Genomic DNA, 141,328 nt, shown 5'->3' on the forward strand with positions numbered 1-141,328 from the left:
CTGATCATGACGTTTGATTGAGAACTGCTCAGTGCTTGCCTAAAAAATAGCAAAAGGGGGAGATTGTTGTTACGTTATAAGTTTGTTTTTTTTATTAGTGTAAGTTGTATGGAAATATGTCGGTCTTCATGCTCCAGCTTCTGGTAAGACATCCTTCCTCATGTGCGCAGGCAGTATTTCTGGCAAGTTTCCGGTGCTGCCAGATTGCCTCGCTGGTAATTTTATTGCGTTATATTCTTGCGAGAATGGGTAAGGAAACCCTAGATACATTTCCAGGATTGTACAGCTTCTATAAAAGCCATGTGCTTCCCCCTTAGCAGCCTCGGTGTTTTTTCAAAATACTTAGAGCTCCTAGACGTGCAAGACCTACGGATTGGGAGGCTTTGTGTTTTGATAAGAACGGTGTCATTCACCGAATACTATTCGAGAAGATTGAGTGTTTGAGTGATTTGGGTTCTGTGATTACGTGATTGAAGACTCACGTGCGTTTGAAGACTGAAGTCATCCGAGCATATGTGTTTGCTCGAAGAGTGGAATTGAGGAGGATCTCAAATTCAGGGGGAGTCCCTAGTCTAGGTATTCACTTATGGTAATAGTTTCTAGGGCTTTGATTTTGTGTTGTAATCATATAAGACCTTGCTTGTACTATTGAATACTATATAGTGAAATCATTTCCACTGGCAGAGTGCCCCCAGACGTAGGTGATATTGCACCGAACTGGGTAACCATATTGTGTGTCGTTTTTTATTGCACTGTTTATTGATTATCCATTATCTCTGTTCAAGCAAGTTGTCGGACACATTGTGTGCGACATCTTGTCTTTGTGACTAATCAGAATTTCAAGGACGTTTATGAAGAAATGGTATACCGACTTATTTTATAAGGATGAGATTCCTTGAGGTCTTGTGTATCACGTTTTGTTTTGGATAAGGTATGTTAAAAAAATTAGGAATATGTTTTGGATATGTTTTGGTATGATATGTCAAAAAAATATGATTTTATTTTGGATATGTTTTGCATATGATACGTCAAAAAATTAGGATTTAGTTTGGGATTTTGTTTTGGATATGATATGTCAATAAATTAGGATTTTTTTTAGAAATGTTTTGCATATAAAAGTTCTAAACTTCATATAAAAAACAATTTCAAAAGTTCTAAAATTTATAAAAAATAAAAATAAAAATAAAAATTCAAAAGTTCTCAACGTGATAAGATAACAAAATACAAAGTTCTCAATCCTTCCAAGTGCATGTCTTCGTGTTATGGTCCATACCATCATATTTGCCACGTTTACGGTGGATGGGTATTGATTGACTTTTAGCCTTTCTTGTTTACTTTTCTTTGGTCGACCGACTTGTTTCTTTTCAACTGATCCATCCACCATCATATTTTTGAATGTTCCACTGTTCTTCCTTCCCAACAGAATATATGGCTTCATTGTACATCTCAATCCAAGTCTCCTTCAAATAGAAGTGATTGCATAACGAGTAAACGTAGACACCTCGATTTTGGGCATATGCAATGGTAGCTCGCACGGGATGCCCAATTGTTGTAGTAGTCAGCAAGTGCATGTCTTCGCCATCAAATCTACATCAAAATCACTTCTTCCGTCTTTGACATGACACTCATATAGGCCAAGTCCATACAGATTGACGTATTGTGCCTTTTTATTTAGATTTGTGAGATCATTTTTTGCCACGTTGGTGTCAATTTTGTGTTCAATTTGTGAGCGATCTCTTCTCGATCGAAAAATCAAGTTTGGAGTATGAATCAAATGAACTCAAGCAATGCCGTGATTGGAAACGTTCTAGCATTTTTTTCGTTTTATTGTTAAAACTTTTTGCATTATTACTTGTTCAATTTGTTTGTCATTGTTGGTTCGTGCCTGGTTGGGGTATGTTTGTCCAAAACTGAAATAGGTCTATCATTTCTCAATTTCAAGACTAGTCTATATAATTTACCAAATTACAGTTAAGGCTGAAACTGGATCGGTTCGGTTCGGTTTCTTACATTTTTTATATCCGAATCCGAATATTCGGTTTTTAAAAATTCGGTCCAATATCTAGTCCAGTTTAGTCTAAAACCGAAATTCGGTTATCCAAATATTCGATTATCCGGTTTCTTAAATCCAATATCCGGTCCAGTATCCGTTTTTGAAAATTCGGTTATCTGATTCTTTAAATTTCGGATCCAGCTTTATATCCGATTTATACAAACCGGCTATCCAGTTTTTAGAAAACATATCTAGTTCTAAAATTATTACAATGATATAAATACGAGCACTACAACAAATACGACAATTACCGACGATTTTTTTCGTCGGTAATAATCCGATAATCGTCGCTAAATGTATTTAGTGACGATTATTATCGTCGCTAAATGTCCGTGCCTAAATATATTTAGCGACGATTTATTCGTCGCTAAATAATTACCGACGAGATTAGCGACGATAATTTCGTCCCTAAATGTTGTGACGAGAAGTTTTTTTTTATTTTGTGACAGAGAATTAGCTACGACTTTTTCGTCGCTAATTCGCGCGGGAAAATTTCCCGCGCGAATTAGCGACGACAAAGTCGTCGAATACGTTCAGTGTGTTAATAATTAGCGATGACTTTGTCGTTGCTAATTAGTATTATTATATTTTTTTCGTCGTTTATTATTAATTTTTTATGGTTTTTTGTTTATGAAATTCTAAGATGAAAAATCAAATAAAAACTACATTATATTATCCAAATCAATTTCAGGACAATTTCGTAAAATGTACCACTCAGCGAGCAATCGTATATTCTCATCTAAGCGTATCGTGGTCATCTTCCCGTAAGGCCGACAACTTGATGACTGAAACACCGATATCTCCCGTTCGACACCTTCGAAGTTAGACGTGACGTCTGTTCGTTGGGGCATGTTGAAACGATTCTCAACGCCTTCTAGATACCTTGAGCATAATGTCAATGCTTCGTCTACAACATAAGCTTCGGCAATTGAACCCTCTGGTCTAGCTCGATTACGCACAAAGTTCTTGAGCGTTCCAAGGTATCTCTCAAATGGATACATCCACCGCATATGAACTGTACCTCCGTTAATTGCCTCCTCCGGTAGATGCATTACCAAATGAACCATGATTGTGAAGAAATCAGGCGGGAAAATTCGTTCCAGCTTACACAATATAAGCTTCACATCCTCATGCGCCTTCTCAATGTCTGAAATTACCAGCGTTCTAGAGCAAATAAGTCTGAAGAAGTTGCAGAGCTCTATTATGGCATCTCGAATGGTTCGATCCAGAAAAAGGACGAATAGCATGAGCCAATAGGTGCTGCATAATCACGTGACAATCGTGAGACTTCAAACCCGTCAATCTCCCATCCGCGGTAACATTCTTCTTCAAATTCCCCGCAAAACCATCGGGAAATCTGACAGATCTCAAGAACTCAGTAAACCGCTTTCGTTCTGAAGGTGTCAGAGTGTATGACGACGGCGGTTTCATCCATCTATCTCCTTCTTGGTACAAATAAAGCTCGTGCCTTATGTTCCAGTCCGCCAAAGTCAACCGCGCCTTATCTGTGTCTTTCGTCTTCCCCTCGATGTTCAACAAGGTACCCAGAAGATTGTCGCATACATTCTTTTCTATATGCATTACATCGAGGTTATGCTTCAGCGTAAGACTCGACCAATAAGGCAACTCGAAGAAAATACTTTTCTTTGTCCAATTCAGCTCACTCGCATCGCGCTTTCTTTTCTTCCCGCTGAAGTCAGGGTGCTTCCTGGGGTTGCATCTCCCACTAATCGCAGTTGTCGAATTATGTCGCTCGCTGATTTTCTCACTGGTGGTGGTCGTTTCTCATTTCGTACCTTGTACAGTTTGCTCTTCCTCATCGGGTGTAACAACGGCAAGAATCGACGATGATCGCAGTAAACAATCTTGTTTCGAGCCTTGAAAGATGGTGTGTCGTTGTTACAGGTCGGACAAGCAAGGTACCCTTGACCACTCCATCCCGACAAACTGCTTCTCGTTGGAAAATTATTCACCATCCATAGAAGTACAGAAAACAACCTGAATAGCTCCGTCTGCAGGATGTCGCAGTACACCATCCTCCTTAATGCGTTCATTCTCGTGCCACTGCATCTCTAGAGCTGTGTGCCGACTCGCGTACAGTCGCTTAAGTCGATCTTTCAGTGGAAAGTAGCGCAACACTTTATGCGCAACTTTTTTTCCACTGTCTTTCTTCAGCCACCGGCTCTCATTACAAACTGGACACTCGTCTAGATTGGCGTTGTCCTTCCAAAACAACGTGCAATCGTGTTTGCAGACGTGAATCGACTCGTAACCCATACCAAATCGACGCAATTTCGCCTTTGCTTCATAGTGTGACTCTGGAATCGTGTTGCCGATCGGATGAGACTTTTTCAGTACTTTCAGTAGCTGATCAAACGACTTATTCGTCCACTTGTTCATCACTTTCAAATGCATCAACGTGACAACAAAGGAGAGTGACAAATACTCCGTACAACCCAGCCATAATTCTGCGTTCAGGTCGCTGAAAAGGTCATCGAACTGTCCACTCTGGTATTCTGCATTCGGGTCAATACTGTCATCGTCACCGTCTACGTCGTTGTGATCTAAGATATCGTGTACAGCATCAAACATCCCGCCTCCTCCTCTGTAATCCGTCTGATACTGCATTACGTCATTTTCTTCCTCCCCGTGAAAGTTCCACCTCGTGTAATTCCTCTTAAATCCTCTGATAAAGATATGATTCTCTATATCAGGAATTTTTTGCATCAACACGTTGTTACACCTCTTGCATGGACACTTAACTCGTCCTTCGACATTTACGTGTTGTCGGGCCAATGCCATGAACTCTGTAATGCCAGCCGTAAACTCAACTCTTAAACGTTGGTCCTCGATTATCCAATTCCTATTTGGATAACTCATTTTACCTATAGATTGAACATTTCAAAATTTAGTAGTTTTCGGATTTTATTTTATAATTTCACGATCCTACCGAAATTTCGGCAGAACCTCTCCTATAAACTTAACAACCCGGCATCAAGCCTTTAACTTTAAAACCTGCATAGAAACATCCTAAAACTAACAATAAATCCAACCTCAGTGGTTCGATTATTAAAATTCATAATCCATATCAACTAATTAATTTCACATCTGTAATCATTTCTAACAAGAATTAATCACAATTCCATTTAATTTACATAAACTAACTAATTGTTTTTACATGTTTTTACATAATTTTACCTAATATAAATATTTATAACTAATTTAAATATTTATACTTAATATTAAAATTTATAACTAATTTAAATATTTGTGTAAACAAAACTAATTTAAATATCTATAAAATTTATAAAAAATATATAACTAATTTATAACTAATTAATTCATTTATAATTTATAAAATTTATAACAAATATATAATTCTATAAATATAAATTATGTAAATATAACTAATTAAATCATTTACATTTATAACTAATTAATTCATTTATATTTATAACTAATATATAAATAAAGTTATATATATATAAATAACTAATATATATAACTAATATATTAATTCTATAAATAATTAATATATATATATATATAAAGTTATAAAAAAAAATAACTTACCGATCGAGATGTATGTTTGGGTGCGCGCGGGAAGGCGTCGGCGGGGAAGCGGACAAGGACGGCGTCGGCGGGGAAGCGGCTACGGCGTCGGCGGCAGAGCGGCGGAGTAGTGGCGGAGCGGCGGAGGAGCTGCAACAGGAGAGAGAGAGGTAAGGAGAGAGATGTGAGGAGAGAGAGAGAAGTGAGGAGAGAGAGACTTACCGGGGAGGACGAGGTCGACGTCGACGGCGTCGGCGGCACACGGCGGACGGACGGCGGAGAGGAGAAAAACAGAGAAAATGGCGATTTAGGTTAAGAAAACGAAATGGGGGAACTCGGTCGCGATCTGGTATTTAAAGACATTTAGCGACGACTAAATCGTCGCTAAATGATTACATTTCGTCGCTAAATGCACTTAAAAAACGAAATGATTTAGCGACGACTTCTTCGTCGCTAATAGTTGTTATCGTCGTCGCTAAATCATTTCGTTTTAATGCAATGGGAGAGATTTTTCCCTCTTTAAAATTCGTTAAAATTCGAAAATATTTAGCGACGAATAAATCGTCGCTAAATGTATAAAAAATATTTAGCGACGAGAAAATCGTCGCTAAATGTTTTCGTCTTAATTAAATTGGAGGGATTTTTCCCTCTTTAAAATTCGAAATTAATTCTACATTATTAGCGACGATAATATCGTCGCTAAATATTTTCACAAATCATTAGCGACGAATTTATCGTCGCTAAATATTTTCCCGCGAACTTAGCGACGACAAAAAAGGAATTAGCGACGATAAATTCGTCGCTAATTATCTTTGCCGCCAAACTTTAACATTTTTGGCACCAAAAAAACAGCGACGATATTATCGTCGCTAAAAGGGTGATTAGCGACGATTAAGTCGTCGCTAATAGTTTCGTCGCTAAACGTGGTATTTCTTGTAGTGGAGTACAAAACGAGTCATATAAAGCTCTAAAATAATAATCCATAGTCTAAAAAATAAAAAATAAAAGTTAGGTAAAAAATGTTGTGAAGTTTTTTTTTGTTTTTTTTCAAAATCATGGTCTAGGTGGTTGTGAAAGACCTATGTTTAATTATTTTTAATTTAATTTTTTAAATAAAAAAATTCGGTTATATAACCGATATCCAAATTTGTCTAAAATCAAATCCGATATCCGGTCCAGTTTTTGAAACCGGATCGGTTATCCGAATCCGAATTTCGGTTATCTGACGTGGCTCCAGATTTCGGTTTCGGTTCGGTTTGGATATCGGTTTTATTCGATTTTCGGTTCGGTTTTGTAGATCCCTAATTACAGTATTGCTATGTGTATGCCATCACAATTTTCATTCTTAACATGCCGATATGCAGATCCTACGTACACCGTCAAAAATACCCATTGTAGACCTTATTAGTGACATTATCCAATTTGTGAGTCTTACTTTCGTTACGAGTGCGTTAAAGTGTTTACGAGCATGAAATTATAGGTAAATTATTAACACCAACGGTAATATAATAATATAGTAATTTAAACAAACAAATTAAAAGAACATCATTCGAAATGTAGGTATATTATATATATGTAGAAAGAATAAAATCAATATGTAGTTTCGCAGCTGTACACTTTTTATATGTGTTAAGCCTTCTTAAACAAAATATAAACTTTATAATTATAACCCTCGTAAGTTCGTAAAGTTTCAAAAAAAAAAAAAACTCCAGTCACTCTCCGACCACTAAAATCACGAAACACGAATCACAGAGATCGCGAGCGACACGTCGTCAAGAGAATAATCAAGCCAGGTCGTCCACGTGGCAGAGCTCACGCCGCAGTTTACGGGATAAAAGCCGACACGCGTCCACGCAGAGATCAACCGCGGCGGCCAATGCGACGAACAGAGCCGCGTCGGGGGTGCAAGTCACGTGCTGGACTCCCACGTGGACCACCACGTGCCCGCCGACCGTGGACTCCATCACAAACCCCCCTCCGTCGCCGCCGTCAATGCAGAACCGCCCGCCCCTCCCGGCGCTGATGGTGGCCTCGGCGATGAGCGCGGCGGCGCCGGCGAGGCAGAACCTGAGGCCGATGGCGGCGGGGCCGCGTTGGCGCCAAGCCTCGAGGCGTCCCCAGGGCTTCCACGTGGCAGAGGAGGGGGCGTCGGGGCAGAGGATGAGCCACACGCCGGGGCTGGAGCGGGAGACTCGGCGGGAGTTCGGCGGCGAAGGGACGAAAGGGGTTGTGATTGAGGCCGCCGCCACCGGCGAGCCCGACAAGTCGTGCACCGTCACCATCCACCCCTTTCTCTCTCTTCCGCCGCCGATGGGTTTCTCTCTCAAACTTCTTGACCATCTTCTCATCTACTCGTGTTGTAATCTGACGGGAGCGACCTGTGATATATGCTAGTGTTTTATGAGGGAATACTCGATATTATTTCTGATACTCGAATGAGTCTTTTTATACAGGGAAGAGACGAATAAAATAACTTAAATACCATAATAAAAGCCTATTATTCCGATATCTTTACAGCCAAGATATTCGGAGCTAAACATGCCTAAAGACTCGGTAACTTAATTACCAGGCTAACTAATAGCAGAAAATAAAGAAACACTTAAAGGAATAACACGAAACAAGGCTCGCAGATCGCAGTTCGGAGCTCGCTCAACTCGCAGCTCGTCGATCGCTCAACTCCTCAGCGAGCTTTGCTCCAGCTCGCTCCTCAGCTCGCTCCTCAGTTCGCTCCTGCTTTCTCCAGCTCGCTCCAGCTCGCTGACGGAATTCTACACTCCCCCTCAAGCTCGCTTGTGGATGTCAAACAAGGCGAGCTTGGAACAATTGTTGGTGAAGAGTTGACGTGGCAATGGCTTGGTAAATATGTCAGCAGCTTGGTCTGTAGAACTCACATATAACAGGGAGATCACATTTTCTTCAATCTTCTCACTCAGAAAATGGCGATCAATTTCGACGTGTTTTGTTTTGTCATGCTGAACAGGGTCTTTAGTCATACTTATTGCTGACTTGTTGTCGCACAATATCTTCACTGGGCCATCTATCTTGATCTTCAAATCCTCGAGCAGCTTCTTTAGCCACATTCATTCACACACCCCATGCGCTAAAGATCTCAGCTCTGACTCAGCACTACTTTTGGCTACAACTGACTGCTTCTTGCTCCTCCAAGTGATCAGGTTTCCCCAGACAAATGAGCACATGCCTGAGGTTGATCTGGAGTCAGTCTTTGAGCCTGCCCAGTCTGCATCGCTGAAGACTTGGATCTCACAGCTTGATTGTTTCTTGAACATCAATCTCATTCCCGGTGTGGACTTGAGGTATCTGAGGATTCTCATTACAGCTTCCATGTGAATCTCTGAGGGGTCATTCATGAAGCGGCTTACCATGCTTACTGAGAAACTTATATCTGGTCTTGTGTGAGCCAGATAGATAAGCTTCCCAACAAGTCTTTGGTATTGACCCTTATCCATTATCTTCTCAGTGCTGCTCTTCAGTAGCTTCACAGTTGAATCCATTGGAGTCTCAGCAGGTTTGTGTTGGAATTGATCTAGGGTTTAAGAAAATAATTAACACTTCGGTAAGCGGCGGAATTTTAAAAAATTTCTTTTACAAGTAAAAACAGTTTTTTACTAACCTAGACAAAGTGCAAGTACATGTAATCAAAAACTAATATGAGCTAAGAAGTTTACTAACCTTTCTTGAAGCTTGATCTTTGAGAAGCTCTTAGAAAGTTGCAACGCTCGTCTCCCCTCGCAGCACGTCTCTCTTTCTTTCCTCGGCACCTCGAGCAACCACGAAAGTTTCTATCACTAAATCACTCGAAATAAAGGAATTAGTGAGTGGGCACTCTTAAACACTACGACTTAAGAACGAGTCTTGAAGTCGCAGAGCTAAACACTAGGTCGAGTGAGGACCTAGTTGCCAAAACAAGAAAAATCGAAAATAAACTAGAGAGAGAGAAAGGAAGGGGCGGCCAAGTCTAGAGAGAGAAGCTCTCAATCTCTAAAACTTTGGATGAATGAAAAGTGTGGAATGAGGCTCATATTTATAGGAGAGGTCTCACATTCAATAAGGTAATTTCCTCTTCTATAGAATATCACATATTCATGAGCCAATTTCCCTTTTTTTCTCTTGAGATGCTCGGCCAAGGTAGGCTTCATTAAGCCTTGGATTTGTTTCCTTTTTGGTTCCTTGCCTTGCTTCTTTCTCATCTTGGGCGCCTACCTCATTTCCCTTAGAGGAAATTTGTTTCCTCTTTTTCTTTTGGCAAGTATCTTCATACATTTATGCACAAAATATTCTCTCTATCTCTTGGGTATGTTGGGCGCCTATCTCATTCAAGAAAGGCCTTCTAGAAGCTTTTCCACTTGTTCATGACAACATGAAAAAGACCCATTAAGAATTTTCAATAAAATCCTTATGAAATGAAATTAATTCACAAGGCCCAATGATCAAGTCATGGCCGAGTGACATTTAGTCATCAAATGAACTTGTCAAAAAAATTTATTGACATTCATTTCATCCTATGTCTCAAAAGACAAAAATACCCTTTTGACAATTTTCGTTCTTGTTTTGACTTAGCTTCCAGTTTAACTATTCCTACTCGATGTGATTCGTGACAGTGACCTCATGGACCCAAATGAACAAAGCTTGAGCTAAACACTTGGACTCAAAAGTTCACAAACCTTTTCCAAGTTTAGCTTAATGCCAATTGACTCCACTAAAGAGTTGACACTGAAAATCTCCCGGTTCAAATGAATTTATTTTCTACTCAAGAATTCAACCTCATTATGATGAGCGGATCCACTGAATATTATCTATGTTTACCCTTCATGAATGTCATCAGCTAGTCGGGATTTACTAAATTACCATTTTACCCTTCTAGCTGTTATTTCCTCAACTCCTTTGTCGCTTGTGAATAAGTTAGAAACAATGTATTGACGAGGAGCTAACAAGTCACATTGTTTCATCCAAAAGAGTCAGGACTCAATTTGGACACTGGCCAGTTCATTTATTCACACTCCAAGGAACAAAGCATGAGGTGACATACATTGCATTTCAGCAATCTTGTACATGAATTCCATATCTATGAGAACTTCACAAAGTTACTCATGACATTCTCACAACTTAGTACTTCACCAATAGGCCCTGTTCGGAATCACATAGTGAGTCCGAACTCTGACTTTCTCAAATGGGAATACGTAAGCTGTGAAATGGCATGTCTCATTTCAGGATTAAGGTAAGCATGATGCAATTCATACATAGTGACTTCGAGACATAAGAGGTGAAATGGTTTGTTCTTATCTTGTCTCTAGAAGTGCACTGGTCAATTCAATACCTTCGGAAGGTACCTAGAAGAACTATAGAGTCTCCAACTCTCAATGCCTCATAACCAGACATCATAGATTCTTCTAACAATCGTACTGAGGTCAATAGTCCTTTGACCCTAAGATTGCGAATATATCGTTTTAAGCAAACTACGAAGAGTTTGTTCATGCAAATCTACATTTGTCTCTTCGTAAGTTGTTAAGTTTGTTTATGGACTAAAAGACTAAGGTTTTATCATAAAGCTTCAAACAAAGAAAGAAGATTGAATGAACGTTTCAACTTTTTATTAATGAATAAGCAATTACAAGCAAGAGTCTTCGTAAGACTATATGACATCAAATGTACATAAAAGACACTACTACTCTTCTTGTGGGCACCATTGACAACAGTTTGCACCCCAGCATACCTGTGTCTTTGAGCAGATCCAGTGTATACTTCCTCTAAGACACTGAGATTCCAATCTTGGACCTCGCTACTTCCATGCCGAGTAAATACCTCAATTCTCCAAGATCTTTGACTTCAAACTCAGTAGCCAGAACACGTTTGACCTTCATGATCTCTTCTTCATCATCACCGGTGAGGATTATATCATCCTCATAAACATTGAGGATGGTACATTTTCCCTGAGCTGAATGCTTGGTGAACAAGGTGTGATCTGCATGGTTTTGGCTGAACTGGCAGCTCTTGAGGACTCTAGTGAAGCGCCCAAACCAGGCTCGTGGACTCTGTTTGAGTCCATAGATGGACTTGTGGAGGTGAAAGACCTTGCTTCCATGATCACCTTCAAATCCCGGGGGCAAGTCCATGAACACTTCTTCCTCCAGTGTGCCATTAAGGAAGGCATTTTTGACATCTAACTGGTACAATGGCCAATCCAAGTTTGACGCAATGGACATAATGACCCTGATTGTATTCAGTTTAGCCACAGGTGCAAATGTCTCTTGGTAGTCAATTCCATAGGATTGAGTATATCCCTTGGCTACAAGTTGAGCTTTGTACCTTTCAATGGAGCCATCTGACTTGTATTTGGCCGTGAACAGCCATCGGCACCCCACTGTTCTCTTTCCTCTTGGCAGTTCCTCAATGCTCCAGGTCTTGTTTTTCTCTAGGGCTTCTATCTCCTCCATTGCAGCTTTTCTCCATTCAGGGATTGACATTGCTTCCTGAATTGTATCTGGTGTGGTGACTTGATCCAGTTGAGTCAGGAAGGCTTGATACTTGCTGGAGAGATTTCCATAGTAGATGTAGTCTTCGATCTGGTATGGACCACATGCTCTTGATGGCTTTCTCAAGGCAATGGGAAGATCAGGACCTGTTTCACTGTCAATTGTACTATTTGCAGGTATTTCAGGACTAATGTTACCTTGAGTCGACTCATCTGTGATGTTGATTAAGGATCGATCAGGTGATGTCTCATAGGAGTGCTGAAGTGTGTGTGTCTCTTGTGGTATCTGATCTTGGTGAGATTCATCTGTGAGGTGTGGCTCTTGTTGTGGATCTGGTATGGTGTCTATGATGTTTAGGGTAGTAGGCATGGACTGAGTGTGGTGGATTGGTGTGCTTGGGGTTTCTATGAGTCCTTCAGAGGAGTCATAGTATGGTGTGGTCTCATGGAAGGTAACATCATAGGAAATATAGGTTTTCTTGTTTTGAGGTGAGTAGCACTTGTATCCCTTTTGAGTGGAAGAATAACCAATGAAGATACATTTGATGGACCTAGGATCCAATTTGCTGTGATCATATGTGTGTACAAAGACAGAGCATCCAAAGACTTTAGGTGAGATTGTGGATATGAGCCTAGTTGTTGGAAAGGATTCTCTCAGTTTTTCACATGGGGATTTGAATTCTAGGACTCTTGAGGGCATCCTATTGATGAGGTATGTGGCAGTTAGAATGGCTTCTCCCCAGAGGTATTTTGGTACATGTGAGGTAAACATAAGGGATCTAGCTATTTCTAATAGGTGTCTGTTTTTTCTTTCAGCAATGCCATTTTGTTGAGGTGTTTAGACACACGAGCTAAGGTGAATGATGCCCTGAGATTCAAAGTAAGTGTTGAGTTATGCATTGAAATAATCTTTGGCATTATCTGAATGTATAATCTGTATGTCTGTGGTGAACTGGTTTTTTATCATTTTGTGAAACTGGATGATGATTGAGCTAGCCTCAGATTTGTCTTTCATAAGGTATACCCAACTTATTCTAGTGTGGTCATCAATGAGGGTTAGGAACCATCTAGCACCATTTAGATTTTTTACTCTTGAGGGACCCCAAATGTCACTATGTAAAACAGAAAACGGTTTTGATGGGACATATTGCTTAGGGTTATAAGAGCTACGAGTATGCTTAGATAGTTGACACACATCACACTGAAACAAATTTATATCTTTATTGATAAATAATTTTGGAAACATTTTCTTGAGGTACATGAAATTTGGGTGTCCTAAGTGATAGTGATGCAACATAATCTCTATCTGCTTCAGAGAAGGTTGACTTATTATTGAGGATTGAAGCTGAGGCAATTTTGCTGGTCTCGGAGCTTGTCTTGATGAGGTAGAGTCCACCACACATTTCAGCACTGCCAATCGTCATCCCTGATTTCTTTTCCTGAATTTCACAAGACACATCATCAAAGATAGTTAGGCAACATGAGTCCTTATTTACCTTATAAACAGATAGTAAATTGCAGTGTAACTTAGGTACATGTAATACAGAACTCGGTGTGAGTTGATTGGTGATTTTTACTGAACCAATCCCAGCTACCAAGGCCTTTGATCCATCGGCTATTGTGACATACAAATTCTCATTACACGGTGTATAATTGGTGAATAGATGGAAACTGCTTGACATGTGATCTGATGCCCCAGAATCCATTATCCACACAATTGAGAGATTAGTAGTCACATGGTATGCTGTTAAGGCTTGAATAGCCTCATGTATTGTACCTTTTTGAGCAATCAGTCCGGTTGTAGGCGAGTCACCTTGTTGGCTAGCTTTTCTGATGAGGCATGTGAGCATTTCAAGCTGCTCAGGACTGAAGGGGCTGAAGGATGCTGAATTGGCTTGAGTCTCCTGGTCTCTTGAGTACCTTGAAGGCTTCCAGTTTGCAGGTTTGCCATGAATCTCCCAGCATGTCTCACGTGTGTGTCCTGGCTTCTTGCAGTGCTCACAGTAGGGTCTTCCTTTTTTGGTCTTGTTGTAGGGTGCCTTAGCAGCCAGGGCCTGAGACTCTTCGTGAGCTATCAAGACAGAGGCATCATGAGGACTTGGAGAGGATTGGGGTGCAGTCATCATGAGCTTTCTACGGCTTTCTTCATGTCTGACCATTGAAAAAGCCTCACGAAGAGTTGGCAGTGGCTTGATGCTCAAGATTCTCCCTCTGACCTCGTCTAGCTCCTTGGTGAGACCTGATAAGAGCTTGAATACACGCTTGGTTTCCAAGATCTTTGCATAGAGCAGCGAGTCTTCAGGGCAGTTCCACCTGTGTTGATCATATACATCGATTCTTTGCCATAATCTTGTCAGTGTGCTATAATATTGAGTAACAGAAGCATCCCCCTGTTTTGAGTCATGAAGAAGGTTTTCTGTCTCAAATAGCTCCGATGTGTTTTCTGAATCTGAAAAAGTGATACGAGCAGCTTCCCAAATTTCAGATGCAGTAGAGTAAAGCAAGAAATTTTCACCTATCTCAGGCATCATAGAATTAACAAGCCATGACATGACCATGCTATTCTCAGCCTTCCAAGTCTTGAATTTTGGATCATCTTTCTTCGGGGCTTTGGCTTCTCCGGTGAGGTGATCGTCTTTGCTGCGACCACAGATGAACATTTGGACAGACTGTGACCATTGAAGATAGTTTTGGCCATTGAGCTTGTGACTGGTGATGGTGTGAGGGTTTTGATCGGCCATGGAGGTGTTTAGGGAAGGTGTTTCAGATGATGACGCTAGGGCGTGTGATTGACCATATTTAGTCATTTTCTGGATCGAGGTTAACACTGCTCTGATACCATATAGAATTGAGGCTAGTGTTTTATGAGGGAATACTCGATATTATTTCTGATACTCGAATGAGTCTTTTTATACAGGGAAGAGACGAATAAAATAAATTAAATACCATAATAAAAGCCTATTATTCCGATATCTTTACAGCCAAGATATTCGGAGCTAAACATGCCTAAAAACTCGGTAACTTAATTACCAGGCTAACTAATAGCAGAAAATAAAGGAACACTTAAAGGAATAACACGAAACAAGGCTCGCAGATCGCAGTTCGGAGCTCGCTCAACTCGCAGCTCGCAGATCGCTCAACTCTTCAGCGAGCTTTGCTCCAGCTCGCTCCTGCTTGCTCCAGCTCGCGCCAGCTCGCTGACGGAATTCTACAATTAGTTAATAATATACGACCTTGGGAAGCCTGACGTTTTCGTTAGTAAATAAGTTGCATGTGATAGGGTGGCAAAATATAAAACATATAATAAGAGGTAACATGTCCCTTATAAAAAAAATAATAAGAGGTAATATGTATACATATGTGTAATAAGTATCACTTTATATTTTTTGTATTAATGTGCATATATATATATATATATATATATATATATATATATATATTATGTATGTACTTTGATTCACTTTTAAATATGAAGAAGTTTAAAATATGATTACTTTAATACAACTCTTAAAATTAGTATACAGGTGAAATGTTTGAGAAATCGCAACGTCGAACATTAGAGATCATACGAATCTAAAATATACTAAAAATATACTAACCAGCCCTAAGGCGCTAATCATATTCAATTTGGGGTCTGTTTCCACGACTATATGTTAGATTTTTTATGATATTTTTCAAATTGACCTAATGATAACATGCAAGAGAGAGCGACAAAGTTAATTTACATGCATATATTATGCGCAGAGCGGACCACGAAATTGCTTTTAAGTGAGTCCCAACTTCACAGTGGATCGAACCTTTGCTTGATGTAAAAAGAAAAAACATAATTAGAAATAGGTGATACAAGTTCTCATGTATCTAATGTATCCACCATATGTATAAATAGGTGATACAAGTTCATATCAAATAATTAGAAATAACATTCAAAGTCTCGGAACTCTCTCTCATTTCCGACATTTTTCCTCTTTATTTCTACAGATAGTGTGGCAGAAAATATGCCTTCACGTTCACAAACATTTTCCCAATCTCTGTCCATGGCCAAAACGAAACGACAAAAGACCAATTCATGCAAATATCGTTTTTAAGAATCATGGCAGGGAATCCGAGTCATTCACAAGAACGCAGAAAATAACAGCTGCCGTGTGTTGAATTCAAGCAACGTAGTACAATGGATTAGGAAGCTTAAACGACCTACGAGCTAATGCGAAACCCGTCAGGTCGCTCCACTGGTCTCCTGAGCTTCCGTAAATGGTGTAACCCTCGTTTATGAGCTCCGATCTCTTCTCGGATTTGTAGACGGTGGCCGGTATGTGTTGATCTGACGGTCCTCTGTGTAAGATAAACGAAGAACGCGTCACAAATTGGGTTGTTTTTGTTTTGGGGACTCTAGGCACTGAAATAATTGGTTGTGTTGTATTGTTTACCTTAATAACAGCTTCTCCCAGTTTGTGTAACCTGAAAAACGGAGGTTTTGCTCTGTCGCGTTTCGTTGAAACTCGCTCCGTCCAGTCAAGAGAACTATCTTGAACCCCATTCCTTGTAGTTCCTTATACAGACTCAAACTTGAAGGCAGAGCCGGTGCCTCGGCCGAATTCACCCAATCGTCATAGCTCTTCTCGTCAAAAGACCTAAATAGAGTGAACATGGTAACCAACCTGATTTTCTAAATATTTGCCCACATATCGTGAAAGTTTGGGTCTAAGGAATAATAAGATTCACTAATGAACCCTGTAAGAATCTACTATCATATTACTAATGACTCTATCAGACACATCTTAACATTCTTAACATGGTAATGTTGGATTGTGAAATCAAACATTCATCAACCCTCACTGCCCGTCCACAAGTCAACTTAGCACATACCAATTCTAATACTAGCTCTTTGTTTTGAGAAAAAAGACGCATAAATTTCCGGTGTATCTTTAAATTTCTAGTAAAAGGCATATATATTGCATTGAAAATGAATAAAAACCTTAACAAAAATAAGGAAAAAAACAAGTAATCTTTCTATGTCACTCTTTACCCAAACATTTCCAAAGAGTCACAGCAAAAGATAATCATAACAGAACAAAATATTTAATGCTGATAGAATTTTGATCATATCATGATTAGAGCCAAGCTTTGAAAAGTTAGGGGCCGTTTGATTATGTTTTCTGTTCACGTTTTCTGTTTTCTTATTCTAAATTCTAGAAAACAGTTTTAGAAAAACTGTTTGGTTATGAATTTAGAAAACAGATTTAGAATCATGTTTCTGTTTTCTTTGAAATTTGTTTAGAAAACATAAAACAATGAAAACTTGTTTTCTATTTTATCTCTATACAATTGAATGGAAAACATAATCAAACAACATTTAAAATATTCTGAAACGTAATTCTAAATCTGTTTTTTAAATTTAAAAATTAAAATAAAAAAACAGAATTTAAAAACAGAAAACGAGTTTAGAAAACTAAATCAAACGGTCCCTTATTATCTCAACCGGTCTTTGGGGCGGCAATCACATCATGTGTCCGAAATATCTTGGATACTAGGGCGGCGCAAAAAAACCGTAAAAACCGTAAACCGGACCGGACCGGTGATTTTTAAACCGCCGGTCCGGTTTAAAACGGTTTTTTTTTCCCCAGTCCGGTCCGGTCCGGTTTACTCAATGCAAACGGTCCGGTCCGGTTTTTTTTTTTTTAAAAACCGTTAAACCGGACCGGACCGGTTTATTTATAAAAAAAAATAAAAAAAATTAATTAATGTCCAATTAGCCAAATTAGGCATTTGTGCATGTATTTAACTCCCATATATGACTATATGTTTGTGTTTTGGTGGAAAATTAATGGTTTTTTTTAAAAAAAATTATGTAAAACGGTTCAAAACGGTCCGGTTTGGTCCGGTCTAAACGGTTCAAAACGGTCCGGTCCGGTTTAGATGATTTAAAACGGTCCGGTCCGGTCCGGTTTTTACAGATTTTTGGTCCGGTCCGGTTTGGGTTTTTTTGAACCGTTTTGAACGGTCCGGTCCGGTTTTTTTGCCGGTTTTGGACCGGACCGGACCGTGCACAGGCCTATTGGATACCAACGAAAATCACATTGCATTATCAACAACCTGAGGATATGATATCTACAAAAGTATTTCCTAAAATCTTCGCTAAATTCAAGAACTACATGTATTCATTCACTTACTTAAAAAACCCACGAGCCTCGTAATAAGGAAAGTTGGACAACAAGGTCTCGTCGATGTCAAAAATCCAGGCGTTCTTTCCGTTCCCGTCATCTCGACCGATCTAGCGAAAGCGAGAGAGTCGGCGGCGACGAACTCCGAGTCGGATCGGAACCGGTTTCCGGTGACGTAATCAACAACGTAATCCTTGCATCTGGCCGGAATGGTGGCCCAGAATCCGGCGTCGTTGGTCTCAACGGAGAATCTCCAGCTGTCGCAGTACAGAAGGTCGTCGTCGAGGACTACGACGGGGTTTCTCCGCGAGAGTTTGATTACGCTTTGGGAAGAAGCGATCGAGATTTGGTCGATGAAGAGGAAGAAAACGATTAATATCCCGACGATATTTATGGCCGCCATTGATGGGGAACTGGAGAACCGGAGCGACGCTCTCCCGGATTTTCTCTCTCGCGACGACGACGATGAGAGAAAGAGAAAAAGATAAGGATATGTCGACCTATGGTTGTTATTTGTTATGGGTCGACTTGGACCAATAATACAACCAATAATACAATTCTCTCAAACGGCAGCGTTTAGGCTAGGCATTTGAGATGAGAAATTTTATTTTGTGTACCTAGAGAAATATTAAAAATAAATCCATTAATTTTGAAAAATCTCAAAAATTGGACTTTTTAACCAATTTCGGACTAAAATGTTCATCAAATCAAATAAACACAATTTACACTTCTCTCTCTCTCTCATCACATTCAAAACTCTTTTCTTTCTTTCACACCAAAATTCCGAAAAAAAACCGACCAATTCTGACGAGCTCCGACCGATTCCGAGTGCTTCCAATGAAGTCCGACACTCTTCATTCGGTGCTCAACGTTCTTCAAGCCTGACATTCGGCGTTCAACGTACCATCACTCAAAATAACGAAAAAGGTAAGACTTCAACTTTTTTATTTTCATGTTTTTATTGTTGATGGATAGTTTTAATGGTGATTAGACTGATAAGATCATATAATTTGATGATATCTCAGTAAATTAGGATTTAGTTTTGGATATATTTTGCATATAAAAGTTCTAAACTTTATAAATAAAAAAAACTTCAAAAGTTCTAAACTTCATAAAAAAAATCAAAAGTTCTAAACTTTATTAAAAAAAAAACCAAAAGTTCTCAACGTGATAAAAGAACAAAATACAAAGTTCTCAATCCCTCTAAGTGCATGTCTTCCCGTTAAGGCTCATACCACCACATTTGCTACTTTCGGTGGATGACAGTCTTTTCGCCACGGGATGCCCAATTATAGTAGTAGTCCGCAGATGCATATATATTCGCTATCAAATCTACATTAAAATCAACTCTTACGTTTCTTACATGACACTCATATAGACCAAGTCCATATGTATTGATGTACTGTGCCTTATTATTTAGGTTTGCGAGATCAATTTGTCACGTTGGTGTCAATTTGGTGTTCAATTTGTGAGCGATCTTTTTTCGTTCGAAAAACCAAGTTTAAAGTGTGAATCGAATGAACTCAAACGTTGTAATTAGAAACGTTCTAGCATTCCTTATTTTATTATTGAAGTTTTTTGCATTTTTGTTTGTTCAATTCGCTTGTCATGGTTGGAGGTATGTTCGTCCAAAACTGAAATATGTACATCCTTTCTCAATTTCAAAACTAGTGTGTATAATTTATCAATTTACAGTATTGTTATGTGTATGCTATCACAATTTTCATTCTTAACATACCCGATATGCAGAACCTACACCCTCAAAAATACCCATCGTAGACCTTGACTATTTACAACAACGCTAAGTGAGTCCACATCATTAGTGACATTTTCCAATTTGTGAGTTTTACTTTCGTTACAAGTGCGTTGAAGTGTTTACGAGCATGAAATTATAGGCAAATTATTAACACCAACGGTAATATAATAATATAGTAATTTAAACAAACAAATTAAAAGAACATCATTCGAAATGTACGTATATTATATATATGTAGAAAGAATAAAATCAATATAGTTTCGCAGTTGTACACTTTTTATATGTGTTAAGCCTTCTTAAACAAAATATAAACTTTATAATTATAAGCCTCGTAAGTTCGTAAAGTTTCAAACAAAAAAAAAAAACTCCAGTCACCCTCCGACCACTAAAATCACGAAACACGAATCACGGAGATCGCGAGCGACACGTCGTCAAGAGAATAATCAAGCGAGGTCGTCCACGTGGCAGAGCTCACGCCGCAGTTTACGGGAGAAAAGCCGACACGCGTCCACGCAGAGATCAACCGCGGCGGCCAATGCGACGAACAGAGCCGCGTCGGGGGTGCAAGTCACGTGCCGGACTCCCACGTGGACCACCACGTGCCCGCCGACCGTGGACTCCATCACAAACCCTCCTCCGTCGCCGCCGTCGATGCAGAACCGCCCGCCCCTCCCGGCGCCGACGGTGGCCTCGGCGATTGGCGCTGCGGCGCCGGCGAGGCAGAACCTGAGGCCTATGGCGGCGGGGCCGCGCTGGCGCCAAGCCTCGAGGCGTCCCCAGGGCTTCCACGTGGCAGAGGAGGGGGAGTCGGGGCGGAGGATGAGCCACGCGCCGGGGCTGGAGCGGGAGACTCGGCGGGAGTTCGGCGGCGAAGGGACGAAAGGGGTTGTGATTGAGGCCGCCGCCACCGGCGAGCCCGACAAGTCGTGCACCGTCACCATCCACCCCTTTCTCTCTCTTCCGCCGCCGCTGGGTTTCGCTCTCCAACTTCTTGACCATCTTCTCATCCATCCATGGCGGTTGTTACTACTGCCACTACTCGTGTTGTAATCTGACGGGAGCGACCTGTGATATATGTTTTTTACTTTATTAGTTAATAATATATAGGGTGGCAAAATATAAAACATATAATAAGAGGTAACATGTCCCTTATAAAAAAATAATAAGAGGTAATATGTTTACATATGTGTAATAATGTATCACTTTATATTTTTTCTATTAATGTGTGTATATATATATATATAATATGTATGTACTTTGATTCACTTTTAAATATGAAGAAGTTTATATTTTTTATTTTGCAACCAATTAGATCAAATAAAAAATGGTGATAGAATACTTGTACACATTTTAAATTTAGATTGATAAAGCGATTAGTTACTATTTTTCATTTATATTTTATTTTTAAAAAGATAAAACTATTATCTACTGGATCATTGATAACCAATATCCATAAGCTGATTAATACCAATTAGGTTATCAAATAATATTTGTCTAACACATGAATATAGCTTAAACATTCAAGTAAATATGTCGATTAAATTCTTTGGCACTCAACCTTAAAGCCTTAAATCATCAAATAAACAAATTAGATATTATTTCAATTTTCGTTTGTACTATTTCTTCATGGGTATTTTTTTGTAATAATATATTTAGTAGTGTTTAACTGTAAGAATTAACAGTTCTATGAAAGCCTATTTTAACAACTTTATTTTAAAATTTTAATTCGCCTGACCTATACATATGACAACTTAGTACTTGTTTTGTGATATACTTTTAATAATGTGAATTATTATATTAATAGATACGTAAAATATCAGATTAAAAAAAAGTGAGGTTGCTGTTTGTCTCGCATCTCCGTATTGATAGAATAAAATAATTATATGAAATAAAGTTTGGGTTTTAAATTTTAATCCCCATTGAGTAATAAACTAATAATTAAAGCCTTATGTTTGATGCAAGAGAAGAGAGTAACACATTTAGAATAAAGAAACCATATTGCACAATAGAACTGAGATGATTTATACACATGGGTAGTGTTGATATTATCACTATGCGAACTTGATAACAAAGCAAATTGAAAAATTATTTTAGGACTCCATTAGCACTATGCGAACTAACAATTATTTTTCATCAGTAGATGTACTTCTGGGACCCGTATGAGAGACAGCGTATACGTATTGAGGATAAATTAGTTGGGTACATTGCTATTTTGTTTTTTTTAATTTTATTTGTTACAGACATCAACAAACTTTAAACAATAAAAATGTGTGGGGCCAACATAGATATTACAACAAATAAAAACAAAGTTGATAGGCCCATTTTTATTGTTGCTACAGTAAAATCTCCCTTTCATTTAGTTGCATGTATAATGTGTAAGTTCATTTCCTTAAAAAGTAGTAAGCTTATTCATACTTTTATTGCTCAAGTTTTGACACTAATATTTTTAAACTCATGACATTTCATTAAAATCAATTAAAATTTGTTAGCTCTATTAATAAATAGATTGTACAAAAACAATAATATTTTTTATAATTTCGTGACAAATCGATAATAAAAATACATAATTTTTTTACACTTTAGTCACAAAATTCTGTACGTCATGATCGATTTTATATTTCGTCGCATATTGGTTACAAAATTAGAAAATGGGTGAGAAACAGTGTGTTATAAGAAAATAATTTGTTCCCCTTATTTTAATAATAGAATTGTGAAATAGGTTTTAATTTATTTCGCTAGCTGAAGTGATAGAGATTAGTAAAGTGTTAAGTCTACGTGTATTATCACTGCCGGCCTTGGGCTAAGGCGGCCTAGGCCCAGGCCTAGCGCCCCATACGTGGATGGGTCCCAAAAAATTTACACTTTTTGTCTATTTTTAAGAAAATTTATATTTTTACCCTAAAAATTTACATTTTTGGCCAATTTTTTAAAAAATTTATATTTTTACCCTTAAAATTTAAATTTTTATTAGTATTATAAGGCCCCAAAATATTGAATCGCCTAGAGCCCCGGTGAGTTTGGGCCTGTCCGTGTGTATTATTATTAAATTACGTGTATTTGTTTCTGTTGGCAAAGTTGTCGTGAGTTTGTTAGAGAACTAAGATGTCAAAGTATATATAATATAATCGTTGAGTATTGTAAATTTCATTTTCAATGTTAACTCGTGACCAAACATGTTAATAAGTTTTGTTGACTCGTGACCTGTATAATTTTTTTTAAGGCATTTCACCTTTGATATGTAACACTAGTTATAATATAATTTTTGTTTATGTATATAAATACACAAGGGATTGTAGGTAATTTGTCCACGACTGCTTGTATGAATTGTACAATATTTGACGAGTGTTTATTTTGTCAATTATTAAAGCTGAATAGCTTTGGTACGTAAAGAACGTGCATATAAATGTGTAAGAGTTGATGTTATTATTGAAAAAGAATGTTAGAAAAACTGCAACTAATTAATGATAATTGCATTGCTGCACATGGGCGTAGAGAGAGAACGAGAGACAAAGAATGTTAATTATATTGCGGTCGTTTGTGGGATTTGACCAAATCTTATTGCACATTTTCAGCTAGATTGTGAGACGAGGGATCAAGATTATAATGTGACAAAAAAATGCTCTGTACTTTGATTACTTTATTACAACTCTTAAAATTAGTATACAGGAAAAATGTTTGAGAAGTCGCAACGCCGAACATTATAGATCATACGAATCTAAAATATACTAAAAATATACAAATCAACCTAAACCGCCCTTGGGCGCTTATCATATTCAAAGGACTTGGGGTCTTTTTCCACGACTATATGTTAGATAAATTGGAAGCCTTGATTAATGACTGGTTCTTAACATACTTGAATAAGAAGAAAAAACATCGCTTTGATTAAAGTTCTCTATAAATAAAAATCATCAAAGGCTCTGATTTTTTTTTTTAATATTTTTCAAATTGACCTAATGGTAACATGCAAGATAGAGCGACAAAGTTAATTTACATGCATATATTATACGCAGAGAGGACCACGAAATTGCTTTAAGTGAGTCCCATCTTCACATGTGGATCGAACCTTTGCTCGATGTAAAAAAAAACATAAATAAAAAACAAATCCTAATCAAGGAAGTTGACAAACCGCCATTTTTTTTTCTTGCGTAATCCACAATCAATATCACCGATCCATAAACATTTCTTAGTAAAAAAAAAAAAATAATACGTAAGGCTCAGGTTAGCTAGTCACACTTCGCAAATCCCCATTTTCAATTATAATCATAATGTCAAAGTCAACCACCTCTTAAAAACACTTGTCACTTTTAATCAAAAGTTACTACGCTGTTAAATATATGTACTTTTTAACTCCGTGTGAGCATATGGGGATGAAAAACTAACCGGCATCTGGAGTTTCTGCCGGCGGTGAACTTGAGACTGAAAACTGGCTGCCTTACAGTCCCCTGAATCTGATAAACCACCGGACTTCGCTCCGGCTCTCCCCCGAACTGAAACGCGAACCTCGGCTCCGGCTCGCACCGCACCGCCACGTGGAGCCTCGCCGCCTCGTCTCTCCCTCCCAGCTCCACCCACCCCCGGTGAACCACCGCCGCCCGATCCCGATCCCGGTCCTCCAGCTTCACTCCGAGCCGCGCTCGCCCCACGAGCTTCCCTCCTCCGCCGCCGCAGAGGCGTCCTCCGCCGCTGCCGGAGTAGACGGAGAGGCGGAGCGTGGCGGCGGAGAGGTGGCGGAGGTCGAGGTGGAAGACGGCGGCGGCGGGGGAGGAGTGGGGAGGAGAGTCGGCGAGGGGAAGGAGGGCGGTTTGGGGAGGGAGGGCGTTGAGTGTGACGTGGCAGAAGCACGGCGTCGCTGAAGGGTGGATTCCGGGATTCTTTCCGGCGAAGGGCTTTGCTGCTTTGTTTGGGAGTTTCAGTGCCAGAGATTCCACCATCACTCTTACGAACGGACACGGATCCATAATGCTTTGGTGTGTGTAATACTCTCTCTCTCTCTCTCGCTTTCCTACTTATTTATATATATAGTACACAGTGTATTGTATGTTGCTCACTCTCATATTGTAAATATGTTTTCTTTTTTTTTTTTGGCATTTCATTTCGTGTAAATATGCAATGATATGGGAACGCAAAGACAATGGAAAAAAAATGCGTGTCGGCTGATTATTATTACGTCTCTCTCTCTCTCTCTCTCTCTCTCTCTCTCTCTCTCTCTCTCTCTCTCTCTCTCTCTCTCTCTCTCTTATTTTATTTGATTTTTTGGGTAAATGTATTTGCATTATAATGGTGATTTAATTAAATGGTAAAATTAAAGTAATAAATTTGTAAAATAATCAAAATTTATCTAAAATTAATAAAAGAAAAAAGCTAAAATGTACAATTATCAAATTTTAAAAAAAATTGACTCTAAAATTAATTTTTGTTAAAGTGATAAATTTTTTATAATAATCGTCAACAAATTTAATATTGGTGTCAAACAAATTTTGAAAACATTATTTTGATTATTTTATTGAAATTTTAATTATTTTATTAATCAATTAATTTTAAATAGTTATTTTGTATAATTTTTTTCTTCATAATTGAGTTGCTTTTTTTGCTTCGTTAATTTTGACAAAAAATATAATAGTGGAAGTTGTTTTTATTTACTTGATTACTTTTACGATGATGAGCTACCTAGATGGAGCGGAATATTTATCTGAAATTGGGTTTGTATTTATTGAAGTTGTGCAAATGAGGTTAAGGGCAATCTCTATTTTTTTATTTTCGAATAAGACAAGACGATTTACGAAGGTAAAAATAACAATAAATAAACAAATATTATAATTATAAAATGTTATGGGAAGTGGGGTCGTGACAGCTGGGAAAAGCTGTATACATTGTCCATCTATAGCGATTAGCAAGTAGGTTATTCGACAATAGACAATTGACACTAATACATAAAAAGTTTATATTTTTGGGTGATTCAGAAACATATTGAGTTTGAGAGACTGTTCGACGTGGCATTCTCTGGCGTCTTCTTGACCGCCACTCTTTTGACGGCGCTTATTAGTCCCCTCTGTTTTGTCGCTTATGCATTTTTATAAAGTTAGATGTAACAGAATTTGAAGGAAAATTTTTAAACCGAAAGAGAATCTATTTAAATATTAGTTGTGAGCCGATATATATATTAGGAAAAATTAATGGAATCTGAAGGCTTATTTTTGGGTTCACATAGTCAGCTATTAGTTTTCTTAGGTGACAAGTCACGTTCACTGCGTGTTTGAGTGATTTGTCGCTTTACCTTTTTGCCCTCCTTATTGTGTTAATAAGTGAGGACAGTCTTGTCTTTTTCTTTTCTCTTAAGTTGGTTGGTTAAGTTGGTTAAATACTATTTATGCGTTGTATTCTTTTAATTCATTCAATGAAAATCTCAGAAGAATTTTTCTTTTCTCTCGTCTTCTACAAACCCTAGAATCTCTGGTTGAATCCGTGAAATGGTATCAGAGCGACTTTCGCGACTCAGGATCCGATCAGATCTTCATCAGAGCTGAGCTCTCCTCTTCTTCTCCTTGACGTTTTCCTTCTCCGCCTCGATCTGTGTCGACAATGGAAGAAGCCATGTCTAAGGAATTATCGGCGACTGGAATCACCGCGCAAAAGGCTCCAATGGATGCATCTCTGGATCCTTTCTTTCTTCATCATACCGATTCTCCTGGTATGATCTTGGTCACTACTCAAATGAATGGTGAAAACTATCCTTCTTGGAGCAGATCGATGAAAATGGCTCTCTCGATCAAGAATAAACTTGGCTTCATTGACGGAACCATCAAGAAACCTGAAGAATCAGATGTGAATTTGTTTCATTCTTGGAGAAGGAACAATAACATCGTGATCACCTGGATCCTCAACTCCTGTACGAAAGAGATCGCGTCTAGTGTGGTTTATGGAGAATATGCCAAAGACATATGGGAGGATCTTCGGGAAAGGTATGAACAGAGCAATGGACCAAGAATCTTCGAGTTAAGACGCCAGATCATGAATCTGGTCCAAGATCAGAAATCTGTGGGTGTCTACTTCACCAAACTGAAGATTCTTTGGGAAGAATTGAACAATTTCAGACCAGCTTGTGTGTGCACTTGTGGAGGATCGAAAGAGTTGCTCAATTTTATGCAAAATGAGCACGTTATGAAGTTCCTAATGGGGCTGAATGATTCCTTCACCACTGTCCGAGGACAAATCCTTCTCATGGATCCCTTACCTCCAATCAACAAGGCCTTTGCGATGGTGTGCCAAGATGAAAAACAAAGGTCTGTCGGCGCTGACACCTTTGCTGGCCAAGATCAGTCCATCTCTGTGGCTATGACTGTCAATGACCAGAGAAAGATCAACACCAACACCAATGCCAATGCCAACAGCAACAAGAGGGATCGTCTTACCTGTGCTCACTGCAAGATGACTGGTCATACCATTGAAAAGTGCTACAAGCTGCATGGATATCCCCCTGGTTACAAGCCAAAGTCAAAGAATCAAGCTAATGCTGCAGAGGCCTCAACAGAAACAAAGAATGACTCCAATGCGTCAACATCTACTCTCTCGAATGATCAGATACACCAGATTATCAACATGTTGTCCAACCAACTCACTGCACCAACCACACTGGAAGGTCAATACAATGTCAACCTGACACATTTCCATGCAGGTTCTTGTTGCTTAAACTGCAATTCAGGTTGTATTACTAATTCTAGACTTAGTTGGATTGTTGATTCTGGTGCATCTAGACATATCTGTACAAATAGGTTTCTCTTCCACAGCTTGAAACATTTGCACAATTCCACTGTTACTTTGCCCAATAATCTGGTGATACCTGTTCTCTTTTATGGTGATGTTATTGCAAACAGGAATCTAATGCTCAAAGATGTGCTTTATGTTCCTGAATTCAAATTTAATTTGATATCAGTCAGCTCTTTGACATTAGATTCTTCTTGTATTGTTACCTTCTCATATGATAATTGTGATATCCAGGACATCAAGACCAGGATGATGATTGGCAGGGGTGAAAGGCATGAAGGATTGTATGTGCTCAAGAACATGGGTCCTACTCACATTCAGAACATCACGGCTCAAACTTGGCACAACAGGCTTGGTCACCTCTCCTTTAAGATATTAGAATCCCTTAAGTCTACTATTTCTTACATGTCTTCTGATAAGAATAAACCTTGTTATATTTGTCCCTTAGCCAAACAACATCGGTTGCCCTTTATCTCTAACAATAATGTTTCTGAAAACATCTTTGATCTTGTCCATTGTGATGTTTGGGGTCCTTATGCCGTAACCTCTCACTCTGGCTATAGATTTTTTCTCACTTTGGTTGATGATTGTAGTAGATTCTGCTGGGTTTACATGATGAGGAATAAATCCGATGTTCACAAGATTATCCCTGTCTTTTGCTCTATGATCACTAACCAATTTTCTTGTACTATCAAACAATTCAGGTCTGACAATGCCAAAAAACTGGTATTTAGTGATTTCTTTTCAAAACTGGGAATTTTGCATCAATACTCCTGTGTGGAAACACCACAGCAAAACTCAGTGGTTGAAAGGAAGCATCAGCACATTCTTAATGTGGCAAGAGCTTTATTTTTTCATTCTCAAATTCCCATCATATATTGGTCTGAGTGTATTTTAACTGCTGTCTATCTTATCAATCGCACTCCTACTCCCTTGTTGGCACACAAATGTCCCTATAATGTATTGTTCAATAAAGATGTTGAGTACAATTTTATGCGGGTTTTTGGTTGCTTAGTTTTTGCATCTACACTGCAAGCTCATCGAACCAAGTTCCAACCTAGAGTAAGGAAGTGTATATTCATTGGATATCCACCAGGTATCAAGGGATACAAACTGCTGGATTTACACACTAAAGAAGTTTTTATCTCTAGGGATGTGGTTTTCCATGAACAGGTTTTTCCTTTCCATAACCTTAAAACCAAATCTCATTCGGTTGATCCTTTTCCAGATTTTGTGTTGCCTTTACCTGTGTGTGATACTGCAGATGAAACTAGTACACCTCATTCTGGTGGGGATAACACTGTCTCACAGGACCTACCTTCTCACAGTCCTCATCCACATCAGTACCCAGACAATCAACAAGAATCAGCCCCACAAAGTCTTGATCACCTTCCTAGTGAAGATACTACCATCATACCTATTAGACGATCAGATAGATCAAGAGCTCCACCTACAAAACTAAAGGATTATCATTGTAATGTGATCAAGATAAAATCAGGTGTACACTTACCATCTCCACATCATATCTCTAAATTATGTTCTTATGATAGTCTATCTCATTCCTTTCAACATTTTGTTCTTTCTGTTTCTGAGCACTTTGAGCCTCAATACTACCACCAAGCTTGCAAATATCCACATTGGAGGCAAGCCATGACTGATGAGTTGCAGGCTATGGAAGAGAACAATACTTGGAGTATTGTTGACTTACCACCAAATAAGAAGAGTATTGGTTGTAGATGGATCTACACCAACAAATTCAACTCAGATGGAACTTTGGCCAGACATAAAGCTAGACTAGTGGCAAAAGGGTACAATCAAAGAGAGGGAGTTGATTATTTTGACACTTTTTTCTCCAGTAGCTAAACTGGTTACTGTTAAAATTTTGCTTGCCCTGTCTGCTTCTCATAACTGGTTCTTAGCTCAACTGGATATTAACAATGCTTTTTTAAATGGTGATTTATTTGAGGAGGTATACATGGATATACCTTTGGGGTATACTAAACAGGGGGAGCATAGACATGCAAACACTAAACAGGTTTGCAAATTGCATAAGTCCATCTATGGACTTAAGCAAGCCTCTAGGCAATGGAACATCACCTTCACTAATGCCATTATTTCTTCTGGTTTTATACAGTCTAAGTCTGATTATTCTCTTTTCATGCGTGGCTCTAATGACAGTTTTGTGGCTATATTATTATATGTGGATGACATTATAGTTGCAGGTCCTAACAACGAGGTCATTCATGAAGTCAAAGCTTTCTTACAGTCTAAGTTTAAGCTCAAAGACTTAGGCCCTCTGAAATTTTTTCTTGGAATTGAGATAGCCAGGTCCAAGGCTGGTATTGTCTTGAGTCAAAGACAATACACTCTTCAAATCCTGGAAGACTATGGCTTCCTGGATTCAAAACCAGTGTCAACTCCCATGAATCCCAGATCAACATTACATTCTGAGGAGGGAGTTCCTCTAGAAGATGTGACACATTACAGGAGCTTGATTGGCCGGCTTTTTTATCTCACTATCTCTAGACCTGACATTACCTTTGCTGTACATGCATTGAGTCAATTCTTACAGGCTCCTTCTACTGTGCATTTACAGGCAGCTCATCATTTGCTACGCTACATTAAAGGTTCACCTGGACAAGGACTGTTTTACTCAGCTTCTTCATCGACTCAGATCAAGGGGTTTTCGGATGCAGACTGGGGTACGTGTTCAGGAACAAGGCGCTTAATCACATGCTATTGCGTGTTTCTGGGAGACTCGTTGGTGGCTTGGAAGTCGAAGAAACAGACCACGGTGGCCAGATCTTCGGCTGAAGCAGAGTATCGTTCACTGGCTTCTGCAACAAGTGAACTGCTTTGGGTGCAGCAGCTGCTACGTGACTTTTGCATTGAACAGCGTCATCCCACTGTGCTTTTCTGTGATAACCAAGCGGTTATCTATATCGCTACCAATCCCGTGTTCCATGAACGCACGAAACATATAGAGATTGACCTCTATTTTGTGCGTGATCATGTACAACGCGGTGATTTGAAGCTGTTATCTGTCAGGTCACAGCATCAACTGGCTGACACATTTACTAAGCCTCTTCCTACACCAGCTTTGCGCTCGTTTATGTCCAAGCTGGCTCTCAAGGACATCTTTCGTCCACCTTGAGGGGGGGTAATGGAATCTGAAGGCTTATTTTTTGGTTCACGTAGTCAGCTATTAGTTTTCTTAGGTGACAAGTCACGTTCACTGCGTGTTTGAGTGATTTGTCGCTTTACCTTTTTGCCCTCCTTATTGTGTTAATAAGTGAGGACAGTCTTGTCTTTTTCTTTTCTCTTAAGTTGGTTAAATACTGTTTATGCGTTGTATTCTTTTAATTCATTCAATGAAAATCTCAGAAGAATTTTTCTTTTCTCTCGTCTTCTACAAACCCTAGAATCTCTGGTTGAATCCATGAAAAAAATAAAGGCAGAAATACTATTTAGACAAAACACTATTTATATACTCATTCTTTTTTTTTTCTTTTTTGCAAAAATACAACACGTTTCTATTTTTTAACGCCGTAACTACTTCCACCGTTAAGTTCAAACATAAATTTTAACGACGGAAGTATTTACATGTAACTAAATTTGTAACATGAGGTATTTTTACTAAAGAAAAAAAGAATGAATATATAAATAATATTTTGTCTAAACATTGAATATTTTTGTCATCATTTCTCTTATATATTACTATGAGCGTTCGGTCGAAACAAAATTTTTTAGAATTTAAGTCTTTGATGGATCGGAGAATTTTCTAATTTAAATAGTGTTATAATTTCGGTCAAATCAGAATGTAACATTTCATTCTTATTAATTTGGGCACTAGTCACGTAATAAAAAAAATTAAAAAACAAATCTTTAGATGTAATCAGCATTTTTGGTTGCATAAACAATCATAGAACAAAATTTTGGTACCGTGAGTACTGGAACTGAATAAATTTTACGGTTTTGTTTTATTCCCAATAATACTATATATTAGGATATTCAATCTCAAAATGAATAATAATTCTCTTATTAATGAAGAAAGTCACTTTGAAAAATACGCAAAGAAATACAGAGAGAAAAATACTCAATCCAATATCATATAGCAATTGCAATTCCAATCCTCTGGACTATATATAATGCGTATTAAACAAATAAGAGTCGAGTACATAAAACTCCTTGTTTAAAATATTTGGTTTTCATCGATTAAGATTTATGCACGAATAACACATACAAGTATATAAAATACTTCTCTACTCCAGGATGAGAGTGTTAAGTTTTTTTATTCTTTACTATTACGGTATTACTTTTATTAGAATCGATAATATGTGCTATAATGCATCGTTATATATAAAAGAATATAAATGGTCATTCAAAACTATTTAATTTGTAAAAGAGTCATATTTTAAATTTCTTTGGAAGTAGCCAAAGTTGCATTTTTTTTTATATAGTAAAATAATGATCGAATCCATTATCAATAAAAAAAAAATATTGAGTAGGGCCAAAACACAACCCATACCTTTTTATCAGAGTCGGTGTTGGGATTTTACCACCGAAATCTCTCTCACAAATTGAAAACAAAATTAACAAACGCAAAGAAAAGACACAAAGATTTAGAGTAGTTCAATCTCAACGTGAGATCTACGTCCAGTTTGTCGCTGCAAATCTACTATAAACCCAAATCGGGAGTATCGACTTTTCTCTCTTTTCTTTTTCAAACACTAAAAGAGTAACGGCTACAATATATTTATAGAGAAACAACTAAGGCAACAAACATGTCTGAAATACCTTTAACCTAATTCTTGACCCAAAAACGACATACACATTGTCGTATGATCTCAGCTCGACGCGGTCAGTTCGGCACCAATCTTATGCTATTCATTTCGATAATCAGATTAGGCTCCACACACCAACATCGAGCTAAGTTAAATTTGGGGATTTAGACCTTAGGTCCTGTTGGAAATTAAGTAAATAAATAGTATCACTACAAGAAATACCACATTCACTACTACAAATTAACATATTAGGTGCGGAAGGGTATTAGGTGCGACATGTCGCACCTAAGCACATATTAGGTGCGACATGTCGCACCAGATATTCCTCCAAGCGACTAAAAATTTCGCTGATGATTAGTGCTATCCGGTGCGACTTTGTCGCACCTAATACAAATATGTCGCACCTAATACTATTGGGTGCGACAAAAGTCGCACCTAATACTATTGGGTGCGACGGGTGTCGCACCTAATGGGTTTAAAAATTGAAACGGTCAAAAATTCCCCCCGAATTTTTATGGGTTTACTAAAAACATATTAGGTGCGACATTGGGTGCGACATGTCGCACCTAATATGTTTTTAGGTGCGATATTCGGTGCGACATTGTCGCACCTAATAGTTTTAGGGTATTTAAATACCGAGCGTCTTCTTCCTCGAACCCACAGCCTCTCTCTCCATCCAACCGTCTCTCTCTCTCCCCTTCTCTCTTTCAGTCCTTCATCTCTCTCCATTTCCGACCAGCTCGCCGTGATCAGCCCGCCGCCGTGACCAGCCCGCCGCTTTGACGAGCCCCTGCCCCACGTCTAGCCACCGTCGCCCCTGTCCAGCCCGCCACACGTCCAGCCCGCCGGCCCTATCCAGCCTGCCCCTATCCAGCTCGCCGTGACCAGCCCGCCCCACGTCCAGCCACCGCCGCCCCTGTCCAGCCCGCCCCGCGTCCAGCCCGCCCCACGTCCAGCCCGCCGGCCCTGTCCAGCCCGCCCCTGTCCAGCTCGCCGTGACCAGCCCGCCCCACGTCCAGCCACCGCCGCCCCTGTCCAGCCCGCCCCACGTCCAGCCCGCCGGCCCTGTCCAGCCCGCCCCTGTCCAGCTCGCTGTGACCAGCCCGCCCCACGTCCAGCCCGCCGCCCCTGTCCAGCCCGCCCCTGTCCAGCTCGCCGTGACCAGCCCGCCCCACGTCCAGCCACCGCCGCCCCTGTCCAGCCCGCCCCTGTCTAGCTCGCCGTAACCAGCCCACCCCACGTCCAGCCACCGCCGCCCCTGTCCAGCCCGCCCCGCGTCCAGCCCGCCCCACGTCCAGCCCACCGGCCCTGTCCAGCCCGCCCCTGTCCAGCTCGCCGTGACCAGCCCGCCCCACGTCCAGCCCGCCGCCCCTGTCCAGCTCGCCATGACCAGCCCGCCCCACGTCCAGCCACCGCCGCCCCTGTCCAGCCCGCCCCACGTCCAGCCCACCGGCCCTGTCCAGCCCGCCCCTGTCCAGCTCGCCGTGACCAGCCCGCCCCACGTCCAGCCCGCCGCCCCTGTCCAGCTCGCCATGACCAGCCCGCCCCACGTCCAGCCACCGCCGCCCCTGTCCAGCCCGCCCCACGTCCAGCCCGCCTCTGTCCAGCCCGCCGCCCCTGTCCAGCCCGCCCCACGTCCAGCCCGCCGCCCCTGTCCAGCCCGCCCCTGTCCAGCTCGCCGTGACCAGCCCGCCCCACGTCCAGCCACCGCCGCCCCACGTCCAGCCCGCCCCACGTCCAGCCCGCCTCTGTCCAGCTCGCCGTGACCAACCCGCCGTGACCAGCCCCTGCCCCACGTCCAGCTAGCCCCGCCGCCGCTACCCCACGTCCAGCTCCGCCGCCCCTGCCCCACGTCCAGCCACCGCCGCCCGCTGCTCCCCGGTACATCTCTCTCTCTCTCTCACCTTTATCGTCATCTCACTCGGTCTCTTTGCAGGTTCGTCCCGCTCCCAAATACAAGCCCCGCTCGTCGACACCGCCGCTACCTCCACCGTCGCAACCCGTGCCCGACCCCAATCAGCGAAGCTGCCCCCACCGCCGCTGCCCAGCCCGACACCGTGTGACCTCGTCATTGAAGGTGAGTGACAATCTTTATATAATTGTTATATTTTAGATTGAAATTGAAAATTGAAATTGAAATTGAAATGAATATATGTTTAAATTAGAATATAACAATTTGAAATGAGTATATGTTTAAATTAGAATATTGAGTTAAATGGTTGAAATTAAAATGAATAAATGTTGAAATTGGAATGTTGAATTAAATTGTTAAATGTTGAAATTAGAAAGTTGAATTGGAATATTGAAATTGATATTCGTTTGTTAGTATTTAGTATGTAATTATTGTTAAACATGTTACATTTAATGTAATTGTTGAAAATTTATTGCGACCGAGCCACAGAGGCTCGGTTTAGTATTTAGTATGTTAATAGGATAGACCTGGTTGGTTATATATGTGTTTTTCTTTAAATTGCAGATTTTGGTTAGTCAATATTTTAGGGGAAACTCTGCCGAATTTTCGGTAGAATAATAACTATATGTAATATAACGAATTCTAACCATTTTTCAAATTAATATATATTTTTCACAATTTCTCTTTCACTCTCACTAATTCGATCTCGAATCTTTCAAATGTTAACGAGTCACTCTCAATTTCCTAACAATTCATCACTCTCAATTTCATAACAATTCACTTTAAATTTCAAATATTCACTCTCAATTTTACCTCTCAGTTTTACCTCTCAATGTCAATAATTCACTCTTACAAAATGAATTCTAACGATTCATTTTTATCTCCCAATTTCTCGTCTCATTCAGAAGAATGTCAAATCCAAGTAGGGACTGGATTACCGAGAACAATCGGTTGAGTTTGCAATATAAAACAGGGGTTAACGAGTTTATCCGCGTTGCAAGCAAACTCCCGAACGAAAACGGTCATTATCGTTGTCCTTGTAAGTCTTGCAATAACGTGAGATGTCTGGACATCGGGGTCGTAAAGAATCACCTTTTGAACAAGGGGTTTACCCCGGGATACACCGAATGGTATCATCACGTCGAATGGTAGAAGATGCCAGCGAGACTAACCAAAGAGGAGTCGGTGGATTGCACGATGCTCTCCATGATATAATGGATCACGAGGACTTCGACGATTTTACGGATCCGACTCCGAGTGAAGTGCATGCAGATGAGCAAGTGGAAGATTTGTTCGTTGAGTTGGAAGCAGAATTGTACCCTGGGTGCAAAGAGTTTTCGTCTTTGTCGTTCTTGGTTTCGTTGATGCACATCAAAGTCACGAACCATCGGACAAACAAGTCGTTTACAGAATTGTTGCAGCTCTTGAGGAAGTCTCACCCAATTGGTAACCGAATTCCAGAAAAACACTACGAGGCAAAGGCGAAGCTGGAGCGTTTCGGCATGGGATACGATATGATCGACGCGTGAATCAACAATTGTGTGTTATTTCGAAAAGATCTCGAGAAAGCTGAAGTGTGCCCAATTTGTAATGAGAGCAGATGGAAGCCAACCGGGAAGAATGTATCACAAAAGATACTACGATACTTTCCCTTGAAAGATCGATTGAAGCGATTGTACGCTTCTCGACACACGTCGTTTTGCGACATCCTGCAGATGGTTCGACGTGGAAGAATTTAGATGAGAGATACCCAAATTTCGCTGCAGAGCCTCGTAACGTACGTCTGGGACTAGCTTCTGATGGGTTCAACCCGTTTGGGGAAATGAGTCTAGCGTATAGTATGTGGCCCGTGGTACTAACTGCGTACAACTTGCCACCTTGGTTGTGCATGAAAAAAGAGTATTTCCTGCTAACGCTTTTGATACCTGGACCGAGCTCACCTGGAAAAGACATGGACGTGTTTTTAGAACCACTAGTTGAATAGCTGAAAGAATTGTGGGATAATGGATTTCAAGTGCGAGACGGGGCGAACGATGAAGTGTTTCGGTTGCGTGCCGCGCTACTATGGACGATAAACGACTTTCCGGCTCGATCGTATTTTTCGGGATGGAGTGGCCAAGGGTATCTTGCTTGCCCTACGTGCAACATTGAGACGCCATCTATGAAAATTAGGAACATGATTGTCTACTATGACCATCGTCGATTCTTGCCTACGCCTCACCGATTGAGGAAAAGCACTGATCACTACGTAAATCGTCACGAGAAGCGCCTGAAACCTGTCAAGTTGACTGCGCAAGACATACTCGATCAGTTGACTAGTGTGTCTTCCACGACAACCGGCAAGAATATCGGTAAACGAAAACGTGCTGAGTGCGAATTGAATTGGACCAAAAAGAGCATCTTCTATAAGTTGTCTTACTGGTCAGAATTGGAGTTGAAGCACAACATGGACGTCATGCATATAGAGAAGAACGTGTGCGAGAATCTTCTTGGGACGATGCTCAGCTTGGAAAAGAAGAACTACGATACGGAGAAGTCGAGATTTGACTTGATGGACTTGAAAATCAAGTCTTCTCTGCACTTGAGACAACAAAGGAATGGGTGGTACAAACCGCCAGCAGCGTACACGTTAACGCTTGAGCAGAGACACCGGTTTACCGAGTTCCTCCAATCTGTTAAATTCTCAGACGGGCTCGCTGGAAATTTGAAGAAAAATGTAACTGCTGACGGGAAGCTCACAGGTTTGAAGTCGCACGATTGTCACGTGATCATGCAGAGGCTGTTGGCTAATGGTATTCGCCCTTTTGTGCCAAAACCGATACAAGAGACGATCTCAAAGCTCTGCAACTTTTTCAAGTTGATCAGTTCTAGAACCCTGAGAGTGGACGATCTCGAAAAAGCGCAAGATTCAATCATTGAGATATTGTGTAAGCTTGAGATGATATTTCCGTCAGCTTTTTTCACAATCATGGTTCATGTGGCAATTCATCTACCAGATGAAGCGTTATATGGCGGTCCGGTGCATATGCGATGGATGTACCCAATTGAGAGATACCTTGGAACGTTAAAACAATTTGTCAGAAATAGAGCTAGACCCGAAGGCTCCATTGCGGAAGCGTACGTTGTAGAAGAGGCATTGACATTTGTTGCAAGGTATCTCGACGATAAGAAAACTGTCGATGAAGTTCAAGTGCGGGGACTTAGTGTTTTCCGATCTGAAAACTGTGTGCCTTACGGGATGATGAAGCTGATAGTTTTAGACGACGACCAAAAAGAGAAAGCGGAGTCGTACATTTTTACCAATTGTCCAGAAATCGATCCGTATTTGATGTAAGGGAATCTTTCATTTAAATATGTATATAATCTAGCTCATTGATTTACATCTAATTACGTAATGTTAACAGTGAGCATTTGGAACTTATACAAAATAACTCTGAAGCGGGAACTGCAGATTCTGATCTCGAAGCAATGCACAGAAAAGAATTCAAAATTTGGTTTGCGAAAAAGGTAAACTGAAAGGATTCATTTGCTGAAAGCATACTAAAATTGCTACAAAAATTGCTAATGACATCATCTTAATTTGCATATTCCAGATTTATGACATGAAAGTTAGTGGTTCCGACGTGTCTGAAGAACTTTACGCATTGTCTACGGGATCTATGCAAATTGCTCATCAGTATCCGAGTTGCTTTGTGAATGGCGTGAAGTTCATCACTCGTCGTCGTGATAACCAACGAATCACCCAGAATAGCGGTGTTTGTGTGCCCCTGAACGACTTCAACTTTTACGGTCGAATGGAAGACGTAATCGTGCTGAACTATACACATAACTGTCGTGTCGTACTGTTTAAATGCATATGGTATGGTGACAAGTACAATGCAGGACGTATAGTGCACGTTGATAAGATCACCGGAGCAACGAATTCGTATACCGCCAAAGAGTGGTTTACAGAAGAGCCGTTTATACTCGCGACTCAAGCGAAGCAAGTGTTTTACATCCAAGATCTCAGTAAGGGTCGCGAATGGGAAATCGCTCAGGAATGCAATCAACGTGGGATATGGGACATTCCTGAAGTAGATCCGACCACTTCAGCATCGATTCCATTGACAATAGAATTGTCAAATATCGACCGTCTTAATCATCGACACGAAACTGCTACGGCCGAGCTTGTTACTGTCGTTGAAGATGATGAAGAAGTGGATGAAAAAGATGAGGCGCTTGCCGTTTTTTAGGGAGACGATGTTGATGTCGATACTAACATTACATCGAGTGACAACGATGAATGACTAACACCATGTAATAACTGTAGTTGTCGAATACTAATTACAAAGTTATTAAAAATACTAACTACAATTCATTTTGCAGGATGTCTACTTCAGGTCAGGACCCATCAGGAGGAGAGTGTGACCCCCCGCAGATGCCGAGGAAGAAGCGGGGACCAACGACTGGCGTCGTTTCTGCGAGAGCTCGTGTTGGGACCCCTAGATCGAACACAGTTCTCTACGATCAGACTGCGCAGGCGTTCTACCAAGACGTCAAGGAGCAAAATCCGTTGATCGGGACGTTCCAAAACCGATTAGGAAACCTGATCAAGAGTACCATTCCAGTCGACCTCCCAGACTGGAATCATGTGCCTGCGCAGAGTGTGGCGGCTCTTATGAACTCGATTCATAACGAGTATAACTTCGTTTATGAACATCCCGAGAGTGGCGAGCTCGTGCCTGCAGATCCTATTCGCAACGAGATTGATATGGCTATCATTCGCGATGCGAAGAGGATGCGCCGTGGCCAGAAGTCGAGGTTGTCGCAGCTCTTCTTCAAGACATTTTGCGGGAGTAAGGATCTCGCTAAAAATGAAACTCCCGAAGGCTACATCAAGGAAGCCTGGTTGAAAGCAATAGAGACGTTCGACTCGCCGGGGCATAAGGTATGAGTTGAACTTCCGATGGTTATTCGAATTTCTTAAAATTAAACTTAACGAATTTATGTCTTGCAGGCGAAATCTCTCCGCAACCGGGAAAATTCGAAGATGAAGAAGACGAAGGCGAGACAAGGGTCGCTTAATTTTTTTGGTCATCGCTCGAGGAACGTAAGTCTCTTAATATTAATATGCAATATATTTGCGATATGGTCACAAAAACACCATGACGCTAAGGGATCGTGGACGACAGACTTCGCGAAGACGCAATACGTAAGTTAATTTTCTTTTTATTTACTATATTTAATTACTTTATTTCTTCTTATCTGATAAGTTTTTTGTGGTTTTATTTTGAAGGATCAAGTCACCGCCCAGACGATAGATATTTTGCGGCAAGCGGAGGAGCAAAACGTCGTGATCTCCCAAGAAGATGCGGAGATGTACGCGATGCGCGATGTTTTGGGAGTGCGCAGAGACTGGGAAGTCGGTTTAGGGCCTTCGATCCCGAGGTCATCGTTGGGTGTTGCCCAAACGCTAGATGGAGGCTCGTCAAGTTCGTCATCTCAGACCGATCCATTGGTTGCCGAGATGCGAGCTCAGATGGATGCCCAACAAGCCGAGCTGCAAGTGATGCTGCAACAGATCGCCTTCCTCAGCCAGCAGCACAACCAGCCTCCCACGACTCCTCAACCTCCGCCTGCATCGCAACCAGGTGGGACGGATCAGCAAACGCCAGGTTCCACGCCGGGTTCTACGCCTGGTTCTATGGATTACTTGCGAGACCATCCTTACGGAAGCGGCGGAACGAGCGGCAGCGCGTCAGGCAGCGGTGGACGAGGACGCGGAAGCGGTTCTCGAAGTTCTGGCAACTTATTCGGTAGAGGAAATTCTACTATCGATAAGTTTTACAGGAAAAAAAATTAGGAATTCATTTTTTTCGCTTTTTTTGGAAAGAATTTGTATTTTTAATTAAGAATTCTATTTTCAGAATATTATTTCTAATTCATTTAGAATTTTGTTAATTAATTTTTATTTAATTTTTAATGAATTTTAATTTACTTTTTAAATTTTGTATTTTTTTAATTAAAAAAACATATTCGGTGCGACATTGTCGCACCGAATATAATGGCGGGAATGGCATTAGGTGCGACATTGTCGCACCCGATATGAATTTACCCGCCAATGTTATTAAATTTGGCAGGAAAATAGGTGCGACATGTCGCACCTAAAGGTGTACTTATTCGGTGCGACATGTCGCACCGAATACCTTCTGCGACGGGTTATCCGGTGCGACGCTGTCGCACCTAATGTCGCACCTAATAACCTTTTAGGTGCCACATTTTAAGCTTTTGGTGCGACATTCGTCGCACCGGATAACGTTTTTTCTCCTAGTGATTTAGCGACGAAACTATTAGCGACGATTAAGTCGTCGCTAATCACCCTTTTAGCGACGATATTATCGTCGCTAATTCTTTGGTGCGAAAAATATTAAAGTTTGGCGGCAAAGATAATTAGCGACGAATTTGTCGTCGCTAATTCCTTTTTGTCGTCGCTAAGTTCGCGGGAAAATAATTAGCGACGATAAATTCGTCGCTAATGATTTCTGAATTCATTTAGCGGCGATAATATCGTCGCTAATAATGTTGAATTAATTTCGAATTTTAAAGAGGGAAAAATCCCTCCAATTTAATTAAGACGAAAACATTTAGCGACGATATTATCGTCGCTAACTATTTTTTTATCGTCGCTATACAATTAGCGACGAAATAATCGTCGCTAAAATTTTTCGAATTTTGACGAATTTTAAAGAGGGAAAAATCCCTCCCATTAAATTAAAACGAAATGATTTAGCGACGATAATATCGTCGCTAAATATGTGAAATTTACTATTAACGACGAAGAAATCGTCGCTAAATGCCTGGTTAACGTAAGTTCATTTAGCGACGAAATGAAATCATTTAGCGACGAAAAAATCATCGGTAAATGTCTTTAAATACCAGATCGCGACCCAGCTTCCCCATTCGCTCCCAAACCCTAAAATTTACATTTTTCTCTCTCTGCTTTCTCCTCCTCCGTCGTGTGCCTCGTCCGCCGTACGCCACCGACGCTCCTCCGCCGTGTGCCTCCCCGGTAAGTCTCTCTCTCCTCACTACTTCTCTCTATCTCCTCACATCTCTCTCCTAAAGTCTCTCTCCTGTCTGCAGCTCCTCCGCCGCTCCGCCGCCGACGCCGTCGCCGCTCCACCACCGACGCCGTCCTCGTCCTCGTCCGCCCCGATCCGGCAGCTCTTCCCCTCCCCGTTTCCCGCGCGTGCGCCAACTCTACACGGTAAGTTTTTTTTTTATAACTTTATATATATATATATTAGTTATAGAATGAATTAATTAGTTAAATATATATATATATTAACTTATATATATATATATATTAACTTTATAGAACTTAATTAGTTATAAAGGTAAATGAATTAATTAGTTATATTTACATAATTTAGTATAAATATTTATATTTATAGAATGAGTTATATATTTGTTATAAATTTTATAAATATTTAAATTAGTTTTGTTTACACAAATATTTAAATGGGTAATTAAGCTAAGTAGCCTCCTGAAAATAGCCAATTTATTTTTAGCCAACGTTCTGTAAATAAGTGGTAAATAGCCCGGACGATTTATTAACAGCCAAAATTTGACTAGACTACCCTTTTTCATTTTCCCGCCCAGTTTCATTTTTAATCAGCACAAAAATTTCGTAATTAATGCTGGCGAAAATCTAGGAAAGTAATTAAAACCGTGTATATGCGTTCACACACAACCGCCCACATTAATTTCCATAAAAAAAGAAGAAGAACCGCTGCAACGATAATATCCTCTCCAAATCTGTTGCAGCGATTTCTGCAGGCTGGTGCTCGAGCCGTGCCTGAGAAGGAGATCCTCAACCGGGTCAAGCTGCAGTGGCTGGCGACGCACGCGAGGGAAGCCGCGAGCGACGATGGCGGAGATCGAGTCGCGTCGGACCGTCGGAGAGCGCGCGCGAAGAAGATCCAACCGGCGATGGCTGGGAAAAGCGCGCGCGAAGAAGATCCAACCGGCGATGGCTGGGAAAAGCGACCACGAGCCGATCCAAGAACCAAGCCGCGAACGAGTCACCATCGCCGGTCCATTTTGATGGTGGTCACGTCACCATCGCCGCCGGTGACCTCCGAGGTCCGCGTAGGAAGAGACAGACATGATTAAATAAGAACAGTTTTTTTTTTTTTTTTTTTGTTGCTGTTCATAGAAAACATATTTACAGCTGCCTCGTGTAAATAAGAAGCATATTTACAGTATATTCAGTGTAAATAAGAAGCTTATTTACAGTATATTTACAGTATATTTGAACTGAAATAAAAATTCTGGAAATATTTTGAGCACGAAAATTCTGGAAAATATGAATATTGAACTGCATCCACTTCTTCAATAATTTCGCCATTTTTGAATATTGAATAATTAAAACTTGCTGTAATTTTTTTCAAAATTCAAACAAAAAAACTTCCTAAAAACTTGACGAAATTTTGAATAATTAAATCTTGCTGAAATTAAAACTTGCCATTTTGAATAACTGCTTCCACGTTTTAAGTAACTGCATCCAAATCATAATAACTGCAGCCACGTTTTCCATAAATTCGGGATTTTGATTATTGAATAATTAAAAGTTGCCGAATTTTTTTTCAAAATTCAAACTAAAAAACTGCCTAAAAAAGAATTACATATTCGGTCAATCAAGGGCAAATGAGTAAAAAAATCTTCTTAAATGAGCTGCCACGTAATCATCTAGGCTATTTACGGATTATTAACAAAACGTTGGCTAATTTTAAATTGGCCGAGTTTCAGTGGCTTATACAGCCAATTTTTTGTATTTAAATTCGTTATAAATTTTAATATTAGGTATAAATATTAAAATTAGTTATAAATATTTATATTAGGTAAAATTATGTAAAAACAATTAGTTAGTTTATGTAAATTAAATGGAATTGTATTTAATTCTTGTTAGAAATGATTAAAAATGTGAAATTAATTAGTTGATATGGATTATGAATTTTAATAATCGAACCACTGAGGTTGGATTTATTGTTAGTTTTAGGATGTTTCTATGCAGGTTTTAAAGTTAAAGGCTTGATGCCGGGTTGTTAAGTTTATAGGGGAGGTTCTGCCGAAATTTCGGTAGGATCGATCGTGAAATTATAAAATAAAATCCGAAAACTACTAAATTTTGAAATGTTCAATCTATAGGTAAAATGAGTTATCCAATTAGGAATTGGATAATCGATGACCAACGTTTAAGCGTTGAGTTTGCGGCTGGCATGACAGAGTTCATGGCAATGGCCCGACAACACGTAAATGTCGAAGGATGAGTTAAGTGTCCATGCAAGAGGTGTAACAATGTGTTGATGCAAAAAATTCCTGATATAGAGAATCATCTCTTTATCAGAGGATTTAAGAGGAATTACACGAGGTGGAACTTTCACGGGGAGGAAGAAGATGACGTAATGCAGTATCAGACGGAGTACAGAGGAGGAGGGATGTTTGATGTTGTACACGATATCTTAGATCACAACGACGTAGACGGTGACGATGACAGTATTGACCCGAATGCAGAATACCAGGGTGAACAGTTCGATGACCTTTTCAGCGACCTGAACACAGAATTATGGCCGGGTTGTACGGAGTATTCGTCACTCTCATTTGTTGTCACGTTGATGCATTTGAAAGTGTTGAACAAGTGGACGAATAAGTCGTTTGATCAGCTACTGAAAGTACTGAAAAAATCTCATCCGATCGGCAACACGATTCCAGAGTCACACTATGAAGCAAAGGCAAAATTGCGTCGATTTGGTATGGGTTACGAGTCGATTCACGTCTACAAACACGATTGCGCGTTGTTTTGAAAGGACAACGCCAATCTAGACGAGTGTCCAGTTTGTAATGAGAGCCGGTGGCTGAAGAAAGACGGTGGAAAAAAAGTAGCGCATAAAGTGTTGCGCTACTTTCCACTGAAAGATCGACTTAAGCGACTGTACGCGAGTCGGCACACAGCTCTAGAGATGCAGTGGCATGAGAATGAACGCATTAAGGAGGATGGTGTATTGCGACATCCTACAGACGGAACAACGTGGAAGGAGATCGACCGAAAATATCCCATGTTTGCGGCAGAACCGAGGAACGTCCGGCTTGGACTTGCCGCCGATGGTTTCAACCCATTTGGTGACATGAGTTTATCGTACAGTATGTGGCCGGTAGTCTTGACTGCGTACAATTTACCGCCGTGGTTGTGCATGAAAACATCGTACTTGATGTTAACATTGCTTATACCAGGTCGTAGTGCGCCGGGAAAAGACATGGATGTTTTCTTACGACCGCTGATTGATGAGCTGAAGGAATTGTGGGAAACCGGTGTTGTGTTGAGAGATGGTTCGACCGGTGAGCTATTCAAGTTGTTTTCCGTACTTCTATGGACGGTGAATGATTTTCCAGCGAGAAGCAGTTTGTCGGGATGGAGTGGTCAAGGGTACCTTGCTTGTCCGACGTGTAACAACGACACACCATCTTTCAAGGCTCGAAACAAGATTGTTTACTGCGATCATCGTCGATTCTTGCCGTTGTTACACCCGATGAGGAAGAGCAAACTGTACAAGGTACGAAATGAGAAACGACCACCACCAGTGAGAAAATCAGCGAGCGATATACTTCGACAATTGCGATTAGTGGGAGATGCAACCCCGGGGAAGCACCCTGACTTCGGCGGAAAGAAACGAAAGCGCGATGCGAGTGAGCTGAATTGGACAAAGAAAAATATTTTCTTCGAGTTGCCGTATTGGTCGAGTCTTACGCTGAAGCATAACCTTGATGTAATGCATATAGAAAAGAATGTATGCGACAATCTTCTGGGTACCTTGCTGAACATCGAGGGGAAGACGAAAGACACAGATAAGGCGCGGTTGACTTTGGCGGACTGGAACATAAGGCACGAGCTTCATTTGTACCAAGAAGGAGATAGATGGATGAAACCGCCTTCGTCATACACTCTGACACCTTCATAACGGAAGCGGTTTACTGAGTTCTTGAGATCTGTCAGATTTCCCGATGGTTTTGCGGGGAATTTGAAGAAGAATGTTACCGCGGATGGGAGGTTGACGGGTTTGAAGTCTCACGATTGTCACGTGATTATGCAGCGCCTATTGGCTCCTGCTATTCGTCCTTTTCTGGATCGAACAATTTGAGATGCCATAATAGAGCTCTGCAACTTCTTCAGACTTATTTGCTCTAGAACGCTGGTAATTTCAGACATTGAGAAGGCGCAAGAGGATGTGAAGCTTATATTGTGTAAGTTGGAACGAATTTTCCCGCCTGATTTCTTCACAATCATGGTTCATTTGGTAATGCATCTACCGGAGGAGGCAATTAACGACGAAAAAGTCGTCGCTAATTATCTGTTTCAAAATGAAAAAAAACTTCTCGTCACAACATTTAGGGACGACTTTATCGTCGCTAATATCGTTGGTAAATATTTAGCGACGAATAAATCGTCGCTAAATATATTTAGGCACGGACAATTAGCGACGATTATTATCGTTGCTAAAATCGTCGCTAAATACATTTAGCGACGATTATGGTGTTATTACCGACGAAAAAAATCGTCGGTAATTGTTGAATATGTTGTAGTGTATTTATTTACATGTGTATGGCTGATTTGTGGCAACAATTTGAGTGAGGTTCACTCATCGGATTTGAATAATTCCAAGTGATATGGATTCTTCGTAACGAGTGGTATAAAATTGAATATTTTTTTGCCAAAATCGGACCTAGGATGAATGAGAAATTGATGCTCAAAGTAGGCTAAAGAAACACATTTATTGTGTGATGTGGAAGTGGAATACCAAGAGTCCCACATTGGTTGGGAATGTGTGTTGTTGTAGTGTTTAAATACTATCCTCTTTAATTAGTGGATATCCAAGTGGAAGAGAGGAGAGTGTGTGTGGGTGAACCCTTAACCCCTCACGCGCGCCGCCGCCGAGCCGGGCCGGGCTCGGGCTTCGGGAATTGTCTCGGTCTCGGGCTTTCTTTTTATTGCAAAGTTCACTTCCAAAAATGTTTTAATTTCATAAATAACACTTTTGTTACGTTGGGAATTAAACCTTTACTCGTGAGGGATTAATGTACCACCTTTACTCGTGGCCATAAAGGCTGAAAAACGTTGCACGGTTACAGTGCGTTAATGGCCGGGTGTAATAGCCTCATTTGGAGCGTTAAATGCCTTTAAAGGCTGGGCGGTTTTTGGATGTTTCAAAAACCGTACCTTTGGCCTATATAAAGAGGCTTCAGCTCTCATTCAGAAGACACACACAACAATTCCTTCTCTCCCACTATTCCGGTTTTTCTCCTACCCAGAAAAATTTTCTCTTTTCTTTTGTCGTGGTGATAGTTTCGCATAGGTCCTAGTTCGCCGAGAGTCAAGCCTATTGGTGCTAAGCTTGCCTCTGTAGTCGTTGTATTCTGAGAGGTTCTAAGGTTTAACCGGTTTTTATTTGTAATTTGTTATTTCCGTTTCATTTTCCTTCCATGCAACTTGTCTTGTATTTTCGTCAATATTAATATAATATTGCTAACAGGTCTAAGTCAAGATCACGTCTAAGACTCTCGAACTAAAAACGTCAAACCTAAACCCTTTAAAAAAAATTCATTTTTAATCTAAATAAATTATACCTTTAATTTAAATATTATATCCCTAATAATACACTTTAATTCTTAAAAAAATAGTTTTTTTTTATGCATAAGTTATACCGTCATTTTTTTTTTATGAGAAAAACGACCAAGTAATTGGAATAAAGATGCTTACTCTACCCTAGTCCCGTGAGCAAAATGAAAACATGGAAACAAAGAAGACGGTCAATGGCTAATCTCTCATCCGGCAAAAACTATTTAATAACAACAAAAACTATATTTTGTATATTAGTACTTATACAGATGAATTTATTCCACATTGGAATGGGAGGTTTATTATATATCGATGTTATTTGGAAACATGGTCGCCATTATTATTAGTCAATTGTTTTGTCGCATAAAAGCATTTTGTATGACAAAAGAACTTCGGATGCGACAAGGGTGCTTCAGCAAAATCTATTTGTGATACGGAAAAATGTGACAAGTTAGTTCAACAAAAATCCTTTTGCGATACTTAGGGGTCGTTTGGTTTTATCCTAATTTTTAAATTTAAAAAACAGATTTAGAATTACGTTTCAGAATATTTTAAATGTTGTTTGGTTATGTTTTCCATTCAATTGTAAAGAGATAAAATAGAAAACAATTTTTCATTGTTTTCTGTTTTCTAAACAAATTTCAAAGAAAACAGAAACATGATTCTAAATCTGTTTTCTAAATTCATAACCAAACAGTTTTTCTAAAACAGTTTTCTAGAATTTAGAATCAGAAAACAGAAAACGGGAACATAAAACATAACCAAACGGCCCCTTAAAGTTTGAATTGAGAAAACATGTAGCTTGATCCGTTCTTGTCGTTTATTCGGTTGCTTATTAAAGTTTTTGAGTATGCCAACTTATAAGGATAAATATAAAATTAACCATAATAAATAAATCTATTCAAATACATAAGTGATGGGTTCATGCATGTGTAGAAATGATTTAAAATGCTCTTCTGTCAACCGACTTTTATATGTAGTGCAGTCTATATGTTTTATCTTTTAATACAATCATTGATAAACTTTAAGATTTTCAGTACATAGAGTTACCCAAAAAAAAAAAAAAATCCGAGAGCCGAATGCTGTAGCGTATAGTGAATTATTCACATACTTTATAAAATGAAATTTGCTACTGATTTTATTATCAATAATTAACTGATAACTTTTCTTAAATAATTCATGCCCATCAATTATCAATGGGCGGGAAATCATTTAGACAAACTTACCAATTAATTATTGTTAATATGATTGATGGCTAATTAAATATAAGGAAAATAACACATATATACCCACTGTTTTAGTGAAATCTCGAGTTTAACCTTTGATTTTCAAAAATGCCGAGTTCATATACCATCTGTTCAACTAAAATGACGAAATTATACCATTTCAGGATAACAGTGTCACAAATCTCCCTTTCATTGATATTAACTTTTACATAAGAAAAACCGAATCAAATCCAAATCAATACTCAAACTTTCAAATTCTCAATTTTGAAACAAAAATAGCTTTAAATTAAAATTAAATTATTAAAATTCATATCTCCCGAGAGATGATTTCATTCCGTGTTCGAATTGCAACTCTGAATCTTGGATTCTCTGTTCGAATTTGTGATTTTGATGACTATCAACTGTCGATTTATACTCATTTTATTTTTCTTTGTTCTTCACGATTAAGAGACTATTGTTTATTTTTTAGTTTTTAATTAAATTACATATATGACGCGACTGAATAAAGATAATTGGTGTTTACATATAAATATTATAGTCAATGTCAATGAAAAATCAATAAAAAGAAGACTCGTGGCACTATTATCTATTTCAAAGTATAATTTCGTCATTTTAGTTAAACAAATGATATGAACTCGACATTTATGAAAATCAAAGATTAAACTTGACATTTCACTAAAACACAAAGTATATATGTGTCATTTTCTCTTAGATATAATTAACCAAACTTTAAATATTATGCAAACTTCAAATTTTTATAAGACTATAACTATAGAACTCTTATAAAATAATAATTATTTATATAATTCAATATAATATTGTAAAAACTAAAAGAGTGAGGTCAATCCTTTTTTTAACCTATAATAAGTCCAGGTTCAGGCAAATTTCAGGTATTCTTATTTGGGAGCCGAGACAAATCAAACCAGAGAAATAAGACTTTAGGCCCCACTCGAGAGAACCAAGGTCCTTGGAGTTCAAAGGATTGGCCTGAGCTTAGAAGGCTCTCTTATGAAAATACACTTCTAATATAATATTTTCATTTTTAAATTAAAAAATTGTATCACTAATAATCAACTTTAATTTAACTGGAACCATATTTTTACAAATAAAATCTGTTATATATATATATATATATATATATATATATATATATATATATATATATAATTAAAGCTGCATCACACAATATTGCTTAGTGATGAAATTGCTACTTTTTTTTTTTGTATTATTCCTAAACTATAACATCTTCAATATTTTTTGACCAAAATACGATATGTCAAAATTAATCCAAAATTATGACTCCATGTTTTATAAAATTATCTTTGTAACTTTAATATTCTCTCTCTCTCTCTCTCTCTCTCTCTCTCTCTCTCTCTCTCTCTCTCTTCCCCGCATCCAAGCGAAGAACTCACGTTTCTCATATTCCTTTATTTTTGTTCATTTTTCATTCTTCCATTTCTTTATAGTTGTTTTCATTTCGAGGTTCGATCACAACATAGGTTAAGTTGTTTTCATTTCGAGGTTCGATTACAAATATGAATTTACTTTTTCTTCATTTTTTTTCTTATGGTTTTTTTAACTATGTGATATGTGACGTCAAAGAAATGCATTCGAGATGTTTTCCTAAGTTTTTATGCAATCTGTAAATTTTTGGTTGTTAGAAAATATGGGAATTCATTTGAAGTTTTATTGACATACTTTGTGAATTTATTGACATGAATGTCAATAAAAAAAATTTCGATGTCAATAAATCTTTAAAGAAATTCTCATAATCTTAAAAAAAAATTCAAGAATCTAGGTTTTTTAAGAACTCGTGTTTTCAAATTTATTGATATTGATGTCAATAAGTTCTGCACTTTATCGGCATTAATATCAATATAATCTTCACAAAATTAAATCTTCAAAGAAATTCCCAGAATGTTAAAAAAAAAATCAGAAAATGGATTTTTCAAGAACTCAAATTTCCATATTTATTGATATTGATGTCAATAAGTTATGTAGTTTATTGACATAAATATAAAATAAATTTTCAAAGAATTTGGGACTCGTGAGGGTTGGTGAACCCGATCTTCATGGTTATGGTGAAGAACAAACAAGCACATTTTTTATTTGTAGTTCTTATCCAAGATCTTTTATAAATTACTATTGGAGTGAATTCTTGCTTCCTCCAAACTTGATCTCCAATGCCGAGTAAGTTTTCGCTGCTAGAACAAGCAAAACATCGTCTTCTTTTGTGCCAAGGAATCGACTGTAAATCTCGTTGTTCTCCTCACCAACATCGACGGAATCGAATCGGAAGGCTATGCCAGTCTCGATGTTGCTCTCGCCGTCGATTCTCATCACCAAATTCTTTATGTCCAGGGGTTATGTCGCCGTCGAGTCTTCGTCGTGGTTGTGGCTCAAAGCTCGGTCTTCTCAGTCAAGAAATTGACAAGAGCACGAATCTCTTCACCAACGCCAACGGAATCAAATCAAAAGGCCTTTCCAAATCTCGATGTTTCTCTCGCCGTCGATTCTCGCTTCCAAATTCTTTATGCCCCGAAGTTATGTGGCCGTCAAGTCTTCATCGTAGTTGTGGCTCAAAGCTCGGTCTTCTTGGCAATTGATTTGGAAACGTGAGTTCTTCGCCTGGACGTAGCGAGAAGAAGAGAAAAATATGAGAGAGAGAGAGAGAGAGGGAGAGAGAAATACTAAGGTTACAAAGGTAAATGTAAAAAAACATGCATCCATACTTTTGGATTAATTTTGACATATTGAATTTTGGTCCAAAAATATTGAAGATGTCATAGTTTAGTAATAATTTTTTTTTTTCAATAAAAGGAGTAGTCTCTTCACTCGCATAGTTAAAGCCAAATCAGCAACAACACCACCATTACAATAATGACACTCATTCAACTGTCATACATCAATCTGGTATTGAGATGAATCATAGGCTAAAATATGTGCTACACAACAACAAGAAAAGACTCTAACTTCAAGGAGAATGTTATTAATAATCTTGGACGTTGGTGGTTATCGAAATACCCACTTCCAATGAGCAGGAATTTCGATCCTTAACAAAAAAAAAATCCGATCATCAAAGATCAAAATTTTGACATATTAGAAGTGGAAGTTTCATTCCAGTGATTTTCAACACTATTTATAGAATAAATAAATAAATAAATAAAAATATTTAAATCTAAAATATGTCCTACTATCCAAAAAAAACTAAAAACCCGGAAGAAGAGTACCGGAAAGTACCAAAAATTTTAGTATCGTGAACATAATTTCCGATTCTGTAAAAAGAGTCAGAAGAATCAATTAGATCCAAGTGAATATATGATGATGGAGGAAACAAGGACACATCAAGAAAATGTGGTGATTATAGAAACAAGAGAAAATAGCTCCTTCTACCTATAAATGATCATAGTCTTTTTGGTTCGGAAATATATTTTTTTAGAAATCAGTGAATTTTTAAAAGTTATCACGATAAGGTCTGTTTGTTTTAAAAGTTAATTTAATTATTATTTAATTCTTTATATATTTTATCATTATTATCAATTTCATTTTTGTATACACATTATTTTAAATGTATACAGTCTCATAATTGTATGCCATACACATTTATAATGTATATACACTTCAACAAATGTTGATGTTTTATAAATGTTGTTATGGGTCATTTTCCCTCCGCAAGAAAAGTGAAGACCCAAACTAAAAAAGATGGGAAACTAGACACATTAAGCTCGGTCCAAGAGGAATTAGAGGAAGGCCCAAGAGAGATAGCAGGAAAAAAAATGTAAAGCTACGTGACCTCACGTGACCGTCTTTCGGCAAGTCACGTGATCGTCCTCCGGCAAGCTACGTGATCGCTCTTTGGCAAGCCACGTGACCTTCCCTTGGCACGTCACACGACCGTCCTTCGGCGAGCTACGTGGCTTTACCTTGGCAAGCTATGTGACCTTCCTTCGGCAAGTTACATGACCGTCCTTTGGCGAGCTACGTGACCTTCTCTTGCCGCGTCATATGACATTCCCTTGGCGCATCATGTGATCACCGTTCGGCAAGCTACATGACCTTTTTGTGGAAAGTCACTTGGCTATCCCTTGAGAGGTCATAGGAATGTCAAATGACGATTCTACTCTTAAGGCAAAACTATAAATACCTTCAATTCCACCATTTGGAAGTAAGTTTTTTCTCAACTTAACAAACTTCTGCCTCTCTCTTATCTCAGAGTTTCTCACTCTAGAATTCTGAAGCAAGGACAAAGGCCCCCCCATCTCACATAGCACTTTGGATTAATGTTGAGCGTCGGAATCCTCCGCGCTCTTCTAGCTCACGTTTCTCTCTTTTTCAGGTGGCGCACCCTCATAAACCTCTTTCCGACACGGAAAATACGGCAAGCTCAGGAGCGACTTTCTCTCTCTTTTAGGTGACGCGATATCGGAAACTTCTTCCCGACACATCAAAGGCGCGAAGTTAGGAGATATCTTCTCGTTTGACCACCGCACATTTATAGGGTCCGATCTTAGACGAACTGCGGTAAGTGTTGATTTATACGATTATTTAAGTGTAAACTGATGTATACAATTTATTGACATTTGTATATGATTTGTATACTGAAGAGTATTATCATCCTAAATATTTGAAAAAAAAAAATTCAAAATGTTTTGAAACTATTGTTATTTTATAGAGGAAGTCTCCAAACTCCAAAACAAACGTTGTCATGTTCACTCTTCTCTTTTTTTTTTTGGGATTATTCATATTCTATGAGTTGTACCATGATTTTGGACCAAAATCTACTAAACCCAAATAAATCCTAAACTATGACTTAATAAAATGAGTAATTACATATTTATCCTTCATATTTAGTTTATTTTTATTAGTTTATTAATAAAACAAAAACAATTATTTAGTTTATATTATGAAAACAAACATCATTACAAAGAAGTGTCCGCCGGTCATTGGAATCTCCTGGGAATGACGGTCATCAGAATCTCCGACGCTGAAGCTCCTGGGAACGACGATCATGGCCACCGGAGAGCAGCCCATGGCCATCCCGGCGGCGGCGACCTCGAAGTGTCCGCCGGAACAGCCCGCCATGGATTCCGCGTAGAATTTCTATGGTTTTTAAAGTTAAAAAACAAAAAAAAACGATTCTCGGGATTCTGGATAATTTTGAAAAGTTTCTGAAAATTTCTGGGTTTTCGTTGAAGATTTATTGACATTGATGTCAATAAAAATGCATATTTATTGACATCAATGTCAATAAATCTTCAAAGGAATTTCCCATAATCGTTGAAGATTTATTGACATTGATGTCAATAAATATGCATTTTTATTGACATTAATGTCAATAAATCTTTGACGAAAACCCAGAAACTTTTAATAGGACCAAAAATTCAACGACTTAAACACTTTTAATAGGACCAAATTTTTTTCATGAAAATGTCAAACCCTAAACTGAAAAGACAATCTGAAAAAACAAAGATGAACCCAAACAAAGATGACGAACTGAAAAACGAAAAGAGAGAGTGGAAGAGTGCTGAACCCAAACCTTATTTTCTTGATTTGAAGCAAAGAGAGAGACGTGAGATGTGAGAGAAGACATAGAGACATGAAATACGTAGAAAAAGAGAGGGAAGAGAGAGGGACGTGAATAACCCACCCCATTAATCCAAAAATAAAAAAAGAAAGTCAAATAATTAAATAAGAAAGAAAATAAATTGTTATTAAAAGTAAGAGTATTTTGTATTTAGTGAAAATAGGTAATCATAGTTTAGGATTTATTTGGGTTTAGTAGATTTTGGTCCAAAATCTTGGTACAAATAATAGAATAGGAATAATCCCTTTTTTTTTTTTTTTTTTAGAAGACATAAATTATTATGGGCCGAGCAGTAACGAAACTCCGATAAGCAAAAATTTAACGGCCCAATAAAAACAAGACCCAATTTTAGGCACGTGCCGATTGAACAAAGCGTGTGAAGCCAGAATCTTTTGGATCGCGTACTCGTCTCTGAAGTCCGATAAGAGATCAGCTAGGCTAGCTATATATATATATATAATTGTTTTATAATAATATATCAACTAATTAATTGATCAGCTTTCTTGGGCGGTAATTCAAGAGCCAATAACAGAAAAAGAAAATAGATTTATCTCGGTTAAGCGAAATCGAGAGAGAAAAAAGGTCAGAAGAACGAAGTACCTAAAATCTCTGCATTCACTCAAATTAGGTCTTCCGGGCTCCAATATGTCTTCTCCGGGCGAGTAATACCCTTTCCCTCTTGTCAATTAATATATTTCAATTTGTCACTTTCAAAGTTTAGAGAACCATAGTTTGACTCTGTTTACGATCGTCTTAGTTTTAGTTTTGATTTTTGTTTTGGTTTTGTGTGGGTGAATGTAAGGGTTGTACATTTCTAGCTGATCAAACCCCTGCCAGTGGTTATCGTTCCTTCGATTGGATTGTGATTGGTGTATTAGGAATTGATAATTAACATTATATATTCATTGAAATTCCCATTGTTTTGCGACACATATTGCATACACTTCGTTTCGGTTCGAAGATAGTAAATTTTAGTGAACTGCTTATGAGTGATGGAATTGTATTGGTCTTCATAGGCTCAGATTTGCGTAAAGTGTTTGGCAATAAATCAGAAAGATAACCCCGGTATCGTGACTTCGAAATGAGATGTCAATTTGGGAAAACTAATAAGTGATGATAAAAAAAAAAAACAGAAATTTTTTTGGATGTTTTTTTTATCCCCCAGATGCTAGATTGTGTCCATATCGTGTAAATTTTCTCGTGGTTACGAGCTATCTCAAGCTCTGTTTATTTTTATTTTTTTTCCTAATAATGTAGTGTTTGTCTATTACTTTCTTTCTTTCAGGTTCTACAACTCTCTTCCACCGATTAGCAAGGCCTATGGGACTGTGTGCTTATTGACAACTGTGGGATATCAATTGGGAATTTACGATGCAAAGTTTCTTGCGTTATATTACCCTTTGATAATTTTTCGTTTGCAGGTACGGATCAATCCGCATTTACTATTTTCCTTCCACTGACGTTTCAATAATTTTTTTCTCCTCACATCTGAATAAGTGCCATTTATTTTCTTGCAGTTATGGAGGTTGATCACGTGTTTATTTTTCCTTGGCCCGTTTTCTATAAATTTTGGGATTCGTCTCTTAATGATGTGAGTAATTTCTCTGTAGCCTGAACCCGGATTTTTCTAAAATATGGCTTCTCGGCTTTTTGAGCACGCCGATTGAATTTTGTATGAGCGGACATGGATTAGGGTAGTGCTGTTTGAAATGAAAATTCTGGGGATCAATGTATGTGTGTGATTCCTTGATGAAACGAAAGAAACTTATGTGTTCATTTTCTGATATTATTACTGATCAGAGCTAGGTACGGAGTTCAACTAGAAAAGGGACCGTTTGATCGGAGGACAGCGGATTTCTTGTGGATGATGATATTTGGAGCCTTAGTCTTACTGGTATGTTAAGACTTAAGAGCATATTTTAATCTCATTTAGTGAATATCATCCTCGGCACACACGAGCTTCGTCGTGTGATAGGCGTTCAGTGAATAGAATTTCAAAGTTTGAATCTTGCGTTTCCCCGTGTTTTTCTTGCACCGTAATATTTTGTATTTACTTTAGTCATGCTTCGGTATAAATAAGTCATCAAAGCGTCATCACGGTGTATGAGAAGAGTTGTTTATCTTTTAACTGTATTTTTCATTAGTGGCACATAGTGTAATTGGAGAGAATTGTTCACCTCTCAAATTGTGAACAGACTCTTTTTTTTGGTTCTTGACCCGTAATGCCCTCAATTTTTCTTTTCTTTTCAGACTTTGTCCATTATTCCTTATTTTAACACCGGCTTTTTGGGTGTGTCCCTCGTGTTCATGCTCGTCTACGTATGGAGCCGGGAATTTCCGACCGCTAACATTAGCATATATGGCCTTGTGACACTAAAGGTAATTTACTTAATATTTATGTTTGATTTATTTAATTATATTTTAGCAGAAATAAGCGTTGTGGTTTGTCTAGTGGTATAGCAGTGTAATCAGAAGGGACTGTTCCACCCTCGCAAATGGTGAACCAAGTTTATGAATAAATTGTTGTTTGTGTTTGTGAATTCCGGGGCCGAAATGGTGATTTTTTGCAGGCGTTTTATCTGCCGTGGGCAATGCTAGCGTTGGACGTCATTTTCGGGTCTCCGATCATGCCCGATCTGCTTGGAATCGTCGCGGGTCATCTCTATTACTTTTTGACAGTCTTACACCCTTTGGCCGGTGGACGCAACATACTCAAGACTCCCATTTGGGTGTATCCTTTTGTTCCTTATTATGATGAAAGATTCTTAAATAATGCGATTCTTTTAGATTATTTGTTTCCCCGATGGATTTCCTTTGACTTTCGTGAAATGCAGTAACAGAATTGTTGGTAGATGGAGGATCGGAGCCCAGCCGAGTGTCCGAAGCCAAGCCCAATCCCAGGCCCAAGCCCAACCTGAAAGGAGTACCGGCACAGCTTTCCGTGGAAGGTCTTATAGGCTCAGTGATTAGATTAGTTGTCCTGCTTTTTCTTAATCATACGTTTTGTAAACGTTTGTTTTTAGGCTTAGCCCTTGATTTTACAGACCACTGTTACTTATGAGTTCTTTCCATGCTTAATTTTTAACGCTGATAGCAATGACATGACAGAGAAGTGACTTGTTTTCATTTAGAGTATTTCTTAGAAACTTTGATAAAAAGAGATCCATTCATTTTAAGAGCAGAAATACTATGATATGATGACAATTATGATACTACTCCTACGGAAAGTAAATATATAACAGAGAAGGCAGATTAAAATGACAGGTCATAATATAATACAAGATAATATATTTGTGAGAAGAAAAATTCAAAGAAGAGGTAACAAGACTTAAAGAGTAGAAACTAGATGTAGGGTCAAGGAAAAAGTTAGATCCATATTAATCTCTGGCCCTCTTTCTAATCCTAAAAAACACTCGCACGCGTATGTACGTATATTGAGAAAAACGCATGCAACAGAGAGAGAGAGAGAGCTAAGGAAAAAAAAAAAGAAAAAAAAAAAGGGAAACTTGGATAGAAAATGTCGTGGCAAACTTATGTGGACGATCACTTGATGTGCGACATCGACGGCTTGGAGGAGCACCGCCTCTCAGCCGCGGCCATCATCGGCCACGACTCCAGTGTTTGGGCCCAGAGCTCCTCTTTCCCCAAGGTCTTTCCTTTTTTATTATGCTATTTTTTGGTATAATAATGTCAATAATGTGTGTATCTCATATGTCAATAATGTGTTCAGGTCAAGGATGAGGAGATCAATGGAATCCTGAAGGACTTTGAGGAACCGGGGCATCTTGCTCCGACGGGCTTATACCTCGGCGGCACCAAGTACATGGTCATCCAAGGCGAGCCTGGTGCCGTTATTCGTGGCAAAAAGGTACCTTTTTGTTAGGGTAATATTGTCACTTCTTAATATCGTTTTGTAAATGTAAAGTCCGATTGATTGGCGAAATAAAAAGCCGTATGGATGCAAACCGGAAAAACGCTGGATTAGAGTGTAAAATCACATAAGCTGAATATTTTGCCGTCAAGAAAAGGTTCATGCTGGTCGCAAACTGGATATTTTATAAAATTATTGACGGACGTTAGGGAAAAAGGCGACGAGCGCCAAGTTTTTAAGTTTAGGAAATATTGGTGCCAAAGAAAAATGAATATGGAACAACATGCCACGACGCATAAAGTTTAGCGATCACCAAATATGATTTTGGTTAACCTTAATTTTTTTGTTCTTTACCCAAACTTCTTGATTAGCCGTTATTTATTTAATCATCCTAAACTCAATTAAAATATTTTTTTAACAAAATCGGTTGGCCATTTTTCAACCAATTAAAATTCGGTTAATTTTAACTTGCTGAAAGCAGTTAAATAACAACAACAAAAAAAAAAAAAAAAAGTGATGAGTTTTCCCATCTCTAAACGATCTCGGTGAATAAAAAAAAAAACTTTACTGTATAAAATATACTAAATATGTAAATGTGGTAAAATTTAATTGTAATATTTGAGTGCAGGGTTCTGGAGGTGTGACCATCAAGAAAACTGGACAAGCTCTTGTGTTTGGTATATATGAAGAGCCTGTGGCTCCAGGGCAATGCAACATGGTTGTTGAGAAATTGGGTGATTATCTTGTTGATCAAGGCCTCTAAGCTTTCTATATTGCTTTTTTTTTTTTTAATTATTATTAATATATATATTATATGTATGCCTTTTGAGACGTCTATTTTGTACTTCTTTTTTCTTATTGTTTATTCAGTCTTCAAAAGAGCCGTGACATTTTTGTAGGCAAATAATATTAATAACCCTGGAAAAAGCAGTTTTAAAATGCTGTCTTTGGTCTGGATGTTATATGATATATATTTATATATTCAAACTTGAATCTCATATTCGTATTGATGCGTTTTTGTCATAATAGCTTGAAAGAGAGGAAGAGTAGGTGTATGTTATCCATAGACGAAACAAATTGCTTTTGAGATACCTACTTTAAAGGAGAGAGAACGAAGCTCTCGCCTATGCGTTTCTATCGATTAGTAATTGTTTGGAGTGTGCCCTCTCCCGTACAAGAACCGAACCTGAGGTATTGAACGCAGTGAGATAAGCGAAGATCCTCATACGAGGTTTGTACGAGAGGCACCAAAAATAGAAGAACTCAACAACTTTTATGTAGTGTCTTTAAGACACGGTATTGCAATCTTGAACAATATGGACTCTCAAAAACTATCGTAGTCCGGTGTGTGTGTGTTGGGAACAACAATTCATACATTGAATTAAGAATTAATACATTAGCTTCGATAGACTGATACCTACGTAACTCAATGTCATGTCGGAAAATAATACTGAGATACTTGTAGTTCACCGTAAGATGACAATGTATAGAAGTTATTTCAATGATAGGACGAACCAAGTTGTTACAGGTAAGAGCATTTCAATGAATATACGGGCAAATAAGTTCAGTTTTTTATAACTAAGAATAGTGTTTAACATAAGAGATCTATGATGGTATCGGGGAAAAAAATGCTCTATATACTTACTATATCATGTGAATTCATGTTGGGCTCATAGGTTGGATTATCGTTATTATGTTACAGTGTTGTTTGTTATGTATGGAAATGAGCCTTAGACTAGTATAGTGCTCGGAGGCTTAATATGTAGCTTGCTATCCTAGTTATGATGATTTGAGGTATTTTTATGGTTTTGAAATTTCAACTTGAGGTGCTTGTTTGTGTCACAAAATGTTGGTTTATTTATTTGATTGTGATACATTTATATTATGCTTTTTTTGTTGTTGAGTTTATTACTTTAGCGTTCATCTCCATTGTATATGCTCCAAATCCAATTTCCCTTGACTTCTTCAATGGTTTTGGTTCCAAGAATAGTTCTCACAATGCTATTTTGATCCACAAGGCCTAAGATTGTGCATGCCCTTTTCTTGGTAGCCCATGATCAATAAATCTTAGGTCCCTAAATCTTATGATATTATGCTTCATTTACTTCTCTCATAGTAATGTTATTGAAGATATGTTGAGCAATATTGAGAGGCAAATATGTGGTTCCAGAACAGAGGTTGTATAAAAATTTAAAGATATCATGCATGATTATGCAATGGAAAATGTTTGTTTGTTTGATCTGGCTCATCTAATAACACATTTCTGTGATGTCATGTCGCAAAAGATTGTCATATTATCAACTTCGGACTGGACCACGCAATTTAAAAAGTTTTTTTTTTTTTTTTACTTAATTCAGTCCGATTTTTAAACAAGTCTCATGTTCTAATTTTTAATTGTTTTAATGATTCTAGTACATTTAAATCTAAAGATTTGTTGCTCAACATATTTTTAGAATTTTTTTTGTTAACATTTCAGATACATTTTTTTTTGGCGTTTCTCATGTCAAATGGTTTAAAACGTTTTGGTCCGATTATCATTTCAGATTGCACACCCTATTATTAACAATTATTATGTGGTAACAAATATTGGAGTGAATAATTGGACCCATCAGTACAGCCTGAGAGATTCGGACGAGAAAGGCCAAGATCTCCGTCCCCACCTTCTATAGGATAGTTGATTGTACAGTAGTTCATTAAGACGTTTAGTAGTCAATTAGTTACAAGATTGCGTGATTATGAATATGTTTTACGGATCAGATCTCCTCACCTTACTTGGCTCGATCTAAATTAAAACTCCAATCGAACAAAAAAGGGACAACTGTTCAGTAAATATTCAACAATATTCGTACAGGGACTTTTGATTAAAAATTATTACTAAATTACAATGTACAAACTAGATTCGTATTACTTACCATATAATTTTTGTTATCCAACATGTTTACACGTTTCCACATTTTTGGTTTTGTTAAAAAAAAAATGACAATCTTGGAGGACCTGGACTCGAGAAAGGGCTGAAGAAAAGAACAAGTCGCGAGACAAACGGAAGCGAATGTCTTTTATAATATTCACACGATTACGAATACCAACACACACAAAAATAGGGCCAAAAGCGTAAAATTACACCCAGAAAGATTATTAAACCTCGCACACAAGTTCGTATATTTTAATAAAATGATGTTACGTTTCGGAATCGAGGCAACAGACTTAACCAGATTTCATAAAATCAACTCTCGCGTCCGGTCCTGGCTGACACAACTCTGCCGAAACACAGTGCCTTTTCCAATAAAAAATTGAAAATAAATACAAACACAGGCGATTTAGAGTAAATTCTTATTTATTACTATAGTTGTGTTGTGTGATATACTGATATGACATGCACTATTACAATACAAACAAAGTAAAAGTCACTCACTCACAGTCTCACAGTTGACAGTACACAGAACACAAGTATTAAAAGCTCCCACTCTCTTCTTCTTCTTTGCTCGCTAGTACTAGTCTGTCGAGCTCCGAGTGAACTATTCTCTGAAAAGGTACATAGAGCCGTTGCGCTCTCAGAACATTAACGTTACGATAAAAACAATCCCAGAGGAAGAGAAGAAAGAAGAACAACAACAACAACAAGAGAGAAGGACACGCAATGGGAAGAAGAGTGTTCAGGCTTGTTCTTTTTGCCTCACTGTTGATTGCACTATTCTTCGGTTCGTGCTCTTTCCTTTTCCAGATTCTTCTGCTTTTTTTTAGTCTTACTATTATCACTATTCTCTGTGTGGTTTCGCTCAGATTTTCTCTTGCATTTCTGCACTTTGTTCATCGGATCTTTGTTCGAATCGAACCTAGTTTATAGTTATACTGGATTTTTTTGCTTGTTCGGTGCGGGTTTCTGTTACAGTAAAACCCTAAATAGTTTAAAACTGACCGAAATGACAATGCCCCGAGTTTTTTTTCCCCTGCTATTCATTTATTACATTTTTTATTACTTTTTGAATCAGCTGAAAGAGCATTTCAATTAAATTTTAGGAGATAGAATATCAAATCCGTATTTTCATGGTCTCATTGGACATCCGGGCAGGTTCGTGCGGCGGAAGCATCATCGGAGTGTGCTACGGAAGAAACGCCGACGACCTTCCGGTGCCGGAGAAAGCGGCGGAGCTGGTGAAGAGCCACGATATAAAGCACGTGCGAATCTACGACTCGAACATCCAGGTCCTGAAAGCCTTCGCCAACACAGGGATCGACCTCATGATCGGCGTCTCCAACCTCGACCTCCTCGCCTTCTCTCAGTTCCAATCGAACGCCGACACGTGGCTGAAAAACAGCGTCCTCCCCTACTACCCCGCGACCAAGATCACCCACGTCACGGTGGGCTCGGAGGTGACCGAGGCCCCGAACAACGCCTCGGCGCTGGTGGTCCCCGCGATGAGAAATGTCCTGAACGCCCTCAAGAAAGCCGGGCTCCACAAGAAGATCAAGGTCTCGACGACGCACTCGCTGGGCGTCCTCTCGCGCTCGTTCCCTCCCTCGGCCGGGGCGTTCGACAGCCGGTTCGCGCACTTCCTCAAACCCATGCTCGAGTTTCTGGCGGAGAACGATTCCCCGTTCATGATCGATATCTACCCTTACTACGCGTACCGAGACTCCTCGACCAACGTCACGCTCGACTACGCGCTCTTCGAGGCCTCGTCGGAGGTGATCGACCCGAACACGGGCTTGCTCTACACCAACATGTTCGACGCCCAGGTGGACGCGCTCAACTTCGCTCTCTCCGCTCTCAACTTCAAGACCGTGAGAGTCATGGTGACCGAGACGGGCTGGCCGTCGAAAGGCTCCGCCAAGGAGACCGCCGCGACCCCCGACAACGCGCAGACCTACAACACCAACCTCGTCCGCCACGTCATCAACGGGACGGGCACCCCGGGCAGGCCCGGGCAGCCCGTCGACGCCTACCTCTTCTCGCTCTTCAACGAGAACCGCAAGCCCGGGATCGAGTCCGAGAGGAACTGGGGTCTCTTCTACCCCGACATGACCAGCGTGTACAGCCTGGATTTCGAGGGCCGCGGCTCCGTGGACGTCGGGTTCGGGCCGAACTCCACGGGGCCCACGAACGGGACCGGGACCGGGACGGTGAGGAAGTGGTGCATCGCGTCCAACAAGTCGGCGGAGATGGATCTCCAGAACGCGCTGGACTGGGCTTGCGGGTCGGGGAACGTGGACTGCACCGCGATCCAGCCCAGCCAGCCGTGCTTCGAGCCCGACAGCCTGGCTTCTCACGCCTCCTTCGCCTTCAATAGTTACTACCAGCAGAACGGGGCGAGCGACGTGGCTTGTGATTTCGGCGGGGACGGCGTTAAGGTTGACCAAGATCCGAGTATGTTCTCTTCTCCCACACAAGCTAACCAAATCCATAGCTGTTATTGTGTTCTAATTAGTTTGATTTTTCATGCAGGCTATGACAAATGCATCTACATGTCATCAGGGTTAGTTTGGTTGGTGATTACTTTTTTTTTAATTTTATTGTTATTATTAATGTAATGCAATGTAAATGTGATGGTTGTTTCTTCATGCAGGGGCAACAATACTATGGCGAGCAACACCACTAATACGATGGCTGCGAAATCTTTGTCGACGCGCTGTGTTTTTCCGGCGCTGTTGATGACGTTTGTTCCGGTGACCATCGTTTCGTTGTTTCTTTTGGGCTGAGAGTTTTGTATGATATTGATGAACTGACAAACGCCATGTCAAGGTATATATATGGAGGATCAAATTATGTGGTCTATGGACATATGGTAGTTTAGATTTTGTGCACCTTTTGGTGGTAATTGTTTTTTTTTTTGTTAGATTCATTTGTATGAAAGATTAGGCTTAGTATTTTTGTAGTGCACGACGCGAATTTCGTACCACTATCTGTTCTTGAGCCTGTCTTTTCTTCCATTACATTTCATCAGCTTTCCCGGAAAATATTTAAGGATTTCGTATCATTTTTCTCCCTTCTTGAGTTGTCGTTTTTGATGCGAATACAGTCGTTTTTCTATCATTGTTTGTGTTTACCGAGTATCACTATGCATTCAATAAGCAACTAGCCATGAAGATGTGAAAAAATGCGCTCTCATTTACAAGGAACCGGGGAACTGGGTGCTTTGACCACTCAACGGCTCCATAATCTCGTGGATTAGCACTCGACCCCTCTCGGTTAAAGATGTGCATTTTACTCATTATGGGGGCAACTGTTTTTTTTTATTATTTTTTTTATTTTTTATTTATTATTATTAACAAACTTATATTATCATAGTTTTAACTTAACAACAAAATTCAGCTTTTAACCGGTTAAACAAAGAAAAATTTCATTTTGTAGACCTAAAAATTATCAAAATATCAAGATTAGACCCATTAGTTTAATAATATCCGAAATTAGACTTTTGGACACTTTTCGGACAAAAATGTTTCTGCAAGTCCATATAATATATATATAAAGCATCGGATTTCATCGGAATGCATCGGATTTTGAACAAAGATTTTGGATTGAAGGTCATCGGAAAAATCCGATGATCTCCAATGAGATTCATCGGATTATTTTCGATGATCGGATTCTAAGTTTTTTTTAGAAACTCTAACTATGGAATCTTCCCAAAAACGATGCGAAACCCTCAAAATCAAAGCTGAACACATACCCAAATTCTTAAAAAAAAAAAAGAGGGAGAGAGAGAGATGAAGAGGGTTTGAAATGAGAGAGGAAAAGAGGTTATTTGAATTTCAAGGACATTTTTGTCCAAAAAGTATCCAAAAGTCCAATTTCGGATATTATTAAACTAATGGGTCTAATCTTGATATTTTGATAATTTTTAAGTCTACAAAATGAAATTTCTCTAAACAAATGGGGTTAGTCGACGTTGCCTGTTTTGAACTGATAAATTTTTTATTTTTAAAACAAGATTAACCAATCTAACAATTTTTTAAGACACTTCGATTTTAACATTAAATAAAAATCAAGGCTAATGCTTAACTGAAATCCCATCATGTCTCCTCACCGGTTCCTCGCAACCTCGTCTGTAAATAGAAAACTCATTATACAAGCAAGATTATCTTTGTGTCTCCAATCAACCTAGGCAACGGAAGGAAGCGGTAATACTACTACTGTTAAAGTGCCTACCTTTGCTTAACGGAAGTAGTACTTTCGTTACGCATAACTTTGCCTTTCGGAGCTTAATGGTAATGATTAGTCTCATGGAAATAATTATTTCCGGTACTTGATAAAAAAAATTAAAAAAATCAAATTTAAATGATTAATGAAAGAGATTAAAATACTTACATTTAAAAAAAAAAGTACTAATATGTAAATTGAATTTAATCTATATTATTAATAATATTATGATAAAAATATTATAACAAAATTACATCTCATGAATAGTTATGTTTCGAAAGTTTACATATAAAATTATCAACAAGTTTCAATATGACTATCTACCAGAACGGATATTCTGGTGGCATAATGTCGGAACGAGAATTTCATAAAATCCTGGTCTTTACGTCATAGTCACATCTTTTTATCTTATATTGTAAGAACTAAATTGATTGTCATACAATCCACTATAAATTTCATTAGAGTGTGTGAGTATATATGAAGATAAATAAAGTGACGTAATTTATAAAGTGAAAAAAAAAATTACATACCATAATCCTATCGGTTTGAAATGCTTTTGTTTTTTTCATCAAAAAAAAAAAAAAATGCTTTTGTTTTTTCTTCTTTCTTATTATTTCTCTAATATAAAATTAGAAGGTGAATGAGGCTTCTTTAGGGGAAAAAAATAAAAATAAAAATAGACAGCATCTAATATTTTCGCGGCCTAAGCCGTTTGAATTCGATCCCCAACTTCAACGACTAAATATTTCAATTGGTGTCGATTTCGTAAAATAAATAATTAATAAAAGAATCTCCACAAATAATTCAATCATTCTCTCTATCTCTCTCCCGCTCCGAATTCGTCTTTTGAAACCCTAACGAACCTCAACATGAAGACCAAGACGCCATTAAAGCAACTCAAGCTTTCTGTCCCCGCCCAAGAAATCCCTATCTCCTCCTTCTTGTGAGTTCTTTCTTGTCGTTTCGTGATATTCTCTGATATCTGCCTGTGATGTCGCTTTTTTTACACTACTTGTGCTCTGTTTGGCTACTGAGCAAATGTGGAAAAAGGAATGAAATAGTTTTTTTTCAAAGCTTAGAACTTGTTGCTGCTATAAATTAGCCATGTGAAAGGGAAAAAACGGTTTCATTTTGGGAAATTAATCTACTGAATTTGGCTTGCTCTTGATAATATAGTGTCTATTAGTTTAGATCTTCTAAATGATCTTCTGTCTAGGCCAAAGTTGGTAATTTCTACATAAGTTTGGAACTTTTTTTTTTTCTTTTTCTTTTTTAGAGCTGCTCTCTTTGTTTAAGAATAAAAAAAATTGGTGTTGGTAGTTATTGGGGATAGATGTATGAAAAGCGAAAAACATATCGAAAATAATCACGACTGAGCAGATAGTTAAACAAATTTTGAAAGAAGTATTTTCTTTTAGGTTTTCTTGGTATCATTTTTTATAGTAAAAAGAACTTGATTCGTCCATGAAGTTTTGAAAACTATTTGGAGATGATCCGCGAAAAATCGATATTTTTCTTCAGAACTTTGTATCCTAATACTTGATGGTTTTTTGCTTCATTTTTCATTCCAAAAGTATGTCTCGAAACCTTCTCACTTACTGTTTTAAAAATTTATGCTATAAATTCTTAGGACTACGAGCGGCACATTTCATGATGGCGATCTGCTTCTAAACCAGAAAGGTCTACGGCTCATTTCTGAAGAAAAGGGACCCCGAGTGAGTTTTTTTCTTCTTTTTTCTTTTTCTTTTTAAATGTTCATCCTTGAAATGTAGTATTTTCTTGGTTTCTTTTTTTCTTTCTTCCCTTTTTTACTTGCTTAATTATGCTTCTGATGTTGTCTATAAAAGGATTCACCTTCCTTGTTTGATCATCGAGCAGCTTGCTAGTACCAAGGAGCTCGATTTTGATTTTTCATTAGAAGATCTTGAGACCATTAAAGTCATTGGTAAGGGAAGCGGTGGTGTAGTACAACTTGTTCGCCATAAATGGCTTGGCAAGCTGTTTGCTTTGAAGGTCAGTATACCAGTCAAGTTTTTGCTATTTTTTATTTCTTTTCTCATTTCATAACATGTTTTGACCATCACCGAACAATTTTGGATTGTGCTAGTTTGGGGAAATGCTTTTATTTAACCTTTATAGGTTGTATCTTTTGTTCCGTTGAATTCAAAAGTTTTAATTTGTTATATCATCCTTCCGAGTGACAGGCTAACCTGAATTCTCAAGCTAATCTAACTTTAGCTTCGTAGTAGTAACACAGCTGAAGAAAGTATTAGTAGAAAATCACTGTAGTGTTGATTTGAATTCACAATACACTGGGATGTATAGGTGCTATTATTCGAAAGGGGTTGAGATCTAGCAGTATCCTGTTAAATGTCGAGATTAATGTTGCATTAATTTTTACGAGCGTCGTAATGTAGAATTGTTTTCTTGGTACAGGTCATCCCGATGAATGTCGATGAAGAAATACGCAAACAGATCGTGCAGGAGCTGAAAATCAACCAGGCAGCACAGTGTCCGCACGTGGTGGCTTGTCACCATTCTTTCTATCACAACGGAGCCTTTTCTCTTGTGCTTGAGTACATGGACCGAGGCTCTCTAGTAGAAGTGATTAAGCAAGTTAAAACGATTCTCGAGCCATATCTTGCTGTCCTGTGTAAACAGGTACTAGAACTGCTTGTTAAAAAAAATAAAAAATTACTTAATATGTTACCTTTTTCCTAATCCTTGTTCTCTTGATTATTCACGTACGTTTCAGGTTTTAAAAGGCCTAGTCTACTTGCATAATGAGAGGCATGTAATCCATAGGGATATAAAACCGTCCAATCTGCTAGTAAACCACAAAGGGGAAGTAAAGATTACTGATTTCGGTGTGAGTGCAACGCTCGCAAGCAACGTAGCTCAAAGGGATACGTTTGTGGGTACTTTCAACTACATGTCGGTATGTGATTTCTTCCGGAAATAGACTTTTTCAGCGGTCTTTCTTCTTGTCTATGTTTGGCCTTAAACCTTGGAACATTGTTTTTACATAATTGAATGATTTATGCTTAAGTAATCGGTTTCACTTTGTGGTGTCAGCCAGAGAGAATTAGCGGCAGCGCTTATGAGTATAGCAGCGACATTTGGAGTTTGGGATTGGTTGTACTGGAGTGCGCTATAGGCCGGTTTCCTTATCTACAATCTGAAGATCAAGAAATAAATCCAAAGTTTTACGAGCTTTTGGAAGAAATTGTGCATAAGCCACCACCTTCTGCTCCGTCGGACCAGTTCTCACCGGAGTTCTGTTTATTTGTTTCCGCTTGGTAATCTCTCCTATACAAACTGTCACGCCTCTCAAAGTTGCCAAGAGTTTAAGTTTATTTCCTGTGTATTTGCAGCATCCAGAAGGACCCCAGAAAAAGGGCATCTTCTTTGGACCTTTTGGTTAGTGATTCTAACAATTGAAAAATGCTCATCTTGAAGTTATGAATTAATGGGTTTTTTTTTCATGAGAATAAGGTTTTGATACTATTTATTTTTCTGTTCCAGAGTCATCCATTTATCAAGAAGTTTGAAGATAAAGACATCGACTTGGGAATCCTGGTTGGAAGCTTGGAGCCACCTGTAAATTTTCCTAGATAGCTTGTCCTCTTAAGATAAGCTTGCTATTTCTCCTGTATAGCAAGGTTCAAATCACTCCATATAACCTATATTCACATATCCGAGTCCTTGAAAGCTCATTGGATTGGATAAAGTTATTCTTTCTCCTCTGCATCAAGGTTCACATCACTTCTTATAAGTCTATATTTAGTATTTACTACACATGGGAGGAAAGTTCTTAAGTTATATTTCCTTAAAAAGTCCATTAGGTATTTATCTCTTTTGTCATTGGGTATTATAAGTTTTGACTTTTAGCTACCATTATCCAGTCGGATCAGCCAAGATTGGTCATAGTAACATGTCAAGTATTGAAATTATGAGCAAAAACATGTTCTTTAATATTGCTGTATTATTGCTATGAGTCTTTTGTCTATCTTGTGGCGTGTTGAGGAACTCTCTCATCTTGTTATCATCTCAAGTAGTGTCAACCATGTCAGGGTGATAAAAAAGAAAAGTGAATTTGACATTGCAATTAGCCTGATTAAAATTATATCCCAATTCCAATTTCGTATTTTTAAGTAAATATAATTAACTAGATTTTATCGAAATAAGTCTTGCTCGAAGTTTGTTGTTGTTTTTTTTTTTTTTTCCTTTAAGCCTAATGTTAATAATTTTTTGTTAGATGGATTAGAGATTATTCCAAAACTATGATCATTTATAAATTTTTTGACCAAAATTCAATAAATATTTTTAATCCAAAACTATGATTAAGTTTGTCAATAAATACCGATTTATTGTCAATAAACACAGTTATTTATTGACAAGATTGGCAATAAATGATCATACTTTTGGAATAAAAAGAATTTATTAAATTTTGATCAATAATTTTCTAAATAGTCATAGTTTTGGAATAAAAAATTTAATATAGGGGGTCCAAATAGCTCTCCTTTTGCTCATCTCGTAGTAATCTCTTATCCTCTTCTGAATCTGGACCAATGTGAGCTTTTCCCACGTTGAGAAAATGACCATATTTAGATCATAACAAACTCCTCAAACTCAGTCATCTATAGACATCACTTTTGGGGCCACTTGTGTGCTTTTTCTTTTCTTTTTCTTTTGTTTCTTAGACATTACCCAGAGAATAAGCATAGAGAAGATTATATGCACGACCTGATTTGGATGGTTGTGGCAGCTTGTGTGGGAGCCATTTGGGTTTGCAAAAGCCTGTAATTTTTTAATTTTTTTTTCCCACGAAACCCGAAGGATTATATATGAAAAAAAAGGCATAGCAAATCCATGCATTAACTAAAACACTGCAAAATGATATCATGTCCTATGATTCACTTATTGATTCATTGAACGTGTTCTCTTTTGAGAAAATGAACAAGCGAAGGGAGACTAATTTTAGACGTCCATAACAAGGTGATGTCACACGCTATAATATAGAATATTTTTTCATTATTTAAAAAATTTCTGACCTGTTATGTGTATGCTTATGCAATAATTAAGATTATGTTTGGAACTCTAATTTACAATAATAAATTGGTCCATTAGGAATATAGTCAATTTAAGAGTTTGACATTATTAAATACTCAACGTTTCGTAAATCTTAGGTAAATAGCCACAAAGATGACGTGACCCTATCAGAAAATTTTATGTTTTCCATGTTTGTCCCTCTTTTTTATTTCCGAATTTTTATTTAAATTTTGATTATTAATTCAGCAATTTATTTAAGGCAATTTTTTTAAAAAAATTTGAATTTTAAATTCTCTCTTATATTTCAAAAAAATATAGAAAGCATTTATTTCTACATTATTTCGTGATCCTGATAGCATATCAATGCCCAAAAAATATGCAACATTTATTTTTCTGATTTTGTGTTCTTTAAAATCGCAGTTCACATTTTTACGCATTTACATATATTTATAGAATATTTACAATTATTGATACATATTAACATATATTAACACATTGATTCTACGTTTTTATTTGAATATTTTTGTGAGTTATTCATTTAAATTTGAATTGTGTTATGTATTTAAATTTAGAAATTAATAATTTAGTTGACTTAATCGTGTTAAGAGGGGCAATTTGTCAAATTCATGTAAATAATCAATGTTTGGGCAAGAATGATATGTATGGGTATTCTTGTAAAACTGCACTTGTAAATATAAGACAGTGGTTATTTACCTAACATTTATCAAACGTTGGCTATTTAGCAATGTCAAACATTTAAGTTGGTTATTTTCCTAATTAGTTGATAATAAATAGGCATTTGAGGAAAAATATAAGGAAAAACTAGAATTTATTCATTGTACTTAGAAGTCAAGAAAATGTTGAAGAATATAGTGAAAAGATAGACAGACTAATTACCCAAGTATATTTGAATTTTTATTTCTATTCTTACAAATATATTTTGAGGAACTTCGATTCGATGATTCGGACATTTTTTTAAATTAAAAATTATATACTAAAAATATATTTGAAAACTATATGGGAAAAATACATATGAAAAATATTTATGAAAAATATATAATATAAATGAATATTTGAGAAGATTTTATGAGATTTTGAGTAGTAGAAGAGAGTATGAGAAGATTGTATTGTGAGGTGTGAAGAAATGTTGTGAATGATGGTGATAATTATAGGAGAATGAAAAAGATGGATTAAAAATTAAATAAAAAAAATATAATGAGGCAATATTACAATTTATGGCCGTTGGCTGATTTTCCACTTCACTTACACAATCTGACTCATTTGTGGCCGTTGGATTTGCAACAGCCACAAATCCAACGGCCAGAATATAAAAAAAAATTAAAAAATTCAAGAGAGAGACGGAAGGCATCGGAAGGAAGGAGTTCCGCGCCATTTCATCGCCTTCCGCTGCACGTACAGAAAGAATCCTTCCACGGGTACTTGGTGATCGGAAGGAACCAAAATTCCGGTGTCCTTTCAGTCCATATGCACAGGTTTAAAATGGACTCTCTCCCTTTTCTTCTCCTTATAAAACGATTATTCTAGGTTTTTTTAATTCTTTTTTAGTCATCACATCTCCTAAGGACTCATAGTCACCAATCACGGAAATGTGACTGGTGACTATGAGTCCCTAGGGAAAGGTTCAATGGAGATTCGTTCTTCTACATATTTTTCGTGTGAGATGTCTTCGTCACCGTAGGTGAGTTTTATTTATTTATAATCTACTACTTTTTATTTGACATTTCAATAATCTAGATTTAGATATGATTTTATACCTCTAGATCTATTTTTTGGTGTGATTTTATTTTAATTATCTATGTTTCAGTCTCAAATCTAAATAATAGTTTCTCTTCCTAAGGTCGTGGTCTCAGTGAAAAATCTTTTGAGATTGAAGACCTCCGAGAACACGTCATATTTTGCAACATATAAAGGAAGAAAATTATGCTGATTGTTCGTGTTGTATGAAAATACTGGTAACCTAACCCATGATTCTTGTTGTAATTGTGTTTGTGTGATTCATGTTTTCCTTTTAAAAAGGTTTTTTTTTTTACTTTCAACAATAGATATTCGTTTGGGAGGCCTTTCATTTATTAAAAAATAAACTTAGTAAATGTCCCAATAAATAAATAATAAAAGCAAAAGGGAAAAGGAAAAAGTGCTGAAATGCTGGGGCCGAAAGGGAAATCTATGGGCATTGTTGTAAAACCATTTGATGATCATCAAAAAGTACTAATGGGCCAGCCCAGGCCAACCAAACAATCAATATGCAAAGGATAAGATTAAAAAAATAAAAAAATAAATAAATAAATAGAGTAAGGGCCTACATGAATACCTGCAAAAGTAGCATGTGGTGGCTATTTGAGTGCCCATCAAAACACAAACACAAACACTATCATCATCTGTGCCTTAGTCAATCTCCTTATCCTCTCACCTTCAATACCTACCCATTTCTCCACACACACACAAAAAGAGAGAGATTAATTTAATTAATTAAATACGTATCAGTCAATCTTGAATTAAATTAAGACTAGGGCAATGGGATGTGCTTGATAGATTTGAAATCCTCTTTTAGAGATTACAAAAATTATTTTGGACTAATTTAGATGTATAGCCCCCCCATATATTTCTATTTAATCTTGTTTGATTGAGCCCAGCTAATAATCTTGTGGCTAATATTCAGCGTGGAAAAAACAATTAGATTTATAAACCTGTTTAATAGTATAGTATAAAAAATTTCTCTGTGTTTCTTTTTCAAGTGTCATAATTTTATTTAAGGGATAATACGTGGATAAGGAAGACTTTCCTTTCGGAGATTTAATGGCAAAAAAAAGCAAGCGATAGACATAAAATCGTAGTCTCAACTCTCAAGAAAAGAAGGAATATTTTGGACTAGTTAAAGGAGATATTGTAAAAGACGCAATTTTATTGATACATACATTGGTTTATAGTTTATATATTCATACGGTTGTCTACTCGCGATCGTCACGTATTTTTTATGCATTCATTGGAATAGTTAATACGAGTTGAAAATTGAAATGGTGGTAATGAAATCCTGGACTTTTACTATTTTGGGGATAAAAGAGAAAGAGAACTCGTTATGTACCGAAATTGGTTTCGAAATTTAAAGTAATTGGAGGATCTCTGTTAACAAAATCTGGAGAGATTGGTCCACAGAATAAACAAACCTTTTTACTATGGATGAGTTTGGCCAAAACTTATTTATTTATTTATTCATCAACGGCGCATTGAAACATGAAATGTGTCACGACTTTACGAGGCAAAAGTTTCTAAAGATAGCGACCCTAGTTTAATCATTTTAAATAAATAAATAAATAATTTAAAAAGAGAAGACGGTGACTCAGATATGGATGTCTTCAAATTTAGACCTTATCTTCTATCCTTGTAGTATGGGAAAGCCTGATCAATTTTAGACCGTAGGGATCTGATAATGACAAAATTTAAGGATAAAGAAATGTTAGTGAAAATAAATAAATAAAATAAATGAGAACCATTTAAGAATGGCCAAACAAAAATAGTAGTAGTCCATTACTCTATTATTAATTAACATACATTTTATTTTTAATAAACGATAAGCGCATGTTAAAGTGCCAACCGTGTAACTTTTTGTAAGAAGGATTATATTCCCTTTATCTATTTAATTAGTTGGACATTAAATTATATAACACGTATACATGATGTGTATATATTTATGCTCCCCCCTATAAAACCCTATATATAATTAAAAAAAACCATATATATCATATCATCACTAGTATTCTTCTTTGCTTATCTCTCTCTTTCTCTCTCTCTCTCAAAAAGTTCGTTCATTTTGGCTGAAAATAGAATTGCGAAAAATACTATGTGGAAATTAGAAGCAGATCAAGAAAGATTATTCAAAGAGGAAAAAAGAGTTCACCACCACCAAGACAAGAGTGATTGGGTTATCATGGAGAATTGTTGTGAAGATGTAACCAGTGATGACACGTCATCAACTAGGTCAATGGAAGAAAGCTCAATAAACTCAGTCGCGTCGATATCTTTTTCATCGGACCTTGTAGAAGACGCTTCTTCAAGTTCTTCAACTTCTTTGAAATCGTTATCGTCTTCTTCAACATTAATCTCACCATCGTCATCGTCGTCAATAATGTCTTTTTCTGCACCAAGTCATGATGAGATTGATAACGGACCTCTATATGAACTATCAGACCTCATGGCTCATCTTCCTCTAAGGTGTATATATATTATATATGATATCATTTGCCAAGTTTTTTTTTTTTTTTTGGAGTTGAGATGGATATTAATTTTTGTTTATTAAATATATTTTTTCAGGAGAGGGCTGTCGAAATTCTATCAAGGAAAGTCTCAGTCTTTCAAGTCCTTAGCGAGTGTAAAGAGCTCGGAAGATCTGCAGAAGAAAGTTGGAGTTTATGGGAAGAAAATAATGAAGCCATGCAAAAACTATTCTCCGAAGCCAGTCATTGCAAAGAGATCACAACGAGCCTCTTCATATTTGTCCTCTCATCTCCCAACTTTTAGATCATCTGTTCATTTGCAAAAAACATAAATAAATAAATAAATATTGTATTTGTTTATTTATTTATTTAATTTTAGTATTAGTATTATTAACAGTTCCTTGACGTTATGTAAGAGAGAATAAAAAAAAAACAAAAAAAGAAGGCTAGTTATCGAAGCTTCGTTTGTTTCCTTTTTAAACGGGAATCTTGGTCTGTGTTAGATTTGGTTTAAGGGCTTATTGGTTCGAATTGTAGTTCTTAATTCACGAAAATAGAGGGGACACATGATTGTGAAGATCAATCTACTTGCATATGCTGACAAGTGGTATACTATAAGTAGCTCTTAAATTGTTCTCTCTTATTCGGAAAAAGCAAATCGTTATTATTGTCATGTTTTGTGAGAAGTTTTTATTTATTTTATTTTTCCTGGTCTCAAGCGCCAATCTGCAACATGATAAGCACGTACGTATTCATCGAAACAGACATGAAAAAGGCTTTCTTCAACCTATATAACACTATTCTAGTTCTAAAGCAATGGTATCATTTCTATAAGAATATACACTAATAATAATAATTGGTAGGTAATTGTTAAATATTATTTGACCCAAGTCCATCGGCACTTTGACTGTATAAAGGGAATTCAATCCAAGAACGCCTTAGCGAAAGAAAAGCCAAGAGATCAACAGATCAATCGTTGGAAATACTTCACACGATCAACTTTTCAAATGCTATATTGAAACCATTAGAAGATTGGACCAATTAAAGGTTTTTCTTGGACTAAAATAATCAACTTAGCTATTATTCAAGTGCTCTCTATCATCAAGTAAGCTCTTAAATCTAAAATTTTGGAATTTTATCATTATTCTATTATGACGAGGATAAATTTGAAGTAAACCTGAGTTTTTTTATATTCAGCGTGCTAGGAAATAAACGAATTATTACAACTGTTTTAAATCCTTTTCTTTATTATACCGTTACATTTATTGAGATAATGATGTTGCCGATCTCTAATTATATTTAATAATTGTGTAGATAGTACCATATCAAATAAATATCATGACACCTGGCAATTTACATTATTGTGTAGAGACTAAAGACTAATAAAGAACAAATCATAAACCGACATTTGATAACATTGCTAATTTGCTACAAAGCGTTTTGTTGACTGGATAATCTCAATGACACACAAGTGACGTGGCAGGCAAGCATAAACAAAAGTTGTGTTATCCTCTAAACCACATATTACTTGCTGACTTTGAATGCCAACTTTCAGAAAGGGGAATAAAAAAAATCGTTGAAAAGTCAATTAATTATCGTCAAATGCACTTTCAGAACAAGATAATTAATTGTGTGAGTAGATCTTGTCCAAAAAAAAAAAAATTGTACGAGTAAATCCAATACAACTCCTCACACAAAATTTGGCTAGTGATATGGATTAAATTGCCATAAATTACCTTAAACAAAATGAGATGTGTAAAAAACTAAGCGTCTGACCAATATCTGGTCATAATTTATAAACTGATCTCTTTGAAACCCTCATATCTTGTCAACGGCGACGATTCCGAGCAAATTAAAGCATTTCTTCATCACTGTAGCTGTTGCTTCGCATAGCAAGAGTCGGCTTGTTTCCTCGGGCGATCCGATCACCTGTAAAAAAAAATCAAAATGATTATTTATGATGGCTTTCGTGATTTATTATACAGAGAATTTTTCTACATGGATCAAAGCTTGAGATTTGGTCGTACCGAGCACTTAGCATAAAATTTCGTTGTGAAGATTTCAGACAAGTTGTAAAGATATTCACACACAACATTCGGCAAGAGATTCGCGCAGGCATCTTCAACGACCTGGAAAAACAGGAGCAGTAAATATTTCATCACAATAATGAGAGAGAGAGAGAGAGAGAGAGAGATCAAAAACAGCAAAACGATGGGGTCTATGAATATACTTGCCTCTGAGAAGTGTAGCAAATGAATGCCTAATTCACGCTCGGCCTCGTGATCCAAAACGATCTCCCCTGTCTATTCAACCAAAGCCATAAGATTGACGGTGTTTTTTCCAATATTTTGTCCGTGTTTAATGATTGGAGTGTCCATCTGAGAAAGGCAGAACTTACTTTCTTCAACTCTTCGATGTCTTTACCAGACTTCCGAATGATTGAACATATCCTGGTATGAGCATACAGCAAGTAGACTGCGGTGTTTCCCTGCTCACAACAAATCAGGCATTTACAACCGAACAAAAACAATGTTATAACTATTTCACTGTCTCGATAAATTATTTTTTTCTTTATCTTGTCAATCTTTTGCGTACCTTGTCACTGAGCATCTGATCGAAATCAAACGTGTAATTGGTTAACCTGTTATTTTTTAGGTCTGCATACCTGGAGAACCACAAACAGAAAAGTAGAAGTGAAACAAACCAACAAACAAACTACAATAAGAACCATAGAAAGTTGAAATTAAAACATAAGCAACACATAGCCACATTAGCTTAGAGCTTTGAAGCACATAGAGAGTCGTGCGAATCATTACTTACTTGACAGCACCATAACCAATATGCTCAGCGTATGTATCGATCTCATCATCTTTAAACAATCTTTCCTTTCCTGCTGTCTCACGATCCTCCTCTGAGAAAGTTCGGCATATTTTAGTTGGATTATTCAAATAAGCAATATAGAGATGTGCGAGATTGCAGCCTAGATTTTATTTTCCTTTTGTTTTACTTTTGGTTACATGGCACATTCAAGGTCCTAAATTGAAGAAACCGGCTTTGATGAAGACATAAATTTCTCACAAAACCATCATCTACTGCGTACCTCGCTTGAAAAGTGCAGCTTTACTTCGATTCTTGGCTTCGTCAAGTAGATCAACTAACCGTACAACCTCACTGCTGCGAGTCCTAAAGCGTTTCCCGTCTTCTCCAAGAACAAGACCAAACCCAACATGGTTGGCTTTTGGAAATTTGCTATCATCGGATGGAAGCCAACCTGCTAATTTGGAAGCCTGGGAAAAACACTAGCAATGAATCCCATGGTTTATTGAGAAATGCCCATGATTTGAGCAAGGTTTTTGAAAGCTGTGTTAAAATGTAGAATGAGTACATAACTCAAAGCTAACGCTATGTACAGAGGAGAATATCAACAAAACAAAAAACACAAAACCCAGCAAGGACAGTGGTATATTATGTTGCTCACGATGTACTACGTACCTTGAACACCATATCAAAGTGTTGTTGCTGACCAACATCCGTAACATATATAATCCACTCAGCTTTCTCCTCATTAAGCCGATACCTAGACATTTCATGCATGGTTAGCATTAATCCAAAGACATTAAGTAAAAAAAGATCCTGAAACTGACCACATAGCTGTTAGATCAGTTGAGGCATAGTTGTAGCCACCGTCACTCTTGACCACAATAAGGGGTATGTTAACACCCTCAATAAAAATCACGCGAGCACCCTGGCTTTCCACAATTAGTCCTTGATCATCTAGCTTCTTTAAAACCCCGGGAATATGTGGATTGTAAAAGCTTTCTCCCTGTAAAAAAAAAAAAAGAGAAATTATTGTACTATCTTGCCTAGATCAAAATTCTGAGAGAAAATCCAGATATACAGTCTTGATGTGTTAGGTTCGGAAGGGTAAACTAGAATTTCAGCTATTTGATTTTGTTTTAATTTGATTAACTGTATTTTACTACAATTAATTCTATAGGGTTTTGAGATAAGTTGTAAGTTTATTATTTTAGTTTCCTTAGTGATAGAGTAGTGTTATTGGAGAGATTGGTTCACCTCTCGAATAGCAAACTGAGCTTATCAATAAAATTACCATTTCTGTTCCTTACTTGTCCTGGGTCATATCACAATGATTGAAAACAAAGACTATCAAGAGTATAAAAACCAAATCTTTTTAAGGAACTCATGAATGCGATGTAAAAGAAATCTTTGTTAGTCTACAAAAGTTATTGTATTTTAAGAAAGTGTGAAGATAGATATACCCTCTCCTCCAATTCAATTTTAAGGCGTTGATACACTGCATCAAACTCTTTACGGCTGATTTCACATATTTGGGACCATGCCTTGCGGTACTTTTCGTCCCCACCCTGCATATGAAGTTTAGTTCAGAAAATTGTAAACTATAACGTTTCTGACAATTCAAGCAAGAAATCAATCTTCAAAGACCTTTGGTTTCGATTAATTGCAACTAACCTGAAGGCGAACAACCGCCTGCTGTGCTTTCTCCTTAAAAGCAGCATCACTATCGAATTTAAGCTTTGAAGCCTTGTAGAAAGCCTACGAAATACCACCACCACACAAATTAAGAGAAACTACAGCTTTTATTATTAGGTATGACATTTAGTGCACCTACGTAAAATCTAACACGTATCCGAATTTTTATTATTACTAACATACAGCAGAGCCAAAGAACAGGTTTCAAAGGTTCGACAAGGATTATCAAACTTCAAATCGGACAACCGCTGGATATTTATGCTAAACAACATTAAAAAAAATAAATAAAAAATAAAAAAAAGGATGCCAGCAGCTAACAAAAAGAAGGTAAGCATCAGTGATTTCTAAAATTCCACTGACCTGCAAGTCTCCAATTGCTGTTTCGCCAACTTCTTCCCAATTAGGAACATTTTCAAAAAGGAATTCTATCAACATTCCAAACTGAAAACACAAAAATCCCTGGATCAGATGATACCATTGGAGACAGACGTGATAAATACAAAGATGTGCTTATAAGTATGCTACACTCAGAGAGAAAAAATAAATTATATTAGTGATAGATTAAGATCCTTCAATACTTCCTGACAAACTAATTTATGAAAGACATCCATATATGAAGCTGCAAAGCTGATAGCGAGAGCGAATCAATTATAGATAGCTAATTTGTCCTAATTTACGAACATCAAACCAAGAAAATACGACTAAAAGATTTAAACACATCGCCAGATGGATCAAATTATATCTACCTGAGTCCCCCAGTCACCAACATGGTTCCGGCGTAGAACATCAACATTTGAAAACTCAAGCATGCGCGCCAATGCATCCCCAATGATAGTTGACCTCAAGTGGCCAACGTGCATTTCTTTTGCTATATTAGGCGATGAAAAGTCAACCACCGCCCTTTTCACCGGGAGTTGTGGGGCCCACCTCTCGATACCATCGACTAGCATCTTTTGTATATTCTACAGTGGAAAAAATTGCAGTTACAGCCTCAGAAAGGGAAAACCAAATACCAAATAAGACAACGTTGAAAGAATCCATACTTAATCTAACGAAATTGAACAAACGCATAAGAGACGCACCTCTACAATGCAGCTATTAATAAGCGGGAAAGAAAAAGAGAGAGAAATCAAAGGCATACCTTAGCCATCCACGTATTTGACAGCTTAACGTTTACAAATCCAGGTCCAGCAACAGAGCATGATTCTACAATGTCTGATTGAGGAAGATTTTTCATAATAGCCTACACAAACAAACAGCCAAGGAATCTCAAAAGTATGATTCAATCACCCAACAAGCTCCAAAATTAACAAGTATGATCGGAAAACTATAAAGTGATCGCTATCAGTAGATACCTGGCCAACGGGTTGTGGACCCCTGAATTCAGTGCCTTTTCCTTTAATTTTAGCCCATAGGCTCATGGCATTATTGCTTCACCAATCAAAGAACACATACAACACAAAATTAAACCATTTACTCTATAACAAAAGTAAGAATGAAATAGTATTAATTCCCCATGGGAAAAATAAAAAATATTGTTGCATACCACTGATAGTCGCCAAATTTTCCAGAGCAAGCAGCAATCAGAGGCTCGACTTCCGGTTCGCCCGGGACTACTGCTTTGAGCGATGTTTCAAACAATTTTGCCAACTGTTTTTTCACGTTCCCCGTGTATTCTTCGTCTTGCTACACAAATCTCAAATTTAGACTTTTTTTTTATAAAATAAAAAGATAAAACATGCAATATGAACAATTCGTTTTCAGACTCACAGAAGCCATGGCCGATACTGAGCGAGTTTGCGTCGAACAGAGTAGTCTGCTAGAAGCTGCCCTCAACAACTCTGTCTAGTTTCACATACCAGAACCATTAACAGCAGAAGAAAACATTTGAGAGATGAAATAGACGAAGAAGAAATGTATGACATAGATTCGACAATAATCGATGAAATGTCGCCAAGATTTTTCAAATTGCTAGGAGTGATTAAAACCTAGCTAATTCACTGGAATCGGTTCCTTTCTGTTTCTACTAAAGTTAAGCTTTATACGCAGCCAATTGTAGGGAAAAACTGCACTTACATGATATAATACATATATGTATATATATATATATAGCGAGAGAGAGAGAGACTCACGATAGGAAGTAAAAGAAGGAGATAAGCAGCGATTGATTGGGGACGGAGAAATCGGCGGCAGTATAAGGTTTATAGAGCCTCTCATGACTTCTCTTTCCTTTATAGTTCTCCCACGCCTTCCCTTCTTCCTTTTACTTTTATTTTTATTTTTATTTTTTTATTTCCGTGTGTTTTTTTTTTTTTTAAGAGACCAATCAGTTCCGAACCTTTGTGCCTAGCTCAGCCTCTCACACGGTCACTTAGCTCAACGGCGTGTGTAGGGCTTTTGGGGGGTTTTCTGTGTGTTGTAACAATTGTACTATAGTAATAGCCAATCATGTTGCCATGTCAGGTGATAATGGGTCCTTAGATGGAAAACACAAACTTATTTGTTTCACATGAAAATATGATGTTTGTGTTTCAAAAATATAAATTTGACAAAACATTTATACTCAATCCCAAGACACTTTGATAAATATATATAGAGAAATTTCATTTTCTAGACCTAAAAGTTATGAAAATATCTTAATTAGACCCGTTAATTAAAAAATATCCAAAATTGGACTTTTGTATCAATTTTGGACAAAAATGCCCTCAATTCAAAATAAACCTCATAACATCATCTTCTTCATTCTCACTTTCTCACTTTCTCTCACTTTCTCTCAACACAAAAACAACTTTTCGCCATCTCCATCAATTCCGACGCGAAAATCACCAAATCCGACGCCATCCTCATCAAATCCGACGCCGACCTCGACACCTCCGACGCCCACCACCAACTCCGACGCCGACCCCGACCTCCATCAACCTCCATAGCTACCTCAAAATGACAAAAAAGGTATGTTTTTTAATGGTTTTTTTAATGATTTTTCATGGTTTCTTAGTGTAGCATAGATAAGAAATAAGATTAGAGTGGTTTCATAGTGAATTTTTTTTTTTTTAAATCTGGAAATGTTTGGATTTTTTTTTTTTTTTAAATCCTGATGGATCCCGTCGGATTCCGACCGAATCCAATGGGATCCGACGGGATCCGACCGTCTCCGACTTCAAAGTTATTTTTTTTTTAAATTTCGTCGGATCCCGTCGGATCCCATCGGAATCGGTCGGAATCCGACCGATTCCGATGGGATCCGACGGGATCCGACTGTCTCCGATGACATTGAATCCCGTCGGCTTCAAAGTGAATTTTTTTTGTTTTTTTTTTTCTAACGAGAGATGGGTTTAAATTTGAATGATATGTAATTGTGTTTTTAGTTGTGTTTTGAATGATATTTAGTTTTCGTTGTGTTTTGAATGATATTTGTTTTGTTTTAAAATTTATTAGTGATTAAACTTGTTATAACTCGTGTTTTAGGAGAATGTAACGTGGTTGCTATGTGATTAAACTTGTTATAATTTTTTAATTTTTTTCAGATTTTAGTTGTGTTTATTGTTGGATTGTTTTGAATGATATTTAGTTGTGTTTGTAGTTGTGTTTTGAATGATATGTAATTGTGTTTTTAGTTGTGTTTTGAATGATATTTAATTTTAGTTGTGTTTTGAATGATATTTATAATTTATTAGTGATTAAACTTGTTATAACTCGTGTTTTAGGAGAATTTGACGTTGCTATGTGAGAGTAATTTTCCGGGTCGAATCACGTATAGTGGTTCGGGAATGTTGAAGCTTGTGAAAGAAAAATTCACAGCTCTGGATCTACTTCAAAGGATAGCAGAGACTCCGTTCGCTCAATTCTTCGAGGCGACGACGTTAAATTTCTCTTCAGTACTCTTACACTCTCTGCTTCTTCGAAATGTGGAGTCCACGAAAAGGGGTGAGATTCACTTCGGTATCGGAAATAAACGCGTGAGATTCGGTAAACTCGAATACGCGTTGATCACCGGATTCAGTATGGAAGACGGTCCGACGGCGGAGGAGCAGAACGAGCGAAGAAGTAATAGGCTCGTGACCGATCACTTAAACGGCGTGCGAAACGCCAAGTTCGAAGTCTTGACGAACGCGTTCAAGACATGTCAAGATCCGGAGGACGCGTACGAGCTCGGATTGTGCGTGTTTGTCATTGGGTATCTCCTCGGAGTAGAACACAACCGAGTCATTAACGACAAGTATCTCTACATGGTTGAGGACTTGCCATTCTTCTATTCTCTGCCGTGGGGGAACATCACGTGGATAGAGACGTTCTCCGCCCTCTCTGTGGACATGAAACGCTACTGTCTAAAACAAAAGGACAAATCCGCCAACGAGAACATTCTTCAGAAGGAGGCAAAGTATTCCTTACCGGGGAATTTGCACGCCGTGCAATATTGGGCGTTCGAGGCTATTCCGGAGATTGGTCAGCAGTTCGGGAATAATATCGGTGTTCGAGTACCGAGGATGCTTTCGTGGTCAAGCGTTCGAGTACCAATTTCGTGGTCAGTTAGACTCACTAGTTCATAAATATCTAAAATTAGACTTTTGTACCAATTTCGGACAAAAATACCCTTTCAAGGTAATATAACAATCTTCACTTCATTCTATACTTCTTTTCATCTCTCATCCTCTCTCATTTCCTCTCGTTTCATCATTTTTGAGTATCCACTTCAATCAATCCCGTCGAAATGGGTTAGTATGTTCATTCATTCATCTTTTATAGTTATGTTGATATAGTTTGTGTAGAAAAAAAGAAGTTAGTAGATTTAGGTCAAATATCCGGGAATTTAACGTTATTTCCGATGAAATCCGATAATTTAGGATGAAATTTAAGTACGATTTCCGATGAAATTTAAGTTAAAATTCGGACAGGATCCGACCGGATCTGGCAAGACAAGATGGGGTGTTGGCATATCGTACTTGAAAGCGTGGAGAACAAGGGAGAAAGCAATTTCTTACGTAAGGGGTACGCCAGAAGAATCTTATCAGAAGTTACCATCTTGGTTATACATGTTGGAGCAGAAGAATCCAGGGACTCTTACGGCGTTTGTGAAAGATGGCGATAGATTCAAATACGCGTTCTTTTCTATTGGGGCGTGTCGTAGAGGGTTCAAGTCTTGTCGACCCGTCATATCATTAGACGGTGCATTTTTGAAGACAAAATACGGTGGACAGTTGCTATGCGCAATTGCGATGGATGCTAATTCTCAGTTGTATCCACTTGCATTCGGGGTAGTAGATAGCGAGTGTCACGCTTCGTGGATTTGGTTTTTGAGAAAGTTGAGAGAAGCTATCGGTGAAGACGTTGAAGAGTTGGTGTTCATATCCGATCGACATGTTAGCATCATACATGGCGTCGAAGTGGTGTTTCCCGGTATCCCTCATGGAGCATGCTTTCATCATCTCAAACTAAATGTCCAACACAAATTAAAGACTGATCATTGTGGAATTGAACTGTATGATGCCGCTTATGCCTTCAATAAGCGGGCTTTCGAAGCTCATTTTCAGCAGTTGAGGAGAAAAGATGTCGAGATGGCTAAGTATCTCGAGGAAGTCGGTTTTGATCGGTGGGCAAGAGCATCCTCGGTACTCGAACACCGATATTATTCCCGAACTGCTGACCAATCTCCGGAATAGCCTCGAACGCCCAATATTGCACGGCGTGCAAATTCCCCGGTAAGGAATACTTTGCCTCCTTCTGAAGAATGTTCTCGTTGGCGGATTTGTCCTTTTGTTTTAGACAGTAGCGTTTCATGTCCACAGAGAGGGCGGAGAACGTCTCTATCCACGTGATGTTCCCCCACGGCAGAGAATAGAAGAATGGCAAGTCCTCAACCATGTAGAGATACTTGTCGTTAATGACTCGGTTGTGTTCTACTCCGAGGAGATACCCAATGACAAACACGCACAATCCGAGCTCGTACGCGTCCTCCGGATCTTGACATGTCTTGAACGCGTTCGTCAAGACTTCGAACTTGGCGTTTCGCACGCCGTTTAAGTGATCGGTCACGAGCCTATTACTTCTTCGCTCGTTCTGCTCCTCCGCCGTCGGACCGTCTTCCATACTGAATCCGGTGATCAACGCGTATTCGAGTTTACCGAATCTCACGCGTTTATTTCCGATACCGAAGTGAATCTCACCCCTTTTCGTGGACTCCACATTTCGAAGAAGCAGAGAGTGTAAGAGTACTGAAGAGAAATTTAACGTCGTCGCCTCGAAGAATTGAGCGAACGGAGTCTCTGCTATCCTTTGAAGTAGATCCAGAGCTGTGAATTTTTCTTTCACAAGCTTCAACATTCCCGAACCACTATACGTGATTCGACCCGGAAAATTACTCTCACATAGCAACGTCAAATTCTCCTAAAACACGAGTTATAACAAGTTTAATCACTAATAAATTATAAATATCATTCAAAACACAACTAAAATTAAATATCATTCAAAACACAACTAAAAACACAATTACATATCATTCAAAACACAACTACAAACACAACTAAATATCATTCAAAACAATCCAACAATAAACACAACTAAAATCTGAAAAAAAAATTAAAAAATTATAACAAGTTTAATCACATAGCAACCACGTTACATTCTCCTAAAACACGAGTTATAACAAGTTTAATCACTAATAAATTTTAAAACAAAACAAATATCATTCAAAACACAACTAAAACTAAATATCATTCAAAACACAACTAAAAACACAATTACATATCATTCAAAACACAACTACAAACACAACTAAATATCATTCAAAACAATCCAACAATAAACACAACTAAAATCTGAAAAAAATAAAAAAATTATAACAAGTTTAATCACATAGCAACCACGTTACATTCTCCTAAAACACGAGTTATAACAAGTTTAATCACTAATAAATTTTAAAACAAAACAAATATCATTCAAAACACAACTAAAATTAAATATCATTCAAAACACAACTAAAAACACAACTAAATATCATTCAAAACAATCCAACAATAAACACAACTAAAATCTGAAAAAAAAAAAAAAAAATTATAACAAGTTTAATCACATAGCAACCACGTTACATTCTCCTAAAACACGAGTTATAACAAGTTCAATCACTAATAAATTTTAAAACAAAACAAATATCATTCAAAACACAACTAAAATTAAATATCATTCAAAACACAACTAAAAACACAATTACATATCATTCAAATTTAAACCCATCTCTCGTTAGAAAAAAAAAAACAAAAAAAATTCACTTTGAAGCCGACGGGATTCAATGTCATCGGAGACAGTCGGATCTCGTCGGATCCCATCGGAATCGGTCGGATTCCGACCGATTTTCCGATGGGATCCGACGAAATTTAAAAAAAAAATAACTTTGAAGTCGGAGACGGTCGGATCCCGTCGGATCCCATTGGATTCGGTCGGAATCCGACCGATTCCGATGGGATCCGACGGGATCCATCAGGATTTAAAAAAAAAAAATCCAAACATTTCCAGATTTAAAAAAAAAAAAAAATCACTATGAAACCACTCTAATCTTATTTCTTATCTATGCTACACTAAGAAACCATGAAAAACCACTAAAACCATTAAAAAACATACCTTTTTTGTCATTTTGAGGTAGCTATGGAGGTTGATGGGGGTCGGGGTCGGCGTCGGAGTTGGTGGTGGGCGTCGGAGGTGTCGAGGTCGGCGTCGGATTTGATGAGGATGGCGTCGGATTTGGTGATTTTCGCGTCGGAATTGGTGGAGATGGAGAAAAGTTGTTTTTGTGTTGAGTGAAAGTGAGAAAGTGAGAATGAAGAAGATGATGTTATGAGGTTTATTTTGAATTGAGGGCATTTTTGTCCAAAATTGGTACAAAAGTCCAATTTTGGATATTTTTTAATTAACGGGTCTAATTGTTATATTACCTTGAAAGGGTATTTTTGTCCGAAATTGGTACAAAAGTCTAATTTTAGATATTTATGAACTAGTGAGTCTAACTGAGATATTTTCATAACTTCGAGGTCTAGAAAATGAAATTTCTCTATATATATGCTGATCGCATTTTAAGTCTGGCTCTATAGCTAATTAGCCAATATTGTTAAATAATCAGTATTTTGTTAATATTTTAAAATAGTCAAACATGAATAAACGAGGATAGATTTCTAAAATAACATTCATTAAACAGTTCAAAATAAAAAATAAAAAATAAGTATTTAAATGAGTTTAACATAAATATACCGAAACTAACATAGTCTACATAAAAGTTAAATTTGGACGAGAATTTTTTGTACAAATTCTCCTAATTTGTTATTTGCCTAATTTTTTAAAAATGTTAACTATTTTACAATTCCAACGATTTTTGTGGTTTACTTCAGATAATAATGAAAATCTCACATACTAGGCCATTAAGACGTTGTATTTGCAATCTAGCAAATATTTTAAATATATTTAAAATGTAGTCACATTTGATGATGTGACATCATTAATCAGATAGTAAGTTACATAAGTATCATTAGCATTTTCATACGATAATTTTGATAAATGACGATTTTACTAAAATAAACAAAATATTGGTTAGTTAAAATCAAATTTGAATATAGTTAGATAGCTAGAATGCCTTATAATAATTGTATTTATTTCGAAGAAGTTGGATTCTTTGGCCGTGTTTGGTAGTTAATTCAAACAGTTTTTTGTTTTCTGTTTTCTAATTTTTGTAGTTATACTGAAATAAATTTTTGCAGTTGTTTTTAAAAAACTGCTTGGTACAGTTTTCATTTTTGTTTTTGAGAAAATAAAAAAACAGAATAACTGTTTGGTACATGAATCTATTTCTTAACTCAATTTTTTTTTAAACAAAGATTTAAGTACACAAAATATAAATATGGCATTGTAGTCTAAATGATATACAATCATTTTTTTACATCATAAATATTACATCATGCATAATGACTCCACATATCTGGTGCAATAAAATCTCTTAACTCCGTATATAAACGTCGAGCTTGTGTAGTTGCGCTTGTGTAGGGTGACCCACCAACTTCTGACGCACCTTGACCTCCAACTCTTTCAGAACTTTCGTCTTCAATATCCCCAATAGGAACATCTTGATTCCATCTTGTAAACAAAGGGTCTTTGTTTGCAAACATTTTTATTAAATTATGTAATATAAAGCATGCCATAACTATACAAACTTGTTTATCTAACGGATAACATGACATATGGTTTAAAATCAGGAACCGACCTTTTACTACTCCAAAACATCTCTCTATCACGTTGTGTAACGAAGAGTGCCTGTAATTAAAAAGTTCTTCTGGTCTACTCATTTGCCTATGTTGTCTGAACTCAGATAGGTGATAACGTACAGTGCGATACGGTGCCAAAAAACTTGGCTCGTTAGGATATCCATTATCCACTACATAGTATTGTCCTCCTTGTGGTATTAAAAAATTTGTATTTTCAGTCAATAATAACTCGCGTAATATTCTTGAATCTGCCGTTGAACCTTCTCATTCAACATGGACGTACGTGAATAGCATGTCAAATGTACAAGCGGCCATCACATTAGTCGTACATGTTCCTTTCCGACCTCGGTAATTGGTTTGTTGCTCAGTGGGCACGATTACACCAATATAAGTACCGTCAATAGCGCCAATGCAATCCATTCAAAGAGATAAAAACTTGAGTTTGATAATTATATAAGTTAGAGTAAAAAAATTGAGCTACATTCAATTTAACTTACTTTAAACCATGGCCAATATTTTGGGTTGTTGGCAATTTCCGGGAGTGTCGTTGTATAACCGGGATACTTTATTACATCGGGTGCCAACTGACTTATTGCATCAAGAACATATCCAAAATGTCTGCTAACTCTCTCACCAGAGTGATTAAATCGGTCTTGAATGGCTCTATTTATGTCCGAATGTGCAAGAACTTTCATAAACATCATGAAAGACTCTTCTGGTGATATGTGACCGGACGAGAGCAAATGCCGAATCATTCCAACGATTGCAATGAAGGGCTCCTTGTACATGCGACACATCTCAAACAACGGCTCTTTGTTGGGATTATTTAACATACCAAACACATATTGACTTTCACTTTCCAGTGCCATTCGCCGAGGTAGTCGTTCAGCTCGTCGTGATTCTTCGCGCATTTGTTCAAGTATCCTTCTTCGATTGCGCCTATTATTACGACGAAGAAGGGCTTCTAACACAATCACTTCGTCATCATCACTTGAATCCATAATCAATATGAAATAAAATAAATTAAAAGAATTCAACAAAGCACACTTAAATTCAAACATTAATATAACCAAATATTCCAAATAAAACATTATCATCCAAATAAAAAACACAACATTTTAAAGAGAATCCAAACTTCACAAACTCAAACATAGCCGACTAAAAAAAACCTCAGCAAAGCATATTAAGAGAATTCAACAAAGTTTCTAATCATCATGTAGGCCTTTGAGAAAATGTAAAGTCAGCTCATCCGGAATGGTCATGAATGCAATGCGCAAGTCCTTTGATTTCACAAGCTCCATCATGAATCCACTGTATTGTTTGCAAGAAAGCAACTCTTGATGCTTTTTGTAAGTTTTTCGACACACTGTTTCAGAATGAGCTCATCTCTAGTCATCGAGTATGCTTGCGTAGACATTTTCCTTGCTTTTTTCTCTTCCAAAAATGTAATCAACCGATCACTTGTGTAACGCTCATTTTCAGTTTGTGATTCAATGGCTTTTTGCCACATGCTTTTACTGCTCATAGGAGACTTTCTCTTTCTTGCAGTGGATTTTTCCAACGATTTTTTCTCCACCTCTCGGACATCATCAGATGACTCCCCAACCTCCTCCACATCAGGCACACTTCACGCAGTTGATACACACGGGACCTTTTCCATTACCCGAGCAGTTGATGTAGCTTTGCCCATGGCGGCTACCTCGGCTGGTCCCATCGCTAATGCACCGGTGACCGACTTACCAGCAAATATCTCCTTAAGTTTATCGTAGTGGGCCAATCCATTTCTCTTAAACCTTTTCGACTCGGGATATTTATGCATAAAATATAGTAGACAATAAATATGACAAAGAATATATGAGTTAATAAAAAGAGTTACCACCTTAATATATGTATCACAAACTTCATCATCGGCGGTCACCGTATTTGTTTCCGTATCCCATCCAAACCCAGTGGCTTCTGTAAGTCCTTGGAAGATCTTAGTAGCACTTTTAAGTCGGTGCCACTTTTGCTTCAACTTTTCTATCTTATATGCCTTACCAAATTTAGCTACCATTTCCAACTCAATTTTCATCCAATTTCGCTTGTCCAATTGAGATGGTTCCATACGCCGTTTGAACTCTTCGTGACAAAGATCAATGAAAAATGTCTCGGCATCTTCCGGCCAATGAGCACCGTCATCCATTATTCAAAAAACTGAATTTTTCAACCAAACTCGATTTGTATCCTCTATAACAATAAACTCAGCCAAAATTTTCAGACCCGAACACTATCCAAAGAACGTGCCATAACTTCATCTACAAAACTTGAAACCCAACGATTCTAATTGCAGAACAAACCTAACACCCATGCCTTTCTAATGATATATTATAAGCTCATTTTGAATCAGAATTACTACCTCAAAAACACCTGTGAAAGTATCATGGGGTTCCATCTCAAAACCAATTGGTAATGAGAGGAGTAACCCATGACCTTTATAAGCTCTTGTTAGTTTCCATTACTTTCGATGTGAGATTCCTAACATGCCCCCTCAAGATGGCGGCTCTTTGCGTTCGCTCATCTTGGGCCGAATCCCAACGATTAGATCGGATACCCGTTTGGGCTTAATGGGCTCTGATACCATGTAAAAGTATCATGAGGTTCCATCTCAAAACTAATTGGTAATGAGAGGAGTAACCCATGTCCTTTATAAGCTCTTGTTAGTTCTCATTCACTTTCGATGTGGGATTCCTAACAACACCCCGTAATACTGATACACAAATTCGGATTTCTGAAATGTCACTGCTCTAAATTACCATGTTAAAAAATTCATATCTCCCTCAATTCCAACCCAATTTACACGTTCTTATACATTTTAGAAACCTCATGAAGCTATTATCCAGGAAAAATGATAGAAAAAATAATCTCAGACTACCTAAACCTGACGACGTCAGTTTTGTATGGCTGTGAAACTCAAAATCAAACCAAATATTGAGAAAGACCTTGAAATCACACCCAAATTCAAGCAAACTCAATCACAAACGAACCATAATCAATGGATATTCAGAGAATTCACAAACAAGAATAAAAGCCCCAAATGAAAACCCTAATTTTTGGGCTGAACAGAGAGAGAGATTTGTTGCCCTTTACCTTGTTCAAACTCAGAGTAGCTTTCTCTTGTCCTCAAAACCACGGCCAGAACCCTTCACGAAAACCAAATCCAAATACGAGCTTAGACCGAGACCATGAAGAAAAAGAAAATAGGCAAACGAAGAAGAAGAGAAGAAAAGGAAAGACGACAGAGACTCACCGAACAACCACGAGTTCCTTGCTCTTCACTCCCGCCTTCTCTCTCTCTCTTAGTCTCTCTCTGCTGGGAAGACGGTTGTTTGAGATCGTTCTTTGTTTTTTTTCTTTTTGTTGATGCTGAGGAAGAAGAGAAATGTCGAGCAAGAGGGAGAGAGAAATAGAAGAGAGAGATGAAAAGTAAAAAAAAAAACACCTTTAATCAATTTTTTGTTTTCTTTGTTACATTTAAAAAACAACTCCAAATTTTTTTTAAAAAGCAAACGTCAAATACCTTACCAAACAACTTTTGGCTTTATGTTTTCTAATTTTTTAGTTTGAAAAGTCAAAAACTCTTTTCAATATGGTAACCAAACATGGATATTTTACTAGTTTTCGAATCGATTCTCTTTGGACTTAGTAATTGAGATCATTAAAGTAGTTTCCTAATCTATAAAATCACGATTAAGAAAAATGCTAACCACAAAATTAATATCTATTTCTCTATTTTGCCAAAAATTATTATTTTGTATAATCCGCATTTTTTTTTTCTTAAATCCTTTTTTAATCTCAATTTCATTACATATTTCTTCTTTCTTTTACTTTAAAAATCTAACACATATTCAAATTCGCTTTTGAACTATATATCTAGCCTTATAAGATCTTTCAAAAATTTGATAAGATATTAATCACTAAATAGCCACTTCAAACAATAATAACCAGTATATACTATATTATCACATCTTTAGGTATGCTATATTATAACCAATATACTATATCATCACCAATTAAGATTTTTAACATACTAATCGACGATAAATCTTGTCGGGTGATTCCCAAAAGACCTCTTTGCATTGCATGTAATTGATTATAGAATAATAATGGAAAAAATAAAAGGAACTAACAGATCATCGCATGATAAGATTAAAGAAAAAAAAACGCATAAAAAATTACTCATGCATCATGACCTCTGTATTTTAATTAAAACAAAATTTAGCTGCAAGCGTTGCAATGACAATGGTTTGTTGACTTTGATCTAATCTAACACGCATACCAAACAAGCAAATTGGGACTTTGAACTTGGGCTACACGGCCAAAGAAACACCGATCCACAAGCAAACAAGTCAACACAAAATACTGTTGGCTCTTACAGTGACAGAAAAAAAGATATATTCTATCGCATGAGAAATCATTAGCTATTATAAACTCACCACAAGCTCACACTGCTAAACCGCCACGTAGCCGTTGACTCGGTGCCAAAAGAAAGCAGAGACCATCAAGTAACGAATCAACGGTCAAAAGAAAAACCATGTAGCTGACCCAAAGCTGCTGTATCACCCACGCTATAAAACTAATAAAAACGGTCGTTCTTATCCGCGTTATAACTTCATCCAGTCGCACAGCGACACGAAGGCACCAAGCCCCGGTAATTTACCATCCTGCCCCTATCTATCTCGTTATATAAGGAAGACTCGCACCCCAGACTCACTCACTCACTCATTCACTGATCACGTTGGTAGCGATGAAGAACTCTTCAGGGAAAAGCTCGAAAGGAGGAGCGAAGACGGAGGCGAAGAAGGACAGGAAGTCTGGGTCGGGGCTGAGTGGGTCCCCCAAGAAGGGAGGCCACGGTGGCAAGTTCACTTGGGCCGGCGATGGCTACTCTTTGGCTGAGATGGTGGGCCCACAAAAACAGGCCCTCGACGCCAGAGACCCTAACTTCGTGGATCCCGAGGACTCCGTCTCCGCCGTCTGATTTCTTATCTCATCTGATCTGATCGGATCTGAGATCTGATCTGATCTGATCGTCCACGTCTTGTTTATTATGTAAGACTGAGAGAGAGAAAGTTCTGTAGATATTTTTATGGGTTTTACTGTTATGAAGATGTTCTTGTTATTACAATAAGCTCCTTTGTTGTGTTTTCGATGTACAGTGATCTCTGTTACGGGACTAGAATATCTGGATCGACGCCTCTCTGTTATGATTGGTTTTAGTTTTAATTTTACTTTTAGCGCAATATTTGGTCTTCTCATCTGCGTTTGATTTCGTTTACTGTATTGGATAAGGATTAAGTTAAGCTCAAATCCGAAATGAGGAGGCTAAAATGTGAAGAGAGAGAAATGTATTTGGTTTAAAAGATATAGAGATATGCATTCGGAATGGATCGGATCAAGTATTCTTGGATTACGACTGTTGACGTCTAAACGATCGTTGGATAATGGAGCATCAATGATAAAATAATATATTCTTATATTTGGATAATAATGGATAATAGAAGAAAGCATTTATATTTAGGATAAATTACACTATTCATATCAATAGTAACGTTTCACAGACTCTAAAATCCTAACAAAGATCGCCTAACCAAGATCGTCAAAATCGGTTGTGTTTGGTAGTTAACTCAAAAAGTTTTTGTTTTCTATATTCTAATTTTTGTAGTTGTACTGAAAAATTATTTTGCAGTTGTTTTCAAAAAGCTGTTTGGTACAGTTTTCATTTTTGTTTTTGAGAAAGTGAAAAAACTGAAAAAAGTGTTTGGTATAGTTTTCATTTTTGTTTTTGAAAGAATGAAAAGAGAAGATGAGGCGAAGGAGAAGAGAAGAGAAGAAAAAAATTTCCAAAAACACATTTTATTTTTTTTTCAGTTTTCTTTACTTTTTTACAAAAACAACTTCAAAATTTTTTGAAATTTTTTTCCGAAAAATTAAAACAAACACATTTTCACTTTTTGTTTTCAACTTTTTCAACTCAAAAAGTGAAAAACAGTTTTTGGAATGAAAACCAAACACTACCTAAGTAATGATGTTAAATAAAAAAAAAGTATTTTTCTTTTCCTTCATTATGTAATTTAATTTTTTTATTATTTTGTTTTTAAAAAATCGAATCAATATTTCAAAAAGAATATTCTCTCTCTCTGCACGAACACGGAACACTTGTTTGGTAGTTAACTCAAAAAAATTTGTTTTCTATTTTCTAATTTTTGGAGTTGTACTGAAAAATTATTTTACAGTTGTTTTCAAAAAACTGTTTGGTACAGTTTTCATTTTTGTTTTTGAGAAATTGAAAAAACTGAAAAAAGTGTTTGGTACAGTTTTCATTTTCGTTTTTGAAAAAATAAAAGAGAAGATGAGGAGAATGAGGAGAGAAGAGAATAATTTTTTTTCTTCCAAAAACACATTTTATTTGTTTTCAGTTTTCTTTACTCTTTACAAAACAACTGCAAAAATTTTTAAAAAAAATTTCCGAAAAATTAAACCAAACGCATTTTCGTTTTTTGTTTCCAATTTTTTTAACTCAAAAACTATTTTTGAGATGAGAACCAAACATAGCCGACATCTCCGATTAAAAAAAATAAAAATTCACGTTACATCAAAATAGTCTCCCTTTATTTTTTTTTATTTTTTTATGAAAATAGTCTCCCAAATTACATCTTGAATGTGAAAAGTATAGGTGATGCGTTCAATACACAGCAACATCCACACGTTCAGCTAACAAATGCAAAATCAACAAATACAAAAGATATCTTTAACATAGCAACCTCAAACAAAAGGCCAACTTCGTTCCTAAGTGCAATGGCTGAATTAATTCCATACGTAGCCATATGTAGCTATCTTGCAGAAAAAGTGAGGAAAAATCCATCGTCAAAGTATTAAAACATACAGATTGACAATTCGGTGACAGGATGGACGGAGCTCAGAGATGAAGAGGATGCCTTTGATAGTAGTGATTTTGTGGCGATTCGGTTTTGTTTTTGCATTTTAAGAGAAAACCCTATTTTTTTTTATAGTTTTCAATCTTTCTTCTCAACAATATGCTCGCCTCGACTGATTCTTCTTCATTGGTTAGTATCTCATCCTACCATCCCCGCACAGCCTGTGCTTGACACGATCGATTCTTCGCCAGCGACCATCTCCGTGACTTCATGGTCTTTGAACTCTCGAAAGACTATAGATCTCCATAACCGCGATGCTCTCTATAGTGTTCTATGGTGTCGCGAGGTTGGTGCCGAAGGTTCTTGAACCTCTCGAGCCTTCAATTGAGTTTTTTTTTTTTTTTTTGCCATTTGAGCTTCCGAAGCTTTGGTTATCAGAAGAAGAGATTATATATGCTTTTCTTTATTTTTGACGATTTATCTTGAATGCTATCAGTTTCATCGTTTTCCACCATATATACCATGTGAATATAACTTCAATTAAGGGTATTGTAATAATTTCACTCAAATTCCAATTCAAGTGCTTAAAATGTGACCAACTAACGAATTACGTCAATAAAATTTGACAGAAGGAGGTCCTTGTTACAATATAAGATTTTAGAGTCTATAATGTAAGATTTCAGTTCTGAGGGGGTGAAACATTACAAATATCGTAGTTGATGAAGCAACAGTGTAATTTATCCTTATATTTAATAGCGACTTTCTAAAGAGACATGACTCATGAGATCATTTGGATTATAGTTATATGGTTGTTAAACAAATGCAGCTATAATAATTAATTTTATCATATACATATACACGTTTATTTTTTTGCTTTTGGGGGAAAGCAAAATCTTTTAAATTTATTTTTTTAACAACTTAATTTTAGGAGAAATTGCTTAATTTGCCAATAATTTCATAACATTTTCCCACTTTCCACCAAAAGCATAATTTTTCCCAAAATACCACCTCTATGTCAACAATGTTGGCTTCTATGTCAACAATGTTGACATCTAATCGTGAATGGCAAACATAGATGTCAACATTATTGACATAGATGGTGGCATTTTGGGAATAATTAACATTTTGGTGGAAAGTGAGAAAATGCTATGAAATTAAGGGTAAATTAAGCAATTTCTCTAATTTTATATTCGTAAGATTTATATATTTTCTAGATGAATCCAAGATTTTTTTAATTTAACATAGGTATAAAATGGGTTTCATAGAGCAATAATAATTGAAATCAATATAAAATTATCCGATGTTTCGATATTTTTCAAGAATAGTTTGATATTAAGATTTTATTTTTAGAAATTGCCTCATTTGCCACCAATTTCATAATATTTTCCCACTTTCCATCAAAAGACTAATTTTTCCCAAAATGCCACTTCTATGTCAACAATGTTGACATCTAATAGTGAAGAACAAACATAGATGTCAACATTTTTGACATACATGGTGGCATTTTGGGAAAAATTAGCATTTTGGTAAAAAATGGAAAAATATTATGAAATTGATGGCAAATTAAACAATTTCTCTTTTATTTTTCCTTACATAACTCCAAACAGCCTTTTAATATTTCAATAATTTATATGAATACATATATATAAAATGTACACTTATTTGTACTACAAAAATCGATTCTCCGAGCTTTGCATCTTGCGGAGGACGCGTCGATAATCAACAGTCTTTATATGCCAGTTCGCCAAGCATGTCGTATTCGATCATATTTTTGCATTATGATTTGAATGATGGTTGATGAATGAGCTCCGTCGTTAGCCAATTTTGAGTAGCTCTATTGATTTAAACTTTTCTTTTATTTTAGGTGGATTGTGCTTTGTTGGGTATGAGCCTAAATTGATCACTCGCAAAATTCGGGATCCGTATGGTAATGGGCTATGACCCGATTTCGAAGATGTGTAATTATTTATTTTAACTTTTGTGTGAATATATCTATTTTTTACAAATTAAATAGGTTTACATTGACGCAATAAATGTGAATTTATTTTTATTCCGTTAAATCGCATTTGTTAAAACAATAATTAACAAATACGAGGATCTAAAAATTTCATATAGCTGTATGTATTTATATATATAATCATTTGATCCATGAGTTTATGAAAGAAAAATAGTTTTGACACAAAAATCACTAAATAAGTCAAGAAAAATATGAACAAAAAATTGCTTAACTTGCCACCAATTTCATAATATTTTCTTATTTTCCACCAAAATGCTAATTTTTCCCAAAATGCCACAATCTATGTCAACAATGTTGACATCTATGTTTGCTCTTCACTATTAGATGTCAACATTGTTGACATGATGGTGACATTTTGGGAAAATTAGCATTTTGATGGAAAGTGTGAAAATGTTATAAAATTAGTAGCAATTTAGGCAATTTCTCAACTTGTCAATCAGCCTCCATTTGGGTCCATTCCATTTGAGAAATTGTCTAATTTACCACCAATTTCATAACATTTTCACACTTTCCACAAAAATACTAATTTTTCCCAAAATGCCACCTCTATGTCAACAATGTTGACATCTATGTCAACAAATTTTGGGAAAAATTAGCATTTTGGTGGAAAGTGGAAAAATGTTATAAAATTGGTGGCAAATTAAACAATTTCTCATTCCATATAAAAAAAGAGAAATTACCCCATTTGTCATCAATTTCATAACATTTTCCCACTTTCCACCAAAAGACTAATTTTTCCCAAAATGCCACCATCTATGTCAACAATGTTGACATCTATTTTTGCCATTCATTATGAGATGTCAACATTGTTGACATAAATGTCAACAATGTTGACATCTCGGTGGCATTTTGGGAAAAATTAGTCTTTTGGTGGAAAGTGGGAAAATGTTATGAAATTGGTGGTAAATGAGGCAATTTCAGAAAATAAGACAAAAATACGTTTCGAAACTCCCAAAAGAAAAAGGCTAAGAATAATAACAAAGCCCATCCAATCGAAGGTAATCAATGAATCGTTTCTCTTCCTGGTTAACTTGAGAGATCCGCAAAGTTCATCAATGGCGATTTGAAACGCCGAAACGATGGGAAACAAAATCGCGCGCACGACTCAGGTATCGGCGTCGGAGTATTACCTCCACGACTTGCCATCCTCGTACAACCTCGTACTGAAGGAGGTCCTCGGTCGAGGACGCTTCTTCAAGTCCATTCTCTGCAAGCACGACGAGGGTTTGGTTCTCGTCAAAGTCTATTTCAAGCGCGGCGATTTCGTCGATCTCCGCCACTACGAGCGACGCCTCTTCCACATCAACGAGGTCTTCCGTGGACTCGAGTTTCCTCACGTCTGGCCTTTCCAGGTCTCTTCGATTTCTAATTTCATTTTGTTCGAATTTCGCAAGTTTTTAGGGCTTAACTCGGTTTAGCATAGTGTTTATAGACTATTATTTATGCAAAAAACAAAAAGATAAGCGAGCTTTAGCAGTAATAATGTTTAGTAATAGTATTTTGTTGTGATTGGAATTCTTGAAACTTAGCAAAGTGTTGTTCAGTGCTCAACTGATATTACTGAGCTAAACTGTGCTTCTCTTACGAATCCTAGTTCTGGAGGTTTAAGAGTTTTTAGTGGAATATTGGGTTTTAATTTCAGCTGCTGGTTTTCGATTTTGTTGTGTGATTAAATCACTGTTATTCGGTTAGAATTGCTAGATAGTGAATTTGTTTGTGGCAGTTTTGGCAAGAGACTGATAAAGCAGCTTATCTTCTGAGGCAATATTTCTTCCATAACCTTCATGATCGGCTAAGTACTCGTCCATTTCTCAGTCGCATCGAGAAGAAATGGTTGGCTTTTCAGGTCCTCTATCTCAATCCCCGTTTCATTCTTATGTTTAATGCCACAGATAAATAGTTATCGCAAGTATGAACATCTCTTCTCGTTGTTAACTTTCAGTTACTACTTGCCGTGAAACAATGCCACGAAAAAGGAATTTGCCATGGTAATTTTAACTCAAGTCAAATTGATTCAAATTAGGCCTTGTCATTGTAAACGTAGCGAATTTTACTTTTATTTTTGGGTTTCGATTTCTGCATTCACAGGTGATATTAAGTGTGAGAACGTGTTGATCACTTCCTGGAATTGGCTTTACCTTGCGGACTTTGCTTCATTTAAACCCACTTACATTCCATATGACGACCCTTCTGACTTCTCATTCTTCTATGATACTGGAGGAAGACGGCTTTGTTATCTTGCTCCTGAGGTCGGCTTTGCTCGTATCTCTTTACTTTCATTTCTAACATCATTTGGAACCCGGATTTTAAGTGGAAAAATATTTAAAAAAAATCATATTTATTCCCTCAGAATTTCTTCTTTCATTTTATGAGCATGACTATATTTATATTACATTACATTTTAATGCAGAACTTGTAATTATTCTTAGTTTTCAATCAGGAGCAATTAGTTGGTTGTTACAAGTCTTACTCTATTCATTACGCAATAATACTTTGCGTGGTACTTGTGGTGATTGTATAAAGAAGCAGCTTAGAGTTAGTTTTATCATTTCCCAAATTTCAGAGATTTTATGAGCATGGAGGCGAGATGCAGGTTGCACAGGATGCACCTTTAAAACCATCTATGGACATATTTGCTGTAGGGTGAGCTTCAATACTAATTTCAAATAGATGCGTACTCTTTTATTTTATTTTTGATATAAAAGCAGAATGAGTTTATTTCTCTGTGTAGCTATAATTAGTGAAAAGCAAATGGCGTATCATTATTTGTACAAAACAATCTAAATTAAGGGCAAGTTTTAAATACTTTCACTTAGTTTCTTCTTGCAGGAAACAAACTCATGCTTACTTAGAGGTAACTAGTGTCTATGGCTTAAAAAAGGACATGTTTGGTTGGTATTATATGCGTTAGAATCTCTGATGATATGAATCAAATTATATTTCGCTTTGATTTTGTTTTTTTTGTTTTGCCATGCTATCTACCAACTGGGTGTGCAATTGCAGTTTTTGATTTATCATTTGCCTTTGTGCATATGGAAACAGGTGTGTAATTGCGGAGCTTTTTCTTGAGGGTCAGCCACTGTTTGAACTCTCTCAATTGCTTTCTTATCGCAGAGGGCAATATGATCCCAGTCAACATCTCGAGAAGGTACTCTCAAGTTTTGTATGTTTCTGTTTAAGTATTCTTCAGTAATTGTCTATTTCTAGCTTGAGAGAATGTATTATATGTCATGATACACTCGTTGCCCTCATCATTTCTGTTTTTCTTTTAATTCAATCTTTTGTTGGTCTAATAAACTCGAACATGCGAATTTATATGTTCCTTGGTGATTTTCTTGAAACCATAAATTGTTTGGTTGCAGATCCCAGATTCCGGAATCCGCAAAATGATACTACATATGATTCAATTGGAACCTGAGTCACGACTTTCTGCTGAGAGCTACCTTCAGGACTATATGACCATTGTCTTCCCGAACTATTTCTCTCCATTTCTGCACAACTTCTACTGCTTCTGGAATCCTCTGAATTCTGATATGAGAGTTGTCCTGTGCCAAAGTTTTTTCCCGGAGATTCTTAAGCAAATGACGAGTAACAGATCAGCTATGGAGAATTTTCTTGGCGAAGGTGTGGCTCAAAATAGAGACCCGGCATGGGGTAAACAGTCACAAGAGAAGACCACCAAGCCAAATGCAAATTTTGAAAAGGAATCGTCTTTGAAGAAGGAGGACGTCGACAAAGGCTTAGATAGTGAACAGTTTGAACTTCTTGCCGATTACAATTCCCTACTGAGGGATGTAAAACAAAGTAATCACTTTTCCAGTACTAAGCCGGTAAAGGAAGCTGGAACCAGTTCCGACTTGTCCCAAACTCTTAGGAACTACGGCTTGCAATCTCCCGGTGAGCTACTTCAGACCATTTCCAGTGCATTCAGGAGAAATAGTCACCATTTCATGAAAAAGATTGCATTGGAGGATTTGAGTTTGTTGATGTCAAAGCACGATAGCCAATCAGATACTTATGATGTGCTTTGTCTATCGACACCCGAAGATGGTATCGCGTGTGAGGGTATGCTTCTAATTACCTCCCTTCTCTGTTCATGCATACGTAATGTCAAACTGCCTCACTTAAGGAGAAGGGCTATACTTTTTCTCAAGTTTTCCGCATTATATATTGACGACGAAAATCGATTGCAACGAGTTCTTCCGTACGTCGTCGCAATGCTTTCTGACCCAGCTGCGATTGTGCGTTGTGCTGCATTAGAAACTCTAAGTGACATTCTTCCTTTAGTACGAGATTTTCCTCCAAGTGATGCGAAGATATTTCCCGAGTATATCTTGCCTATGCTCTCTATGCTTCCCGAGGATACAGAGGAAAGCGTGAGAATATGTTACGCCAGCAATATCTCACAATTGTCACTAACCGCATACGGTTTCGTGATTCACTCAATAAGCTTGAGCGAGGCCGGGGTTCTTGATGAAATGAGTACGACAAAGAAAGTATCTCCGACTTCTGGCGAGGCGGTTGGTCGGCCGGGGAGGGACAATAGTGATGCACAACTATCTCAATTGAGAAAGTCCATGGCTGAGGTAGTTCAAGAGCTTGTTATGGGTCCAAAGCAAACTCCAAACATCAGAAGAGCACTTCTTCAGGACATTAGCAATCTGTGCTGCTTCTTTGGCCAAAAACAGAGTAACGACTATGTCTTACCTATGCTACCAGCTTTCTTGAATGACCGTGATGAGCAACTGAGAGCTGTGTTCTATGGACAAATTGTGTACGTCTGTTTTTTTGTCGGGCAAAGAAGTGTGGAGGAGTATCTTTTACCGTATATCGAGCAGGCTTTAAGTGATTCTACGGAGGCCGTCATTGTTAATGGATTGGATTGCTTGTCCATTTTATGCAGAAGTGGTTTTCTACGTAAGCGAGTACTACGGGAAATGATAGAGCGGGCTTTTCCTTTGTTATGCTATCCTAGTCAATGGGTAAGAAGATCAGCCGTTGCTTTTATCGCTGCTAGTAGTGAGAGTTTAGGTGCAGTGGATTCCTATGTTCACCTTGCTCCTGTCATCCGGCCTTACCTTCGTAGACAACCAGCATCGCTAGTTTCGGAAGAAGCTCTCCTTTCATGTTTGAAATCTCCAGTTTCAAGACAGGTATTTTACCAGTTCTTGGAAAATGCAAGGAGTTCAGATATGCTAGAGAGACAGAGAAAGATATGGTACAACTCGTCGCCACTGTCCAAACAGTGGGAAACCGTGGATTTACTTCAGAAGGTGGTCACGGAATTAAGCCCGACAAAGACCTGGCCCGAGAAGCAACAAAACCAAGACAGCCAAAAATCTTTTAATGTGAACCAACAGTCTGAGCTAGGCGAGAGTGACGAGGGCGAGGCTAAGTTGAGAAATATGGAAAGCCTGATACAAAACGCTTCTAGTACGCTTGAAATCTACGATCCCCTGAGCTCCGAGAAGATGCAGTTCTCGGGATTCATGATGCCACAAGGAAGTGCTGCAAGCAGTTTCATGTGCGATAAGGCATCGGAAGGCATACCCTTGTACTCGTTTAGCATGGACCGACGAGCAATAGGAACTCCTTCAGCAGCGTCCGAGTCTCCATTACAAGTGAATCCCGGCGGGTTTGGTGCTTCTTCATCCTTGCCGTGGGTTGATCCCGCAAGTAAATCGTTCAGCTTGGCGAGTTCAGCCCCGGCTCCTAAGCTTGTCTCAGGCTCATTCAGCAAAACTAGCGGATCCAAACAGTTCTATAGAGTCGTGCACGAACCAGACGGCCGCGAAAACGATCAATCATCGTATCTAGGTAGCAAGTTTCAAGACATGTCATTGTCTGTCCCTGGTAAAGGAACTTCTGTCTCTCCGGAAGTCGCTTCTCCTCAGACCGAACTCACTGGTGTGTCAGCTTTTCCGCGAACGGCTTCGATTCCGGATTCGGGTTGGAGGCCGCGCGGGGTGTTGGTTGCTCATCTTCAGGAGCACCGCTCCGCTGTGAACGATATCGCCGTTTCGACTGATCATAGCTTCTTTGTGAGCGCATCGGATGATTCCACGGTCAAAGTGTGGGACTCGAAAAAGCTCGAAAAGGATATCTCGTTCAGGTCGAGGCTAACGTATCACCTCGAGGGAAGCCGGGCGATCTGTGTGACAATGCTCCGTGGCTCGACTCAAGTTGTGGTCGGGGCGTGCGATGGTCTGATACACATATTCTCCGTCGATTACATCTCAAGAGGCCTCGGAACCGTGGTCGAGAAGTATTCAGGCATTGCAGACATAAAGAAGAAGGATGTCAAGGAAGGTTCCATACTTTCCGTTTTGAACTACTCCACAGATAGCACGACGAACCAGATGGTCATGTACAGCACTCTAAATGGCGGGATTCATCTCTGGGATGTGAGAACGAGCACCGAGGCTTGGACGTTAAGAACTGTTCCCGAAAATGGCTACGTATCTTCTTTGGTGCCGGGTCCTTGTGGGAACTGGTTTGTTTCGGGTTCCTCGAGAGGCACGCTTACGCTCTGGGACCTGAGATTCCTCGTACCCGTGAACTCGTGGCAATACCCTCTGGTCTGCCCTATCGAGAAGATGTGCCTTTTTGTTCCTCCTCCGAACGGGAATGTGAGACCCCTCGTGTACGTCGCGGCCGGATGCAACGAGGTTTCTCTGTGGAACGCCGAAGATGGAATCTGCCACCAGGTATATACAATCTAGTGTATTATAGCAAGTCCATTGTTCACTTTCATGGTGTATTTAATTTTGAGGTGTGTTTCGTATTTACAGGTATTAAAGGCGACACACAATGACAATGATGCTGAAATGTCGGATCTTCTCTGGGCGTTGGGGAAGCCGTTGAGCAGGGGTAATTCCAGACCAGATGTTAGACGGAATGTGAATCCAAAGTACAGAGTTAACGAACTACACGAACCTCCGCCGCGTCTTCCGGGTATCCGTTCTCTGCTTCCATTGCCAGGTGGCGATCTCTTGACCGGGGGAACCGACTTGAAGATCCGTCGATGGGACAACAACAGGTTCTTTTTTTTTTGTTTTGTTTTGGCATTCAATTATTTATTTATTTTTGTATTGGTTTATATTAAACTTTTGTAAAACGTTGCAGTCCGGATCGAAGTTACTCTGTATGTGGGCCGAATGGAAATGAAATTCTAAGCGATGACGTGTACCGAACAAACTCCAATTACGGGGTGCAACTTGTGCAGGTTAGTTAGTTTATCTAAACTCGCCCCTTTTAAAATTCACTGCCAAAAGAAGAGGACTTGGTATAAGTTATTTATTTCCTAGCTTGTTTTGTTTTTTTTTTTTTAACCTCGAAATTGATTTTCAAATGATTGTCTCGAAGCAGGAGAAGAAGAGGAGGGCTCCTCCGGCAGGTAAAAACACGGCCAAGGCAGCTCTGGCGGCGGCTGCGACGGATGTTGCGGGTTGCCATAGAGATTCCATCCTCTCATTGGCTTCTCTCAAACTTAATCAAAGACTCTTGATTTCAAGCTGTAGAGATGGGGCTATCAAGGTTTGGAAGTGAAACATAACCACCCCATTAACCTCCATGTAAATAAATATTTGGCTCCGATATATGTAAATATGTGTACAGCTCCAATGTAAGGCTTGATAAGAAGGTTTGGTTCCAATTTCAAAACATATAGACCCTAGTGTCTAGCCATGACCTTACTTGATTAATCTGTACATATCGCAATGTTACAATTTCGCAATACCCCAACGTCAATATTTAGTCGGTCTTTTATGTAGCGGATTCTCTCAATAGAAAGTTATGATTGGGATTAAAAACGTAAACTCTTCAGTTATGTACAATCCTGACATGGTTTAAGGCAAAACAAAACCATATCAGCAAGTGATAGTGATTTAATGCAACTTTAGGAATTTTTTAAGGTGTGGTTCGAATTAAAGTGTAAAATGCAATTAATAGGTGTTTTTAAAGGCCGTCCCATATCAAAGAAATACACGATTCAGTGTATGCAATGAATACCAATAAACAATCTAAATTAAAATATCTGCACGGATATCTTATATTATCCTCCCTAAAACTTATGTATGGTCGTATGAACTGATGTGGAGGAGCAATAAAATAAATTTACATGATCATGCGAGCACGCTTATAGACTAGAGACTGAGTCCAAACAGACATGATATAAAATTATATAAGAAGACCATGATATTCTCTTCACGCCATCACATATAAAAAAAAAAGCCATGACATTTTTTTTGGGGTTTTAAAAGATGGGGATATGCTTAAAAAATAAGGAACCATCGTGAACGTGACGCAATAATTGTTTGAAAAATAAAATTGCTGGATTGGGTGACTATCGCATATGATATAATTATTAATAGTCCAGCTCCAAACTTTTGTTGAAAGAAATTCATCCTGAGGATTCAACTTTTTATTTCTCTTGCGTTTAATTAGAATTCATTCACACGACAACACTTTTTCAAACATTTATTGTCTATACTGTTGATGATGATACTCCAGCACTAGAAAGCAGACGATTTCATAGATATGACGTGTCATGTGGTAAACCCAACAGCCTGGAATGCTTGACTTGGAAGTTAAGCATGTTCATGAAATTAGACCGTTGAGGACCTGAGACGCTTGCCTAATAGCCCTGGAAACTCTCCAAATCTCATGTTGAACTAATTTCCATGACTCTGCGGTGTCAGTTTTTTTCGCTATTTCAATCGCGTCGTCTAAACCAGGAAGGGATTTCGTTCCATAGTCATCGTACTTCGACGGCCCATAAATCTACACAATACATGGAACAAAAAAAATAGCAATAACAATAATAATATATAAAAAAAAAAAGCAAGTTGTCGTTCCGAATTTGTTCAAGTCTATAGAATCTGAATTTTTACCAGATGTTTATACCACGACCTTCCCAAAAGCCCATCTCGATCTGTAAATGCTCGCTCGGCCATCATGAGTCTGTCGTTTAGCTCTCTCAACTTGGATGCATCTTTCTTCCAAAATGATTTCCAATTCCCACTTTCTTTTACTGCCTTGAGTTGATTTTGAACGCAAGAGAATATTTACTTGTGTTTTTTGCAAAATGTCAATATTAGCTGCAAAAATAAAATAAAATAAAATAAAAGGTACCACTATCTCGCTGTTAATTTTGACGGAAGCTTTTCTCAGCTCCTCAATCGAGTCAATCAGAGGATTCAGGCTAACAACCTTATTTCCCGACATCTCATTTTCTGCTAGTGCTGAATATTTCTGCAACCGAAAAATCTAATCAGACAAAAAGAAATCCCAAGAATAACTTGTCTTGTACAATAGTAAAATATGTACCTGAAGCTCAGTGGCGTAGGAGAGATAGTTATACGGCAATATCTCTGAGTCTGCCAACCAAAGTGCTACCAAACCCCATACACTCGCAACTGTATGAGGCGTTTGAATTAATGCGTGGTTAACGATTAAGGTGGTTAAACATTAAACAATGGTTAAGGAGATAAATAAGTTTAATGGCTAACTAACCAGCAACATGTCTTTGAAATGTTGGATCCCCAAATTTTTTCATCCACGTAAAGTCATCGTACATCGAGTGGTACACAGGATACCCTGCAAAATTTCAAGTTTCCGAGTTTAAAAAAAAGGACAGAATTTATTTGGGTAAAAAAATCGATTTCCATCAAAAGATAACCGTGTCCATTGGTAAAGGTTTGATCTTTCAAGATAATTGTAAGAAAACAATAGACTTTCTGTTGATACCATTGTCGAAAGATACAATAGCCGATGGAATTCCTACGTGCTGCACAAACGCTGCAAAATCGGATCCTCCGCCCCCTAACCTGTCGATCTATTTTCCAGCTCCAATAATCAGTTGACTACAAAGTCAACTACTAATCATTAAACAGATTCACTATACCTTCACATTGCTTGACTTAAGCCATGAATCATAGACGGTCTGCGATGAGTTGTCCGGATCTTGTACCTGAAGAGGAAATCACGACTAAGAGGAAAACGTGGAAGATATAGGGACGGATTATTATTATTATTACCTGTTGAGTGGCTCGAATGAGAAGGTCATCGAGCTGCGGAGTTGCAGAGGCATAAAATCTGGGCTCGGACACGGCACAGTCAACGTTCAAGTAAGCCACGGCCCGAGAAGTCAACAACTCCCTATTCTCTTCCACCCATTCCGTCGATCCCAACTACAAACAACTCAATAAATTAAAAAAAAAAAAAAAGCGAGAGCGAAAGCGTAAATAAAAACAAACCAGGCCATATTCCTCGGCGTCCCAGTTGCAGAGAATGATAGTTCTTTTGGGCCGCCACCCTTTCTTCTGGAGCTTCCCTAGTCTCTCCGCCACCTGGACATAAATAACCACATTTCACCACCATTTTCTTCTCTTGCCAGATATTTTTGATAGTTCCAATTCTACCTCTATTAGAGCGGCGGTTCCACTGTTTGGGTCGACAGCGCCGAATGTCCACGCGTCTCTGTGATTCCCCAGAATCACATACCGATCAGGCTCTTCGGCTCCTTCAAATACACCAATCACATTCTCAATCTCCCCTATAAGTTCCTCCCCCTTCAAAAAAATGTATCATCAGCAGAGCAATAAACAGAAGTTACTTGCACAACAAGTTACTGAAAGAAACGCCGCGAGACTCACGAGATAGGTCAAATTGAGAACCCCCGGACCGGGACCAACCCCAGCAACGGAGCTGAGGATGGCGTCTCCGTCCTCGGCCGAGACCGGAAGCGAGGGAATCAGAGGGACTTCCCCGGAGGCGTCCACGTCAGCGAGGCCGATCCTCTCGCAGCCTTCCACGCTGGGCCACCCGGGCGTGGTGGGATCCCCTAAGCCGCTGTACACTGTACCAACCTGAACCCCGCTCGGAGGCAACCACCGATCCTCCGGAAACCACCGCTCGCCGCCGTACTCCTCCGCCGCCGTGTAAATCACAACTCCGGCGGCCCCCGCAGCCGCCGCGTTCCTCACGATGTCGCCTCTGAATATCTCCCCGTACCTCGCCACCACCACCGAACCGTTGACCTGTCAGGAAAATTTAGTGAATTTCGATTTTCCCTCGAATTTCCTTCAAATTTTCGATTTCGATACTCAAAATAAACCTCCACGCCCGTCACTCTCAGCGCGTTGAAATCCTCCACGCGCCCGTACCGCGCGTACACCACGGGTCCGACGGCGGTGCCTGATCTCGCGTAGGCGTGGAACGTCGGAAGGACCTCGCCGGCGTGGGGGTTTCCTCCGTGGTTGCGCTGCTCCAGGGAGAATTCGACGGGGAGGTCTCCGGCGGTTCGCTGGAGAGTCAAGGAGCGGGAGACAGGGCGCGTGAGGAGCACGCGGTAGGAGGCGAGGCGGGATGAATCGACGCCGGCGGCGGAGAACGCGGCGAGAACGTGTCTGGCCGCGGCGGCGTTGGCGGGGGATCCGGCGACGTGAGGGCGGCGCGTGAGGGTTTGGAGGTGGCGCACGATGGAATCGGGGCTGGAGAGAGAGGGAGAGAGGAAGAGGGAGTGGTAATAGTCGTAGCTAGGGTTTGTGGTGGAGTGGAAGAGCAAGGCGGTGGCTATGGCGGCGAAGAAACTGGCCGTCTTCCACAACATGGTGGTTATTTGATGACGTGGCGAGTGAGTTTCGGGTTTCGCTTGTTATTTCCGTATGTGGAAAAATATTAAAAAAAAAATGGAATCTTAGAAATCTAAAATCGTATCATCATCGTCGTCACACTCACCTGAGAAAGATTCCTGAAAGAAACGACATGGAGTAAAACAACGACCAGGTAATTCCATTAGGCAAATGTCAGGCATGGAAACAAAACAATCTAAGCACCTTTTAATCCCACGATCAGAATCATCAAGAAGATCGAATGTATATAAATAATTACATATAAATCAAAGTTTTGCATAAAGGTCTTGTGAAAATGTTGGAGTTTCATGCAATGATCGAATACCGTTATGGGTAATTGTTTCAGGTTCAAAATTTACTGGTAATTAATGGTACACCAAAAGAAAACCGTGGAAAGAAGAAAATAAAAGAGTAAACTGTATTGTTAGTATTACCGTTGAAGAATGTATTTACTGAGAGAAATCCAGTGAAAAAATATACAAATACATATGATAAAATCATAAAATTGAAAATAATCTACAATTTTTTTCATTACATTATCAAAGTAAAAACACAACAAAAATTAAGTTCAATACAAAGTACAAACGGTGCGCATTGTTTTTTTTTTTTTTTTTTTTTTTTTTTTTTTTTCGGCAGCAGAAGTATAATACAATATCTCTAACCTACAAATTAACAAATAAAAATAAAAATAATCATATCTCTAAATTAAACTAACAATCATCATAACTAAATTCAACTAACAATCACCAAATCTAACATATTTTCGGACCTAAAAAAATTGAAATAATTCAACACAACTTGGGAATAAAACAATAATCAAATATGATTTTAAACTTAATCATCAAAAACTAACAATAAAATAAAAAAACCACTAACACAACTATTTTCAGATTAAACAAAAAAAAATTGGAAAAAATAACGCAAACTCATAAGTCATAATAAACACTAGAATGATGTTAAAAATAATGAATTTAAACTTAATAATCATAAATTAACAAAAAATTTCAAAGAAAAACTCAAAGTCATACAAAATTGGCAAAATTTCGAGATCTGGGAAAATACCTCAACCCAAGAGAGCTTTCCGCCGGGATGACGTCAAATTTGGCCTTCGGGGCGCCGGAAAGTGGATGGTTTCCCCGGAAAGCACCATAATCGCGTGAAAAAACAACTTGAACGAGACGGAAAATTTTAAGTTAACTTCTCGTCAAAAATGAAATGTTTGGGGTGGTTTTCGGGTTTTATACCCCGATTTAAAAAAAAAAATAGATTGAGCTGGACCGGAATTGGCGAACTGGAATCCGGTCTGGTTCTCGGCCCAGATTCCCCGGTTTTGACAGAAAACTCCGGTTTTGTCCATTCTGGTGCCGAGACTTTGAAAAAACGGATTCCATACTTGTTTCCGTCTAGTTTTCCCATAATTTCAAACCTTGGTTTCATATCGTTGACCAAACAGGGTTGTCTTTTTTATCCTAGGATTGAAATACCGTTATTGAAGTCGTACTTGGACTCATATTTTGTTGGTATATTAGGAGATATCAATGGTTTATCGGAGTATCGAATATGAAAAAAAGTAAATTAAACTAATAAAATTATCGTTAACGATATGGTAAGCTGACAAATACCGAATTTACCAAAGGGTATCTAGTGAACACATAATTATATAAAATAATAAATAAAATGATTTCATATATAGGATAAAAATATAAATAGCCTACAATATCTTCATTACAATATATCACGTTTTGCAATTCAACACACTCATTGCAACAATCAATCATCTATTATATAATGCTCACGACTATGGGCTTAAAATTTCATAATTTTCAAAAAGTCGGCCAACGATCATTGGCTGAATTTTTTTAAAATTTTAAAAAATTGGCCCATGGCCCATTTTTTTTTTAATATTGACCTGGTTTTCGGGGTTTCGATAACCGATCTGATTTTCCGCTGGTAACCGACAGTTTTCGCGATATGTAGCGCTTTTGTTCATACCGCTACCGAAAAATATCAAACACTTGTACACCGAGTGGTTTTTTCCCGATTTTTCCAGTATTTCAATCCTTGTTTTGACCACGTGGCTCATTATTTGGACTCATTTCATCACGAAAATTATATTACCGCACATACTTCTCACTCCTCATTACTTTTTCGAATTTGCTGAATAATTTTTTTTCTTTTATATTAAACCCGTTCTATAGAAATTCCAATTTCTATGATACGGAATTATAGTCTTTAACGAAGGAGAACTTCTCACCATTAAAGATCATAATTCTGGTTAAACTAGAATGTAACTTTTCTTCCGTTTGTTCTGATATTATTCATGAAACAAAAAAAAAAAACACTAAACATAAAATATGTCATATCATCCAGAAAAAAAAAAAATTTGGTGAGTAATATTGGAACTCTCGATTTCGTGAACAATACATGAACATAATATCGATTCTTTTACAGTGAACAATTCCAAAAACGTACCCATACAGATGAAACTCCTGATTTATTTATCATAATAGCCCAAATTAAATCAGCATTCATCTTACTTTAATCAAAGCTCTTTCAAGACGCTGAACAACGTTAATTATGCTTTATTCAAGAGGTGATTTGTTTGAATTTCTATGGACACATGTATTTTTTATTTTTATTTTTATTTTTGTATATTTCATTTTGTGGTTTGAAACTAGCTCCTTTAAGCTTTGTTTCAAAAGCTCTATGTTAATGACATTCTCATTACATGTTCGCATAAACGTAGCTAGCTGTATGATTACCTCTCTCAACATATATTTCTCCTTGAAGGATCTTGGTCTCCATCGTTTCTTGGGAGTAGAGGTCACTACAATACCAAATCAGTTTCATTCATCTCAAAGATATTTTAGTTAGTGTTAATGTCAAAATATAGATAACACTTTGAATCGCACGTGGTTCAATCTAGGACCGAATCTTATGATTGCAGGTGAGTTAAAATGTGGTGAAATCATTTAACTTGTCTTCTTTGCCTCATCGGAAAGTAATTTTTAGTTTATCGTTATTGGGTCAGATTTTCGCAAGGTATAAATGACACCCGAAAGCAAAAAATGACACATCAAGCCCGTACATAAGGCTCAAGCCCACAAGCAAACTCACGCGCCAAACTCCGAGTCAACACTCATAAAATGTCTTTAAAAAAAGACTCTCAAAGAATGTTTTCAATCTAGACTTCTTGAAAAATCTTCAAGACAAAGCCACAAAAATGACCACCCGATCGGCCAAAGAAAATGACCACCCGGTCGTCCAAATAATATGACCACCCGGATGGCCAAAGAAAATGACCACCCGGCCATCTTTACTCAACCAAAGACCACCCGGTCATCTTCACTCAGCCAAAGACCACCCGGTCGTCTTTACTCGGCCAAGACCACCCGGTCGTTTTCACCCGGTCATCTTCACTCGGCCAAGACCACCCGATCGTCTTCACTCGGCCAAGACCACTCGGTCGTCTTCACTCGGCCAAGACCACCCGGCCATCTCCACCAAACCAAGTACTTTTCACCAAACCTCTTGGCTCCTATAAATACCCCACTCATTCATAACACAAGGTAAGTTTCTCTCAACTTGTCAAAACTCTCCAAAAATCACATCACCACTTTCTCTCTCTAGAAAACATAGAGACAAGTACAAATCGTTTACCAAAAATACAATACAACACGACTAATGTTGAGCGTCGGAGAACGCGTCGAGGGAAAACCCTTCGCGTCCCTCTAGATTCATGTTTTCTTGTGGTTAGGTGAAAGTGCAAGGATTCGAAGACCCGACGAAGAACGCGAAGAACGTGGAAGATTCGAAGACCTGGAGACTTGAAGATCCGAAGACCCGGACACTAGAAGATTCGAAGAACACGAATAACACAAACACGATGAGAAGATAAGAACTTCACCAAACTCAACCTACGTGCGGTCATAGGGTCCGGCCCTAGATCAAACTACAGATGGTTCTTAGTGTTAATCCAAAAACGCGATTAACAATCGTCACTAGAGATAAGAGAGAAATATGAATAATAGGGCGCAGATGGGTTTCTATGGCACGCGCTTCAATGCTCGACATTAGTTCGAGGATCTATGTGAAGTGGATGATTTTTTTTTCATCTCTCGAGTTTAGAGAATGAAATCTCAGGTGATAGAGAGACAAAATTTTATCAAGTTGAGATGAAATTTAGCTCAAACTTGTGTGGAGAGAGGTATTTATAAGAGTGCCTTGTGAATACTAAGGAGTTTACTTGCGGTATGTAAGAGGGTGGGTTGGCCCTTGCTTGAAAAGGGAAATTCGTCCCTTATTGAGTGTGAGCCTCTCGTGAGGTCGAGGTTGTCATTGGTTAGGTAATGGTGCAAGAAGCCCTCGACTTGAGGCCAGCTTCGAGAGGCGTGCAAGGAACGCATAGAGCGTGAGGTGAGCTAGGGTCCGACCCTCGACTAGAGGTCAGCCTTCGCGAGTGCGAGGGGCCGACCTTCGACTTAAGGCTGGCCCTCGAAGCCAGGAAGGACATGCCCTCGTCTTGAGGCCAACCTTTGCTAGGGAACTCAGACTTGAGGTTGTGGCCTTCTCCTTTGTTTTTTTGGCATTTTCCTTCATGATGGTTTTGAGGTGAATAGAGAAGAAGAGAAGAAGATATAATGGTAGTAGCTAGGGTAAGTCATGGGCGGATAAAGTAGGAGGCGCAAGAACAAGTCGCTAGCTATGACGATGAAACTAGCTCTCTTCAAGCTTAACTGTCTTTTCTTTACTAGTGAATTTGCTGAGAAGTTATGGAAAGTTTTTCATGGGGTTTTTAAACATTTGAATGTAGATATTACTATTTCCCACTTCTTTGAAAAGTGGTTAACATGTAATATAAAGCAGCATGACATTAAACGCAGAATTCAGGGAGCGTGTGTGACTTTATGAGAAATCTGGAAGGTGCGGTGCGTTAGCCACTTTGATGACATAATCATGAGTAAGGAGAAAACCCAGTACGTCGGACATTGAGCAGCAAATATCTCTACTACTTCTGGCTGATCTGAAAAATGATGATAAGAAAATTCGCAGTCATGCATGTGGCTTTGTTGGAAGCCAATTAGTGAGGGCCTTAAATTGAACATATATGAGGCTTTTCGTAATGGATGCGGGGATGTTGCAGGAGTCATTCGAGACACGAGAGGTAAATTTATTTGTGAATTTGCATTTCCAACCAAGGTTGCAAATGGCCTAGCCGCGGAGACAGAATGTCTCGTTACTAGCATTCTTATTTTTTTGAATATTTGATCAGATATCACTACCATTGAGAGTAATTAAAAAACCTTTGTTGACTCTCTTACTGGTAAAACTAAATCTCCTTGGTACATTGAGTGTCATTGGAACATGATTAAGGGGGTTTTAATGAACATTTGCATTAGCCATGTGTATCAGGAGGAAAACATGGGAGATTGCGCTTAATAAGCTTGGATTTTCTCTAGCTTGTTTTATTATTTTTTATTTTGATAGTATACCACTTCATATTTGTTCTTTAATTGTAAAAGAGGGCATACTGTATAGATATCATAAAAAAAAATTGTGTAATTTATGTCCTTTGTTTTCTTATTTTTACTTTTTTCAATATTTTTTAATTATTATCTTGTAATTACGATTTTCCTTATCAATAAAATTACGGTGATACCGTTCACATTTTTTTTTTTTAAAAGCTCAACTTTGTGATGATGACATCACGTTTGAATTTGTTCTTTCGCTTCGTGGAAGTTAAATTGTAAATGAAATCTTCTAAATCATATCATCATTCATCACCTAAAAGAGACATGGAATAAAACGACGACCAACAACAATCACTATTTTCCCCCTTTTCTGAAACTAGGGTTTTAGAAACCCATTTTCTTCTCAGCCGCCGCCCACTCCCCCCAGGCAACGGCCGTCGCCCTCGTTTAACGGCGGCAAGGCTAAGTCTTGGGGGGAGGCGTGTTTAATCTCTAGCCGTTTTGCTACCTCTTTTCATTTCTTTTGTTTTTCTGCTTTCCTTCCCCACGCTCGATGCACTCGCAGATGTACACCAGGTTCAGGATGTCCTTCTGGAAGCACGACCCCCCGAACCCGACGCTGGCGTTCAGGAACTTCCCCCCGATCCGCGAGTCGGTCCCCACCGCGTACGCTACCTCCGAGATGTTGGCTCCGGTGGCCTCGCACAGCGCCGACATCGCGTTCACTGACGAGATCCTCTGGGCGAGGAACGCGTTGGCCGCGAGCTTCGTCAGCTCCGCCGACCACAGGTTGGTGGTGAGGATGCGATCCTCCGGGACCCACCGGGCGTACACCGCTTTCAGGGCCTGCACCGCCCGGTCCCCCTCGGGGCTCTCCCGCCCGCCGATGAGCACGCGGTCGGGCTTCAGCAGGTCCTCCACCGCGGTCCCCTCGGCCAGGAACTCCGGGTTCGACAGGATCTGGAAGTTGATCCCTTTGCTGTTGTGGGTCTGCAACTCCGGCGGGGTCCTTCTCCGGCGGTTGAGTTGTGCCGTCTCTTCCCTTGGACGTTCGGTTTTTTGCAGTTGGTGTTGGTCTTTTCAGGTGGCGTGGTGGAGCTCGATGTCGCCCCAGCCTCAGGCGACCCTCGGCGCTCCCTCAGACCCGGCCATCCCCGATCTATCACTCCTCACCGACGTGGCTGCTATTCTCCGACGCTCCTCGATGAAGCGCTCCGTCAAAGCCCATCCTCGGTCTTGGCTTCTGTCCTCACAGGGTGTTACCTTTTCAGATCGCCGCCCCTCGTCGATCCCGGTCTTAACATCTTTATCCGGTGAGGTCGAAGAAAGTCTAGATGAGCGCTACTTTTCTCTCGTGTGGCCCGGCCTCGCGTCGTCGACACTGTTTTGGTTGGAGAGTGGTAGTTGTGGTTCGTCGACGTTCGCGACGCAGCCGTGCTCGCTGCAGATCTTGAATGCGGGTGTTCGCTTTTTTTTAGTTTGTTTCAGTTTTAGTTTTTTAGTTTGTTCTTTTGATGTTGGCATGGACCTATCATTTTCTTGCTTTGCTTTGTTTTGTGTTGGACTCGGATTAGCCGTAGTTCCCTCTCCCGTAGTGGATTTCCTGTTAGGTTTTTATCTATGCAGGTTGAAGAGCCACCTTATTCGTGGTTATCGGACCAAGTTTGGTTGGATTTTTCCATCACCATTCTTTGGGTTTTTTAACGAGCCTCTTGTGTGCTCTATTGGTGCTTGTAATTCTTCCCGTTGTCGGAAGTTAGCACATATCGTACTTTTACCGGAAGTTAGTGTTAGATTCACCTTGACTTAGGTCTTGGTAATCCATGTACTAAGGTGTTATTCTCTTGTATTGATGGGTTTTTTACCCAATTTTAATGGAAAATCCGTACTATTCAAAAAAAAAAAAAAAAAAAACAACAATCACTATTTTCCATGAAGCCGCTAAAAGACAACCCATATGAAAATAATTTAAGCCTAGTAATCCCACGCTCAGAATCATCAAAAGGGCGAATTTATAGATAAATTTAATTACACACACATACACGTCATTAGAGAATCAAAGCTGTGTAGAAAGGTCATGCGAATGTGAAGTGGTTTCATTCATCAACAAAACAGGGTTGGCTTGACCACGTGGCTCATTCTATTTGGACTCATTTCATCACGGGATCTATATCGCCACACTCTCTCTCTCATCTTCTTGTGTTTTGGTTTCGATACTTTTTTTCTAATTTGCTGACTAGTTTTGATTTTGTTATGAAATTAATCATGTCATTGGTAATTAGTACAAAGTATCTATCTCCTTGTTATCACTTAATTTCGTGACACTTTGATTACTAGTGTCGAAAAAAATTACACAGATTCAAAAGCTTGTGACTTGTAATAAGTGAGGTTTTTTTCTCTCTCTACAGAACCTTTCTCTCTCTACAGAACCTTTCTCTCTCGAGAAACCCTAATCCCTTTTCTCCGCCGCCCCCCTCGGGATTCGGACGCCGGTCTCTCGACTCCGACCCGGGAGGGAAGGCGAGGTCGCGATTCTTCGCGAGTCTGGTTTCTCCGGTGACGTGCTTCTTCGGTTTCGTGCGTCTTCGCTTCGTCGGCCGCTTCGTCGAGCTCCAAGTTGAACGCTTCCAAGATCCAAGGCGAGCTCTGCTTGCTCTTCTCCTCCGCTTCGTCGGCAGGCGGTGGTCGCGGGCTCAGGTCGGTCTCAGGTCGGTCGCGGTCTCAGGCGGTGGTCGCGGTCTCAGGCGGTGGTCACGGTCTCAGGTCGGTCTCAGGCGGTGGTCGCGGGGTCAGATCGGTCAGGCGGTGGTCGCGGTCGGTCGCGGTCTCAGGCCGGTCACGACTCAGATCCGGGAGGAGAGGGCGTTGCGCCAGCGCCGTTCGCGCGCAGTGGTGTCTCAGATCCGGTGGTGTCTCGGAAGCGTCGTGTTCTCTGTTCTGGGTGGGCTTCAGTGGTCGCGCGTCGAGGAGCGCTCGGGGGGTCGCGGTCTCAGGCGGTGGTCTGTCGGGTTCTCTCTCGGAGTTGCGGGACAGACTCGTGCTCACCCACCGGGGAATGCTTTTGGCGTCGGTGGTTCTGAGCGAGTCGGCACGAGATTCCTAAGTTTCCATTTGTTTTCTGGTTGTTTTTTTACTGTTGTTTAAGACTTGGTTTTGGTATTATGTTTGTTTTGTTTTCTTGGAGGCGGAATAGCCGTCCTTCACCATCCCAGTGTGGATCTCCTGTTAGATTCGTATCTATGCAGGTTGAAGAGTCATCTTCTTCATGGTCATCGGACCGCGGTCATTTGGATCTTTCCATCAACCATTATGGGTTTATCGAAAGAGCCAAATGTGTGCTCGATTTTGAGTGTGTTCTTTATTCTTCCTTCTGTTGGAAGTACGCACAATATGAGCGAACACATGTACTTAGTGTTAGATTCATTCCGATCTAAGTCTGTGTCGTGTCTAAGATGTTATTCGTCTGTATCGATGGGTATTCTACCCGTTTTTTAATGAAAGCTTCGTGCAATTCTCAAAAAAAAAAAAAAAGCTTGTGACTTGTGAGTGATATAGTAAGCTTTCGCTTTCAGTTACACCACTACATTGATATAAAAATTGTATCATTGGATAAAGAAAAAAAAGGCACTAAGGATGACATTTTACTTAATTAGGTCGGAGTTGGACCACTTGACAATAGGAGAGTGACACGTGGATTTCTCGCTGGCGAAGAAGTGCTGGGCGGTGGTGGTGAATGGAATGGTGATCCAAGAAAATAGTGAATAACTATTTTTTTTCATTTAATTTTTTTTTTCTTGAGCAAATTTATTTATTTATTGGAATTTGCACATCAACACACAAAGATACAAAAAGTAACCAAAAGCCCTCTCTCCGTGTATAAAGCCTTTATTCATTCCAAAGCGACATGAAATAAAAAAAGACTGTATTTTGTTTTTTCAAATCATCGAAATTCCCTTCGCCAGAAGATGTTGGTGAGAAGAAGGGCTTTTTAGCTCAAAACTAATTTCTATCGTTTTTGTTTGTTCATCCACGTGGGCCCACCGCTACTCTCTTTATCTCTCTCTCATATATTCAACCACGCCAAGCTTATCTCAACCGTCAAATGTGACGAGAATGTGGTTTTTTTTTTTTGGGGGGTCCAACTCTTTTGATGGCCGTGATCAAAAGTAGGTCATCAAAAAGTGCTGTACAATCATATTCATATTCTATATGAATAATAATGTTATTATTTAGCAATAGTTTACTATATAGATACAGATTAGACATGATCCTTAGATCTTTTCCACTAAATATATTCACGATCACTCACGGGCAACCACAACTCCACCAAAGGAAACTCATGAAATCACAAACAAACAAACAAAAACAAAGAAAAATAAAAGCGTCAATAGTTTAGTAAAAGAAATTTCGTTTTTCTTCTGTGCAAAAAAGCGAGCCCTGTCTTGTGGCTCAGATCATTTGTATAGGCATGAAATAAAACACCCGTGACTTGTTGCTCTTGTCCTTGTTTGTTCTCCAAATCACCGTCACTTTCCAACTCAACGCAAGTACTAATTTCTAATTCATTCACCCATCGACTTGTATATATATATAAAAAAGCAAACCATAAGAAGAAAAAAAAAACACAAATCATTTTATAAGGCTCTCACTCCGAGAGACCATTTGTATATGTTTCAAAGCCATGATGAGAATGGTAACACAGAGAACATTCTGTGTGGCTTTGATTGTTTTACTAATCAGTCCCGGCCTGGTGATTCGGTGCGACGCGGCGAAGGGGAAGCGGATTGGACGGCGGAGATCTGGCCGGAAAGAGATGGCGGCGAACGCGACGAGAGCCCAATTCTCGGAGCAGCAATTCATGAAGTGGGTCAAGTTCGTGGGAAACCTCAAGCACTCTGTTTTCAAGTCCGCAAAGAACAAGGTCTTTCCTTCTTTCACTCTCACCGTCGCCAAGAACCAGAACTCCGGCGACTTCACGTCCATCCAGGAAGCCATTGATTCTCTCCCCTTCATCAATCTCGTCAGAGTTGTTATCAAAGTCCATGCAGGAATTTACACGTCAGTTCTCTCTCTCTCACCTAAATCTTGTTCTGTTCTGTTCTGTTCTCAATGAGGATGAACAAAGCCAGCCACAGGCTTTTTTTTGTCGATTACTCAATAATTTGCAAGCATTTCACGTCACGTTGAAAAATTAAACTTCGATGTCTTTTTTTTTTTTTTTTTTTTTTTTTTTTTTTTTTTTTTTTCTTCCCATTATTTGTGTCACAATTGATCACCACATAAAACTGTGTGGGAAAGTTGTACTCTTCTACGCTGTCCACTCTTTTCATTAAGGGACATACTACTAAGTTGATGCTTGAAGTATAAACTATATATAGATACATGATCTAATTTTTTTTCTTCTTCAAAATACATGATATAGTGTTGTCCGTGGAAAGAGAGTGACAAAACTAATTTTGATTTATGGAAAATTTACTCATAGCGCATTTTATTTTTTTGCAAGGAAATATTAACTTTGGAAATTGTGAAATAATTTATAGGGAGAAAGTGAACATACCGCCATTCAAGTCTTTCATAACGATAGAAGGCGCGGGAGCGGAAAAGACGATAGTCCAATGGGGAGACACTGCCCAAACTCCGGGGCCGAACGGGAAGCCACTAGGCACTTTTGGATCAGCCACATTCGCCGTGAATTCCCCTTTTTTCGTCGCCAAGAATATCACATTTAAGGTCCAAATTTCTTTTAGATTTTTTATTTTATTTTGATGAGGGAGAGTAAATAATTAAGTAATGTGGTTAAAATTTTATTTGTTAATTAGAACACGACGCCATTGCCGGCGCCAGGGGCGATAGGGAAACAAGCGGTGGCTCTAAGGATATCTGCAGACACGGCAACTTTCTTGGGTTGCAAGTTTTTGGGAGCGCAAGACACTTTGTATGATCAATACGGGAGGCATTACTACAAGGATTGCTACATTGAGGGCTCCGTCGACTTCATATTTGGGAACGGACTCTCACTATTCGAGGTAGGCGAGTACTAACAAACATAAGAAAGAAACAAATCTTGCATGGTTTACGAGGTTCTGAGTCACTCCTCTCATTGCCTTAAGTTTACAGTCATTATATCGTCCTATCTCAAAAGAGAAAACGCACGAGCAAATTAGACACTAATATCATTTTAAGTACTATGTGGTACTTTACGTCTCGAAAACTATTTACAATACGAGAATAACTCATCACGCCTTCTTTTATATATGCTCCTTTAACTTTATAATGTGTGATCCTTGAAAATATGAGAAGTGAAATGGTATTAACGTGCAGGGGTGTCATGTGCACGCGATAGCTCGGAACATGGGGGCGGTGACAGCTCAAGGGAGGAAGAGCATAATGGAAGACACGGGTTTCTCATTTGTCAACTGCAGAGTCACCGGCTCGGGAGCTCTATACCTCGGAAGAGCTTGGGGCTCTTTCTCCACCGTCATTTTCGCCTACACTTACATGGACAACATCATCATTCCCAAGGGGTGGTACAATTGGGGCGACCCTTCTCGGGAAATGTATGCGCAATCTCAAACCCTATATATCAATTATATGCCTCTCTATCAATCATAATTTAAAATGCGGTCAAAATTTCATTACCATCGAATTCAAAAAATCTATAACTTAAGTAATTCAAATAAAGTTCAAAATTCCGACATTTTGGTGATTCTTCTTTATTATTTCAAATATAACGAAATTAAAAAAAAAAATATTACAAAATTTATATTGGTATTGTAAACTTATATTATATTTCCCTTGACATTTCCATAGACATTTAATTTATATGTATAAACTTATATTAAATTTTCCTTGACAGCTGCTTATTTCCATACTACGCATGCCTGGCCTCTGAGTTTGCGTAGGATGAACTAATGGCCATATCATCATATCATCATAATCATCATTGTTCCCTTGTCCACCAAAAAAAGAAAAACAATATCTTCTTCCTGTGCTTACTATCATCGAAGGAACAGAAATAAACTTTTTAATGGAGTAAACATTAGGCAACTTCGCAAATTCAACCAAATCAGCACATGATATAGTCAGTAGGAGCCAGAATTTGCAGTTAGAGGGAAAATAACATGTGTTGATTATTTAAGAGGGTATGTATATCTAATTTTGGGCTACAAAAGTAAAGTTTAATAAACATTTGGGCCAAAATTTTAATCACCAAAAGCCCTTAGCTGGCTCCACCAAGTAGTCCTTTTTATTTCCTTTTCTATTTTACAGTACTGTATCTACGTGTAATAGCACAACTATGGTCCATATAGAAAAAAATGTAAATCTAGCTACCTAATACTTTGGTTTTGTAACCTTTTCTGATCTGTTTATGACGAAGATTTAGTTGTTTTTAATGCCTGGAATTTGAGCTTTGTTTCTCTTTGATATGATTTCGTTTCTAATAAATATGTGATTTATTTCAGGACTGTGTTTTACGGGCAATACAAGTGCACAGGACCAGGAGCGAATTTTGCAGGAAGAGTTGCGTGGTCAAGAGAGCTCACCGATGAGGAAGTCAAGCCTTTTATTACACTTGGCTTCATTGATGGCTCCGAATGGATTAAATTGTGATTTTCATATCATTCCAAATAAGAATATTCCCTGCATATACACAACCGTCATAGCTTCACAAATATATATATATGTCCTGACTGTATGAGATGAGCTTATTTAGGCTAGGATCTATATATACGGCTATTTGTTATATTGATCTAAATAAAGGTATTAATGATTCGTTTGAGTTTCTAAGTTATATGTCGTGATGTTTAAAAATGATTTCCCTTTTTATATGCAAGCAAAAAGAAAGAATTTATCCAATTATCTGATGCCCCACTTTTGTACTGAAACAGATTCTTGTTTGGAATTGAAACGTTTCAACTCCATGAGAAACTTAAATTTGCAAGACCCAAGAAGAACACTTTTGTGTTTGATGTAGAAACGACAGAAATAAACAAGTACAAAAAAAGAAAAAAGAAAAAAAAGAAAAAGAATAAGTAAGCAGGAAGTCTTTTTCTTTTTCTTGCCTTTTGAGTTTTTTTTTTTTTTTTTTTTTTTTTTTTTGGATTGAACCCACGACCTCCACACATGAAGTAGTGTGGAATTACCACTAGGCTATCCTAGGTACCACGCCTTTTGAGTTTCTTATCAGTTTAAGTTTTGTTCTAAGGGAGGGGCATGTAGTAGTAAAAAAACGCGTGGAAGAATAAATTTTTAGTACTATTTTCGGCAAGAAATTCAAAATGGTATATTAAAGCCCATTACTCTAAAAAAAATAGGATATTTTGTCCAAACCCCTAAATTAGTGGTATGAAGAAGAATGTTTTTTTGAATTTTTTTGGATTAATCTCATTTTTGTCTTTCTAATAGTCTTTTAAAATAATTATATTATCATCTAATGATAACAAATATAATAAAAATAGTTATAAATTACACCATCAAATTTGTAAGTTAGTATAAAATTATGGGCTATTTTGCTAACTAACACAATCAACCTACTAATATTAATAGAATAGTCAAAGTTTCATTTAATTAAGGGAATAGTCCATATTTTGTACACTACCTAAATTACCCTTGAAATCCCACTCACCCAACCCAACTTCACTCACTCTCTCTCTCTCTCTCTCTCACGATGTCGTCTACTTCTCCGACTATCTCTCCGCCGGCGAACCACACGTGTCCGCAGCCTCCGGAGGCTCCGCCGGAGGCGACGGCCACGTCGAACGCGACTCAGAAGATTCCGTCGCCTCCGCCGCCGCAAACGACGGTGACGGTCGACTCGCCGCCTCCACCGACTCAAACGACGATGCCGGTAGATTTTCCGCCTCCACCGCCTCGCGTTTCACGCAGCGATCGAGCCTCCGACAAAGTGTCCGGCGATGTTAGAGGTTTTCTAGGGTTTTATGTTTCAAATTGTGGGTCGGGTTCGCTGGTGGTGGAGAAAAAGAAGAGGATTCGCCGATTTTGTTGATTCACTGTAAATTCGCGAATCAGTTAATTTAATTAACTGACTGTTGAGTTAGATTAATTAATTAACTTATTAGTTGAATATTAGCTTAGGTTCTGATTTTTTTTGTGAGTAAAGTTAATTTACTAAAAGATTGAATTAGAAATTATGTTAATTAATTAAATGCTTTGAATATCAATTGACTTAAGTTGTTATTTTTGTAAATTTTTTGTGAATTTCAAATCTTTCACGAATCAGTTAAATAATTAACATAACTCACTCCAGTACGTTAATTAATTAACTGATTCGTGAAGGAAGTGAGGGCATTATGGTCTGAGCAAAAAATATGAGTTATTTCCTTAATAAAATGAAACTTGAGCTATTCTCTCAATAAAAATAGCAAACTTGGCTAGTTACAACAAATTTCACTAAAATTATTTTAGGGCCAAATAAATATCTAACCCAAATAATTCACGTTTGTTAAAATTTTAGCCTAATATCATCGATTTATTTATGAAAATAGCTTAAGATAACAACATTTGAGCTACCAACGACCGATGTTCTTGACTCCGCATGAATCTCGTCAACGACCAATGTTCTTCCCTCCGAAACTGACATTAATAATCAATAATCATCAATGAATATAGTTTGATTAATAATATTTATTGTATATGCATAAGATGGTTAATAATATTTACCACCCGCAAAATAAATAAATAATATCTAACATTGTCAGTTAATAATATTGATTGTATATGCATACCATTACTAATATTAACCATTCGTGAAATCAACAAACTGAAACTAAGGGTATTAAAATTAACTATCAATGTTAATAGCTGTGGATACCAGAACAAAACCTTGTAAATTGGGCCATCTCTCAAAGGCCCGATTTATATCCTGGGTCCCGATTGATGAGTAAAATCTAACCAAGCCCAACCCGCTCGGATTAGGATTACACCTCAGAACCAGCCCACAGCATCCGCCCCGTCAGCTCGGAAGAAGCGGTCTCCAAGCTGACCACCCCGCGAGTCCGGAAGAAGCGGTCTCCGAGCTGACCACCTCGCGAGTCCGGAAGAAGCGGTCTCCGAGCTGACCACCTCGCGAGTCCGGAAGAAGCGGTCTCCGAGCTGACCACCTCGCGAAGGAATAGGCTAAACCACTCCGCATGCAGCATCGCAGAACGCTCCAGACCGACCACGTGTCCACCAGATCGACGGAAGAAGAGCAACGATCTTACCTATAAATAAAGGAAAAAGCAGATCTCGCAGGACACATTCATCATCCTTTTTTATATCTTCAATATTCTGTATTCCCAAAATATATTCTGTTGTTCTATACTCGATTGTGATCAATAATAAAAGAAGTTATTTTCCCAGTTTATTTTCTATTATTACCTCCGTCATTCTTCGTGATTACTCCGAAATTCAATTCTAATTACGACGAATCCTTGAGATCCACATCATATAAATAAGACGATATATTCAATATAATATATATATAGTATCGTGATTGTTGAGGAACAGATTTCGACATCAACAATAGCCATTAATCATCATTGAACATAATTTGGTTAATAATATATATACATACATATATATATATATATATATATATATATATATATTGTATATGCATTTGATGGTTCATAATATTTACCATTCCCAAAATAAAAATTAAACTTAAAGCTGACGGTTATTAATATTTACTAAATAAGCATATGATGATTGATAATATTTACCATTCACAAAATTAAAAAAAATAGATGACCATATTATAAATTTCATTAAATGAACTAGGCTATAAAATATGTTCTTCGAAGTGGATGATGAATAATGCAACAAACCATTGACTATCAATGGAACAACTGAAAGGTGTATAGAAATTGAAAATGTTGTTACGTTATGTGTTGGCTTATTTTTTTACTGCAAGTTGTTAAGGAAAAATATCGAACAATATACTTCAGGATTTGTAGAGACATCTTTCTCTTTGTGCGCAGACTGTAATTATCGTAAGTTTCCTGTTTCGTCAGATCTTTTCGCTGAAGACTTTCTTTGATGATCTTCACGTGTTTTTGGGTAAGGAAATCCTATATTGACTTCCAGATTTGTATGATTGCTATAAAAGCCTTGGGCTACGCCCTTAGCAGCCTTTGACGCTTTATCAAAATACTTAGGGTTCCTAGACGTGCACGACTGACGGATTGGGAGACTTTGTGTATTGATAAGAGCGTTGTAATTCCTCAAACACTATTCCAAAAGATTGAGCGTTTGTGTGATTTGGGTTATGTGTTTACGTGATTGAAGTTTCACGTGCGTTGAAGACTGAAATCGACGAGCATAGACGAGTGCTCGAAGAGTGAAATTGAGAGGGGACTCAAATTCAGGGGGAGTCCCTGGTCTTAGTATTCACTCGTGGTAATAGTTTCTAGGGCTTTGATTTGTGGATGTAATCATATAAGACCTTACTTGTACTATTGACTACTATATAGTGAAATCATTTTCACTAACTGAGAGCCCACAGACGTAGGTGACGTTGCACCGAACTGGGTCACCATATTGTGTGTCTTTTCTTTATCGCACTTATTGTTGATTATCCATTATCAGTGTATAAGCAAGTCGTCGGACACATTGTCGATACATTGTGTGCGACATCTTGTCTTCGTGACTAAACATAATTTAAAAAAAAAAAGGGTCACGAAGGTAGACAAATTCAGCCAAACACCGCAAACAATATCTTAGCAATAAAAATTCTTTAGAATTCGAATCTACCAATTTCAAATTTATGGAGAAAAGTGACGATTTCAAATTAGATTAACGATGGAAAGGGTAATTTGAAAAAATAATATAAAATTGACTATTTTTTTAAAGTAAATGATCATTTGTCTATCATTTTAACTCCCGCTCAAAAAGTAGTTAATCACTTACAAATTTTATTACTTTACTTCATAGTCTAAGTAACAAAAACATCATATTTCTGATAATCAATTTTGAGCCAAATACAAAATAGTAATGTAAACCGAAACTCATAATATTATAGTATATTACTTTTCAATCCAGTCTATAATAAAAGGAAAAGTGGAAAATATGTAACCGACGATACAATAGTTTGCTACTCTATGATTTGAAAGTATTTAGAAAAATAGAGATAAAAAATGGTACGAATTCAACTGAATTTGGGTATATTATTTCACCATTTTTATTCTGGTCTTATTGGAAGTCCTGGTCCAAATGATCCAAAATATTTCCGTCCAAACAATATCGAAATTCCGGCCAAACTGAAATAGAACACTTTGTGCCGGTCAATTCCAGTACTGTTTAGGAATAAAAGAGTTTAAAACTAAAACAAACTCAATATTTAAAAAAAAAAAATTAATATTATTTGACAGTACCAAAATTATTTTATTCATGAACATTGCTAGAGCAATTTTCCAATACCGTTATGGGGCCAAAATATGACAAAATTTTGGTTCTGTTCCGTTTCAGTAATCCACGTTTAAATTAAACAAATATTGAAAGATCGATTAAGGCTCAAAGTGCATTCATCCGAAAAAAGAAAAAAGTATAAGAAGAAGGCGATTATGTTGGATTTTCACAAAAAAAAACAAAAAATGTAATAAGTCTATGTGACAGCTTTGTCGAAAGGATCGGAAATGGAAGCGTCAAAAGTATGATTGGATCCAAAGAAGTGACCACCTAAAAAAAAGCGTAAAACTCGAGATCCATCGTCGGAAAAAAGATATGTGCTGATTGCTGTATAAAAACATAAAAACACTGAAACCTGTAAACTTATATGAGTATAATATAGTATAAAACAAGCCCACTATTTTGTATGCATACTATGGCATCGTTTGGCATAGCTTTGTTTTAAAAAAAAAACGCTTTTTTTTTTAAAACTGATAGGTGTTTGGTAAGCTGTTTATAAAACAGTTGTTGCTGATAACAAAAACTGATTTTGCGTTTGGTAAAATAAATATATTATAGTAAAAAGACTAAAATAGACATAAAATAAATATTTAACAGTGATATGGATAACCATGTGAGGATATTAAAGTAATTTTATATCAAATACAAAAACGCTTTTTCTAAAAGCTAAGATTCGTAGCTTTTGTGACTCATGTACAATTTTTAAAATCGTTTTTGAAATTTTTTCTAAAAACTGTTTTACCAAACAGTAAGATTGCAGTTTAGTTTTTGCTAACAGCAAAAACAGGCTTAAAAAAGCTGTGCCAAACACGGCCTATATTCAATTTCATCTAAGCTAGCTGGTCGTTTTGTAACTCTAATAAGCTATCTGAAGCCTAGCTATAATTCACTATTGGCACAAGAAAAAAAAGTAGAGTTTTTTTTTTTTTTTTTTTTTTTTTTTTTTTGGTATGATAATGAAAAATATGTAGTTGAGTTAAAGGGTTTGAGATACCGTCGGATTTTATGGGTATACCACTTACCGTAAAAGTTTACTGTGGATTTTTTCGGGAAAGAAACTGGTATATTTTTAATAATAAATCAATATAGAATAAGTTTTTATAACTTTTATTTTTTATTTAAATTTATTTTATTTATATTTTTATTTAGAACTGCGGTAAACCCCGATTTTTATGACGCGATAACGACGTGATAAACCTCGATTTTACGAGTATTTCACGGTTTTATACGTTTCGTTACCGGAATTTGACGGTAAGCGATAGACCGCTCGTTTAACTCATGGGTTACTCCGGTTACTCAAACTTTGGTTGAGTTTCATTATTTATTTATTAATTCTTGGTTCTTATTACTTCAAGAATATAAGTCCATAAAGAATGGCATGCATGACATCTGATCATTGGTGGTATTTGCCTGTGGCTGTGTACCCCTTCTGAAACCATATTCTGTCAAATAGAGGCAAAATTGTCAGTGTTATTCCAATTATTGTTTCCTAATTCCTATAATATTGATATCTTGATTATTTTTTTAACAAGACACGCATTTAATAACAACGGAATAATAATTATAAAATTGGTAATACTGTGGCAACTGCCAATTGAATACTACTTTTAAATTTTAAAGAGACATATTAGACAAATATTTCATACCATATTGCATGTGTTGAATCCAAGATGGTAATGTATGTTCAATAATTTCAAAATTGCGAGCCATAATTCAAACTATAGATTCTGTATTCACATGTTGAAAGATCAAAGCATTTTATTTTCTTTCCCCTATTTGTCCTATATGTAATATATTATATATATATATATATATATATATATATATATCAAAGAAGCAAATTCAATAAAAATAAAAATAAAAATAAAAATAACAAAACACTTTCTATGGAAGCGGCATAGCCAAAGTACATGGCTCCCAATAAAAAGCTTCCCAATTTACTTTTGGAAAAGGTTTACACATGAGGCAATTTCAGGGACACTGTGCTCAATATGGATGAGTGGGAATTAGAGAAAATATAAAGAAAAACATTCTCTCTTAGTAATTCCCATCTATCTAATCAAAAGCTCATCATTATATTAACTAAATAATACCTATCCTCGGATAATGTAGATACCAATGTTTTATCAATGTATGTAAAGTAAAACTATGATTGGCTTTAGAGAAAGAAAAAAAAAATTATATCTTGTATACTAACAACTTTATCGATAAATAGAATAAAAAGCTATTGAAAAGAAAATAGTCAAAATATTAGTATAAAACTTTCTTGATTATATAGTTAAGAAAATGATTTTTTTATTATTTTTATATATTATAAGAATTTAGGTGGGTCAAGTAGGGGAAGTAGACTAAAAGCCGTACCAAACAGCAGAAGAGACAAAAGGATGAGAAAATGAAAGCAGAACAGAGTCGCATAGTTTTAGTAGCTTCAAAATTTTCAAACGCACAAAAAAAGTGGGGTCTCTCACTCTCACTCATATTCAAACAAACTTCTATCTCTTTGAAGCGGGATAGTTCAAATATTTCGTTTTTGTCTGCTTTCTATACTATATAGTATATACTACACTATTATATTTCGTGTTTATGTGCTATTTCTGATTCTATTTATGGTTTATAGCTTGATATAAAGAAGTTTAAGCACAATAACAATTACAGAAAAAAAAAAAATTCTGGAAAACGAGGTATTTATAGAATGTTTTAAAATTTGGTATTCAGGAAATCTCTATATTCTAAAGAGTTATACGTGAAAGGCTCCTTTAAATTTTAAAACACATATTTATGCGTGTCTGCGCGGCCAAAGAAAAGTGAAAAAAAAAAAAAGAAACAACCCATAAAATCAAAGATCCCAACGAAACATGTGGAAAATTCAGATTTTTGCAGGGTAAAACTTTTTTCTTTTTTCTTCTTCTTTTTCGTCACTTGTCATTTCAACTTTTGTGCAAAGGTTAAAAAGAGAATAGAAGAAGAAAGCAATTTACGTTCGTCGTGTACAATTTGAACTTTCCCCAGCTTCATCACAAAAGAGGACGACACATAAATTTGACTAACAGAACAAACTTTAAAACACCAATAATAATCGATTGATATCAGATATTAGACCAAATCTACACTTGGGAATGAGAAATCAAATGTATCTATAATCTATAAAATAAATATATATATGAATATAAAACCTGTATTCAATAACCATCCCTATCTCTTCTATCCCTGTCTTTGCAATGGAGATTGGCGATGACGGCGTTCTTGAAGGTGACCGGCTCGTGGAGCTGCGAGCACGACCTCCGCATCCTCACGGCGGCGAGGCTCACCCGAGACTCGACGGCGTCGGCGAGGGAGAGCCGCTTCTTCGGCGCCGGATCGGGCCTCTGCTTCGGCGCGCTGTACGACCTCAGCTTTGCCTTGAACGACTTCGTGTCCGACATGTAGTTCGGGTGCAGATCGCCGGCGCCGGAGCACACGCTCTTCGCCGGAGTCGGCGGAGCGCACTCGCCGCAGAATCTCGGCGTGCTGTGCGCCGTCGAGAATCGGCACTCGTCCGCCGGGAGTCCCAACTCCGACAGCGACGACGACGAGTAGTAGTTGTAGTTGTCTGGAACAATGGCGATCCTCCGGCACGGCGGAATCGGCGAGGACGGCACGGTTTCTCCGCTGTTTGCGATTCTCCGGGATCTGGATTTCGGACGGCCGGTATCGACCTCCACGATCTTCGGAGGCTCGTCGACGGAGGCCGAGAGGCGCGCGGTGTAATAGCTGTTCTCGTGATCGAACCTCTCCTGCAAATTCGACTTCAGACACACACCACAAAAGTGTTAATTCTTCAGCAATTTATATGTATAGGTGTATGTATAGGTGTGTACCATGGATTTTCGGAAGAGAGAGCGAGATTTGTGGGAGCGAACAGTGGCTTGGGCTCTGATGAGAGCTTGCATACTGTGAAGAGTCGCCGCGGCTTGTTTCCTCACCAAAAACCCTCTCACTACGGCTTGAAGCTTCACAAGCCCTCTCAGCGCCCTCAGAGCTTTCCTCGCCTGAAAAGTCGTTACCGATTTCAACGAATTTGAATCAATAGCAACAGATTTGAATAGATTGTGCGATTAATTTACCAGGTAGCCTCTGAAGACGGTTTGGATCTTGACGGAAGCCCAGCGCTCGTGGCTTCCTCCGAACACGGCCGTGCCTCGCCCCTGGCTCGTCAGCCGGACCACAACCACGGCCGCCTGAGCGGCCGCCACGGCGGCGTCGGCTGCGGCGGCCGTGGCCGCCGCCACCGCGATGGCGTGCTTGCTCTGCTCCTGCTCCGTCTGCGAGTAATACGACTTCAGCCACGCCGCCTCCGCCGCCGAGAGGTTCGGCGGGATCGTCGCCGGATTGTTGCACAGAGCGTCGGAGCACTCTGACCTGCCGAAGCTCGAGCCTCCCTTGTCTCTCCCTTCGCCGGAGTTGCTCCGGCTCTGGCTCGCCGGCTTCTTGTTGTTGGTCTCTCTGTCTCTCTTTATTCCGAACAGGCCTTTTAACCACCTCATTGTTTTTCCCATTTTTTTTTCTTTGTTTTTGAGCAGAGTGAGAGGAAGTGGAAATATTAAAGATGTGGATAGTTTAGTGAGTGAGGGAAGAAATGAATTATGAGCGTATGATGTGATACACTACTAGTGAAAGAAAATCATGCACTAATTATTATAGCGTTTATTTATATATAACGTTTTCAAAACCATTGAAAATGTTTTAACCGTATCAAAGCGATCCGGGAAAAAAACGCTCCAATTTTTTCATTTTTATTTTTCCCCTATCCAATGAGCAGCTCAGAATATCTTTTTTCCCGAGAAAAAGAAAAAGGCTTTTAAAAAGGAAGAAGTAATAAAAAAATAACCCATCTCCCTATTTCTCCCTCTCTTCTCTTCTACTACTTTTTTTTTTTTTTTTTTTTTTCCTTTTTCTGGAGCGACGTGTCTTCAAAAAGAAAGATACCTCAGTGTTCTCAGCTCTCTGACACTCCCGTGAAGCCCTAAAGTTTTGTTATTGTTGATAATATTTAAATACATTCGATTTTTTATTTGCTGAGTAGTTGTTATGAGCTCTTGTTTTCGAAAGAAGCCCTCTCATTTCTCTTTCATTACACTGTTGTCACCATGAATTTTTCATTTTTGCAGATAAAATAAATTTATAAGAAAATTGCGTAAAAAACAATTAAAATAAAATAAATTAAAGAAATAAGGAAGAATCTAGCAAAGCATACCTTTTTTTTTAATACTATCAACGTGATCATATATACTACGAATTATGATAGTATATTCTCCCTTAATTAAGGATATAGAAAATAAAACAGAATCTAAAGAGTTTAGGACCCTGCACGATGTCAAAAAAGCTAATACATATGTACTGTGCATACATATTGTACACGTGTAATACTCTCGTAAATGAATAATAATAAAGACTTTGTACGTATATTATTGGTGGTATACGATATATGACTATATATCATATCACATAGTGATTGAAATTTAACCAAGCTACGACCTAATTTTTTATAAGATATATCATATAGAAAAAATATATATTAATAGTTCATATTTCAAAGAAGTTCAAGTTTGAAAATACGGTGACAATCATCGTGCTTTGCAATTGATAGCAATCAACGCATAGCCATCAAAAATAACGAGTATTTTTTTTGTTTCTTTGAGAGAGTAACATTCCTTTACTTTGTTGTTGGAGTTCTAAAAAAGAGATCCTTAATTGGATCGGCTGTTTTCAGAAGCGATAGACACACTTACCACAATTCTTATTCACTGATCTCAATTGTCATACACTATTTATTCAACACATTTTTAAATTATATTTACCTTCAACTCATGTTAAAGCAACGACTCTCTCATACACTTTACATGAGTTTATGAAGCTAGTACATAGCTGTTACGTGCTCAGCATGCTAAGCACGCCAAGCACACGTAGACTTGCTAAGGCACAGTACGCCAAATCGTGCTTAGTCTATTAGAGTATAATTGATGTTTACCAATCAGTTAGGAGTTAGTTATTTATCGTAGTCAACTAATCATTGTAATCTAGAGCATTGTATTAACATATATACTCGATTGAATCTTATGAGAAATCATCAATCATTTTATCCAAACACTATTCTTTCTATCCTTCTCTATCTCTAAATCTCTCTTGGCTTATTGATCATCTTCTCGACTAGTTTGATAAGTAAAAGCTCTTCCACTGCAATACCCCTTCATGCACTTTAAATGTTTAATCAGAGCTTTACCCTTAAAAAATAGAGCTTTACCGTATTATGTTCTTTACAATGCGCGCGCGCGCATATATATATATATATATATATATATATATATATATATATATATATATATATATGTATATAGAAATAAAATAATAATATATTGTGTGGTATTGACACATAATATACAGAATATTTTATTATGAATCTACGTTTAAACTGGTCATTTGATTATATGTTCAAAATTTATATAAAAATAAAATTCAAATGTTAAATAAAAAAAGACTTTTTATTCTTCAAATTTGGAGGTAGGTATTAAACAAATTGATGTTTTATGGCACATACCTTATGGTAAATTATTTATTAAATGAATTAAAAATTGGGCAATATCATTATTTATTATATAGAGAATATACAAGTGTGTACATCCCTTATGCTATACTAAATTATTACGTTTTTGCTTGACATTTGTTATCGCTGAAAGACAAGGGGCAAATAACCATCGATCGATCGAGATGCTTGAGTTACCACTTGAGCTCCAGTGATCATGACATTATGGTTTGTCGAATCACCATTTCAACCAACAGCCTCTACAAAATAACGCGAAGGTACAAGAGTAGACGGTGGCGGTTTTCAAGAATTATTCAATTAGGGTTGAAAGACTCGAGTCTAGAAACATGTTTAAATAACATTTTATAGGGCTAGGTTAAGTGGAGATTTATAAATCTTGTGGGTGAGGTCTAGTTGTTTCATAACTGTATGTCTCGTTGTCACACATTCAACACAAATTTATGATCCCCGGAGTAAGCGCTTGTGGAGATTATCATCAAACCTTGTTAATTTTAACAAGAGATTGAATGTTCGGTTGTCTTTGTTGTTGAACCTTATTTTTGCTAACACTATGAAAGCCTTTTTGGAGACTTCACGTGGATCGACTAGAACAAAGTCAAATTCCTAAGGTGCATGTTGGATATCAATGATATTACAAGTTATATAAAGATTTGTACATGATTTGTCTCTTTCACGTTGAGGACTACATAAGAGCACACATACTTATATGAGATTGTTATGGTGAAGAAGAGACAATCAAAGAAATTTTTTATTCACAACCTGAGAGCCTTAGCAAATCATGTTGATGAAGATCATCGAGAGTGAGGAGAGTCTAAAACTAAGTAGTGTCAAGTTCAATTTGTCAATAGACTTTGGTCTTATAAACTATTCGTGACTTAAGAGCAAGGCAAGACAAACGAGGATCCGGATACTCTAACTTCTTTTTGTGTCTCCTTCCATGCCTCTCTAATTAATTATAGTATACCACAATAATTTCATCGGGTAATTTAGCTTACTGCCCTTAAAAGTTGAGAGTTTTTACTCCGTACCCTTAAAAGTTTCATTTTTAAGTGAGTACCCTCTATACCTCTCTCAATATACCCTTTTCTTTTTTTTATTATTATTTTTAAACAAAACAGCAAATGAACGCATATTGAAAAGAAAAAAAAAACAGCGTACGTGCTTGGTACAGGGTTCTCGCTTGCACACCACACCAATCATCGAGTCAAGCTTCATTCGGGCGGTAGACATTCCGGTGACGAAGTCGAGTTCCGACGACGGCGACAATATTGACGGTGTAAAAACTCAACCCCTAAACAAATTAGGGCTTTGTGTTTAGGTAGTTTCATCAATGAAATTTTTATATTTCGAGTTTGATACTTCTTTTTGTTGTGTTAGATTGAAAACTTTGTTAGTTTTGAACCAGAAAAATATGTATCCAACTCGATGAAACTTTGATTGGAAAATATTTTCGAATGTTGAAGATGATCGTCGAACTCTACCGATACTGGTAATTTCCAGTAGATCAGTAGAGCAGTAGAGTTCCGGAGGTAGAGCAGTAGATCAGTAGAGCAGTAGAATTCCAGAGGTAGATCAGTAGAGCAGTAGAGTTTGATTTAAGCAGTAGAGTTCCAGAGGTAGATCAGTAGAGCAGTAGAGTTTGATTTAAGCATTAGAGTTCGAGAGTTAGATCAGTAGAGCAGTAGAGTGACATAGTTATATCTCATGAACAAAGTAGATTTATATAGTAAATTTATTATTAGTGTTCTACTTTTTAATTTTCATATTGTATATTAAATTTATCATTAGTATTCTAATTTTTAATTATCATTTTGTAGATGATGACGGACACTACGATAACGGTTTATTACAATGGAAAATGGAAAAAAGAAGATGGCTCGCATCATTGGGTTGGTGAAAAGAATGATAAGCCTGTTATCATCGTCATAAATATCGAGATCAAGTTAGCCGACTTAATTGAAAAATTGTATGTGAAACTCAAAGTGGATAAAAGTAAGCTAGACTTGAAGCTAAGTTTTATGTCAACTTCATGGGATGCATACGATCCTATCTACATAGAAGATGACGATGATGTATACGGTTTCTTGATGGATCGTGATGAAAAAAACCGTAGAAGTTCACTCCGTGTAGAATTCATAGAGAAACTTGCAGTTAATCATGAAACTCAAGTTGAGGAAGGTGACGCAAATGGTAATGATTTAGAAGGAAATCATAACAACACTTTGAAAACAGGTAATAATTTGACCATTCAACAATCTTAATGCTTATTATTTTTATTGTATACTAACACATAATAATAATGTAGTTGCAGCTACAATGGAAGACATTGAAGATGAAACCACCAAAGTAGTAGGAGGATCAAGTCTCCCACAACATGAGTTAGACACGTCTACTTTACTACCGACGTCACCATCAGAAATGTTCCGAGAGTCGGAATTTCTTGTTGAATCCGACGTTGAATCAATCGATATAAGATCTAATAAGCCATATAGCTTCACAGATGGTACAACCTTTGAAATAGGCCAACACTTCAAAAGTAAGGATGAATTGAAAAATATGTTGTTGGACGCGGCGATTAAAAATTGTTTTGAAATGAAGATAGTAAAGTCGTGTAAGAAAGTGTTTGTGGTTGATTGTGTTAAAAATCCTACAAGCATCGAAATGAAGCGTTATCGTGTAACACTACTTTCACACCAGAGGTTGAAACTATTCTTCGTAGGAGATTCATTAAGGCCCAAACAATGACGGCAAAACCCATTGACATGTATGAGTTCTCGGTCATTGGTGGGACGTATGATGCGGTTGTAGATTTGGGTCGAAAAAGTTGTACTTGTCGTGTATTCGATCTCGGTAGAGTAGAACAAATAGTAATATTGATCTACTGATCAGTAGAGTAGCTCTAATGCTCGGTAGAACCACTAGTTATATTGATCTACTGATCAGTAGAGTAGCTCTAATGCTCGGTAGAACCACAAGTAATATTGATCTATTGACCAGTAGAGTAGCTCTAATGGTCAGTAGAGTCACTAGTAATTGTGATCTACTGACCAGTAGAGTAGCTCTACTGCTCAGTAGAGTCATTTAAAACTTAAAAATATTATACATGATCCTAACTAATATCAATAAATTTGTCACTAATGTTATAGATGAATCTAATTCTAATTAATTGTTCACTAATTTTAATCAAATATATCATAGGACACATATTATAGATGAAGCTCATTAATTTTAAATTATTCATATTACTTTGTTATTATACATGAAACTATCGAATATTAATAAATTTGTCACTAATGTTATAGATGAATCTAATTCTAATTAATTGTTCACTAATTTTAATCAAATATATCATAGGACACATATTATAGATGAAGCTCATTAATTTTAAATTATTCATATGACTTTGTTATAATCATGAAACTATCTAATATTAATAAATTTGTCACTAATGTTATAGATGAATCTAATTCTAATTAATTGTTCACTAATTTTAATCAAATATATCATAGGACACATATTATAGATGAAGCTCATTAATTTTAAATTATTCATATGACTTTGTTATTATACATGAAACTATCTAATATTAATAAATTTGTCACTAATGTTATAGATGAATCTAATTCTAATTAATTGTTCACTAATTTTAATCAAATATATCATAGGACACATATTATAGATGAAGCTCATTAATTTTAAATTATTCATATGACTTTGTTATTATACATGAAACTATCTAATATTAATAAATTTGTCACTAATGTTATAGATGAATCTAATTCTAATTAATTGTTCACTAATTTTAATCAAATATATCATAGGACACATATTATAGATGAAGCTCATTAATTTTAAATTATTCATATGACTTTGTTATTATACATGAAACTATCTAATATTAATAAATTTGTCACTAATGTTATAGATGAATCTAATTCTAAATAATTGTTCACTAATTTTAATCAAATATATCATAGGACACATATTATAGATAAAGCTCATTAATTTTAAATTATTCATATGACTTTGTTATTATACATGAAACTATCTAATATTAATTAATTTGTCACTAATGTTATAGATGAATCTAATTCTAATTTGTTGTTCACTAATTTTAATCAAATATATCATAGGACACATAATTTAATCAAATTTGTCACTAATGTTATAGATGAATCTTATTATAATTAATTGATCTACTGACCAGTAGAGTAGCTCTAATGCTCGGTAGAGTGACTAGTAATATTGATCTACTGACCAGTAGAGTAGCTCTAATGCTCGGTAGAGTGGCTAATAATATTGATCTACTGACCAGTAGAGTAGCTCTAATGCTCGGTAGAACCACTAGTAATATTGATCTACTGACCAGTAGAGTAGCTCTAATGCTCAGTAGAACCACTAAAACTACTGACCAGTAGAGTAGCTCTACCGCTCGGTAGAACCTTGCATTTCGATAAAAACGTTCTCAAGGACTTGTTCATCATATTAATTTCTAAAAACAATAAGTATCAAGACACATAATATACTTAACTAGTACATATATTGAATATAAGTCAAGGTTCCCAATTGCCTTCAAAAATATCAACGACCATCTTCTTCTTAAAGAGTGGAACGTTAACATCGTTTATATCTTCAAAGCCTACTCCGGCGGAATCAAACTCGATATATTTGATTGCATATATTCCACAATCCGTTCCCCTGTTTACCAAAAAAAAAAAAAGTTAAAAAAATAACACAAAGTTGATTACCTAACAAATAGACATTGTAAATAGCATCTACACACTTACTTCTTATTTTGCAATAGTGTTGGAAATATCGCTCAACTTAGGAGAGTTTCGTTTATTCCACATCTTAGTTTTCCATCGTAAAATGCGTGGATACGTACTTTCACTAATCATTTCAGCGTATTCTTTTGCTATTGCAGGTACCATCTCATATATCCATATCTACAAAAAAAAAAGTGTATTTCAATACAACATTCAAAATAATTCATATTACTCTACTGACCAGTAGATCAGCTCTAATGGTCAGTAGAGCCATGATTAATTGATCTACTGACCAGTAGATCAGCTCTACTGGTCTGTAGATCAACTAATTGTGGCCATTAGAGCTGATCTACTGGTAAGTAGATCAATTAAATGCGGTTCTACTGGCCATTAGACCACTATTAATATTGATAGAACATGAAAATCATACCTGAAAAGCATGCACGAATCCTAAAAACGTATATGTCTTCTCCTTATTTTTTGAGTGTTCTTCTAGTTTTGCCTTTACGTCCTTCCTAAGAGCCGCCAATGTGCACTTGTACGATTCAACACCCCAATCGAATCGATCGAACACTTCAATATCATCAACTAGCCCAACGATCCAATCTTCAATCGGAGTCTTTTTCTCATACCTGAATAAGACACCAGTCAAAAATAAAAGAAGAGCGGTCTTAACCTTGTCGTAGTTAATTTTCTTGGTTCTCGCGGGTTTTTTCTCGAGTTCACACACCAAATTATCAATGTTGATTTTTTTCCTACCAAAAAACTAGGTCGCGAGGCGTACATTCTGAGATGCTTCATCTTTGATTTTCTCTCTATCTGAAACATGAGTGAAGTTGAGCCCCGTAATCATTTGGTAGTCTTCCATTGAAAATCTCATTGGTGTTGAATTCACCATCATCCACATTTCCTTTTTCTTCTTTGCTGAATCTGACGAAGAACAAAGTACCACATCATTTGACTCGAGTGTTGGTATTGTTTAGGAAAAGTGAGAAGATGGCCGAATTGCGTCTTCTTGAGAATCTCAAACTCATTCCTGATCAAACATTTCTTGATAAGTTCGCAATACTCTTCAAAATTACTTCTTATGGTGATCTTCATCGGGAAATAATCGTCCTCTTTAAGAACTGGCTTCAATGGTTCTAAATCTTTGATCTGAAAAAACGTAAGAACAGTAGTAAACAAGTTATAATTATTATTTTTCTTAATTTTGCTTTAGTCAGATAGAATAAAAACTATAATTCTATTAATATTGTTTACTCTACAGTTCAGTAGAGTACTCTACTGAGCTGTAGACTGGAGCAGAATCTGCTCTACTAAGCAGTAGAGTAGCATTTTATTGCAATAAATTAAGTGTTTTTACCTGAATGATCCGATCATTTGACGACTCTTCATCGTCATCACTTTCATGTTCTTCTTCATCTGATGCATTCGAACCATCATCATTTCCGTTATCTTCTTCGTACGTGTACTCCACACTCTCTTCACAAAACTAGGATTTCTGAGCTCTCAACATGCAATGCATTTGAGTAAGCTTCCGATCAGCCGTCTAGCACCTTCTTAAGGGAAGGCCTGCGTCCGTAGACTCTTCGTGATTATCTTCATTTTCTTCTTGTTGTTTTTCCGCTTCTATAATGGATTGGCGAAAACTCGAACTCATTGGGTACCTAAATATAAAACCAATACACCACCACTTAAAACTCACCGGTGACTTCATTCAAAATTCTTCAAAATATGTACTATTATCATTCAACAGCTTAACCACAGAGTTCAGAAACAAACACCCAACAAACATACAACACCGAGGTCAAAAGTTTTCTTTCAATTTCATAGTAAAATCCATCTATATGACTTCCAAAAAATATTTAGCCACAATGTTGATGTTTTCTTTCTTCTATCATTGACAGCGAAAATCATTTGAGTGAAAAGGCTTTACAATATTTGATATTGCTTATTTGACTAATGTAACTGGCAATTTGTTAATCCTCAAACAAAATCATCATCAATTGGGGACGCAAAGAAAGAAAGAGAGAAAATCAAGAATCAAATCAGCCAAACACCAATGCTCACACCCATAGTTTCAATACCAAAATCCAAGCAAAAGAAAAATCAGAATCCTAAGAAATCTGGAAGCTCAAAGAATTATGTACCTTAGCAACTCCAACAAAATTCACCTTCTTCCACTCTTCAACTCCGACGAGTTTCAAACCCCAAAATTCAAGACAAAATTAACCTTCGAATCTTCAAATCAAAGCACAAAGAAAACCAACAATTAATGCTCTGAATTCGAACAAGAATTAAACATTTCGAGTGACTGTACCTCGCCGCCCTCGTCCTCTGTGCCGCTGGTGTCTCTCTCTCTCTGCTCACTCTCGCTCTGCCTCTCACTCAGCCCACGCCTCTCTTTCTCTCTCTCTTGGCCGAAAGTTTTTTTCTCTCCCGCTGGTCAGGTGGTCTCTCTTCTCTCTTGTTCCTTTTATGTGCTAGGTCGGATTCTCTGGGGTTCTCGATTCTCTGCTGGCTGCTGGAGTGGCTGCTGCTAGGTCTCTTGGGTGAGAGAACAGACGCGGGAAGAAGAATGGGTTCTCAGATTTCAAGTTTTCTATTTTTTTTTTAATTAAAAAAAATAAGGTTAGGATATATAAGTAATTTTGATGGTTTGGGCTGAAAAAATAAATGAAAAAGAAAATAAAAAAGAGAAGAGGGTATAGAATTAAAACTGACTTTTTATAAATGCATTTAGCTAATTTTCTCAATTTCATCATGGTAAATGAAAAGAAATGGAAATTCCATTTCCAATAAGGTGTCTTTCATTTCTTATTGGAAGTGACTTTTCCGTTAGTCAATTTAGTGCCTTCCATTGTTTATGGAAGTGGAATTTCCGTTAGGCTTAGTATAAATTAGCATTTTTGTAAATTTCTATTAAGTAATAAAAAAAATCAAATTTAAATGGTAATTAATGAAAGGAACTAAACTGTTAAAATTTTAAAAGAACGTACTAATATGTAAAATGAATTTCATCTTTATTAATAACTTTTTTTTTAAAAGGTAAAAAACATGACAACAAAATTATTTCATTAATAGTAAAGTTTATACCAAAATTATCAACTATTTTTTTAGATAATAATTATATACTAATTTGTAGAGAATATTGTAGATATATATTTGTAGAGTATCACTACTACAAATACAGTTTTCCGGTGCGGATGACTTTTGGGTGGGTGCGATTTTTCGCACCTACAAGTCGCACCAAAAAAGACTTTCGGGTGCGACAAGTCGCACCTAAAAGACATTGAAGCAACTACAAAAATTCGCTGATTTTTTTAAATTTGGGTGCGAAAAGTCACACCCAAAAGTTAGAAAAAGCTTTTGGGTGCGAAAAGTTGCACCCAAAAGTTAGTCAAAATTTTTGGGGGCAATGCCACGTCGAAAAAAGTGGGGGAAAATCTGCCTCTCAAAATTTTTTTTGACTTTTGGGTGCGACTTGAGCGGCAGGATTTTCCCCCACTTTTTTCGACGTGGCTTCCCTCTTTTTAATTTATGTCCATTATCTTTGGGTGCGACTTTGTC

At 37.7% G+C, this 141,328-nt stretch overlaps 14 protein-coding genes and 1 pseudogene across 18 annotated transcripts; 8 read left to right on the forward strand and 7 right to left on the reverse strand.

Moving 5' to 3' along the window:
• Positions 1-7,389: 7,389 nt before the first annotated feature.
• LOC149400742 (uncharacterized) lies at positions 7,390-7,953 on the reverse strand. Its single transcript, XM_089610497.1, has one exon. It carries the CDS (start codon positions 7,951-7,953, stop codon positions 7,390-7,392), a length of 564 nt encoding a protein of 187 aa, XP_089466623.1.
• Positions 7,954-11,370: 3,417 nt separating this feature from the next.
• Positions 11,371-14,755, reverse strand: LOC149400743 (uncharacterized). Its single transcript, XM_089610498.1, has 4 exons — positions 13,873-14,755; positions 13,673-13,782; positions 13,355-13,534; positions 11,371-12,603 (listed from the first exon to the last, which is right to left on the reverse strand). The coding sequence occupies exons 1-4, from the start codon at positions 14,753-14,755 to the stop codon at positions 11,371-11,373; spliced, it is 2,406 nt and encodes an 801-aa protein (XP_089466624.1).
• Positions 14,756-16,019: 1,264 nt separating this feature from the next.
• LOC149400744 (acid phosphatase 1-like) lies at positions 16,020-18,789 on the reverse strand (annotated as a pseudogene). Its single transcript, XR_016296346.1, has 3 exons — positions 18,263-18,789; positions 16,520-16,723; positions 16,020-16,424 (listed from the first exon to the last, which is right to left on the reverse strand). The product of XR_016296346.1 is annotated as an acid phosphatase 1-like (transcript).
• A 1,433-nt stretch (positions 18,790-20,222) lies between these two features.
• On the reverse strand, positions 20,223-25,033 carry LOC149400745 (uncharacterized). The gene is made up of 2 exons (XM_089611064.1): positions 24,390-25,033; positions 20,223-21,074 (listed from the first exon to the last, which is right to left on the reverse strand). Exons 1-2 carry the CDS (start codon positions 24,965-24,967, stop codon positions 20,453-20,455), a joined length of 1,200 nt encoding a protein of 399 aa, XP_089467190.1. The 5' UTR covers positions 24,968-25,033; the 3' UTR covers positions 20,223-20,452.
• Positions 25,034-54,391: 29,358 nt separating this feature from the next.
• DER1 (DERLIN-1) lies at positions 54,392-57,054 on the forward strand. Its single transcript, XM_089611508.1, has 7 exons — positions 54,392-54,590; positions 55,214-55,349; positions 55,446-55,519; positions 55,729-55,822; positions 56,179-56,307; positions 56,499-56,659; positions 56,763-57,054. Exons 1-7 carry the CDS (start codon positions 54,574-54,576, stop codon positions 56,896-56,898), a joined length of 747 nt encoding a protein of 248 aa, XP_089467634.1. The 5' UTR covers positions 54,392-54,573; the 3' UTR covers positions 56,899-57,054.
• Positions 57,055-57,133: 79 nt separating this feature from the next.
• On the forward strand, positions 57,134-58,715 carry PRF4 (profilin 4). The gene is made up of 3 exons (XM_089611509.1): positions 57,134-57,577; positions 57,659-57,796; positions 58,428-58,715. Exons 1-3 carry the CDS (start codon positions 57,446-57,448, stop codon positions 58,560-58,562), a joined length of 405 nt encoding a protein of 134 aa, XP_089467635.1. The 5' UTR covers positions 57,134-57,445; the 3' UTR covers positions 58,563-58,715.
• A 2,481-nt stretch (positions 58,716-61,196) lies between these two features.
• On the forward strand, positions 61,197-63,830 carry LOC149400748 (glucan endo-1,3-beta-glucosidase 13-like). Of its 2 annotated transcripts, none has more exons than XM_089612652.1 (4): positions 61,197-61,497; positions 61,869-63,164; positions 63,243-63,282; positions 63,364-63,830. In XM_089612652.1, the coding sequence occupies exons 1-4, from the start codon at positions 61,437-61,439 to the stop codon at positions 63,494-63,496; spliced, it is 1,530 nt and encodes a 509-aa protein (XP_089468778.1). In that variant the 5' UTR covers positions 61,197-61,436; the 3' UTR covers positions 63,497-63,830. The 2 variants fall into 2 exon arrangements, with proteins under 2 accessions (XP_089468778.1, XP_089468779.1); XM_089612653.1 differs by having other exon boundaries at positions 61,200-61,497; positions 63,243-63,273.
• A 1,775-nt stretch (positions 63,831-65,605) lies between these two features.
• Positions 65,606-69,069, forward strand: MKK6 (MAP kinase kinase 6). Its single transcript, XM_089613356.1, has 8 exons — positions 65,606-65,877; positions 66,565-66,649; positions 66,813-66,947; positions 67,371-67,595; positions 67,690-67,872; positions 68,010-68,233; positions 68,309-68,354; positions 68,460-69,069. Exons 1-8 carry the CDS (start codon positions 65,804-65,806, stop codon positions 68,550-68,552), a joined length of 1,065 nt encoding a protein of 354 aa, XP_089469482.1. The 5' UTR covers positions 65,606-65,803; the 3' UTR covers positions 68,553-69,069.
• Positions 69,070-73,716: 4,647 nt separating this feature from the next.
• Positions 73,717-74,920, forward strand: LOC149400750 (uncharacterized). Its single transcript, XM_089611035.1, has 2 exons — positions 73,717-74,216; positions 74,316-74,920. Exons 1-2 carry the CDS (start codon positions 73,846-73,848, stop codon positions 74,548-74,550), a joined length of 606 nt encoding a protein of 201 aa, XP_089467161.1. The 5' UTR covers positions 73,717-73,845; the 3' UTR covers positions 74,551-74,920.
• Positions 74,921-75,791: 871 nt separating this feature from the next.
• On the reverse strand, positions 75,792-81,079 carry LOC149400751 (arginine--tRNA ligase, chloroplastic/mitochondrial-like). Of its 2 annotated transcripts, none has more exons than XM_089611875.1 (18): positions 80,863-81,079; positions 80,501-80,575; positions 80,277-80,416; positions 80,086-80,161; positions 79,872-79,973; positions 79,477-79,692; positions 79,091-79,171; positions 78,710-78,793; positions 78,499-78,603; positions 77,863-78,041; positions 77,711-77,795; positions 77,319-77,505; positions 77,039-77,129; positions 76,814-76,883; positions 76,617-76,706; positions 76,453-76,521; positions 76,246-76,347; positions 75,792-76,147 (listed from the first exon to the last, which is right to left on the reverse strand). In XM_089611875.1, the coding sequence occupies exons 2-18, from the start codon at positions 80,507-80,509 to the stop codon at positions 76,037-76,039; spliced, it is 1,797 nt and encodes a 598-aa protein (XP_089468001.1). In that variant the 5' UTR covers positions 80,510-80,575; positions 80,863-81,079; the 3' UTR covers positions 75,792-76,036. The 2 variants fall into 2 exon arrangements, with proteins under 2 accessions (XP_089468001.1, XP_089468000.1); XM_089611874.1 differs by having other exon boundaries at positions 80,501-80,571; positions 80,863-81,033.
• A 1,418-nt stretch (positions 81,080-82,497) lies between these two features.
• On the forward strand, positions 82,498-83,277 carry LOC149400752 (uncharacterized). The gene has a single exon (XM_089610499.1). It carries the CDS (start codon positions 82,498-82,500, stop codon positions 83,275-83,277), a length of 780 nt encoding a protein of 259 aa, XP_089466625.1.
• Positions 83,278-97,897: 14,620 nt separating this feature from the next.
• On the forward strand, positions 97,898-104,671 carry VPS15 (protein kinase family protein / WD-40 repeat family protein). Its single transcript, XM_089611512.1, has 10 exons — positions 97,898-98,252; positions 98,624-98,746; positions 98,843-98,888; positions 98,989-99,149; positions 99,464-99,543; positions 99,943-100,048; positions 100,263-103,607; positions 103,692-103,939; positions 104,026-104,125; positions 104,269-104,671. Exons 1-10 carry the CDS (start codon positions 97,980-97,982, stop codon positions 104,446-104,448), a joined length of 4,662 nt encoding a protein of 1,553 aa, XP_089467638.1. The 5' UTR covers positions 97,898-97,979; the 3' UTR covers positions 104,449-104,671.
• Positions 104,672-105,147: 476 nt separating this feature from the next.
• LOC149400754 (Peptidase M28 family protein) lies at positions 105,148-108,688 on the reverse strand. 2 transcript variants are annotated; one of them, XM_089613143.1, is made up of 12 exons: positions 108,017-108,678; positions 107,556-107,939; positions 107,322-107,471; positions 107,157-107,249; positions 106,938-107,090; positions 106,805-106,870; positions 106,648-106,735; positions 106,414-106,497; positions 106,228-106,316; positions 106,033-106,152; positions 105,792-105,935; positions 105,148-105,681 (listed from the first exon to the last, which is right to left on the reverse strand). In XM_089613143.1, exons 1-12 carry the CDS (start codon positions 108,509-108,511, stop codon positions 105,499-105,501), a joined length of 2,049 nt encoding a protein of 682 aa, XP_089469269.1. In that variant the 5' UTR covers positions 108,512-108,678; the 3' UTR covers positions 105,148-105,498. The 2 variants fall into 2 exon arrangements, with proteins under 2 accessions (XP_089469269.1, XP_089469270.1); XM_089613144.1 differs by lacking the exon at positions 105,148-105,681 and having other exon boundaries at positions 105,794-105,931; positions 108,017-108,688.
• A 9,724-nt stretch (positions 108,689-118,412) lies between these two features.
• Positions 118,413-121,843, forward strand: LOC149400755 (Pectin lyase-like superfamily protein). The gene is made up of 5 exons (XM_089612089.1): positions 118,413-119,062; positions 119,545-119,734; positions 119,824-120,030; positions 120,326-120,561; positions 121,468-121,843. Exons 1-5 carry the CDS (start codon positions 118,686-118,688, stop codon positions 121,613-121,615), a joined length of 1,158 nt encoding a protein of 385 aa, XP_089468215.1. The 5' UTR covers positions 118,413-118,685; the 3' UTR covers positions 121,616-121,843.
• A 7,440-nt stretch (positions 121,844-129,283) lies between these two features.
• On the reverse strand, positions 129,284-131,416 carry LOC149400756 (protein IQ-domain 26-like). The gene is made up of 3 exons (XM_089612087.1): positions 130,516-131,416; positions 130,270-130,440; positions 129,284-130,197 (listed from the first exon to the last, which is right to left on the reverse strand). The coding sequence occupies exons 1-3, from the start codon at positions 130,945-130,947 to the stop codon at positions 129,592-129,594; spliced, it is 1,209 nt and encodes a 402-aa protein (XP_089468213.1). The 5' UTR covers positions 130,948-131,416; the 3' UTR covers positions 129,284-129,591.
• Between the last annotated feature and the right edge of the window lie 9,912 nt (positions 131,417-141,328).

Source organism: Urtica dioica, chromosome 4 (genome assembly GCF_054948205.1).
Source record: "Urtica dioica subsp. dioica isolate 48M chromosome 4, U.dioica_male_clone48M_v1_H2, whole genome shotgun sequence".
In the NCBI taxonomy this organism is placed as follows: domain Eukaryota; kingdom Viridiplantae; phylum Streptophyta; class Magnoliopsida; order Rosales; family Urticaceae; genus Urtica; species Urtica dioica.

What these genes read in the sequence shown, in the direction of transcription:
- LOC149400742 (XM_089610497.1), bottom strand. Translation starts at nt 7,953, where the DNA reads ATGAGAAGATGGTCAAGAAGTTTGAGAGAGAAACCCATCGGCGGCGGA.
- LOC149400743 (XM_089610498.1), bottom strand. Translation starts at nt 14,755, where the DNA reads ATGTTCATCTGTGGTCGCAGCAAAGACGATCACCTCACCGGAGAAGCC. An exon ending in TGGTAGCTGGGATTGGTTCA is followed by an intron (nt 13,535 to 13,672) that starts GTAAAAATCACC and finishes TGTGAAATTCAG; the next exon opens with GAAAAGAAATCAGGGATGAC. An exon ending in TTAGGACACCCAAATTTCAT is followed by an intron (nt 12,604 to 13,354) that starts GTACCTCAAGAA and finishes TCCACTCAAAAG; the next exon opens with GGATACAAGTGCTACTCACC.
- LOC149400745 (XM_089611064.1), bottom strand. Translation starts at nt 24,967, where the DNA reads ATGGATCCGTGTCCGTTCGTAAGAGTGATGGTGGAATCTCTGGCACTG. An exon ending in GGCAGAAACTCCAGATGCCG is followed by an intron (nt 21,075 to 24,389) that starts GTTAGTTTTTCA and finishes CATATATCACAG; the next exon opens with GTCGCTCCCGTCAGATTACA.
- DER1 (XM_089611508.1), top strand. An exon ending in ATGGCCTTGTGACACTAAAG is followed by an intron (nt 56,308 to 56,498) that starts GTAATTTACTTA and finishes GATTTTTTGCAG; the next exon opens with GCGTTTTATCTGCCGTGGGC. An exon ending in CTCAAGACTCCCATTTGGGT is followed by an intron (nt 56,660 to 56,762) that starts GTATCCTTTTGT and finishes CGTGAAATGCAG; the next exon opens with TAACAGAATTGTTGGTAGAT.
- PRF4 (XM_089611509.1), top strand. Translation starts at nt 57,446, where the DNA reads ATGTCGTGGCAAACTTATGTGGACGATCACTTGATGTGCGACATCGAC. An exon ending in AGAGCTCCTCTTTCCCCAAG is followed by an intron (nt 57,578 to 57,658) that starts GTCTTTCCTTTT and finishes TAATGTGTTCAG; the next exon opens with GTCAAGGATGAGGAGATCAA. An exon ending in CCGTTATTCGTGGCAAAAAG is followed by an intron (nt 57,797 to 58,427) that starts GTACCTTTTTGT and finishes ATTTGAGTGCAG; the next exon opens with GGTTCTGGAGGTGTGACCAT.
- LOC149400748 (XM_089612652.1), top strand. Translation starts at nt 61,437, where the DNA reads ATGGGAAGAAGAGTGTTCAGGCTTGTTCTTTTTGCCTCACTGTTGATT. An exon ending in GTTGATTGCACTATTCTTCG is followed by an intron (nt 61,498 to 61,868) that starts GTTCGTGCTCTT and finishes ACATCCGGGCAG; the next exon opens with GTTCGTGCGGCGGAAGCATC. An exon ending in ATGTCATCAGGGTTAGTTTG is followed by an intron (nt 63,283 to 63,363) that starts GTTGGTGATTAC and finishes TTCTTCATGCAG; the next exon opens with GGGCAACAATACTATGGCGA.
- MKK6 (XM_089613356.1), top strand. Translation starts at nt 65,804, where the DNA reads ATGAAGACCAAGACGCCATTAAAGCAACTCAAGCTTTCTGTCCCCGCC. An exon ending in GCAAGCTGTTTGCTTTGAAG is followed by an intron (nt 66,948 to 67,370) that starts GTCAGTATACCA and finishes TTCTTGGTACAG; the next exon opens with GTCATCCCGATGAATGTCGA. An exon ending in TTGCTGTCCTGTGTAAACAG is followed by an intron (nt 67,596 to 67,689) that starts GTACTAGAACTG and finishes CGTACGTTTCAG; the next exon opens with GTTTTAAAAGGCCTAGTCTA.
- LOC149400750 (XM_089611035.1), top strand. Translation starts at nt 73,846, where the DNA reads ATGTGGAAATTAGAAGCAGATCAAGAAAGATTATTCAAAGAGGAAAAA. An exon ending in ATGGCTCATCTTCCTCTAAG is followed by an intron (nt 74,217 to 74,315) that starts GTGTATATATAT and finishes ATATTTTTTCAG; the next exon opens with GAGAGGGCTGTCGAAATTCT.
- LOC149400751 (XM_089611874.1), bottom strand. Translation starts at nt 80,947, where the DNA reads ATGAGAGGCTCTATAAACCTTATACTGCCGCCGATTTCTCCGTCCCCA. An exon ending in CAGTATCGGCCATGGCTTCT is followed by an intron (nt 80,417 to 80,500) that starts GTGAGTCTGAAA and finishes AGATTTGTGTAG; the next exon opens with CAAGACGAAGAATACACGGG. An exon ending in ATTGGTTATGGTGCTGTCAA is followed by an intron (nt 76,884 to 77,038) that starts GTAAGTAATGAT and finishes GTGGTTCTCCAG; the next exon opens with GTATGCAGACCTAAAAAATA.
- LOC149400752 (XM_089610499.1), top strand. Translation starts at nt 82,498, where the DNA reads ATGTTGAAGCTTGTGAAAGAAAAATTCACAGCTCTGGATCTACTTCAA.
- VPS15 (XM_089611512.1), top strand. Translation starts at nt 97,980, where the DNA reads ATGGGAAACAAAATCGCGCGCACGACTCAGGTATCGGCGTCGGAGTAT. An exon ending in CTCACGTCTGGCCTTTCCAG is followed by an intron (nt 98,253 to 98,623) that starts GTCTCTTCGATT and finishes TGTTTGTGGCAG; the next exon opens with TTTTGGCAAGAGACTGATAA. An exon ending in ACGGGGTGCAACTTGTGCAG is followed by an intron (nt 104,126 to 104,268) that starts GTTAGTTAGTTT and finishes GTCTCGAAGCAG; the next exon opens with GAGAAGAAGAGGAGGGCTCC.
- LOC149400754 (XM_089613143.1), bottom strand. Translation starts at nt 108,511, where the DNA reads ATGTTGTGGAAGACGGCCAGTTTCTTCGCCGCCATAGCCACCGCCTTG. An exon ending in TTAAGTCAAGCAATGTGAAG is followed by an intron (nt 106,736 to 106,804) that starts GTATAGTGAATC and finishes GCTGGAAAATAG; the next exon opens with ATCGACAGGTTAGGGGGCGG. An exon ending in GGTCGTGGTATAAACATCTG is followed by an intron (nt 105,682 to 105,791) that starts GTAAAAATTCAG and finishes TGTATTGTGTAG; the next exon opens with ATTTATGGGCCGTCGAAGTA.
- LOC149400755 (XM_089612089.1), top strand. Translation starts at nt 118,686, where the DNA reads ATGATGAGAATGGTAACACAGAGAACATTCTGTGTGGCTTTGATTGTT. An exon ending in GTCCATGCAGGAATTTACAC is followed by an intron (nt 119,063 to 119,544) that starts GTCAGTTCTCTC and finishes AATAATTTATAG; the next exon opens with GGAGAAAGTGAACATACCGC. An exon ending in GGCGACCCTTCTCGGGAAAT is followed by an intron (nt 120,562 to 121,467) that starts GTATGCGCAATC and finishes GATTTATTTCAG; the next exon opens with GACTGTGTTTTACGGGCAAT.
- LOC149400756 (XM_089612087.1), bottom strand. Translation starts at nt 130,947, where the DNA reads ATGGGAAAAACAATGAGGTGGTTAAAAGGCCTGTTCGGAATAAAGAGA. An exon ending in CCGTCTTCAGAGGCTACCTG is followed by an intron (nt 130,441 to 130,515) that starts GTAAATTAATCG and finishes ACGACTTTTCAG; the next exon opens with GCGAGGAAAGCTCTGAGGGC. An exon ending in CTCTCTTCCGAAAATCCATG is followed by an intron (nt 130,198 to 130,269) that starts GTACACACCTAT and finishes GTGTGTCTGAAG; the next exon opens with TCGAATTTGCAGGAGAGGTT.